At 33.3% G+C, this 144,179-nt stretch overlaps 12 protein-coding genes, 1 long non-coding RNA gene, 1 other non-coding gene and 2 pseudogenes across 19 annotated transcripts; 5 read left to right on the top strand and 11 right to left on the bottom strand.

Annotated features, from left to right (window-relative positions):
* The first annotated feature begins 13,650 nt into the window (after positions 1-13,650).
* On the top strand, positions 13,651-17,212 carry LOC108480351 (uncharacterized). 2 transcript variants are annotated; one of them, XM_017783317.2, is made up of 8 exons: positions 13,651-14,180; positions 14,564-14,676; positions 15,054-15,132; positions 15,704-15,732; positions 15,937-16,030; positions 16,185-16,274; positions 16,362-16,551; positions 16,645-17,212. In XM_017783317.2, the coding sequence occupies exons 1-8, from the start codon at positions 14,034-14,036 to the stop codon at positions 17,082-17,084; spliced, it is 1,182 nt and encodes a 393-aa protein (XP_017638806.1). In that variant the 5' UTR covers positions 13,651-14,033; the 3' UTR covers positions 17,085-17,212. The 2 variants fall into 2 exon arrangements, with proteins under 2 accessions (XP_017638806.1, XP_017638805.1); XM_017783316.2 differs by having other exon boundaries at positions 14,048-14,467.
* Positions 17,175-19,165, bottom strand: LOC108480352 (sm-like protein LSM8). 2 transcript variants are annotated; one of them, XM_017783318.2, is made up of 6 exons: positions 19,022-19,165; positions 18,307-18,411; positions 18,067-18,107; positions 17,849-17,923; positions 17,583-17,635; positions 17,175-17,483 (listed from the first exon to the last, which is right to left on the bottom strand). In XM_017783318.2, the coding sequence occupies exons 2-6, from the start codon at positions 18,341-18,343 to the stop codon at positions 17,393-17,395; spliced, it is 297 nt and encodes a 98-aa protein (XP_017638807.1). In that variant the 5' UTR covers positions 18,344-18,411; positions 19,022-19,165; the 3' UTR covers positions 17,175-17,392. The 2 variants fall into 2 exon arrangements, with proteins under 2 accessions (XP_017638807.1, XP_017638808.1); XM_017783319.2 differs by having other exon boundaries at positions 18,307-18,352; positions 19,022-19,161.
* A 568-nt stretch (positions 19,166-19,733) lies between these two features.
* On the top strand, positions 19,734-22,901 carry LOC108480169 (chloroplastic lipocalin). Of its 3 annotated transcripts, XM_017783065.2 has the most exons (5): positions 19,734-20,083; positions 20,514-20,631; positions 20,933-21,172; positions 21,981-22,271; positions 22,477-22,901. In XM_017783065.2, exons 1-5 carry the CDS (start codon positions 19,998-20,000, stop codon positions 22,753-22,755), a joined length of 1,014 nt encoding a protein of 337 aa, XP_017638554.1. In that variant the 5' UTR covers positions 19,734-19,997; the 3' UTR covers positions 22,756-22,901. The 3 variants fall into 3 exon arrangements, with proteins under 3 accessions (XP_017638554.1, XP_052886266.1, XP_052886270.1); XM_053030306.1 differs by lacking the exon at positions 20,514-20,631 and having other exon boundaries at positions 19,737-20,083; positions 20,965-21,172; XM_053030310.1 differs by lacking the exon at positions 20,514-20,631 and having other exon boundaries at positions 19,737-20,083.
* Positions 22,888-24,225, bottom strand: LOC108480170 (protein LHCP TRANSLOCATION DEFECT). The gene is made up of 2 exons (XM_017783066.2): positions 23,850-24,225; positions 22,888-23,258 (listed from the first exon to the last, which is right to left on the bottom strand). Exons 1-2 carry the CDS (start codon positions 24,108-24,110, stop codon positions 23,001-23,003), a joined length of 519 nt encoding a protein of 172 aa, XP_017638555.1. The 5' UTR covers positions 24,111-24,225; the 3' UTR covers positions 22,888-23,000.
* Positions 24,226-26,781: 2,556 nt separating this feature from the next.
* On the top strand, positions 26,782-27,675 carry LOC108481393 (germin-like protein 9-3; annotated as a pseudogene).
* Positions 27,676-30,049: 2,374 nt separating this feature from the next.
* Positions 30,050-30,486, bottom strand: LOC108481392 (60S ribosomal protein L23-like; annotated as a pseudogene).
* A 6,064-nt stretch (positions 30,487-36,550) lies between these two features.
* On the bottom strand, positions 36,551-36,657 carry LOC128282170 (small nucleolar RNA R71). Its single transcript, XR_008272405.1, has one exon. It is a non-coding gene; the product is annotated as a small nucleolar RNA R71 (small nucleolar RNA).
* A 15,230-nt stretch (positions 36,658-51,887) lies between these two features.
* LOC108481391 (F-box protein At4g22280-like) lies at positions 51,888-53,669 on the bottom strand. Its single transcript, XM_017784532.2, has 3 exons — positions 52,662-53,669; positions 52,380-52,538; positions 51,888-52,296 (listed from the first exon to the last, which is right to left on the bottom strand). The coding sequence occupies exons 1-3, from the start codon at positions 53,556-53,558 to the stop codon at positions 52,042-52,044; spliced, it is 1,311 nt and encodes a 436-aa protein (XP_017640021.2). The 5' UTR covers positions 53,559-53,669; the 3' UTR covers positions 51,888-52,041.
* Positions 53,670-63,287: 9,618 nt separating this feature from the next.
* Positions 63,288-64,888, bottom strand: LOC108482391 (F-box protein At4g22280-like). The gene is made up of 3 exons (XM_017785518.2): positions 63,883-64,888; positions 63,614-63,769; positions 63,288-63,539 (listed from the first exon to the last, which is right to left on the bottom strand). The coding sequence occupies exons 1-3, from the start codon at positions 64,774-64,776 to the stop codon at positions 63,288-63,290; spliced, it is 1,302 nt and encodes a 433-aa protein (XP_017641007.1). The 5' UTR covers positions 64,777-64,888.
* A 4,889-nt stretch (positions 64,889-69,777) lies between these two features.
* LOC128295086 (uncharacterized) lies at positions 69,778-70,473 on the bottom strand. Its single transcript, XR_008285395.1, has 2 exons — positions 70,331-70,473; positions 69,778-70,001 (listed from the first exon to the last, which is right to left on the bottom strand). It is a non-coding gene; the product is annotated as an uncharacterized LOC128295086 (long non-coding RNA).
* Positions 70,474-110,498: 40,025 nt separating this feature from the next.
* On the top strand, positions 110,499-110,901 carry LOC108481389 (germin-like protein 9-3). The gene is made up of 2 exons (XM_017784531.1): positions 110,499-110,683; positions 110,790-110,901. Exons 1-2 carry the CDS (start codon positions 110,499-110,501, stop codon positions 110,899-110,901), a joined length of 297 nt encoding a protein of 98 aa, XP_017640020.1.
* A 142-nt stretch (positions 110,902-111,043) lies between these two features.
* LOC108482247 (F-box/LRR-repeat protein At4g14103-like) lies at positions 111,044-112,702 on the bottom strand. The gene is made up of 3 exons (XM_017785363.2): positions 111,704-112,702; positions 111,440-111,601; positions 111,044-111,363 (listed from the first exon to the last, which is right to left on the bottom strand). Exons 1-3 carry the CDS (start codon positions 112,601-112,603, stop codon positions 111,109-111,111), a joined length of 1,317 nt encoding a protein of 438 aa, XP_017640852.1. The 5' UTR covers positions 112,604-112,702; the 3' UTR covers positions 111,044-111,108.
* A 10,066-nt stretch (positions 112,703-122,768) lies between these two features.
* Positions 122,769-125,200, bottom strand: LOC108481388 (F-box protein At4g22280-like). Its single transcript, XM_053019024.1, has 5 exons — positions 125,123-125,200; positions 123,671-123,914; positions 123,212-123,627; positions 122,919-123,074; positions 122,769-122,846 (listed from the first exon to the last, which is right to left on the bottom strand). Exons 1-5 carry the CDS (start codon positions 125,198-125,200, stop codon positions 122,769-122,771), a joined length of 972 nt encoding a protein of 323 aa, XP_052874984.1.
* A 93-nt stretch (positions 125,201-125,293) lies between these two features.
* On the bottom strand, positions 125,294-127,493 carry LOC108480897 (uncharacterized). 2 transcript variants are annotated; one of them, XM_017784023.2, is made up of 2 exons: positions 127,220-127,493; positions 125,294-126,616 (listed from the first exon to the last, which is right to left on the bottom strand). In XM_017784023.2, the coding sequence occupies exon 2, from the start codon at positions 126,530-126,532 to the stop codon at positions 126,032-126,034; it is 501 nt and encodes a 166-aa protein (XP_017639512.1). In that variant the 5' UTR covers positions 126,533-126,616; positions 127,220-127,493; the 3' UTR covers positions 125,294-126,031. The 2 variants fall into 2 exon arrangements, with proteins under 2 accessions (XP_017639512.1, XP_052886258.1); XM_053030298.1 differs by lacking the exon at positions 127,220-127,493 and adding an exon at positions 127,079-127,201.
* Positions 127,494-129,474: 1,981 nt separating this feature from the next.
* Positions 129,475-134,125, top strand: LOC108482890 (microtubule-associated protein TORTIFOLIA1). Its single transcript, XM_017785977.2, has 6 exons — positions 129,475-130,562; positions 130,799-130,990; positions 131,493-131,598; positions 131,694-132,379; positions 132,453-133,316; positions 133,443-134,125. Exons 1-6 carry the CDS (start codon positions 129,870-129,872, stop codon positions 133,638-133,640), a joined length of 2,739 nt encoding a protein of 912 aa, XP_017641466.1. The 5' UTR covers positions 129,475-129,869; the 3' UTR covers positions 133,641-134,125.
* Positions 134,126-134,248: 123 nt separating this feature from the next.
* LOC108482889 (DNA polymerase I B, chloroplastic/mitochondrial-like) lies at positions 134,249-141,884 on the bottom strand. The gene is made up of 12 exons (XM_017785976.2): positions 141,361-141,884; positions 139,610-140,723; positions 139,296-139,487; positions 138,483-139,165; positions 137,607-138,027; positions 136,857-136,952; positions 136,406-136,498; positions 136,139-136,333; positions 135,601-135,693; positions 135,309-135,521; positions 135,144-135,233; positions 134,249-134,767 (listed from the first exon to the last, which is right to left on the bottom strand). Exons 1-12 carry the CDS (start codon positions 141,498-141,500, stop codon positions 134,606-134,608), a joined length of 3,492 nt encoding a protein of 1,163 aa, XP_017641465.1. The 5' UTR covers positions 141,501-141,884; the 3' UTR covers positions 134,249-134,605.
* Positions 141,885-144,179: the final 2,295 nt, after the last annotated feature.

The following is a 144,179-nucleotide window of genomic DNA, read 5'->3' as shown; positions in this document are numbered from 1 at the left end:
AAAACTCTTACCAAAACTCATCTGCGACTATATCTTATCACCCCCAAAAGAAAAACTCTGTAGTATTATATATTTAACTGTCTTATCGAAATAGGGATATAAGACCCTTTTAAATAGGCTAAGTTTAAAAGGCTAAAACGACTAAAATATCGCTGAAGTAATCAGAGTTCGACTAGGAGAAGAAGTCATGTTTGGCTGTCAAAACGTAGTTGTATTACTTGAGGAATTTGTCGCATCATCGTGACGTCCCATGCATACTCGTCGCGATATCACCCTCTTCGTCAATTGGAGAACTCGTCACGTTGTCATGACATTCAATAAATACAAGGCATGCCCCACAACATAGATTGACATGTGAATTGTTACACCAACATTATTAAAACATTAATATTTTAATTAACGTTTTCGTTAAAATTAATTTAATTCTTCTTAAAAAATTAATTGACCAAATTAAATTAAAAAAACCAAATTAACAAAAAGTTAAATAATAAAAGTTTTGTACAGAAAATAAAAAATTAAAACTAAATTTACTAATATACTTTTTCAAAATGATACCAAGAAGCACATTGAGGGAATAAAGCAAAAGCTTCAAGCATCAATCGAATGACATATAAACCCCACCTTTTGCAGCTTTTTTTTTTTAATAGTAAGTTACTTATACAATGTAAGACTTCGTTTTGATATAGTTTAAATAGTTTTTTAGAATAAATCTTAAAAATGTGTTATCCAATTTGAAACGATATATATATATATATATAATAATAATAATAATACTTTGTTCTTTTCAAAAAATTATATAAAATTACCAAAAATATTATTTAAAAGGAAAAGAAAAATCTTTTGATGTCTTAGGGTTGTTGGCATTGAATCTTCATCTACAATCTACCTATTTTACATTAATTTTGTCATCCAATCAGAGTTAATATTATTATATGTACCCACCACTGGAAATGCCTCCTGTTTTGCTCTCATTAGTATTGTTTAATAATATTTTTATTCTTTTCATATAATTTTAGAACCATACTCCAACGGATCATGCTTTAACAACTCTCTAGGTAGTTCACAATAGCTAAAGGTTTATTGATAAGGCAATTATATTTGTATATGATGCTTCTTATTTGTGTCATTATGCATTTGAATCTTTCTATGCTTCTCAAAAGTGGTGTTTTGGATTTTAGGTTTAAAATTTTAGTAAATATTTTGAAAAAAGTGATGGTATGTTATATTATATATAATTTATGGAGATATATATGTTTGTCAATAATCGTATTTATGTTAGAATTGATAGGATTTATATATAAATATTACTACTACACTCAATTTATATTCTTCCATATTGATAACAATACTCATACCAATCGAATTAAGATTCAATCAATAAATTTAAAAATAGTTAATATATATAAACATTGCATGATGGTGTAGCCTAATCAATTAATTAATATAATTAAAATTATGATTTGTTTCATAAAAAGGAATTGATAATATCAATAATCTAGGATTTGATATTTCAAAACATCAAAAATTGGTAATGAAACAATGGAAGGGTCCTTATCCGAAGCAAAACATTGAAATGATCAATTAGTTAATATATATTATCTATTTGGTAAAGAAATTAATGTCCTACGAGTGGGAGGGACCATAGTTGACATTTAAGACCAGAACCACCTAACTAACTTGTATAAACTAATTTGTTTGTTATTGAAAAGTTAATGGAGTTGGGTAAGACATGAAAAGCTAATACCAGACACTAACTATTAAATAATTATAATAAGAAAAACAGTAAGTTTTTATACAATTACTAAGCTACGTGTAATGCTCTCCTTCTTAAAATAATAGTTATTTACTATTTGAATCAACAACTTCAAGTTATCATAATTACTTAAGATTTAATTAAAAAATGTAATCTTAATCCTATCATTCTGCAAGTGTTTTTTTTGTCTTGTTTTATTATATTTCTAATAAATTTCTTCTTCGTAAATTTAAATTTAAATTTTTTATTTTTAATTTAAAATTTATTCTCTCTAGTCTTTTGATTTAATAATTGAAGTTTGATTGATAACATCGTTAAAAATCTCTGTTAAATTGGATTATAAAACATTTTTATAATAATAAAATTTTCTCACATGATCAATATTACAAGTGTGAAAGATCAAGCAAGTAAAAAAAATGTTTAATCTGGGTTACAAGATTTTCAATTCGAATTTGAGGTTGTAAGGTTTTTCAACACTATTTCAGAGAAGTAAAATGAAAGCTTTTACTTTCTTTTTATGTGATTTTCAAGTAATTTTAAAATTGGCCAAATGAATACTTTTTTTTAATTTTGAAAAGACAACATAATCTAATTTAATAGGAATTTTCTACATTCTTATTAATTAGACTTTAATTGTTAAATCAAAAGAGTAAAGAGATTAAATTTCTAGAATTAAAAGTAACAAGGCTAAATTTTAAATGTGTGAAGAATATAAGAATTGAGAGAAGAATTTTGACTATTTTTAAAGAAGAGAAATCCACTTATACAATGTATTGTCGGATTAATATTTTAAACAATTTAACAATTGAATTTATCAATATAATTGTATTTATCATGTATCTAAATTTTCTAACCAATCGATATCTCTATCATATTGATTTAAAATATTATATATATATATATATATATATATATTAATATTTATTAAAATTTTGAAATTTTTGTACATAAAATAAATAGTTAGAGATTTTATATTTTTGTCAAATTTGACATGCAAGATCTATATAAATAAAATATAAAATATGACAGTTGAATCATTAAGATATTAATCATACAAAATATACAAAATAATATAAAACTACTCCAATTTTAAATTTATACCAACATAAATGAATTTCTTCCCAATTTAAAATAATGTTATGAAGAATTGTTGTTTGATTAATAAAATATTGTTAATAATATTTTAGATATAAATGTAAATGGTTAGGTCTTGTTTTGAAGATAACATTACCCAATTTAGTTTATTTATTTATTTTCAATTTTAGTTTCCAAACCAAAGTTTGTTGTTTGGGGGTTAAGCCACACATGTAAAGATAGTTAAAGAAAACTTTGAAGAGTGGATGTATGGGTCCTCAACATAGGGGAAGGGTCTCTCCAAAATCATTTTGTATAAGTAATACAGTAAGTTCCCCAATCATTTTCACCTAATAATATTCTTCACATTACAACCATATTTAATTTTGTGATGTTTCGTGTTCAATCGTAAAATATATTTCACTTCTATTAAATTAAACTATAACAAGTTATGACCTGATTTAGTTCCAGAATTTGAGTAAGTGTAAATGAGAAAGGTTAAAATATATTATTACTCTTGTTATTGCTATATTTTTTATTTGAACCAATGGGAAATATGGTAAGGCAATGAAAAGAAGATAAAAAAGGGCAAGAAGGAAAGAAAGCAAACAAGTGTTTTGAAAGGGAAGGGGGGTGGTTAGAATAGTGGTTGACAGTGACAAACCACAAGGGAGCCAAAATGGAGTGCATGTGAATGGACTAATGTGACTTGGAAACCACCCATTTGTTGCTCACTTCACTCCAAGCTAAATTAAGTCAAGCACCAACAAAAGAAAATGTATTTAATTGTTGTAATAAAACTATAAGAATAAATTTAAATCATTTAATTGATTTCATCTTAGTTCTCTAGAAGAAAAGAAATATTAGAGGGATCATTTATTATGATTCCTATCGCTCAACAACACATCAACAAAAAATAAAAAGTGAACTATACTTATCCAAAGCTAGTGGCATTTCTTGTTTGATGGGATATCGTTAGATTAAATTGAGTAATTTTTTTAACTTAATTAAGTTCATTATTGATTTAAATTTTTTTGAATTAAGTCAAATAAAATAAAATTTCAGTTGAGTTGTATTAAGTAAAATGTTCGAGTTAAATTAAAAATTAAGCTTGTCAAATTTAAATTTTGTTATAGTATAACTAATTTTATGTTAGAACACATAAATTTAAAACTATATATATTTGAAAACTTTTTCAAAGTAAAATAATAATAATAAAAAGATACTTTAGTATGATAAACTTCAATTATTAATTAACTTATTTAGGTCCCAAAATTATTATTTAAAAATTTTTGAAATTTTAACTTTCTTTATATATTCTTTAAAATATTTTATAAATATTTTAATTTTTTATAATTTTAATTGAGAGAGAAACCAATTTATTCAATTTTACTCACTACTGTTTGAGTTAATTTTTAACTTAAATTTAAATTATATATTTAAAATAGTTATTTCAAGGGATAGAATTAGATTAATTATTACAGATATTTTTAGAAAGGGATTGCGATTTGACACTTAAACTTTTGTATGAATAATTATTATAAATAATAGGATGTTGTGAAGATGATTGATTAAATTAAGATGTTATTTATAATAAATGTTTATATATTAAAAATAATTTAATTCTGGACTTAAAGACTTGTCTTTATCTAAAATATACCTTCTGTCACATGTATTTAATTTTACATGACAAAAGTTATTAAAAGGTATCAAAATTTCCAACAAGCTTTATTATTTTATATTTATTAATTTTTCATTTTTTAAATAGATGTCTAATTATTTTAGTTTTACATCTATGTGAATCTTTTATTTTTTATTAATTTATTTTTAATAAATGTGATGTGACGTTATATCTTAATTTTTCTAAAATTTTATATCTAGTACCCTTTCTAATTTGGTTAAAATATGCTAGTAGTCCCTATACTTCTATAGAATTTGAGATTTAACTTATATTTTAACTTACCTTTTAATTTATAAATTCTAGTCCAATTTCTACCAAAAAAAATCTAACCCAATCATTTCTTGTTGACAGCTTTCGTTAAACTTTATCAACTTAACATGTTTATTTTCTGTCATCATATGCCATGTCACATGATGGTAGCTTAATTAATATGTCAAATTGGCAAATTTCAATAGAAAATACTTATTATTTTTATGACTGAATTGGGATCTATAAATTAAAAAGTTGGAGGGCTTAATTATTAGTTTTTAAACTACGGTGATTAAATCTCAAATTTTGCCAAAGTATAATTGTAACATTCCGAAATAGGGCCTAAACGGAACAGTGGTTGCGAAACCACAAATTTAGGGTAAAAAAAAATAAAATAAAAAATATTTTATTATTATTTTGAGGTTCATGGTATGATTACATGATTGCGTGAAAATTTCGTGATAAAATTCTATGCATAAAGTGCTTAAATTGAGGTTAGGGACTAAATCGAATAATTTGCAAAACTTGCATTCTAGAAGTTTTTAGTATGAAATTATTTTGGAATATTAATTAGGAGATCTTAAATGGTAATTTGACCAATTTTAAGTTCATGGACAAAATTAGGACATGGAAGGAATTTTTGAAAGTTTAGTAAGGAGGGACATTTTGGTCATTTGGTTATTAACATTAATAAAAAGGTAAAAAAAGATGATAAAATTGTATCATCTTCTTCAAGTTACCAGCAGAACCTTACCTCTCTCCATAGCTGGGGTTTCTTCAACTTTCAAGCTTCATAGTAAGTGATTCCAAGCCCCGTTTTTAATGATCTTTACGTTTTTGAAGTCCCGGTAGCTCGATAAAGCTTATGCTAGCAATAATTTAAGTTAGGAATCAAATTTGGAAAAATACCCATAGGTGAAATTTGTGTACTTTGATGTTTTATGATGGAATATGAGGTTTTAAATTATGTTAGACAACTTGTGCTACTTGGTTTTAAGTGAAAACAGTAAAAAGGCTTAATCGGTAAAAATACCTAATAGTCATAAGTACATGTTAGTGTGTGAATTTGATGTTGTCATAGAAGGAAAAATGATCAGCATGTCATAAAACATAAGAAAATAGGATGAAGTTTAATTTACTGAGCCTTGGGGCAAAAGTGAAAATATGTGAAAGTTTAGGGCAAAATGTAATTTTGCCAAAGTTTGAGTAAAGGGTTGTTTTGATAAATGTTGATATTAAATAAGCTAAATTTGCTATTATAGATCAAGAAGAGCGAAATTCGAGAGTAGATCGGGAAAAGAAAAAGTAAAGGACTAAATTGTAAAGTTTAGTCACATTTTGTATCGAGGTAAGTTTACAGTAAATAAATGCAATATTCTTTTATTTTACATTATTATTGTCAATTTACAGCATTTATATATTATGTTATGAGAATATTTAAAGTCGAATTTAAGGTGAAGTGACAGAGGAAAAGTGTTAGAAAGCCCCGGTTGAACCCTAGGAATGTTAGGATATTAGGGTTGACAGACGAAATGAAATGAGCCATGTAAGTCCATATTAGAAATATGGCTTTGGAGGCAGGATTGAGCCATGTAAGTCCATATTATATATGGCATTGGAGCAGGAATAATTCATGTAAGTCCATGTCAAAGACATGGCATTGGCGAGATATTGATAGACAGAACGACCCTAGTATCCTTAGTATTCCGAGTGGTTCAACGGGTCAGGATACGAGTTAAATTACAGTGAATTAACAGCAAAGGAAAAGTAGATTATAGTTATGAAAAGGAAAGGTCGGTAAGAAAGAAGGTAAGGGAATAAAGAAGAAGATAGAAATTGAGAAGTAAAGAAATTTATGATGTTAGATGATATTATGCATAATTATCCATTATGTTGAATGTTGTGATTTATTTGCTTGTAAGCTTACTAAGCCTAGTGCTTAATCTCTTTATTTTCTTCTTCTTATAGTACTTATCTAGTCACTCGGGATCGAAGGAAATGTCGGAGGCCGATCACACTATCAAAGAAATAACTCGGTATAACTAGACGTTTTGTTTTGGGTATGGCATGTATAGAAACTTAGCTACTTTTGGTATAATATGAATAATGAATGATGTGTAAATACTTGCTAGTGATTAGCTAAGAAAATAGCTGATGATATACATGTTTATTAATATGTATGATTGAATGATGATTATCACATGAAAATTATGAAAAATGTGAAAGTAACCTAAAACAGATTCAAGTAACAGAAATGATGTAACTTTGAAAATCACTAAAATTGTAGAAACATAGTTTGAAGATGAATAATATATGAAATTAAAGCTTATTATGTATATTTTCTTATGGAATAAGCAAAACAGGTAAAAGTATTATATTTTATGATATATCTGAGTTTTAGTGAAACAGGGTCAGAGCGATTTCTGGATCCCCTGTTTCAACTTTTGAAATTCACCATAAATTGTACAAAACTAATTAGAAGGTATAATTTATATGGTTAGAATGCTTGTTGAATCTAGTTTTGATAGAAACAAACGACTTAGTCATATGAATTTTGTACAGGAAGAAAAATGGTTTGTAGTAAGAAGAGGTCAGTGCAGTCGAGTTTTGAAACAGGGGAAACTTTAACTAATAAACTGTACTAATTGGATAAGTCAAAAATTCTAGAAAAAAATTAGTAGATATATATATGAGTCTAGTTTCATGAAAAATTTACGGATCTTAATTTCGAGTTTTGAAACTCGAGAAATGAATTTTTAAGTAACTATGACGCAGAAAAACAGTTTATTCCGAAAATTAAAATAAGTGATTTAGAGTTGTTTAAAAGGTAAGATAAGTTTAGTAACACCTCAAGCTTGACTCCGGTGATGGTTTCGGGCATGGGGGCGTTACAATAATGACTAATAATGTAACACCCCCTACCCGTATTCCGAGCCTAGAATAAGGTACGAGGCATTACCAAACTTAATATGATCAATCATGTAAAAATCAGCCATAAAATTTCTTCTAAATTAAAAACTTTCATACATATGTTTAACGTCTCTTATATGGGCCTACGGGGCCCAAAACATACATTTAGGGTGGTTCGGGACCAAACCGTAAACATATGAAGCTTTTGCAACACTTAGAAAATTTTCACACTTTGGAGAGTCACACGCTCGTGTTTTCAACCTGTGTAACTCTCTGTTTATAACTTCATCACCCTTGTCAGTCGTACACTTCATATAAATAACAAGAAACGTGTATGGGCCCAATTCTCATTAAATTTCTCATATATATATACAATTTCACGTTATGTAATCATACAACATATATCAGCCATATCAAAATATCTCTGTAATCTAAATATATTTTCATAACAACTTATCTTGATTTCATATTATTTCATATTTAAGCTTAAATAACCAAAGTATTTGAAATATTATCTTTATGCAAATAGTACACATGAGGTATATAATTCCATAATTATGAATAAACACATTTATCAAACATTTTCCATATTCATATATCAATGTCTCATGTCTCCATATATCAATAACCGTCATTTTCATGAATTCCAAGTTCAATTTCATGATTATTTGTCTCGTGTTCAATTTATTCAATGTCGGAACTTTATTCATTAAAACATTTGAATTATCAATACATATGGACAATACATTCAAGATGAACAATTATACAATCACAAATGAATTCATTTATCAACCAAGTTCTATACTCGTATCTTATCAACTCGTACTTCCTTGTATCACATAATTCCATGTAACACTTACCAAACTTTGTCAAATTAGTGAACGTCTTACGGAATTGAGTACTTCGTTTTCTCGATGCCATAGTTCAACTATGGTCTTACACATCTTCACATAATGATGCCATAGCCCAGCTATGGTATTACACATATTCATATATCGATGCCATAGCCCAGCTATGGTCTTACGCGAATCACATATCTCACTGATGCCATATCCCAGATATGGTCTTATACAGTAGCATATATCACACCGATACCATATCCCAGATATGGTCTTATACGGAAATTACTTGTCACTTGTAGCCGAAGCTACCACTATTCACTGATCAGGTAGCCAGAGCTACCATTTTTCACTAATCAGGTAGCCGGAGCTACCACTTTTCACTGATCAGGTAGCAGAAGCTACTATTTTTCACTTGTCATTTGTCCCTGATCAGATAGGTGTAGCCGAAGCTATCACTGATCACTTTCACTTGTCCTTGATCAGATAACTGTAGCCGAAGCTACTACTTATCACTTTCATTTGTCCTTGATCAGATAAGTGTAGCCGAAGCTATCACTTATCACTTGTTGCCATGGTCCAACCATGGTCTTTTCCTTCAATTCATCTTGTCACTGAACTGAAATGTTCAATTTGATCATTTATTCAATTTTCATGTTTTTACATTATTCACGATTTTATCATCAATACATATGAAATAACACGTCATGAAATTCATAAAATTAACAAATAATCACTAAAATTTAGCCATATAAATTCATAAGTTCAATTTTTGTATTATAACGATAATCATAATTTCATAATAAATATTCCAAATAAAACATTATATCATTTCTAATCCAACACTTATCGATTATAATCGGGCATGTGATCAATTTATACACGAGTCATTCATATAATTTTGTATATTTTCCTCCTCCTCCTCTCCATCCACATCCTTAGTATAAACAACACACTTGTAGGTAACATTATCCATAATTTTCACTATCTACTTATGTGAATATTCAAGCTGTTCATCTGTGTCATAGTCGCTAAATTATTTTTATCTTGAGCTACAGAACTCCAAATTAAGATCCATAAATTTTCCCAGAAACTAGACTCATATTTCTTCTTACCATAAAAATTTCATAATTTTTGGTTGGGCAAATTAATACAGTTTATTCATTGAAGTCTCCCATGTTCTGCTGTTTGACAGTTCCGACCCTTCTTCACTAAAAATTAATTATCTTCTCGTACAGGATCCGAATGATGTCCTCGTTTGTTTATATTAAAAACAGACTCATTCAGGATTCTAAACATATAAATTTAAGCCTATAATTATTTTTATCCAATTTTTTATGATTTTCCAAATTCAGAACAGGGGAACCCGAAATCATTCTGACCTTGTCTCACAAAAGTTATTGTATCTCATGATTTACAATTCTATTGCTTACATAATTTCTTTTATAAGAAACTAGACTCAATAAGCTTTAATTTCATATTTTATTCATCCTCTAATTAGATTTCTACAATTTTTGGTGATTTTTCAAAGTTAAACTACTGCTGCTGCCCAAAACAGTTTTAGTGCAAAATGTTGATTTCCATTTTACCCCAAATTTCACAATTCATACAATTCAGTCATTGCTCAATTAACCCCTCAATTAAGATAATTTTATCAATTAATACTTTTTATAGATATTATAAGTTATTTCATAACTATTTAAATTGAGAATTTCCACATGAAACTCTAACTTCAAACTCTTTTACAATTAGGTCCCAAACATTCACTTTCTATTTTATTCAATTCTTTCAATAAAATCAGACTATAAACAATTTAAAGCTCTAATTCCATGCCAAATCATCATATACTTCCAGCAATCATCCATAACAACTTCAAAAATTAGACATGGAATCAAAAACTAATGAAATAGTAAGTTGGACCCAATTGTAAAAGTCCAAAAACATAAAAATTTCAAGGAGAAAGCAAGAATTAAACTTCCATGAAGCTGGAGTATGAAAACCAACTTGGACCATCCTCCTTGGCTGTTTTTCAGCTGATGAGTATGAAGAGAAATGAAGAGAATTCTAGATATTCCAATTTAGTCTCAATTTTATTTAGCCAATTTTGGCAATTTTCCAATTTTGCCCTTATTTCACCCATTTCCTGATTTTTCTCAGCTATTGCTGCCCAAAATATCCCCTTTGAGCTTATTTTCACATTAGGTCCTTTATCATTTGACAATTGAGCTATTTAATCCTTTTAGCAACTTTTACACCCATTTCAATTTAGTCCTTTTTATTTAATTAACCACCCAAACGTCAAAATTTTCTGACTAAATTTTATTACTACCTCACCAACACTCCATACATATTTATAAAAATATTTATGGCTCGATTTATAAAGTCGAGGTCTCGATACCTCGTTCTCGACCCAATTTACCTAATTAATTCTTTTAAATCACCAAATTCACTAATTCAAAAATGTTTTTATATTCACATTTGACTCATAGGTATTAATTTATTAAATTTTCAACTCACCCATCAGATTTAGTGATCTCAAATCTCTATTCCCAATACCACTGAAAATTAGGCTGTTACAAATAACATATTTTAACCTTTTAATTTATGCCAAACTGAATAAATAAATACTAGAAATTCTATCACATGCTATACATGATAAACACATTAATTTACATAATTCTTGTGCCTAATTTGGTTTATTTCTGAATTAATCCCTGCTTAATTGGTTTTTTTATGATTTAATCTTGTCAGGATGCAATAGGTCAAAAACGAGCAAAAAGGGGCCAAATTGAAAGATAAATCATTGAGCTGGGGCCAAATCATAAAGATGGGAAGGCCAATGGCTTAACATCAAAGTTTGACTTTGTAAAAATCTAAAAATAGAAGATATTATTTTATTTTATTTAGTTTTATTATTTGTTTTTATTTATTTTATTATTTTAGGATTAAGCTATTTTTAGTAAACCCTATCTATATAAATATGGGCTTTTAGTTCTTAGAAAATCATCCCTTGTCTCTGTATTCCTACTTCTATTTGGAATAGAAATACTCTCCTTTTCCCTTTTCAAATTGGAGTTTAGCATTCTGTCAATTTTCATTTGATTTTGTTTCTTTTGTCAAATTGGGTTAATTCCCTTCCAAGTGCTTTTCTTTTCCAATTTCCATCACCTTTCACATAAATCCACCATCATCACTCTCAAGCATGAATAAATTCATGCTCCACTAAATTCCATCTTAGCTTTAGGCCGGTGTTCTTTCCGGTCGAGAATTGTGAGATTCGTACTCGCGCCTAAAATCCTTCCAATCGGTATTCACCTTTTTCCTAAGTATCGGATAGACCAATCATCCCTTAAAGTTGAATTCGATTTCAAGTCAAAGTGCACGTTGGGTTGGAGTCGTGTTTGCTTACAGTTGGAAATTCGAGTCGGCCGTGCTGTATTCGGATTTCCGAGAACAAATCGAGGAAGAGGTGATCGGGTTTAAACGAGCCACACGGTTGAGGCCGTTGATTGGAGTTGGGTTCTTCAGAACGCAAGGCTATCGAAATCTTGAATCGGGAACACGTGTATCTCGGTTAGATAATCGGTAAGGGTTGGTTTGCAGGTCGTACCGGAACCAGCTACTAGAGAAAGAATTGGTGGTTAGGACGTTCTTAACTGCTATAACCAGCTTATCGATCGGAGGAGAAGATTAATTTTCAAGGATTGATTCTCAACACGGAATTGACCGAGTCTAAGGCTAAGGCTCATTACATTTGACTGCAAATCCCAAATTAATTTCTGATTTATTTAATTATTTATCTTAGCAGTTTTAATTATTTAATTTCTAATCAATTTCAAAATTCCCCACTTTACTTATTTATTTGCTTCTTTTTCAGCTGGTACGTTTTAATTCGTGGGCACGACTTTAGCCACGACCCTTGACACGACATCCTATTTGTAAGCCAGACTCGAAAGTTGATTATCGCATCCAATCCCTGTGGACTCGACCCTACTACCGCTCTACTACTAATTAGAGCTATTTTGTAGGAATTATTTTTGGTGGATTCGACGCCCATCAATACATGTAGAAACCTTTAGAACAAAAATGTGCATATAAAAATATCGTATAATAAATAATAAAATGTAAGGTTTAAAACTAATAATAACACATATACCATACATACAAAATTAAAATAGAAAAAATTAGTTTAAATGGTGAGCAAAAGGAAATTTCAATCAAGTAAATATATCATATTAAGAATATGAAATGCACTCAAATTATTTATCATGATATTATCAATTTTGTTGAGCTCTATTGTGTTGACCTTTAACATCAACTCAAATAACGATATTATTAATATATATACATAATGTACTTGTGTAAAACATTAAAATAATAAAATATTAAAATAATACTTTAATAAAAGTGATAAATAAAATATTTTATTAATACATGTGATATGTCATATATTCAAACATCAATATTTACAAATTATATATTAATTTTTATTAAAAATGTAAAAGAATAAAAGTTAATTTACTTCTAATATATAAAAATAATTTAATAATTTCTCACCTAAATTAATATTTAGTTAATTCATTACCCCAATATAGATAGAGATAAACAGTTTAGATTATAGATAAAAAGCTTAAGATATAAATTAAATAAATATAAAAAAAGTTGTCACCGACAATGAAAATACATCTTTGCACCAAACAGAAACTATAGAAATGACTAGCAAAGATTTTCTTTGCACCCCACTTCCCAAAGAGAAAATAGTTATATGAGATCAAAGATATTTCAAAATCCATATAATTTGGAATTATTAATACATCGAAAATTATATATATTTTTAGAAAATATTAAACATAATTATATAATTAAAAAGTATGCGAAATATAATATCAATATGTTGTAATGGTTTAATTGTATTGTAAAAACTCTGCATTTAGGATGTTCATAGTATTTTATTATATTAGATGGGACTCGGACTCGGATTAGATTGTTTTTATTATAACTATGTAACACAAGTAATCAACACAAACATCAAATTTTGGGTGTTAGTTTCTTGTTTGGTATCATAAGAAAAGATAGTTACTTTTTCACTTTCAATCAACTCATTATAACCTTTAAATGTTTTTTCTAACTTCTCATCAAATCCTCCATAAACAGGCTCTCATATCTCATTGTTGGTACAGTATTTGATTAAACAATATCTTAATATACTTGTTCAATTTTTTATTTTAAAATTTTGAATCAACTATACGTCTTGTTGATGTTTGTACTGAAGTAGTCTGTTTATGCAAGAAAAAAAAATTGGTTTTTGTATGAGCCCAATTTAATTGGATTCATTGTTCCAAACCCAAATCTTCGTTTATAATCTTTTACAGCCCGTTAGTAAATCTTAGGTTAAAACCCAAATTTTGTAGGATCTAGCGGTTTCTTCTTCTTCTTGGTCCAAAACCCTTAAAAGACAACCTTAAACCCTTACCTGTATTGAATTTTGGTTAATAATCTGCGAAAGAAAACAGGAAGAAGCAAAACGATGGATTCTGAAATTGATTCTACGAAAGAAGAGATATTGAAGTCTCTTTTGGGTCAGCTTGAAGTAGAGTGTGGCATCTTCGAAAGAATTGTTTACAAGAACAAGAACCAGCATAGAAGGTCATCATATTTTCAGTATCTTTTAAAGGTTAATTTTATTTCTTCTTAATTTGATTTTTTTGGGGTTTTAGTTTTCTGGGGTTTGTTTGGATGGTGAGAAAGTTGAGAGACCGAAAGAGGAGGAGATAAATTTATAGGAGTTTTGGGTTGTATATGGTTCTTTTTGTTAGAAAGGATAATGCCCAGTTTGAGAAAAGATGTTTGATTGCCGAGAAAGCTGAGGGAAGAGAAAAGGACATTATAACTATAAGATCTGAACTTTTTCTATCTGTTGTTTTTTTAAAGAAGGAACGAGTTAAAATCCTTGTTTCCCAGGTGATGAGTTATATAACCAATTTAATACTCGAGAATTTTTGTTAATTCTATTTTCATCTTATGCGTGCCAAAATTTTCTTTTCTGTGTGAAATTAGGTAAGGAGGGACTTGAGATTGTTGAAATCTGCTAATTTGGAGGAATTAATAAGTTCCTGCTTTCTAGTTATCACTGGAATCAGACCTAAACAAAAGGTGCAACTTTTAGAAAGGTATGCATATTAACAGTTACTACATTTACATTTGATCGGTGAACTACATGTATTTGAATACTGGCTTTGGCTTCACAAGGACTGAGAAAAAAAGCAATGCATTTGTTTTCTATTGGTTGATGCAAATTTGCAGTAGCTTAGGGAGCCTAAAATCAAAAGGATTATTTATGCTGCAGCCATGGATATGTAGGTTGTTATCTCTTTGTCTAATGCATCTTTTGGTATAGGAGGTGATGCAAGAATAAGTTGCAATATTGTCTCACCTGACAATCACTCTTAAGCTTGAACTTTAATCATGTCATTTTCTATGATCAGATATTGATATGTATTTAGCGGAGACTAAATTTTGGAGTTCATTCATTTTGTTTGCTTTACAGTTTGAAGAGAAGAAAAAATGATGTTGGAAAACCTAATTTTATGGACCGACTTTTGGGGGCAGCACGCTTACTATCACAAGTACATATTTCGTTCTCATTTCGTCCTCATACTATATTGCTTGTTATTACCAGTTTCGTTGAAATTATTATCTTTTACTTTGCTAGCTTATTGATTTTCTTGCCTGACTTTGTCCTCAATCCAAAAATTTATTCCGATTCCTTTTGTCTTAGATTTATCATCTTTAGATTTCATTATTATTTTCATTTACATTATTGTGCCTGTAGCCTTCTTGTCTATCTGTATGTTTATGTTGCATCTCAACTTACTTCTTCAATTCCCTTGTTTAGTGTTTTGGTTGTACTGGAAATATAAAAAAAGAAAATTAGTTGGCATAATGGTGTATATTATAAAAATTCAGATATTCTATTACCAGTCCCCGCTTAAGATTATCATGTATTAATTCTTTGATGACTTTTATTAGTTTATATTTTTGGTATCTTTAAATTCGAGCAATACCACATCCTTGAGGCAGTTGGCTGGATGCAACTATCGAGGATTATTGTGACCAAATAACTATGTAATCATGCGCATTCATCCTGCTTCCTGCCTCAGTATTTATATATGGATGGTTTCTGTGTTTCTCTTGCAGATTGTTGAGCCAATGTTGAGAGCAGCGACGTATCCTCTATGAGTTTCTTTTATTAAATTGGATAATACATAAGGATTGGGAGACTTCAAAATAGAGGTTGAAAGTTGACTTTAGATTTTGTTTTGTGTTAATAGGCTAGGTAGTGACTCATATATTGGTGAATCCTTAAAATACATGTGCTAAAGCCATCAAAGAAATTCTATCATCTTTTGACTACCTTGACAATGTTATAGTGAAATATCTACTCTGGTAGCTCGCTCATTTTTTATGGGATTTTCTCTGACTGTTTTAGCTCTCCTTGCACGCCTTCGAGTTTTGGTTCAACAAGTAAGTTTAAAAACTTCCAATTGAATAGTTGAATTTTGTAGAAACAGTTATATATCCCATTTAGGTCATTATGTGACTGCATTAATTGAATTTACATGGTTAATGGACCTGTTTTAAGTAGCATGGAATTCAAACTTTAGTTTCCTTTTTGCAGATATTACTTGATACGGTCCCAGTGTTCAACACTGTCTCTTCTCTCTCCCAAAAGAAACAGTCCATTAAAATAACTCATCAAGGAATTGAGGTTGACCCATGGTCCATATTTGGTAGATTCTTATGGTCCAGTTGCATAGAAGTGGAGCCTTAGCCTTTTTACTTCACAATGATGCAGGTATATAGAGAGTTTTTTCCGAAAAAAGAGGACTTTGTCACCCTAGAGTGTGTCTGGAACACGGATAAGTTTGTATTGGTTGAGAGGACAAATAGATGTGAGATTGAAATGCAAGAAAGGGGCAATGATGGAGAAGTTTCAGCAGGAGGTAATGCAGTGCAGTATGAGACTATCGAGTCGTTTCTTGGAGGTAAAAACGTTCATCAACTAGACTCTTTACTAGGGTACCTTAATTGGATTAAGACAATAATCTGATCCATCAAAAATGTTGCTGAAAAAGTAGATGATGAACCAACTGCTGAGAAGGCTGATGCAGAAACATCACCTCCTATGAAAGGCTCTATAACTGACATCACAATAGACCATGACGGTGAGAAGATGCAGGTTGAAAATGTTGCTGAAAACGGAGATGACGCTGTTTTCTTAGAAAACAGTGAACTGAAAAATGTATCCCAAGCTTACTCGGTTGCAGATGCCTGCACTTCTGCTATCTCTGATAGTTTAAAAGTGATGTCTAATACGAGGAAAGTGGCTTTTGTATCTGTAAAAAGGCCAGCATCTTCACCAGCAAATCCAACTGATCTTCCATTAAGGACTGGTCCATCAACAACGAATCCAACTGATCTTCCTTCAAAAGGAAGTGAAAGCAGCGGAGGTGACAAGACAGATGCATTTTATAACTTGCTCACCCGTGGAAATCTCAATAATAGTCTCTTAGGATGATTGATCAATTCAACAAGTCATTCTTTCAGTTCGTTTTTGGTTAGTCTTGATTTTACAAGAGGATATTTAATTTGTACATATGTCATTGGATTTTCGCAAATCAGAGAGTTCATTTATTTTCAGTTGAATTTGCAACCCTTACATTGAGTCCCAGATTAGATATCAGCATTCAAAATTTCACCTTTTATGCTAGCTCATGATCAATATAAATGAAGCATTTAAACAGCTACCAATAAAATATAACAAAAAATGCATCAAAAAATTAATACATGTTGTCTATAGCAACTCCATGAGCTTTCATTGTTCAATCAATGGATAACAGGCTTCAGAGGATGTGCTCTAAGGTTTGACAAGTCAAGAGCAGAATCAAGCTCTTCATCTAGTTCACCAACAACACTTCTGCAATAATGAAAAGCATAAAATGCTAAGGAAGTCAACCGAGTTAACAACTGAAAATTCCAAATAATGAATAGAAAACGAAACCGAAAAGCGACGTACATGTTGTCGCCTCTTATTATGTACAAACCCAATACAAGCTGCTGAACACCTTCCTGCAAATTTCAACTCGTAAATCATAATAAAACTATTCCAATTGAATAAATTCATATTTAGGATGAACAAACGACGGGAAAGAAAGGATCAAATAGAGGCTAAGAAGTTGTTCATATGTATTTTGAATTATGATAAAGAAAAACCTCTTGCTTCTTCAATCAACTAGGTGCCAGTGGTTAAATGTACAAAATGAGTTGAATAAGGGCACGAACCTTGGTGGAGTACACACGTTCATGAGATTCATCGAGAATGATATTTGTGGCCTGGTCAAAGCCTTTTAAGACTCCCTGGGCATTTGGGAGAGGAAAAACAAAGGAGTAATGTTGCAAATTAGGATCTCATTGAAACTAAAATAGTTTAGAATTAAGCAAATAAAATTATCTTATTTCAAAAGGATAAAGAAATGCATAGCAAGAATTCCTTAACATACCACTATGTTGCGCCCATCATTCGTGATGACTGAGATTGTCTCTGTTCATAAAGGAAGATGGTTCAGAGTTTGATAAAGACAAAGACGATAAACAATGCCAACACACAATAACTTCGACAGAAAATGTTCAAGAAGATAAGGAATAGAGAAAGGGTCTGAAGGTAGAGGCGGATGCAGCCCCACTTTTTGTTTGCGCTTATAACATTCCAAGAAACAAAGGGGTTATCACAGTATGCTTACGATCTACAAGAGACTCAAGTCCAGGGCCAGTTGACATTTCGAAGCTCTGAAAAAGCAGTAAATGTGACTATCAATTATGCATGTCACATGGAAGAACTAAAAGGTCTGCATACAAAAAAAAAAAAATTATCATTGAAAATCACATAGGGATAGATACTTCGTAATTCAAATACACATTGTAACTCTTCAAACTCTCACAATATAGACAGAATACTCCCAAGACTTAACTACCCATATGTCTCAATGCTATACTTCATAAATACCTTTTTAAGATCATAGAGACAAATCCATTACTAGAGCCCTAAACAACTGGAATTTAATAATTTACAGGTTGTCACAATGTATCAAAGACATTTCTTCACAAACCAATTTTGTAGATATTCAATAAAATTTCTTCAATTGATTTTAAGTCCAACTTTTGAACGTCTAATTTAAAAGTCCAATTCAGAAGCCAACCTACAATACTAAACAACAAGAAAGACCCATTACTATACACAAACAAATTACAAAGAAAACAAAAACAAGTGCTTTCGACGTCAACCCAGATTTCAAAATCACTCATTTCAACAAACCCAAGTCTCAAAATCCCATATTTTATCAGATAAACAACTTAAAACTATAAAATTTATTATAAAAAAGTTTTACATTTAAGAACAAATAAGAAATCAATAAAGTGCAAATAAAAACATAAATTTTAACAGAGAGAAGCTAAAACCTGAGTATGGAGAAGCTGAAGGGATCAGTTAGGAACCCGAATATTTTTCGGGTCGGGTTTCCAAAGTATGCCGGCTGGGTTAGGGCAGAGGGGGGAAAAGAAAAGGGGGAAACAATCAAGAGCATTGAAAAGAGTTAGTTTATAAGAGTGTTCATCTCCTATTTGGAAGGTAATGACGTGGCGTAATTTTTGTCGTAGGTTGCTATTTAAGAATGACGTGGCATTTCATCTTGCTGTTAACAGGCCTGTAATTCATGGGTTGTATTTTTTAAAATTTATTTTTGTTTTATTCGTACTGGGCTACTGGCTTCAAAATAGACTGAAAAACTAAATCATGCTACACTTATCACTGATGTGTGGGTCAAGAATATTATTAAAAAATTGAGAAAATATATATTTATTAAAATTTATATAAAAGGACACCTTTAAAATTTTATTAAATAATGTTTTTAAATAAATACTCTGAGTATATTAAAATATTTAAAATAAATATTAAAAATTATATCAATTTTTAAAATTATTTATAAAATAAAAAAATACACTATTAATATATTAAATATTCAACGTCAATGTAAAAAAAAAAAACTGAATTGTCATGTTGAACAACTGAATCGTCAAAATCATGTAAAAAAATTGTATAGTTGAGTACATGTCATGGGACCTTATTTATATACAAAATGCAAAGATTGGAGACTGACCCAACATCACAAATATCCCATTTACAGATTTACTATGTTTTATTGCATGATGTTAACCATTATTAACTGTAAACATTAAACGTCCTCCTTTTCTAGATATTTTCAGAAGTTCCCAACAGTGAATATAAATTGGAGCTCAAAAGCAAAGATTAGCTGAAAAAGAAAGAAAAAAGTGAAAGCAGATTAAAGAGAGTTCAATTGGAACAACTTTTAGAGAAAGAGAGAGATTGTATTGAAGCATTATAGACAAAAAGTTAAGGGCTTAAAGGCAGATAACTATGGTGAACGCAATTCTTTATCATCAAACTTCACCACTGCTTCTCTTCCAATGTTGTTCATCCTCTCATCCTCCTCATATTCCCAGGTACCTTCAACTTCTCCCATTCTTCTTATTGATGGGTCTTTTCTTTTTTTATCTGGGTTTCTTTCATTTAGCTTTATTATAGGGTTTTTGATTGAAGTTTACTGGAAAGTTGAGAATTCATGAAAGAGAAAAATGGTAGCTCGAATAGTGTGTAGAATTGGTGAAAATGCTGCTTGTTTTACTTGACATTTTGTTATTATGTATGAGGGCATTTGTGAACCTTTAAAGCGAGATGATCATGGCTTCACAATTATATATGGTTTAATAGCAGTTTTGGTATTGAGTTTGCATAATAAAGGTTGGCGATAGGGTACTTCATTTTAGATGTTTCATGTGTCTTAATTGATGGGTTTTTAGAATTTCAGAAACCCATCAACATGCTCTAACATTTAACCCTTATCTTTGACATTTGACTGTGTCGCTATTACAGGGGATTGCCTGGAAAGCTGACATTAAATTGCTCTATCAAGAGCCCTCCTAATAAAGTTATTGCAAGTCATATTGTTTCAGGCCTTGCATCTTTGATATTTTTGTCTCAAACAAACCAGGTGAGGTAGTTGCTTTTTTTCTATTCCCAATGGTTTTGTCATTGTTTGATGAATTTATCCGAAGAGGTTTGTCTAATGGTTCGTCAGTTTATAAGCTTCTTTTCAGTATGAAAAAGGCATCCCTGCATGTGGTAACACTATTAAGATTGTAAGAAATTCAAATATCCACTCAAATTAAGCTTCAAAGTTGTCTAGATGTTGGGATAAGTACTTTCCAAATTCCAATGCCCTCTATGTGGAAATCTTAGCATTGCAGTACGAAGTGCTTTATGTTTTATACTTAATTGCCATTCGTTGGTAGGTTCTTGCTGCTGATTTATCTCATCACCCCAGCATCTGCCAGCTTGCAAGTGCCACGGATAATGAACTAACTCTACCCCTTGAAGAAGATTCTGGTGAAGGAAATGGAAAGCTAATGATGATGAGAGGGATGACAGCAAAGAACTTTGATCCTGTTAGATATTCTGGAAGGTGGTTCGAAGTAGCATCACTCAAACGCGGATTTGCAGGACAGGGTCAAGAAGACTGTCATTGCACTCAGGTAAACATTAAGGCTTTGTTGGTAGAGTGGAAAGGAAATTGGAAGGACAGAAAATTGAAGGGGTAGAAAAATAGAAAGATGGAAAATATAAATATTCTTTCCATAGGTGTCCTTGGTAGGGAAGATAAAATAAAACAATTGAAAAATATATAATTTGAACTAACATACACTTCTTCCATTTTCTCTCACATCATTCCAATTTATAAGAATTGGTTTGAAGGCATGAGGATGGAAAATGATCACCCCTCCTATTTTCTTTTCTCTCACTTTTCTTTCCAACCAAGCACACCCCAAATATATTTTCTTTACACTTTTCCACTCCCTCCTCCCATCTCTCCACTTTTCCACCTAACCAAACACACCCTAAAAGCTAGATACATAACTGATTTTGTGACACTTTACTGATTTACTCCCATATTGAGAAACTCTGAGGATCCGCTATAATATATTTGTAGAGACTTAAGCTCATACTTGAGAGTCACTTTTTGTGGGAAACTGTAAAACTTTCTGATCACTATACGGGTGCAGGTCTCCACAAATATTTTAATTTTACCTGCTATTGTTGTGACTGACAGAAGCTTGAACTATTTCAATCATCATAGGTTTCTTGAGTTTCACTTTACCATATGCAATTCAACGAATAAAAAATCGAACCGGATTTCAAGCTAGTTTTTTCAGAACTGGAAGCTAGTACTAGTTGCTTATCTCATCTTCATTACTGTTATAGATTTCATCCTGTCAAAACTTTTTTTTGACTCCCAAACTTTGATTGCTAAAACCACACATGTTGTAATCAATTAATTTGCAGGGAGTTTATACATTCGACATGAAAACACCTGCTATACAGGTTGATACGTTTTGTGTTCATGGAGGGCCGGACGGGTATATTACCGGAATAAGAGGAAAGGTTCAATGCCTTTCAGATGAAGATTTGGTGAAGAATGAAACTGATTTAGAAAAGCAAGAGATGATTAAAGAGAAGTGCTACCTTCGTTTCCCTACATTGCCTTTCATCCCCAAAGAACCTTACGATGTGATTGCTACCGATTATGACAATTTCTCCCTTGTTTCAGGAGCAAAAGACACAAGTTTTATCCAGGTAAACAAATAGCATATTTGATGAAGCATACATTAAATACTCATTACAGTACGGGTGTTCTTAACACAGATATTAGATACGAGTATATCGAGGCAAAAGACTGATTTCTTGTTCAAATCATACAGAAATACAACAGTTGATTCAGAATCTCAATATTTCAGATATGTAAAACTGGTTCTTTGTGAATCTGGTATTATTGTTTCAGATCTACTCAAGAACACCAAATCCGGGACATGAGTTCATAGAGAAGTACAAATCGTACTTGTCAAATTACGGATATGACCCAAGCAAAATCAAGGACACCCCACAAGATTGTCAAGTGATGTCCAACAGTCAGCTAGCTGCTATGATGTCCATGCCTGGGATGCAACAAGCTCTAACAAACGAATTCCCTGATCTTGAACTAAAGGCTCCTGTTGCATTTAACCCTTTTACGAGCGTATTTGACACTTTGAAGAAGCTGCTTGAGCTTTACTTCAAATAGATGTTCAAACTTCCATAAACACCATTTTATTTTCCGTATTTCAGAATGAAATTATACAGATGACAGTGTAAATCAGTAAAGTTATATCATCATTTGAGCTGGTAGTGGAAGTTTATCCAATTTATAGGCAGATTTAATACACGAAACACTAGCTTTTTTCTCTCTATCCAACAATGTTCAAACTAGGTATAAACAGACAAGATCAAGTTTTATATCAGTGATTGAAATAGATCGATTTGACCATGTCAAGGTTTTTGCACAGAGAAACCGAGAATGAAGTCTCTTATTTCTTCATTGACAGCCCTCTCAAGGGCAGTACGCCCATCTGCATCCTTGACATCATACTTAGCTCCAGCTCTCAACAGCTCTTCAATTTTCGGCTTGTCGCCTTCCGAGGCAGCCAGCATCAACAAAATGTCTACTGGGTGTATGTTTTGGTTCAAAAGAGCTTCCATCTTATCGTAGGAACCTTCGACAGCAAGCATCCCCATGTAATTGAAGTACTGCAAAACAAATTAGCTCCATCAATGGAAGAAACAAAGAAAGCTTTCGTATACATACGTGTATCAAACAGTTCCTTAAAAAGAGTATTTATGTTCGAACAAACACATACTCGGGCATGAATCTAGGGTACGATACTCCAACATATTCACAAGAGATTCATCTATTAACATCCACACATTTCCATTCTCTGGAGATGACATAATAATTAACAACCATTCAATAAGTTGATTAATTTTCAATCCTCTTTATATGTTTGTAATAATGATATATCATCATGAAATCATCTCGAAGAATTTAAAAAGAAAATTGTTTTCTACCCTTCAATCTAGCATCCTCTATCTAAGCTTTTAAGAGCTCTGGTGAAGAATTAGGTTCCTTTTCCAGGCAGGGAAAATGCTTGAATTCCCTAGTTCTTTTTCTTCATTACCAAACAACCAATAAGTAAAAACAAGAAAAAATAGCATTAAAAAGCTAAAAACACCCATTAAGCAAACAATCTCACACTTTCTATAACCTGAACAAATTGAACAAGATCAAGTTGTTCGACAAAGAAAAGCAAAGCTGCAAAAGTATAAAGCTTAAAGAACAACCTGCTCAACATCGTCCCTGTCAAAATCATCTCTGCCCTGGCTGCCATAAATGCCAGCACCTTCAGCATCAACGCCGTTCTTACCAAACTTGAACCAGCATTGAGTTCTTGAACCATTAGAGGGTCCAATTCTTGAAGGCCTTGACCAAGATAGAGTTTTTTGAGAGCCTAGAAACTTGGAACTGAGCTTTGGCAGAGATGGAAGAGAATTTACGGGTTTTGAACTACAGGGTATTTGAAAAGTACATGGGATTGAAGCCATTGATTCTTTTGATTTGTTCTTTTTGGTTCTGCGAGACAAGTAAATGAAAGTGGTTCGTTTCACTTCAAGTTTCTATCCACTCATTGTCTAGGAGAAGAAATGTTTGATAGTGTGTGTTGTTTTGTTGCATATTATCTTGCACAAGTGTTCTTGGCCGTTGATTTAGTTGACTATTTTAACAATAATGTACTATTTAGCTTTCATTATCTTTTGACCTTCTATGAATAAAAGGCTTAGTGCTTAGTTTGCCTTATTCTATTTTATTTTATTTTATTCTTCTATACAATTAGGGATCAGCAAAATTCGATTCGATTTGAAAAATTTGATAAAAATTTAAATTTTAAATTAAATAGTTCGAATTATTTGAGTTAGTCTAAGTTATTCGGATCAACTTGAATAAAAAATTAAGTTTTTCGGTTCAACTCAAATATGAATTACACAATTTGAGTTATTTAAAAATCTAAATAAGAAAAGATAAAACTACGTCATTTTGATAAATGTTTACCCATTAAGTTAAAAGGCAAAATCATTATATTGTTCATGTAGTTAAATAATCTTGTTCTTCGTCTACTAGTTAAATAATCGGTCCATCTAAACGCAACATTAAGTATAACTAATAGGATTCGTTAACTTGACTCGATTTGACTTGAAATTTTTTATTCGATTCAATTCGATTCGAAAAAAATTCAAATTGAGTTTAGTTGCTAAAATAGGATTTGTTAACTTGACCAACTCAAAAATTTTTGACTCGATCCGACTCGACTCGATCGAATACTCACTCTTATATACAATACCTAGAGGCTATTTTATAGATATGTTTTGAATTTATATATATTTTATGAATTAAATCTATTTTTTACACAAATAATAACACTTCTTTTATTTTAATATTTATTTTATTATTTTTAATACTTAAACTATCATTTCATTATATATTTTAATTCATACGATTAGGAAAAAAATTAACACGTGAAGCTATTAAAATGAATAACATTGCTTTCTTTTTACTTTTTATATTATGTAAATTATATTAATTAAAAAATTAAAATATAACATATAAATAATTCAAATAGTTTAATATTTATTTTTAAAAATTTCAAAAATATATAAATGTAAAATTTGAAAAGTTAAAATAGTATATAAAAACTTCAAATATTTATAAAAATAGAAAAAATAATTAAATTTAAAAAAATTACAAAAAACCCTCAAATTTAAAAAAATATATTCTTAAAATATGTAATAAATTTTATTTTATTTGCGAAAGACCAAAACTATATAAAGCATTCTAAGAATTCAAAATAATAGACTCGTAATTAAAAAATTGAAAAAATTAAAAGAATTCAAAATAATAGACCCGTAATTAAAAATTGAAAAAATTAACTTCGGAAAATTGAAAAAAATTCTAGAAAAACTGAAATATTTTAAAAAATTGCAAAAAATTATATTTTCTAAAGAATAATTTGAATTTTTAAAAAAGTATATTAAAATCCAAAATAAAATTTGTGCAACGATGATCAACATCGGCCAAAATCGATGGTATTTTAAAAAAATATCTTAATGTTTTAAAATTAATTTTATATTTTTAAAATATTTCAATAACCATGAATGTTACTTGTTTTAATTTAAATGATTAGAGATGTCACATGACATATTTTGAATTAAAAATATTAATTGATTTTTTTAACACTTTTATAAAAATTGGGTTTAAGTAGCAGGTAATATAATAATAATTTAAGTATCAATTTGAGACCAAAAAAAAAAATCAAAATAAAAAGATCGAATATAGTCCAAGAACCAAATTGAGCATTAAGCCTAATACAAAATAATTATTTAAAAATAAAATTAAAGTATTTTAAAAATATAAATATTTTATATTATTAAAAATAATATATTAAATTAATATTTTTTAACACCCTAAGTCAAGCGGAGATTTAATTCTAGTTGGAGTTTAAATTCTATGCAATAAAATGATTTATGTTACTCATTTAACTACTATTCATATAAAATCTATAAACTTACCCTTATAAACCCTCTAAACAAATATTTTAGTGATAGTAGAAGTTTTTTATATATTTATATATGTAAAATTACATATTTAAAATATAAATTTATATTTAAAAATAATATAATAAATAATAAAATATAATGCTTAAAATTAATAATAATAATACATATGAAATATGTACTAAATAAATAAAAATTTTAAAAGAGTTTATAAAATTGACCCGTATTTGATCCCAAATCCTCCTATTTTAATCAGCAATTTATTTCCATCATTGATGATCTTCACTTAAAGACCATCAAGCTTTTAATTTTGGTAATGAGAGTGTTAAAGTTGTGTGACCCAAATTTTTGTTAAAATAAAATACAAGTAGCAAGATAGGGAGATTTACGAGGGCAAAAGCCGCAGCCAATCACAAATGCGCAATAAGCAAAATACTAATGAAAAATGGTTAGTAGGACCGATTTGTCATTTTTTAAAAGTTGAGTGATTGAATTGAAATCAAATTGACTGTTTTGTCAGCTGTATCAAAGTTGAGTGACTATTGGTATAATTTACCCTAATTTTAATATCATATTATTTCAATAATAAATTATTTATTTGTTATTATTTTAGTAGTTAGGGACTATAGTTGAAATTGTTTCTCCCGGAGAATTGAAGACAGGAAATATGGATATGCCTTTAACTAAATCATCTGAATCTGCTAAGGAACATCCCAGATTCCTCAGCAATAAACAAAACCCGAGAACATAGACAAGAAATTTTGAGCCTATAGTTGCCATGACCATAATTCTTGTCTTTTTCATCAACTTTTAAGGAGTAATAATCAAACAAATATCTAATTGGCAATACCAAGAAACTGTTCCATATATATACACACACATATGGAATTCTTTCCAAAGCATAGAAGCATTGTTTCCAAGGTTTTTCAACCATGGCCTTGACTATCAAGCAACAAGTCTTCCTAGCAGTACTAGTTCAATTCTCGCCTTCCCTTTATCAGCACTAAGTGGAGATCCTGATATTACCTCTGATTTTGTGGCTCCATTTGGAGTCAATGTATTGGATGGAAACTTTTTCACCTATACTGGCATGAGGCCACTCATTGCCTCTGATCCACCAACTAATTTCACTGTAACAAAAGCAACCATGGCTGAATTCCCTGCCCTTAATGGACAAAGTGTTTCCTATGCTGTTTTATAGTACCCTGCTGGTTCAGTTAACCCTCCTCATACTCATCCTCGTGCAACCGAACTTTTGTTTCTCACCTATGGCATACTTGTAGTTGGATTTGTTGACACTACTAACAAGCTATTCACTCAAAGACTTCAAGCTGGTGATATTTTTGTGTTCCCAAAGGGATTAGTCCACTATCAGTTCAACTGTGCAGAGAATGATTCCGCGATCGCGGTTTCAGCTTTCGGTAGTGCAGCTGCTGGCACTGTCTCAGTTCCTTCAACGGTGTTGGCAACAGGCACTGATGATAATATCTTAGCAAAGTCTTTCAAAACAGATGTTTACACAATTCAGAAGCTCAAAGCAGGGTTTGCACCTAAGGCCTGAGATGGGGATTTTAAGCATTAACAATAATTCCACTTCTGGGGTTTTAAGATTTAATCGCATATGTATTTCTGGTATTTGTTGCAACATCAAATAACATGTTATAGCATGAATCCCTAATGTTCTTGAATTCCAAGTCTTAAGACAGTGAAAGTGCTTGGCTGCTTCAATTTATCTGCAGCAAAATGGAACAACTTTTAAATTAGGATTTGCAGTTCCAACTAAAAATTTCTATGGTTTCCTTGAATGGTTCAGTTATGAAACCAGGAGATAATCTATGGTTTGATTTCCTTTCGACAAGGTGTATTAAGATGATTTGAACCTATCCAGTTTTCATTTAAGAGATGATTAAAGACCAGAGATATCAAAATGAAGCAATTAATGAAACTCAAATATAGTGCCATCACATGATTACTGTATTTGTTTTTCTGCAATTCATCTTTGCCTACAGAAAATCATGGAGGCTTACTTTTACTTGGAAGGATGAGAAGGGGCTTGAATTTTTGGCCTATGCTCCAAGGCCTTTCTTCGAGGATGTTATTATCGATACCAAAGGACGAAATAGCCTTAGCTGGCAACCTGAAGTGTTTGATTGTAAAGTTTACTGGTTCTGTTGACAAAACCAACTTTTAGGCTTCCATCGACATTGATTGTAAGAGTCCCAAAATTCTTTGGATTTGAAGTACATTTAAATATATATATATATATATATATATATCACGCAAGGAGTGACAGAAGAAGAAGAGTTGTGAAGCTTGTTCATCAAGACAACGTGCTGCAGTGCCAGAAGCAACTCCATCTGTATATCTGCTGTGTCCGCAGTAAACTACAATATATACTTAGCTAGGGCCTATGCCGGGTATAGAGTACGAGGGAAGCCTTCATCATAAGATCATGAAGAAGTTGAAGCAATTGAGAACATCAAACGAGACGCCATCGCAAGCTGCAAAACCTAGTGTTGAAGGTTTCAGTTATCGGGCAGTGTTAACAGGCTCCAATTTCAATGCTTTTCTATCACAGCTACAAGATGAGTGATATATCAGGCATAACTCATTCATAATCAGAAGCAAAAGAGTCATGCATAAGCATAAGAGCAAGAACTTAGAATAATACATACAGCTTAAAAGAAGCTATGATAGTGAGAAACATTGCACTGTCATTATATTGTGAAGTATCTAAAATCTAGACATTGCAACAATCAATAACTTGTTAATATATATTATCATTGATAAGGAGACTTTAATAGTAGAAATAAGAGGGTTTGTCAAGGAACAAACCTTCAGAGATCGAGCTGACAGAATAAGTGATCGAACATTTACAGATCCCTCTAAACAATACTATTGCATCAGCTTGAACATCCTTATTTTCGTATATATAGATATCAGCTTTGATAAGAGAGACTGCAGATTCTCCGGTGAATAACCTTCTTGAGGGGAGGTTGGTTTTGGACTCTCAACAGCAGTAGTACTGTTTTTAGGGTGTTTATGCTTGGTTTTAGTCTCAAGTTTTTATCGAGTTCTTGAAGTTTTATTGGGAATGTTTAGGGTCCACCAAAGAAATGTTTGATCCACTAAGACCATTTAAGGGCATGGGTTACCTTCTTTTTTTTCTTCTTCCAATTTTAATTATTCTCTTTTACATTTACAAGCTGACTGATATAACATAGTTAAAAATCAGAAGCAAAAGAGTCATTCATAAATAAGAGCGAGACCAATAGAGCAAAACAATACAAGTTTACATCAAACCACCAAGATGCAGCATTGCTTTGATTTCCTTGGTAAAGCCGACAACACTAGGAATATCTTCAAGTTTTCTTCTTCAGAATAGTGTGGTTCTGTAAGTACTGCCAACTTCTCTAGAACTCTACCATTCTTTAGGATATACTTTGCCTTTCCCATATAATCTTTTTCATCTGTAAAGTTTAAAATTTTGATGGACTTGAGTTTACACAACAAACAAGTCATTGATATTTATCTTATATTTTCTTACCAATTTTTTGCCATGCGTTTTATAACATTGTTATTATTTAAATAATAATTTAAAATATTTAATAGTCACAATCATAAAAATTGATTTAAACTTGTGTAATTTATTTAAAATTTGATAATGTATTTTTTATTTAATTTTTAAAACCTTTTATTAAAAAATTCTAAACAATATTTTCAACTTTAAAAACTTGTAAAATTGTTTTAAATATGTTATTTTAAATTTATGAAACTTTTAAAATGAATAAAAATTTTGATATTATATTTAAAATATTTTTATACTTTTTAGCATTAAATATAAAATAGTTTACAAAATTTTAAAATCAATTTTTAAAAATGTATTACAAATTTTTATCTTAAAATATTTCTTAAAACAATTTAGTTTAATGTTATTAGTAATGTGTTATTTCAATTTCAATGGTATTGGCTGCAGTTGCAATCCTTGGCCACAGATCAACACACTCCTTCCCAATTGGACCGGTAGCGGCAGAACCTTTCGTTTCTCCTTTCGGATTCACGATAACACCAACAATATCTTCAAAGTACATGTAAACACCATCCTTTCAACGCCAAGGCTTGCGCTGCCTCACAATGACGATAAACAAGACCTTCCATAGATCAGGCTTCTTTTCTTGACAAAGCCATCACCATGTCTTCAATACAAGCTGGCGCGGCAATTGATTGAGGCGGCCCTTGATTCCCTACATGGAAATATGTAGAGGTTCTTAGAATCGGTGTTATCAGTATAGTTCATGGTGGTAATCACGGGTAAACCTAGTGACATCTTGAACTTGTTTCCACTTGATCTTCCACGTCTTCGTTTCGACATTTTCCCTTAATTTTAGCTTTATTATTACCTAGTGTTAAGAAAAAAAGAACTCAATAACAACAAAATGCTATACCAATAACATTAAAACCAGCGGCGAAGCCAGAAAATCTTTTTAGGGGCGGATGAAATTTTAATTTTTTATAGTTTATATCTTTATAATTTGTAAAGGATTAAAATGAATTTTGATAATTTTAGAGAGGCCAACGTGCAATTTTACCTTTACTAATTTAAAATTTTTAAAAAAATTTAAGGGCCAAAATAATAATTTTACATTTTAGGGGGGCCGGGGCCCACGCCAGCCCCCTGGCTCCGCCCCTGATTAAAACTAATCAGGTCCCCTATTATCTCCTATCTAATAAACAAATAAATAAAATAGATTGAATGTGTAATTGTAGTAAAACTTCACCTGTTGACCTTTTAGTTTTTTTGGTAATACGAATTATTTTAAGTAATTTTCATTCTAAGATTTTTTATTGGGTCACGTCACGGGTGCTCTCTAAAGAGGTAAACGGTTAGCCATGAAATGTGCTTCATTCTCATGAGTGAGGATTAAACCCCTAACCTTATAGTTAAAGAATAAAATGAACAACTACTATACCAAATCTCATGGTTAAAACTTATGTAAACTTGAACGCATGTTAACTACTCTTTCTTTTATATTTGTTTATATATATAAACCCTAAACCCCACATATACAAACTTAAAAAGATAGGTCATTTGACGTGAGCCCTAAGGTCAACTACATTTTGATCATCATTCTTTTGAGCTGAACGAACCCAACGCTTCATTGGGTAAAGCGATCTCGATCTCTTTGTATTATATGTGATGATAATTAGTTCTATTTCTAGTATACTGTCAATAATATTAGATCTTTATATATATAGGTTATTATCATGCAGGTAACCTCAATATAAGAATGATAGTTGAAAGTTTCATGGGATTTGAATGATGGATTAAGAAGCATGCACATTTGTTTTAGGATAAAAACAACCAAGATACGAACAATAATGAAGGTCTAATATTAGTGACAGTATACTAGAAATAATCTAATTATCATCACATATAATACTAAGAGATTGAGAAGCTTTGGATTCGTTCAACTCAAAAGAATGACGATCAAAATGTAGTAGACCCCAAGGCTCACATGGAATGACCTATCCTTTTTCGAAAATGATATTGCAACTATTGCCTTTTGCTTTTCTCTCTCGCTTGAATTTGGTTAAGTGTTCATATTCCGTATATTTTTTACCCTTATATTTAGTATTTTGTTTGATTTTTTAGTGAAATATTGCATATTTTACTTTGCATGATTTATGTCTCATTTACATTTATTAGAGTTTTTATATAGTTATGCTTGATTTTTATAGGATTTTGATATTTGATATTTAATTAAGTGTTTTGTGATTTGAATTAGGATTATGGGAGATTAAGGTTCGACTTAAAGACTACTGGAAACTAAAACAAGCAAAACTGAGTCGAATGGAGGTTGAAACAAAAACGAGCGACTTTGTCGAGTCGGTATCTTTGCCCCAAGCCATCGCCCCAACATGTAGTGAGGAGATCCCTCGTTGGCGCCCTTGCATGGTCTTGGTGCCCCAATGTCCCTGCCTCATCCTAGCGCCCCAGTTCGTGCACCCGTACCTCAAGCCTCCCACACCCCAATGCCAACCTTGTCACTTTGATGCGTTTTGTTCGTGTTTTGATCGAGCTTTAAGAGTATTTTGGTCGTTTAGGAGTTTTACAACTTCAACCTAGCTCTTGTAACCTAATTTAGGTCAATTAGACAATATAAATATGATATTTTGAGTGGGAGTTAGGGCCTTTTACTATTTTATCACATTATTGCTATTTTATTGTTTATTGCGTTTTTTGACTCCATGGCTTTCTAAAGACCCTATTCTAGTCAAATGATTATCGAAGTTTGATTCAATAAATTAATGAAAGTTAATTTGTGCTTAATTTTTCTTCATTCTTTAGTATTTGTGCATTTTCTGCTTGAATTACAATTGTTCAGGTTAATTTGTTAAATATTCAGTCAATATCTAATAACTTCAAACGATTGCCTTTTCAATTAGAATAATTAGATCTGAAATTATTTCATTCATTCTAATACTTGTGATGAACTACATAATTGTTTATGTCATAGTGTATGATCATGTGGTGCGGATATGTAATCTAACTTAAATAACCCCTATAGAGTTGAGTTTGTTGATTAGAATTAGATCTCTCGTTTTTAATGCTACTGGTAAGTTAAATCTTAGTCTTTGAGTTACAATGTTATTTATTGGTTAGGGAAGTAATTTCAAATAAGTTGCCTCGTGGTTACTGAACATATAAGGAGATATTAGTTGAATGACATTGAGTCAACAATGTTAACTAAAATTAATTTATTAAAAGCATTGAAGATATCTTTCCATCGACAATCATATTTATGAATCAAATGAAGATTTTATCTTCGACTAAAGCTTTTTCTCATTGATTTTTCAAAAAAAATTATTTATTGTAATGCGGTCGTTGAGAGCACCAAAAATATCATATCCCTATAAAAAATTAAAAATAATAAAAATAATAGTATAAGGGAAGTAGGGTCAAATCCTTAGGGACCGGATTTGCACAATTGCTTGTTCCTCGAAATCCTGGACAAAATTGTGCCCAAGAAAACCTGCGTACATGAAAAAAATAAAAAAATAGAATTAAAAGTTTTGATTTAATTGGAAGTGCGAAAATTAAAATTGAAATAGTAGAGATAAATAGGGTTGAGAAAAAAGTTTCTTATAGAGAGATTCTAGCCTCCGGTTGTCTCAATCCGCTTTGGGTTCAATCCTCGGCTTTTAGGTGTCCTTCTCAAACAGAATAAGCCAGTTATAGTGGAAGAGGATGCCTACAAGCACCAGCTCCAAAATTTTAGACTTACGATTTAGCGGAACCTGACTCTAGCCAACAATCGCTTTTGTGGGATCATCTTATGCTAGATCATCACTTCTCAATGGCGAATCCCACTCCATTTTGTCTCTTGGGCTCGCCAACCTCTGACGCAGTAAGCTAACAAACCGATTATGCAACCTTCCCAAAACATACAAAGCGGTCATTTTTGCACACATTGAAAAGATCACCTTTTAAGGGATATGGATGGAAGCGTCAGCCCCGTAATGTGGAGAAACGATGAATACTCGTCGAGAAGGCTAAGTAAGGATTCTAAGCCTCATGAACCCTTTTTGGGGAACTTTGACAACCTTCGGCTAGATAGATTTAGTGACTCAAGCTTTTTGGGAAAAAATAAATATAATGGAAATGGAATTTTTATTGGAAAAATAAGAAATGAACAAAAGGTTAAACTTTTTGGGGGAGAGAGTGTTTACAGGAAGATGAGTGAAATTTGTGTCACTCCATCCCCTATTTATAGTACTAGGAAACCTAGTTTATTCCTAATTAAATTCTAAAAGATAAATACAATTAAATAAAGATAATTAAAGATAAATAAGAATAAATAAAGATAAAAGCTAAAATTAAATCTAAATAATAATCCTTAATAATTATCCTATTATAATTGGAATTAAGATAGAGTCTTGTGCTATAAAATCTCTTCTTTTGCTTTTTTGCTCCCAAAATCTTCCACACTTTGCATTTTCGGCACCACTTCTTTCCTACTTCGCATGCTGGCCCAATTTAACTTTAAATTCACACTTTTAGGCCTCAAATTCCATTTTGCCTTCAATTTAGTCCCTATAAGATAAAAAACCATAAGTAGCTCAAATTAGTAGGATCATACTCAAAATAAACATATAATTAATGCATAAAAATATGTCATCCTAGAGTATTATCATATTGTTTTTTTCGTTGAGCTTTTAATTCAATTTTAGTTTTTGAGTTTCTAAAAACCCCTCTTATTACTTAATATGTTTTTTCTTAAGAAATAAAATTATTACTAATCTTTTTGTATACAACTCTACTTGTCGCTATCTACTAATTTTATATTTTCAATTATTTTTTTGTGGGTGATAAACCGTAATTTATACATATTTTTATCCCATGCTTAGCCCATTTATGAATGGTTTCTCCTTAGATTTGGTGAATTCGATGCTCCTAATCCTTTAATTTCATGTTTTATACTTAGGAGAGCGTAGGAGAGTAAAAAGAGTGAGAAACGAGCCGAAAACGGAGAAAATGGACCCACGTGGGAAATCAACATGGCCTGGACTTCCTCACACGGGCGTGTCACACGATCGTGTCTATTTGGCAGGATTGAAGCACGACTTACACGGGTAGACTACACGCCCATGCCTATTCAACAGCCTTGACCACGGGCTGGAGTAATCGCACACGGGCGTGTCCCTACCGATCCCAAGTATAGTCCTAGTCAGAAAAGGCCAATTTTTAAGGCTCTTAGGCATTCTAAAGCCTATAAAAACACTTGAGGAGGCACTTAGGAAGGGGAGGCAGAGTAGGAAGTAAGGAATTACTTAAGGAAAGTCGATTGATCCATCTCAGAAGTCGGATTCATCATCAAGACTGAAGATCTCCCTTTAAGTTCCTTCAGGAGTTTTGGGCTTTCTTATGTTTTGTTATCTTTATGCTTTTGAGATGTTTTCCTTCATAAGTATGAACTAAAACCCCTAAATACTTAAGGGGAATGAAACCTAAGACAAATCTTGTTGTTATTATCTGAATTGTATGATAAATATTTGACTTGTTCTTAATTATGTGTTCTTAATTCTTGCTTTAATATTCCAAGATATTGATTCAAGTTAACGCTCTTATTCAGAGGAGGAATAGACCCTGTTTAAGAGTAAAATTGTCATAATTAAGCAGAGTTGATTGTGCGCCTAGAGATAGGGTGACAAGATTTTGCCGGATTATGGTGAAACCTAATAAGGGAATCCATAGATCGAGTTAATGCAATTCTCGGGTGTTAATTAGAAAGAGATTTCAATTATTCAACCTAGGGTTAGACGTTATTAGTCTTGAGAGGGATAATAAGATAACTTAGGGATTTCTACGCATTAAGTCAGATGAATAAATCGTCTGATTCAGAGTCAAATAACAATTGAAGTTTAGGTGGATTTTTCCTTAGGTATTGTCTTAATCAATCAAATTTTCCCAAAAGTATTTTCCCAAGTTTTCTTTCTGTGCATTCTTAGTTAGTAATTAGTTTAAATAACCAAACCTCTTAATTTTTAGGCTAGATAATAAAAAGGAAGTAAGTACTAGTATTCGTAGTTCTTTTGGGTTCGACAATCTGGTCTTGTTGAACTATACTACTATTCGATAGGTACACTTGCCTTAATCGTGATAATAAGTAGTCTCAAGAACGATTCATTTATAAATTTTTAAAACCTGTTACAAATATCATGCATCAAGTTTTTGGCGCCGTTGTCGGGGAATTAGGATATTAGGAACACTCGATTTTTATTACTTTATCCATTTTACTTTTATTGCAATTTAAATTTTTATTTTCTTTTCTAATTCTTCATTTATTTTCTTCTGACAGGTTTTTTTTTTCTAGTTTATGACCAGAAGAAACCCGTCAGGACCATTACTGTTTGATAGTGAGACCGATCGTACAGTTCTCAGAAACCGAAGAGAAATAAGGCGAAGCTTACGATACACAGAGGAAGAGCAAGAGGACGATACTTCAACCACAACCGAGGAGATGGTTGAAAACCAAGAAAATCCGTTACCTCCTGCGATTGCTGTTAATCAGAATCCTGCTCCGTGCACTATGTATGATTATGCTAAACCTTCTTTAACAATAAATCGAGCATAGTTAGACCTGCTGTAGCTGCAAATACTTTTGAACTGAAACCTAACACAATTCAAATGATACAGCAATTTGTTCAGTTTGATGGTTTGTAGGACGAAAATCCCAACGCTCACTTGGCAAACTTTTTGGAATTATGTGATACATTTAAAATTAATGATATTTCTGATGAAGCCATTCGCTTTCGGTTATTCCCTTTTTCATTGAAAAACAAAGCTAAATAGTGGTTGAATTCATTACTACGGGGGTCAATCACTACTTGGGAACAAATGACCGAAAATTTTTTATTAAAATATTTTTCTGGCTAAATTACGTAATGATATCTCTTCTTTTGTGCAGATAGATTTAGAAACACTCTACGATGCATGGGAGAGATACAATGACCTCTTGAGAAGATGCCCTCACCATGGGTTACCACTCAGGCTACAGGTTCAAACCTTTCATAATGGCCTGAATCATTCGACTCGACAAATGGTTGACGCAACTACTGGCGGAACTATCAATAATAAGACACCTGAAGATGCCTATAAATTTATAGAGGAGATGTCACTGAATAACTATCAGTGGCAAGTCATGAGGACAAAGCCAACGAAAACAACCAGCGTTTATAATGTCGATTCGGTCACCATGCTCTCTAATCAGGTAGAATTCTTGAATAAGAAAATTGATGATTTTCTTAGTTCTTCACTGGTTCACTCAGTAATGCAGTATGAAGCAAGTGGAGGTGGATCAAACAATTCAGAATACCCACCCTATGGCCATAACATGGAGAACGAGCAGTTAAATTTCATGGGTACTAATCTTCAATCTCAAAATAACCCTTATAGTAATACTTACAATGCAGGTTGGAGGAACCACCCAAATTTCTCATGGGGAGGCCAAGGGAATCAGAGACCATCACCTCCAGGCTTCCAACAACCATCTTACCAATAAGAGAAAAAGCTGAACCTTGAGGAGATGCTAACAAAATTCATCTCAGTGTTAGAAACTCGTTTTCAAAACATTGAGACAACACTTAAAAATCAACAAGCGTCGATCCAAGGGCTCGAAACTCATATAGGTCAGCTTGCTAAATTGATATCCAAACGACCACAAGCTAGCCTGCCGAGTAACACTGAATCTAACCCAAGGGAGAAAATCAATTCAATTACCATTCAAGATGAAGAAGGGTTAGTTGCACCTGAACCAGAGTAGAGGCAGGAAACTGTGGTAATAAAGGTAAGGGTGAAGTGGACCACAATGACCAGAAAACTGTAAGTAAAGAGTATAAACCACGGGTGTCATACCCCAATGCGATAAGGAAAGACCGTACAGATGAAAAATTTGGTAAATTCCTTAAATTATTAAAAAAATTACATATTAACTTACCGTTTATTGAAGCTCTTTCGCAGTTGCCAAACACAGTCAAATTCTTAAAGGAGCTTTTAACAAACGAAAGTTAGATGAGGCGTCGCATATGGAGTTGAATGCAGTTTGCTCAACCATTCTATAGAATAAGCTACCCAACAAATTGAAAGATTCAGGGAGTTTTACGAGTCCTTGTTTAATTGGTAGTTTAGATGTTCATAATGCATTGGTTGACTTAGGGGCAAGCATTAATGTTATGTCTTATAAAATGTTTAAACAACTAGGTCTTGGGAAATCCTAACAAACTAGGATGAGCATTCAATTGACTGATAAAACCATTAGATTTCCTAGTGGTATCATTGAAAATGTTCTTGTTAAGATCGATAAATTTATATACCCAGTAGACTTTGTTGTTCTAGACATGGAAGAGGATAGTAACGCACCTTTAATTTTAGGACGACCCTTTTTAGCGATTGCTAGAACCATTATTGATATTGGTACAGGTGAACTCACATTTCGTGTGGGAGACGAAACAATCACCTTTCAAGCTCATAATTCGAGTAACATATCAAAAATTGAAGGTGGTTGTATAAATCATTCTACTAGTATTAATCATGTGGTGAAACCCTCTGTTAGGAAACAGTTACGAAGAACGCATATGAGCCGTGTTCAAACAATAACAAAGGACCTATCTATGAAGAGTGAAGGCTACAAATCAAGGAGCTAGATGAATGGCGGGCACAGAAATCATGAACACTCGATAAACTAAAACCGAGCCAGAACGAGCTCAATACCTTACCAAATCAACTTAAGGTTGGAGACAAAGTACTACTAGATGCAACAGATCCTCGTATTACCACTCCTGAACCTAATGAAGAAATTTATCTTACGTTACTCAGTATTTTCCCATATGGTACAGTTGAGGTAATTCATCCCAAATTCGGTACTTTAAAGGTAAATAATACTCGTCTTAAACTTTATGTTAATAAAGTTGATAGCAGGGATGAGAAGTGTAAACTCCTCACACCACCTTGACCATGCAGAAGAAAGGTAAGTCTAGCTTAAGACTATAAATAAGCGCTTCTCGGGAGGCAACCCGAGCATTAACAATAATGACTTATTTAAATTCTAGTTTTTCACATCTAACCTATTAACTGAATCTTAAAACACGGGGTTTTTCCCTCCACACGGCCAGGAACACGGGCGTGCCTTAGGCCGTGTGATACGGCCGTTTAAAAATAGGGCAAGATTTTTCCCCAACACGGGATGCGATAAGTTGCCACGGCCGTGTGACATGGCCGTGTGCGAAACTGCCAAAATAACACGGGTGTGAGACACGCCCGTGCCTTGAAATTATGGTTAAAACTGAGAATGTAACACGGGCGTGCGACATGCCCGTGCCATCCACCCGTGGTCGACACTGTCAAAATGAACACGGGCGTGGACCTATGTACACAGGCGTAGGAGAAGCGAACAAAACAAGACACGGCCGTGCGACACAGCCGTGTGCACCCACACGCCCAAAGAACACGGGCGTGGGCCGCCCAAATTTAAAATTTGCGAAACACACGGGCAAAAATTAGGCCACATGGGCGTGTCCCACAACCGTATGCCCTAAAATCTATATAGACCCTTCACTATTCATCATCTCCCTCCCTAAAAATCCCTAACCCTAGTTGCTACAAATTCACACGCCCTACCTCCCACGTCTGTGTGCCGCCTACATCACCTATTCTGACACCCCAAGCTTCTTCCTTTTGCGTTTGTTTACTCTTTTCTCTCTATTTTCTTTAAATATGTTGCTTATTTCATGATTTCTCTGCTTTATTGAACTATTTTGAATGAATATTCATAGCTAGAATATTAAAATACTCATGCTTGTTTATAAAAATTTTATCATTTTAGTTACTATATTATGCTATACTCTTTTATTTTTCCTTGTTCATGAAATTTATGCTTACCCACATGCATTCATTCCCGTTACATTATTCCCATAATCCTATAACTTGATATATTTAGTTGTTTTAGTTTGTATCATTTAGTACGTAAATATCATGAAATATTCATATTTAGTCTTGATTTTCGATACTATTCTTGGGGCATATTGGTTGAACTTTGATTTTTCAATGCAGGTACAATGTCGTCCTCACGTGGTAAGAAGACCGCTGTTCCTGCCTCGAAGAAAAGGAAAGGAGCAGCGTCATCTTCGGGTTCTACTACGGAGATTAGGCACCCATTCCTCCAGGTTCCCTTGGGAACCTAGGAGGAATTATATCAGATATTACGGACCCGACCCTTAGGTGTGGGCCGCTGCATTGTCTGGACCACACTCGAACAGATTCAATTGGTTGACGCGGTCTGAGCCCTCTTGACGACTGACCCGTGAGGGATCTTCTTTGAGATCATCGAGCTGACGTATCTCGAGTTCTTATTGGAACTCTGCTCGACGTTTTATCTTTAGACCGTCATGACCAACTTCGACGATCTTGGAACGGTCCAGTTCCGCATTAGTGGTCTAGTACGCCAGTTGAGCGTACCTGAGTTTAGGGTTGCACTAGGGCTATACACGGAGGAGTTCATGGATGACAATGAACTTGACACCCTGCACCGCCACATCCACTACTCCCCCTCAAAATGTTAGAGGGACCTCGTCCCTCCCTCGGCCACCTATGATCCTAGCCGCTCCAAGTCATCGACTCTCCCTCTATCCTTGAGGTATCTACAATCTTTGCTCACACTTTGATAGGGAGACGAGAGGACACCAGCGTCGTCACCACCCACGATGCTTATTTCTTATGGAGCATGGTGAATGGGCACGTCTTTGACCTTGCCTACTTCATCGCCCTCGCCATCCGCCATCAGACTGAGCGACATAGGAGAGGGGTCATCTCTATCGGCCCTATGTGACTCAACTAGCTCGGCACTTCGGGCTCCTTAACACAGCAGCCCAATCATCCTCCCTCACTCTCATCGGCCAGATGTCCCCACAGGGCATCTCGAGCATGTTAAGTATGACGATGATCGAGAAACGACGTGGCACCTACCATCCTCAGAACCGCCTAGTCCAGTCCACTAAGGAGGAGGATCCAGAGGACATTACTGATGATGTCCCTCTACGTCATGAGGACTCACCGTCTCAGCCACCACCCCCCTCTCGTCCAATTCATACGGCGGCTTCATATGCTGACATCTTTGAGCACCTTACTCGATTCGAGTAACAGTGTTTTCAGCGCTTCAATAACATTGATACTACTTTACAGCAGATTTGTCAGCACTTCCACATCTCATCGCCACCCCTACCTAGCGAACCATCTAGCGATGAAGATGTTTAAAAACTTTTATTTATTATTTTATGTTTTTAGTTTTATTCTATTTTAAGACTACTTTTTATTTTTCTTTAAGCTTATTTTTATTCGGTTTTATAATTATTATTTTACAATTTTTAATTTCAATTATTTCATTACGAGTAATTATTCTGCTTTATATATTTCTTAAAAATTTCCTAATTCTATCACAGTTATAAAGAGCTTCAAAGCTCATTATTACTTAGGAACTTGAAACTCTACTGGGAAAGGTTTTCCACGACTGCCATGCCCTGCTCGACCACGACCATAGCCACTATAAGATATAATATTCTTTTGGCGCAGCATTTGTGGAACCCAACCTCTACCACCACCGGAGTATCCTCCTCCACCCTCATCATTACTTTGGCCGATTATTTTCCATAACTTTAATTCAAGGAGTTCATTCATCATTTAGGAAGTTTCAGTTCTCTCCCTATCTTATGATTATAAATCTATCTTTGTCAATATATCTATCTTTGTACATTGAGGGCAATGTACATCTTAAGTGTGGGGGGGTCTTTTATATCATCATTAGAAATCCCTAAATTTTGTCTTATTCTCACATCAATCACTCATATCACTATTAGAATAAATTTTGATTAATTTATGATTTTTATTGATATGTCTTGAATTTAAACATAGACATTTATACATTGATTGTTTAAACTTTAAGACATTAGGGAATCAAGTATGATAAGTTGATTTTTGAAGAATTAAAAACTTTTAGGTTGTTTCCCTAAGTTTAGGTATTATTTTGAGTTTAAATTCACAAGTTTGAACATTAAAAAGCCATAATTTTTGTGAGATCTTGAGCCTTTAGAGCATATTTTATTCTTTTCATGCTCACTTTTATTATGAGTGCGTCAGTATTGATTTGTTATTCTAGAACTTGCTTGATTTTGCATGTCAAGACCACACCATTTGATTTGATATGTCAAGATGATAAAGGCACTTAGGTTTAACCCACTCACTCCACAAAAACCTACCTTCATAATTAACCCTTAGTGAACCCCTTTTAGCCTAACAAGCCATTAATTGATTTACCTTCAATATTAACCCATAACCCATTATTGTGAAATCCCCCAATTTGATCCCTATTTTTGTCGAGATTTGATTTGAACTAATTGCTTAGCTATGTTTTGTTCTTCTATGTATTTGATTTGTTCTTAAAAAAAAAACAATACTTACATACATATTAGTAATAATTCGCCATTTTTGAGCTTGAGTGATTAATTCCATATTCTGAGAAGAAGCTCACTTGTATTCAACTGATGATTAGTAATTTTTCTAGCTAGGTAATTTTTCAATTCAATCTCAATTCTAACCTTTTCTTTCAGCTTGTGACCACACCCCTTAACCAAAGCCACATTACAACCCTCTAAAAGACTTTTTTGATTGATGTTTCAGCTCAATATATAGTGGTGGAGATTTGATTTTCAAGCAAGCCTATGGCAATAACTTTTCATATTGACTAATGAGTGCTTTAATTAATGTCCTTAAACACCTTGAGTGATTTGAGTGAATGTTTAGTGAGGATGTTAAACTCTGTGATATGCTGATCAAAGGTAATCACTTAGATGAGGGGAGACACCTATGTTTTCGTGATAAAATGCTCAACTTGGAATGTTTGAAACTTTGATGTACTTTTAGTTGAATTTTCAATGTATGAGTACTTATGGATTATTTTGAGATATTATTGATAGGGATTATAAATTGAGAAGAATTTATTTTGATTATGAGTTGAGGATTTTTGCTTGAGGACAAGCAAATGCTTAAGTGTGGGGGTATTTGATAAACCGTAATTTATACATATTTTTACCCCATGCTTAGCCCATTTATGAATGGTTTCTCCTTAGATTTGGCGAATTCAATGCTCCTAATCCTTTAATTTCATATTTTATACTTAGGAGAGTATAGAAGAGTAAAAAGAAAGAGAAACGGGCCGAAAACGGAGAAAATAGACCCACGTGGGAAATCAACACGGCTTAGACTTCCCCACACGGGCGTGTAACACGGCCGTGTCTATTTGGCAGGATTGAAGCATGACTTACACGGGTAGACTACACGCCCGTGCCTATTCAATAGCCTTGACCACAGGCTGGAGTAATCGCACACGGACGTGTCCCTACCGATCCCATGTATAATCTGTAATACCCCGAAAATTTTTACTGTAAAATATTATCCGTGATATAGTAAAATAAGAAAATAAAGTGACAAAAAGGGAATTTTTGAGTTATGTCAATATTGGGAAGTATATTATGATATATTAATTCAAGAAAGGACTAAATTGCAAAGATGAGAAAAGTCTTGTTGCACAAGAGTAAATACTCAAAATTTAAGGGGTTGAAGTGTAAATATAAAAAAGTTGAAGGAATAATGGTGCAAATATTTTAAGGGTGGAATGATCTAGAAACCAAGAAAAATTGATGAATTAGGACCAAATTGAATAGTTGAAAAATTATGAGGGACTAAATCGCAATTTTACCAAATTAAGTGATGACTCAAGGATGGAATTCTAAAAGATCATGAAGGGAAAAATGGTCAATTAGTAAGAGAGAGAATTCTAGAATGCAATAATTATGTTGATAATATTTTAAATTAATTAATTAGATAAATATTATTTTATTTATATTTTTATGAGATGTTTATTATTATTATATTATTATTATTTATTTAGTATAAAAGGAAGGAAAGATGAAGAATTAACATCACATTTCCTTTCCCATGCAACCAACGTTAGAAGAGAAGGAAAAGAAAGAAATTTTGTTTTCTTTACAATTTGGTCCTTCCACCAAAATTCACCATTTTCACCTAGAAATCAAAAGAATTTCCACAGCTACTAAGAGAGAAAATGTTAAGGAGACCATGGAGAGTTAGAATATCAAGTTGGATTCAAGAAATAGAAGCTGGAGGAGAGAAAATCAAGTTAAAGATTAGTATCAATAGAACAAGGTAAGTATATCAAGATTTCAATATGTTTTAAGTTTGTTATTATTGACAAAGCATGGAAATAATATTATAGTAGAGTTTTCTTACATAAGGTCCTATGTTCTTGATATGTTAGTGAAGAGAAAATAAGAGAAAGTGATGAGAAATGGTGTAGAAAAAGAAAATAAGGGTGTTATAACATGGTAATTAATATCTTGTACTAAAACAGTTTTGGACAGCAGCAGTAGTCTAACTTTGAAAAATCATAAAAATTGTAGAAATATAATTATAGGATGAAAAAAATATGAAATTAAATATTATTAAGTATAGTTTCTTATAGAATAAATCATGTAAGCAATGGAATTATAAATCATGAGATATGATGAATTTTGTGAGATAAGGTCAGAATGATTTCGGGTTCCCCTGTTCTGACTTTATAAAATCATAAAAAATTGGATAGAAATAATTATGGGATTAAATTTATATTTTTAGAATCCTGAATGTGTCTATTTTCAATAGAAACAAACAGGAACATCATTCAAATTATGTACTAGGAGATAATTAATTTTTAGTGAAGAAGGGTCAGAATTGTTAGACAGCAGAATAGGGGTAACTTTAAAGAATAAACTGTACTTATTGGATAAACTAAAAATTCTGAAAATTTTATGGTAAGAAGATATATGAGTGTAGTTTCAGGAAAAACTAGCGGATGTTAATTTTGATTTATATAGCTCCAGATATAAATAATTTAGTGACTATGACGCAGATAGACTGCTTGAATATTCATAAAAGTAAATAATAAAAATTATGGATAATGTTACTTACAAGTGTGTTATCTGCATTAAGGATGTGGAATGGAGAGGAGGAGGAGGAAAAATATGTATGAATATTCATCTAGCATGGCTAATTTGTATATTTTAGGCTCAGGGACTAAATGGAATAAAAGTAAAACTTTATGGGCAATTTTGTAAAAATGTCAGAAATGACCAAATTGCATGAAATGGATTATTTTATTATTTAAATTACAAAATTGAATGAAATTATTAATTTAGTTCAAGATCGGGGGAAAACATGTTTTAGGGATTAAATTGAAAAGTGTTGAAATTATGGAAAATTCTAATATTTTATAGAATTCATGAACTGTTATCAATACATATGAGAATAATAGCTGGAAATAAGGATTAAATTGCAAGAATTTTATTTTCCCTGACCTTAAGGATGAAATCGTCATTAATTAAAAGTTTAAGGGCAAAATGATAATTTTGCCTAGAGCATTAATTAAATGCATTAGAATATAAAATGAATGAAAATGATGATCAAATTTATTTATAAAGATCCGGACAACTCAAATATGAGACTTGATCGTAGAAAAGAAAAGATATCGGATTAATGAAATTATAAACACAAACAAACAATGAGGTAAGTTCGTGTAACTTGAATTATATTCTTAAATGCTTGAAATGTATGTTATTGATGTGAAAATAATTTGAAAGTTCATTGTATGAAAATTGATGGAACATTGATATATTTGATAAAAAGGGGAAGAAATCCCAGTTGAATAAAAGGAAATTTTGATGGATCTCTGAAAAGGAATTGACGGTAAAAAGGATCTAGCCCGGACGGGTGATCCTATCCTGATATAGCCCTCCTGAAGAATATACGGAAAATGGATTTAGCCCGGACGGGTAATCCAAATTAGGGTCTGAATTTAGCCTGGATTAGTAATTCAGATCCAAGCTCATTAGAGTAATTGTCGTTGCAGGGGATTTAGCCTGGATTGGTAATCCCGACAATACTCTATGAGTTTATATTACAGGGGATTTAGCCTGAACTGGTAATCCCACTGTAAGGATGAGGTTCGCGGGAGTGTGCTCTCTGATATGAAATGTGTAAGACTATGGTTGAAAGATACCATGACAACTAGATATGAAATGTTTAAGACCATGGTTGAAAGATACTATGGCAACCTGATATGAAATGTATAAGACCATGGTTGAAAGATACCATGGCAACTTGATATGAAATGAATAAGACCATGGTTGAAAGATACCATGGCAACATGACAGAAAATGAGTAAGACCATAGTTGAAAGACACTATGGCATCATGTCAAAGATAAATAAGACCGTGGATGGGAGACGCGATGACATCTATTGAACAATTGATATTCAGGTAATATGTATCAGATGACGAATGGTTATATGAAATAGTTGTGTGAAATGTTGACAAGAACTGGTCATATGGAAATATATGTACAAAATAGTTGTATGAAATAATTATGAAGATAGAAAAACAAAATAAGAATAAGTACATGGAATATAATTTATGTTAAGTTTGACATAAACTTTACCGGAATAAGTATACATAAAATATATGGAAATGATGGTGCATGAAATATTGATATAATGAAATAATTGATATATACTTATGAAGAAACGGTAAGAGAATGATATGTTTCATGACATGTACATATATGATTATCTTTGATATGTTAATACAAGGAAATTATGTAAGTAAAGACAATTATTAAACTCAAGTGTAACATGTCGAGAAAATAAGTATATAAATGTTGAATTTATATGAAATATATGCAAGTATACTAACAATGATGTTGTTTGACGCTTAGACAAGTGTCAAGCTATTGATTGAATGGTAACATGTTTAATTATAAGAAGTATTGAAATGGTAAGTACTTAGATGAAAATAAAATTTAAGATTTTGAGAAATTTTTTTATGATCCCGATTTAATTCTGGTTGGTTTTTAATGTATGTTTGGGGCTTCGAGGGCCCAATAGAGAGACATTATGATTATTTTCAAAATATGAATAATAAATGACTCAGAATTATCTGAAAATATTCAGTAAACTCCGGTAATGCCTCGTACCTATTCCGGCAATGGATATGGGTAGGGGGTGTTACTTAGTCCCATTCGGAAAAGGCCAATTTTTAGGGCTCTTAGGCATTCTAAAGCCTATAAAAACACCTGAGGAGGCACTTAGGAAGGGGAGGCAGAGTATGAAGTAAGGAATTACTGAAGAAAAGCCGATTGATCCATCTCAGAAGCCGGATTCATCATCAAGATTGAAGATCTCCCTTCAAGTTCCTTCAGGAGTTTTAGGTTTTCTTATGTTTTGTTATCTTTATGTTTTTGAGATGTTTTCCTTCATAAGTATGAACTAAAACCCCTAAATACCTAAGGGGAATGAAACCTAAGACAGATCTTGTTATTATTATCTGAATTGTATGATAAATATTTGACTTGTTCTTAATTATGTGTTCTTAATTCTTGCTTTAATATTCCAAGATATTGATTCAAGTTAACGCTCTTATTCAGAGGAGGAATAGACTCTGTCTAAGAGTAAAATTGTCATAATTAAGCGGAGTTGATTGCGCGCCTAGAGATAGGGTGACAAGATTTTGCCGGATTAGGGTGAAACCTAATAAGGGAATCCATAGATCGAGTTAATGCAATTTTAGGGTGTTAATTAGAAAGAGATTTCAATTATTCAACCTATGGTTAGACATTATTAGTCTCGAGAGGGATAATAATATAACTTAGGGATTTCTACGGATCAAGTCAAATGAATAAATAGTCTGATTCAGAGTCAAATAACAAGTGAAGTCTAGGTGGATTTTTCCTTAGGTATTGTCTTAATCAATCAAATTTTCCCAAAAGTATTTTCCCAAGTTTTCTTTCTGTGCATTGTTAGTTAGTAATTAGTTTAGATAATCAAACCTCTTAATTTTTAGGCTAGATAATAAAAAGGAAGTAAGTATTAGTACTCGTAGTTCCTTTGGGTTCGACAATCCGGTCTTGCTGAATGTACTACTATTCGATAGGTACAGTTGCCTTAATCGTGATAATAAGTAGTCTCAAGAACGATTCATTTATAAATTTTTAAAACCTGTTACGAATATCACGCATCAGTGGGTCTTGATAACCTAACGAAATTCTCTTTTAGATCACTGCCCAAAGCGCTTAAAGTTTCCTTTGTAGAATAGAAAGAAAATTGGAAAGATGAAAAATTAAAAGGATGAAAATTAAGAAGATAGAAAAAATAATTATTTTTTTAGGTGTGATTGGTAGGAAAGATAAAAAAAGAAAATAAAATAAAAAATAATTTTGTTTACATCCATCGCTTGGTAGAGTTGAAAAATAAGAGAAAAGAAAATGAAACTTTTGAAAAATAAGCGAAAAAGTGAAAAGAAAATAAATTTCAAGTGTACTTGGTAAGAAAGAAAATAGGTGATAAACCGTAATTTATACATATTTTTACCCCATGCTTAACACATTTTATGGATGATTTTTCCTTAGAATTGGTGAATTCGATGCTCCTAATGCCTTAATTTCATGTTTTATACTTAGGTGAGCATAGGAGAGCGAAAGGAACGAGAAACGGGCCAAAAACGGAAAAAATGGGCCAACGTACGAAATCAACACGGCCTGGACTTCCTCACACGGGCAGACTACACAACCGTGTCAATTTGGCAGAATCGAAGCACGACTCACACGGGTAGAACACACACCCGTACCATTCTAACAGGCTCGAGCATGGTCTGAAGTAATCGCACACGGGCGTGTCATACGGGCGTGTCCCTGCCGAGCCCAAGTTGAGTCCAATTCGAAAAAGGCTAATTTTGAGGGCTTTTAGGCATTCTAAAGCCTATAAATACACCCTAGAGGAGGAAGAAAGGGAGACAGAGAGAAAAGGAGGCAGTGAACTGCTCAAGGGAAGTCGATTGATCCATCTCAGAAGCCGGATTCACCATCAAGACTGAAGATTTCCCCTCAATTTCCCTTCAGGAGTTTTGGGTTTTCTTTATATTTTGTATTCATTATTCTTCTGAGATGTTTTCCTTTTTAGTTACGAACTAAATCCCCTAAATACCTAAGGGGAATGAAACTTAAGATGAATCTTGTTATTGTTTTCTGAATTGTATGATAAATATTTAACTTGTTCTTGATTATGTGTTCTTAATTCTTGTTTTGATATCCCAGGATACTGATTCAAAATAAGCTCTTATTCAGAGGAGGAATAAACCCTGTCTAAGAGTACATTTGTCATAATTAAGCGGAGTTGATTGCGCGCCTAGAGATAAGGTGACAAGATTTTTCCGGATTAGGGTGAAACCTAATAAGGGGATCCATAGATCGAGTTAATACAACCCTAGGGTGTTAATTAGAGAAAAATCTCAATTATTCAATCTAGGGATTAGACATTATTAGTCTTGAATAGGGATAATAACATAACTTAGGGATCTCTACAGAACAAGTTAAATGAATAAATTGTCTGATTCGGAGTCAGAATAACAAGTGAAATCTAGGTGGATTCTTCCTTAGGCATTGTCTTAATTCAATCGTTTTTCCACAAGTAATTCCCCAATTCTGTTTTCCGAGAATTCTTAGTTTAGATAATTAGTTAGTTAAAACAAAACCCCTTTATTCTTAGACTAGATAATAAAAAGATCGTCATTACTAGTACTTTTAGTTCCTTTGGGTTCGACAATTCGGTCTTGCTAAAACTATACTACTGTTCGATAGGTACACTTGCTTGCATCGTGATAATAGTTAGTTTCAAGAACGATTAATTATAAATATATAAAACTTACCTGTCACGATAGTCACGACCAATAGGAGAGATGATAACTTTTCATCTTAATGCATAAAAATCAATTCTTCCAAATTGAAATGATAAGAGGAGAAAATAATCTATCTTAGTTCAAAATTATGCATTTTTCAAATATTTTATTTCTTTCTTTTTATTTTTCAACTTTATCAAGCAATAGATGGGAAAAAAAATGAGTGTCCTTGGTAACAAAGAAGAGAGAGAGGAAATATGTAACAACTAATTTCGTTAATGTCAAAAAATTTGGTTTCGAGGAAAAATTTATGAAACCGAAATAATCCAAAAATTTTAGTTGAACATCTACGAAATAAGTTCAACAATGGAAAGTAGAATTATATAGTAAAATTTTTAAATAAAACCAATATTAGAACCCAATCATTCCTCAATAGTTTCAACCATTACTTTTTTTTTTTTGGTAAATAGATTAAAACACTTTACATAAGCTAGAAAGAGTCAAAAGAAGAAGCCATATATAACTGTAAGCCTTCCTCTCTGTCAAATGCCTACTTGGCAATCTGATTAGATTCAACATTTTCTTTTCTAGGGATATGTACAATTGACCAATTCTCCACATTTTGCAAAAGCTAAGTTATGCGTCTGATTATTGCTGAATTTAACCACTTCGACAAAGATTCCTTGATAGCCCCAATAACTTCCATGTTGTCTGTCTGTACCAATATCCTATCATGTTGTCTTCCTTGCACTAACGACACACTATCAAGAATGTCCTACAATTCAGCTTCGAATATTGAACATTTTCCTAATCTACAATTAAATCCAAGGATCCAATTCCCATCATAATCTCTCAAAACTCCTCCTGCAGTAGCGCATCTTATGTTTCAACCACTACTTTAAGAATAACTTTAGCATGAACATCCATTTATTACTCTGCTAGATTAACTTTTTTTCACATTAATCTCTCTTCGACACTACTTATCTAAATGACTAAAGGTACCACAACCAGTGCTTTTTGGAGGTAACCAAATAACTTCAATTAAAACCCCCTTTTCCAGTTTAACCATATCGGATACCACTTGTTGGAAACGTAATAAAAATAGCTCAAATATTAATTTTTTTTATTTCACACAAATAATACACAATACAAATATCCTTTTTTTCCTCTCTCTATACTAAGCTACTGCTAGTTTACAACTCTCACTCCTTTTCTTTCTTTTTTCTCAACACTCACTTTTTCTTTTTTGTTTTTTCTCTCAACATTTAGTCACTTTTTCAGTTGCTACTATACTAAGGGCCGATTCTGCATTGCTTTTCAAAAGACTTCGGCTCCAAAGCACTTTTGGAAGAAAAGTCAGAGAACAATGTGCTTTTAATTGAATTTTAGCTTTTGTAAGTGCTTTTCAAAAGCACTTCAAACGGAGAAGTTAAAATTTTAGCTTTTCCTCTCCAAAAACACTTTTAGTGCTTAATTACTTTTCACCCTTCAATAATAGAGTACTTCTCTTTTTTTCTTGGTACTTAATTACAAATGTGTTAAAATTATTAATTAAAATAAATTTTTTTAAAATACTAATTACAAATATTTAATAGTTATATATTTAAAATATAGTTTATATACTCTAATTAAATTTTATAAATAATTAATATTTATTGCTTAAAATATTTAAAATTTATATTTTATATATTAAAATATTAACAAGAAATTATAATATATATTTTATATTCTTACTAAAATATAGTAATATTAACTAATTTAAATATTATTTAAATGTATATTTGTTACTTGATAATAACATGTCTAAAATGGATATTTTATTTCTTAAAAGTACTTTTTGACAGCAATGTTAAACACTCAAATTTTAAACCAAATTTTTCAAAAGCACTTCTTAAAAGTATTTTTGCACAGCACTTCTCAAAAGCACTTTTAAAAAGCATTGCCAAACTAGCCCTATCTCATAAATCATATTTATAGACTTACTTAAACCGACTTAAATGTTGCCGCCGCAGCTCATTCTTATCCCTTAACTTTGATGAAATCCAGCTGTTAATTATCCATTATTATGGATAATGCTCCAAGTCATTCCTAGCCAATTCATCATATTTAATTCTAAGTAATTGTTAACAAATTTGCACGTTAAGCCAAGTTGCAGACCAGTTCTTTTGACAGCTTGCCACCACCTTGTCAGCATGCTTAGCTGACTTTAAAAGTTGGTTTGATTTCTAACAAGTACCGCCAACTGCATCATCTCCAATTTGTGGCATTCTGTTGATCAATTGATCTTTGAATCCTCCATTAATCTTTGAATAACACCCAAGAACAACAAATCATAACAAGAAAAAGAAAGTGATCAAAAAGGGCAAACATGATAAAAGAATCAAAGGAAAAGAAAAGAAAATCTAAAATTATCTGGGCGTATGATAAACTCAGGTAACATGCACATCTTCAAATTTTTCCATATTTAATAAGAATTTAGGTAGTGAAATTGTAAACAATTTCCATCACGTAATGATACTCTTTGAATCACAAGCAAATGAGTCATTGGTAAGAGCAAGACTAATTTAAATAGCAACAGTACAATATTTGTTTATTAATATCAAAAAATAAAGATGCACAAATGCTTTGATTCCCATGGTGAAGCCGACAACACTTTAGATATCTTCGATTTTCTTTCTCCAGAATAGCGTAATGCTGTACGTATAGTCAACTTCTCTAGAGCTCTACCATTCTTTAGGAAATACTTTGCCTTCCCAATACAATCTCTTTCATCTGTAAAGTCTGAAATTTTTATGGACTTGAGTTTAGACAACAAGCAAGAAGGAGCTTTCTCAGGCAGAGAGATGAGAGCTTCCTAAAATCAACAACATAAAAATGGAGTCAGTAAGACTTTTCAACTTGAAATCAAATGAAGCTTAAACTTAGAACAATCAATACCTGATTAAACTCAAGTTTTTCTAGTTCAGGCAAACTTGAGAGTAAAGTTTCAAGTCCCTTTTCCCATTGATCATAGTATGGGCGTAGATCATTAGAACAATGTATCTTCAATTTGACCAAGTTAGGAAAAACAGGAAGCGGTGCACAGCTTAAAAGAAGCTATGGCAGTCACAAAATTTGCACTGTGTTAGTAGACTGTAAAGTATCTAAAAATCTAGACTAGGCAACAAGCAATAAGTTTTGTACTAGAAATAAGGTGAAAGAATATGTGAAGAGACAAACCTCGAGAGAAGTATCCGACAGAATAAGTGAACGAACATTACAGATCCCTCTAAAAAAAGTAGATCCATCAACTTGAAGACTGTTGGATATATCGATATCAGCTTTGACAAGAGATTGCAAATTCTGCAGTGAATACCCTGCTACTAATTCGTCGTCGTACTCCAGGTAGACTAGATTTGGGGCATCGATCGTTATCCAACCATAGTCACTTTGATAGGTGTAAAGTAGAGTCAATCTCTTGAGAAAAGGATGTGAAATATTGAAGTTGCTTATATTGCTCATGAGAAATTTCTCTATCACCAAATCTTCAAGACTGGTGCAGCCGGATAATAGACTTTTAACTGAATCATCATTCGAAAAATTAACTTCCTCAAGATGAATAATCTTTAGATTCGGGAAGTGAGCACCCTTGGGAACATCCAAAACAAAATCAAACTCCATACACAGTTTCAAAGTAACCAATGTCCTGCAAGTAAATAGAACAGCCGGCCGAGTAGTGAACTTGCCTGGGGAGATGTTTAAATCAAGATGTTTAACCCCACGATGAACTGCAGCAGATATCCACGCGTGAAAACGGTCAGGATCAATCATTGTTCGACATTTGAGACGAAATTTATCGATATTTGTCATATTATGAGTAATCAGCATTTTGTCCACAAGGCTTGCGTAGCTATAGATGTCAATATGCCTGTAACTTGTATAACCCCGGCGCCACAAATCGCCTTCGAAATCAAAGTGGAGATTAGGAAGTAAAGCAAAAAGATATCTCCATCGGGTAGATAAAATAGAGGTCCTAATGACTTGTTTTGCAGAAAGGAATGACAGAATGTGAATTAAAATTGAATCATGTAAACCACTAATCCTGTCTACATTCTCCATTTTCACTTGCTTAGCCATTCCAAGTTGAATAAGAAATAATTCTGTCTACAAAAAAGAGACGGTAGAAACAGAAAAAAGATAAAAGCCTAACATTAGGGTTTTCTTTTTATAGACTCTTTTGATTAGGTTGAATGTACGGTGCATTGAGTTTTAGTATGTAGTTTTAATTATTAAATTTTATATAAATTTATTGGTTGAGTATTTGTTCGTTAGGTATGCGGTTGCCAATACAAGAAAATTTAGTTTTGAGTGTACTTAAACGTATTATCTTTTTATTAAGTTAAGATTTTATAAATTATTCAAAACTTTTGTAACAATTCATATAAATAATATAATTTTTATCATATTATAAATAAGTTATGATTAACAAAACTATAACATTTTTATTGAATAAATATATTGTTTTTATAATATATAACATGAACATATAAATAAGTTTTGTTCATACTTCTTACCCATAACTTTTTATAAATAAATATATTGTAACACTTTTATAACATGTAAATTAGTTTTTATAATAAACTTTTTACCATAAAGTTAGATTTTTTAAGATTTAAATAATATAATTTTTATAATATAAGAATTTTTTACTATAATCATCCAAACACTCATATGTATTCATGCTTATAATATAATTTTTATAATTTGTATAAAATAACTTTTTAAAAGTAGATTTGGATGTAATTACCTGTAATTACTTCAATATCTCATCCTATCTCTACACAAATGGAAATTATAATTGTGGTGTTCTAATTTTACCCAATTCGGTAAAACCCGCTAATTACAATGATTACCCAAATATGTCACTTTTGTATAATTACAAATAATTACATTTAAATCTAATTATTAAGTGACTTTCTAAATACTAAATTAAGTATCGTAGAATATTAGTAGTGGATGGGAAATTGGTGACTAATATCAATTATTATTTGTTTATTATTATTAACCAATGGAGATTGTGGAAAGATTTACTAAAATTTTATGATTTTATGGTTAATTATTATTAACCGATGTGACTAATGATGATTATAAAATAAAATATGTTCGCATTAATAAGGGTGGGTTTGTATGGGCGATACATTTATCTGTGATTAGTGTAAAAATATCGGTGACGGTAAGATTAAATATTGAAACGATATTATAGTGTGAGGCAAAAAATAAGTTAAACACACCACACCTCACCGCATCGAATTGCTCATTCAAACCCACCCTAAATGTTGAGTAAAATAATAAAACATAGTTTAAATGTTAAAGAAACATTATTACAAAAAATAAATATCAGCATATAAATCATAAAACAAACATATAATTAATACTTAACCTAGTAATTCTATATATAGAGTTTGAGATTGAAAGTGAGAGATGAAGATTAATGATGATATCCTCTAAATTCATGAAAAAAATAGTATATCTAAAATTCAGTTTGACCAAGATAGCAAAAATAGGAAATGGTTCAAAACTTAAAAGAAGTTATGACAGTCACAAAAATTGCACTATCAATAGATATTGCAAAAAGCAACAACTTTTATATATAGCAGAAAAAAAGGGCAAAAGAAACAACGCTGAAGAGAAGTATGAGAGAATAAGTGAAGGAACATACATTAGAGATCCCTCTAAAAAGTGTTGTTGCATCAGCTTGAAGAGTAATGTAATATTGGAATATATGGTCTGACAAGAAATTGCAGATTCTGCAGTGAAGACTTGGCTCCTCTTACTTGGTCGAGGCATTTGAAATAGGCTAGATTTGTATAATCGAGCAACTGATGTGAAATACTTAAGTTGTTTTTATTTTTAGTCTTTTAAGACCATATCTTCAAGACTAGAACAGTCGGATAAGAAATTTTCAACTGAACCATCATTCAAAAATCCAACTGACTCGAGATGAAGAGTGTTTAGATTTGGAAGATGAACAAACAAAAATCTTTATCCACTTTCAAACTCACTAATGTCCTGCAAGTAAACAAAACATCCGGTAAAGTGTCAAGGGAGATGTTTAACCCTGCGATGAATTGCAGCAGGTATCCACCCGTAAAAATGGTTAGCATCAACCCTTACCTGGCATTTGAGATGAAGTTTTGTTAATGTTGGCCAGTATGTGGCACAAGGATCAGCCAAAGAATAGGCCATGCAGCTCGAGCCAAGCAGATGCAATTGAAGAAGCTGTTCCATTTTAGTTCATTTTCTTACTTTAAGTTGTTGTTATGTAATTTAGTTTGTTTTCAACCTAGTTGCTGATGTATTTGATGTAGTTAGGTAGTATTGAACTGATAAATTAGTTTGTCAAAGTGTACAAGCAATGATTAACAAGTTTCAATGTTGTTTAGTAGTAGTAAGTGATTGTTTAGGTGAAACTTGTTCATTTTGACCAGCTTATGTCTGGTATAAATATTGGCATTATGCCAACATCAATGGTTAATGAAAATATCAGCTTTTCATTCAAAAATACTCTCTCTTTTCTTTTTTTATTAAGCAAATTCAGTTGTTTGCTTTACAAGTCTCAAGCCTTGTTGCTCAAGCTTCTGTTGACCTTGCTACTTCATCCGGATTTATTGTTCAAAACTCTAAGAATTGGTATCTAGAGCTGTAATCTCAGTGGACCTGTTACATTCTAATTTCAAAATCGATGGCTTCATTAGGCTTCTCACCAGCTGCACCACTAGTCTTCAATGGAGAGGGCTATCACATATGGGTGGTCAAAATGAAGACCTACCTTCAGGCATTGGACCTATGGGAGGTGGTCAACTCAGATGCTAAACCAACACCACTTAGAGCCAATCTAACAGTGGCTCAGATCAGGCAGCATGCTGATGAAAGGACAAAGAGACACAAAGCCATGTGTTGCATCTAAAATTGTATGTCAGATGTAATCTTTATAAGGATCATGGCCTGTGACGGATTGAAGGAAGAGTTTCAAGGGACAGAGAGGATAAGGCAACAACAACTACTGAATTTGAGTAGAGATTTCGAGAACTTGAAGATGAATGAGGAAGAAATTGTTAAGTAGTATTCAGATAGGATTATGGCTATGGTAAACAGCATAAGGCTCATTGGAGAACAGTTCAGTGAAGTAAAGATAGTGGAGAAAGTGATCTCAACCTTATCTAAGAGGTATGAGGCAAAAATATCTTCTTTTGAAGACTTAAGGGACTTGACCAGCATCTCATTGACAGAACTGATCAATGCTCTCTATGCACAAGAGCAAAGAAGAGCTAGCAGACTGGAGGAGCACCAAGAAGGTGCCTTCAAAGCCAAAACCAAACCTGCCTCGAGCACCTCTGCCTGCAAAAACAAAAAGACTTAGAGAGATAAACCAAAGTCAAATGTTGCAAGAAGAAGGGATCAACCCTGTAGACATTGCAAAATGCCTGGTCATCCAGAAGCCAATTGCTAGTTTAGGCCAAATGTACAGTACCAATATTGCAAAAAGATGGGGCATGTTGAAAGGGTATGCAAAAACAAGGCAAAACCAAGGCAGAATCAACCCCAGCAGTCAAAGGTTGAGGCTAGAGTAGCAAAAGAAGACAGTGAACATGAGGAGCAAGTTTTTGCTGTGTCATGCTCAGCTGCTCAGGAGAAGGTCACAAATGGATGGCTTTTAGATAGTGGTTGCACCAACCATATAACACCAGATGCTGCCATCTTCAAGTCATTAGAAAAAAGCTGTAAAACCATGGTAAAGGTTGGTAATGGCCACTTTATCAAGGTAGAAGGTAAAGGAGATGTGTTGATATGCACTTCTACAGGTAACAAGCTCATTTCAAATGTGTTGCTAGTACCTGAGATTGACAGAAATCTTCTTAGCATAGCTCAACTGCTATAGAAAGGCTATTCTATTGTGTTCAAGGGCAAGGAGTGCCAAATCAGTGATTCAAGTGGACCCAGGCTCATGTCAGTAGCAATGATTGATAAAAACTTTGTTGTGAACTAGAACAAGGGTCTACACACTGCCTACACAGCCTCACCAGATGAATCTAAGCTTTGGCACCAAAGGCTTGGTCATGCCAACTACAGATCAATGGATCAACTAACCAAGGAGGATCTGGTTGAGAACTTCATCAACTCAATTGAGAAGGAGGATGTTTGTGAGGTATGTCAGCTAGGAAAATAGACCAGGCTACCATTTCCCTCAAACAAGGCTTGGAGAGCCTCAGAAAGGCTGCAGCTTGTGCATACTGATGTGTGTGGCCCCATGAAAACTGAGTTACTAAATGGAAGCAAGTATTTCATTCTATTTATTGATGATCACTCAAGATTTTATTGGATTTACTTCATGAAGCACAAATCAGAAGTGGCCTCAGTGTTTTGGAAGTTCAAGGCTGCTGCAAAGACTGAAACAGGCTGCAAGCTCAAGACCTTGAGGTCTGATAATGGAACCGAGTATACCTCAACTCAGTTTCAAGCCTTTTGTGATGAAGCAGACATCAAAAACTAGCTCACCAACACCTATAAACCTCAATAGAATGGTGTTAGTGAAAGAAAGAATAGAAGCTTGATGGATATAGTCAGATGCTTAATGTTTGAGAAGGATTTGCCCAAAACCTTGTGGGCTGAGGCAGTTAACACTGCTATGTACATCCAAAATAGGCTTCAACCAAGGCTTTGGATCACAAAACTCCATTTGAGGCCTGGTTTGGGTTCAAACCATCACTAGCTCACCTGAAGGTCTTTGGTTGCATATGCTATGCACATGTTCCAACAGTGAAAAGGGATAAGTTGGCCAAAAAAACTCAACTTGGTGTTCTGGTAGGCTACAACACAATAAAAAAAGACTATAGGATCTTGGATCCTTCAACAAACAAGGTTTTTGTGAGTAGAGATGTGGTATTTAATGAGAAGTCAAGTTGGAACTAGGAGAAGAATGAACCAGAGATAGTTTTTGAAGAGCTTATAGTAGATCAGAATGGTCTTGAAATGGACATTGATGATAAACCAGTTAGGGGTACAAGACCATTAGCTGAGATTTATAAAAGGGCTCAAATGGCTGAGGTAGAACCAAGTTGTTTTGAGGAGGATGAAACTCAGCAAGGCTGGAAACAGGTTATGGCAGATGAAATCAACATGATTGAAAAGAACCAGACATAGGAACTAGTTGAAAGACCTACAAATAGAAAGATCATTGGGGTGAAATGGGTCTATCGAGCCAAGCACAATGTTGATGGAAGCTTAAACAAGCTTAAAGGTAGGCTAGTTGTAAAATGATTCAACCAGAAATATGGTGTGGACTATCTAGAGACATTTGCACCAGTGGCTAGGCTAGACACCATCAGGCTACTAATTGCATTGGCTGTACAAAAGCAGTGGTTCACCAGTTTAATGTTAAATCAGCATTCCTCAATGGTTTTCTCGAATAGGAAATTTATGTTGACCAGCCACAAGGTTTTGAAGTGACTGGTAAGGAATACAAGGTATACAGGCTAAAAAAGGCCTTGTATGGCTTAAAACAAGCATCAAGGGCCTGGTATAGTAGAATTGATGGTTATTTGATCAGTTTGGGGTTTGAAAGGAGCATTAGTGAGCCAACATTGTATGTTAAGAAGGAAGGAGTGCAAACTCAGCTCATTGTGTCCCTGTATGTTGATGACTTGCTAGTGACAAGAGGAGACCAAACAATGCTAGTTGATTTCAAAGCCAAAATGCAACAGATGTTTGAGATGTCAAATCTTGGAAGGATAACTTATTTTCTTGGCATGGAGGTGTCACAAACTCAACATGGAATCTTTCTAAGTCAGAAGGCTTTTGCCTCCAAAATCCTGACCAAATTCTCTATGCAAAATTGCAAAGTAACAAGCATTCCAGTTGCCATTGAAGAGAAACTATCAAGCCAATGTGACCTTGAATAGGTTAGTGAATCAGTCTACAGGAGCTTGATTGGTTGTTTGCTATACTTGACTGCCACTAGGCCAGATATTATGTTTGCTGTGAGTTTGGTATCAAGATTCATGCATTGTTGCAATAAGAAGCATTTTTAAGCTGCAAAGGGTGCTCAGGTACATCAAAGGGACCCTGAATTATGGAATGCTTTATAGCAAATCTAAAATTTTGAAATTCGTTGGCTATACTAATGGTGACTGGGCTGGTTCGAAGGATGACATGAAAAGCACCTCAGAGAATGTTTTCACCCTTGGTTCAACCATTTTTTGCTGGAGTTTGAAGAAGAAAAATGTAGTTACTCAGTCAACTGCTAAAGCAGAATATGTAGTAGCTGTTGGAGCTATGAATCAAGCTGTTTGGTTAAGAAAAATCTTGGCTGATCTGAATCTACACCAAATGGGAGCAACAGAGATAATATGCGATAATCAATCTACTGTTGCAATTGCAAAGAATCCAGTTTTCTATGGAAGAACAAAGTATTTCAACATTAAGCTTCATGTTGTTAGAGAAATAGAGCAAGCACAAGAAGTGGAATGATTCATTGCAGTTCTGAAGAGCAGCTAGCTGACATTTTAATAAAAGCCCTTAGTGTGTCAAGATTCATCAAATTAAGAAGACAAATGGGAGTTTGCAACATGCTAGCCAAGGAGGAGTGTTGAAGTTGGCCAGCATGTGGCACAATGAGTAGCCAAAGAACAGGCCATGCAGCTACTTAAGTTTGCAATTGAAGAAGCTGTTCCATTTTAGTTCATTTTGTTACTTTAAGTTGTTGTTATGTAATTTAGTTTGTTTTCAACTTAGTTGCGTATGTATTTGATGTAGTTAGGTAGTATTGAGCTGATAAATCAGCTTGTCAATGTGTACAAGCAATATTTAATAAGGTTCAATGTTGTTTAGTGGTAGTAGGTGATTGTTTAAGTGAAATTTGTTCATTTTGACCAGCTTATGTCTGGTATATGTATTGGCATTATGCCAACTTCAATGGTTAATGAAAATATCAACTTTTCATTCAAAAATACTCTCTCTTTTCTTTTTTTCTTAAGCAAATTTAGTTGTTTGCTTCACAAGTCTTGAGCCTTATTGCTCAAGCGTCTGTTGACCTTGCTACTTCATCCGGATTAATTGTTCAAAACTCTAACAAGTTTGTTGTATTATAAAAACACAACATTCTGTCGAGATTAGAAACTAAAGCAAAAACATATCTCCATCTAGTAGATAAAAGAAAGGTTCTAACTGCTTCCTTTGTAGGAAGGAATGATTAGAATTGAATCAGGTAAGTCACTTTCTTACCCATTCCATTGCGACGTTTGAAAAAAGAATAATTCTTCTGTCTACAAGAAAGTGAAAGAAGATGAACCCTAATATTAGGGTTTTTTTATCTGTCTATTTTGATTAGGGTACTAACGTGGCGGAGCCAAGGGGCTGGCGGGTCCGACCCCTAAAATGGTGATTAGTTAAGTAATTTATTTTAATTAATTTTAATCATTTCATATTTTGGACAATTTTTTTGATCTTTTTGCTAAGTGTTAGACTATTAATTTTGTTGAGTGTTTGTTTTTCTCTCCCTTTTCACCTGAGGGTTTATTTCCGTATTTATAAGATATAGTCTGTTAATGTGATATACTAGAATCATACAGGCCCTATGCATGTTAACACGTACCCTCTCCTAGGGTTAGCACGTATCCTCCTAGTATGAGTTCAGCTATATGGTGGCGAAGTGTATAAGCAAACCATAATGGCAAGCTACATGATAACGAACTATATACCTATTGAGGTAAGAATAGATGGGCTAGGTAACGGGTCGGTCTAGGAACTGAGTAATGGCCAACACTATAACTAATCTCTCGGCTTCGCATAGAAGGAATAATATCAACTTATGTCTGGTATATGTATTAGCATTATGCCAACTTCAATTGTTAATGAAAATATCAATTTTTGCATTCAAAAATACTCTCTCTTTTCTTTTTTTCTTAAGCAAATTTAGTTGTTTGCTTCATAAGTCTTGAGCCTTATTGCTCAAGCTTCTGTTGACCTTGCTACTTCATCCGGATTAATTGTTCAAAACTCTAACAAGTTTGTTGTATTATAAAAACACAACATTCTGTCGAGATTAGAAACTAAAGCAAAAACATATCTCCATCTAGTAGATAAAAGAAAGGTTCTAACTGCTTCCTTTGTAGGAAGGAATGATTAGAATTGAATCAGGTAAGTCACTTTCTTACCCATTCCATTGCGACGTTTGAAAAAAGAATAATTCTTCTGTCTACAAGAAAGTGAAAGAAGATGAACCCTAATATTAGGGTTTTTTTATCTGTCTATTTTGATTAGGGTACTAATGTGGCGGAGCCAAGGGGCTGGCGGGTCCGACCCCTAAAATGGTGATTATTTAAGTAATTTATTTTAATTAATTTTAATCATTTCATATTTTGGATAATTTTTTTGATCTTTTTGCTAAGTGTTAGACTATTAATTTTGTTGAGTGTTTGTTTTTCTCTCCCTTTTCACCCGAGGGTTTATTTTCGTATTTATAAGATATAGTCTGTTGATGTGATATACTAGAATCATACAGGCCCTATGCATGCTAACACGTACCCTCTCCTAGGGTTAGCACGTATCCTCCTAGTATGAGTTCAGCTACATGGTGGCGAAGTGTATAGGCAAACCATAATGGCAAGCTACATGATAACGAATTATATACCTATTGAGGTAAGAATAGATGGGCTAGGTAACGGGTCGGTCTAGGAACTGAGTAATGGCCAACACTATAACTAATCTCTCGGCTTCGCATAGAAGAAATAATAATTTTTTAAAGCTTCTCAAATTTTAGATTTAAAGATAATTAGTTGAGAGTAAGCTACTGCAAATGTTCAAGAACATCAAAATCTACTTTACTTTAAAATATGAATTGTGTTTAGGTATATTCAATTAAAAAAAAGATATGATGATTTTAAAAAATCACTTTTATAATTTGAAAAATAAATATTAAATTAAAGTACAATTTATTGAATGTATCCAAAGTTTCTTAAAACATATGATAATTTTGTATATGCATTTGGTAGATGTATATGTTTTGATATGAGTGTACTCAAAGTAGTTTTTAATAATAAAATCATGCACATTTTTAAATTTTAAATTATTGATTCAGTCATTAATATAATTCGATCTGTGCAATTAAATCTAAGAAAATTCAACTATAAATAGAGACATTCCCTCATTTGTAATCACTCATGCCTTGCGCTTTGCAGCTCACATACCATTTTGTCATTTTCATTTAATGAATTAATACAAAAAGTTGTTAATGGAAATTCTATATAAAATATAAAAATACATAATTGCAAATAAAAATATATAAACATATGATAAAATATATAATTATATAAATAAAATAATAATAAATAGAACAAGTATATTTAATATATGATTAATTTTGAAACATTATATAAAATAATATAAAAATAATATTTAATAATAATAAAAGTACTATTAGACATAAATATAATCATAATAATATTTAATTATTTATTAATTTTATAAATGTTAAATAATTTAAATTTTTTATTGTATACACGATTTAATCAAATGTTCTTAATCATCATTTTGTCATTCATGTTAGCTTGTTTAACCTTGGATAATATCCCCCAAATTCCTTTAAAAGCGAAGAAATTCCTATCAAGGGCCCTTGAGTATCAGGTATGTTTAGTGCTAACAAGAGGAAACAAATCAAGTTGAGATTGTAGTAGCAGAAAATTCAATGGAAAGGTTGGCCATGTAAGTAGTTGAGTTGCAGATACAAGATGACTGATAAATACAAGGCATAATTAAAATCCTAAAAATCAGAAGCAAAAGAGTCCCATGTATAAAAATTATAAATTTACATCAAATAATCAAAATGAAGCATGGCTTTGATTCCCTTGCTGAAGCAAACAAGGTTTTGGATATCCATTTCTTTGCTACAGAAATGTGTGATGCTGTAACTATTATCAACTTCTCTAGAACTCCACCATTCTTTAGGATATACTTGGCCTTTCCAATACAATACTTTTCATCTGTAAAGTTTGTAATTTTGATGGTCTTGAGTTTATGCAACAAACAAGAAGGCACTTCCTCTGGAAGAGAGCAGAGAACTTCCTAAAACCACAAAGGGAGTCAGTACGAGCCTGCAACTTAAATGGAATTAAGCTTAAACTTAAAACAATATATACCTGATAAAACTCAAGTTTTTCAAGTGCAGGCAAACTTGAGAGTAAAGTTTCAAGTCCTTTTTGCAATGGATTAGAATATCGGAATCGAAGATGACAAGGTAAGTCCAGTCTGATCAAGTTTGCAAAAACAGGAAGCGGTTCACATCTTAAAAGAAGCTATGATGACAGTCACAAAAATGGCACTGTGTCAATACATATTGCAACATGCAACAACTTTAATATATATAGGAGAAAAAAAAAAAAGTGAAAGAGTATGTGAATAAACAAACCTCGAGAGAAGTATCTGACAGAACAAGTGAAGGAACATCACAGATCCCTTTAAAAATTGTTGTTGCATCAGCTCGGAAAGTTTTACATGCAGATATATTGATAACAGCTTTGGTAAGAGATTGCAAATTCTCCATTGAATACCCTGCTACTAAACGGTCATAGTACTCCAAGGAGGTTAGATTTGGGGCATTAATCCATAACCAACACTGGAAACTATTATACGAGTAACGTATAGTCAATGTCTTGAGCAAATGATGTGAAATATGGAAGTTCCTTATTTCTCCCAGGTCGCATTTCCTTGTGACCATATCTTCAAGATGGGGGCAGCCGGAGAAAAGTCCTTTGACTGAATCATCATTCAAAAACCCAACTGAGTGGAGATGAAGAGTCTTTAGATTCGGAAGATGAACATCCTTTGGAACATTCAAAACAAAATATTTACCCAGTTTCAAACTCACCAATGTCTTGCAAGTAAATATAGGCAAAGTACTTGACGGGAGAACAGAGGTGCTTAAATCAAGATGTTTAACTCCGCGATCAACTGCAGCAGATATCCACCCGTTGAAACGATCAGAACCAATCATTCTTATCCAGCATTTGAAACCAAATTTATTGACATTTGTTGTATTGCAAAATAACAGCATTTTATCGACGGAACACATATAGTTCTCAATAACATCAGTACTGTAACTTTTAATATTCTTGCGGCACAAATCCTCCTCCAAATCGAAGTCGATATTAGGAAGTAAATCAAAAAGATATCTCCATCTGGTAGATAAAACGGAGGTTTTAATGGCTTCTTTTGTAGAAAGGAAGGACAGAATATGAATTAAAATTGAATCATGTAAATCACTAATCCTGTCTATCTCCTCCATTTTCACTTGCTCAGCCATTCTAAAGCCCGAAGAAGTTGAAGATGAAAAAGGAATAAGCCCGTCTACAAGAATGAAGACGGCAGCAAGAGAGAGAAGATGATGCCTAATATTAGGGTTTTTCTTTTATATTGACTATTTCGATTGGGGAACCACACTTCCTATTTATAGATTTTAGGGGGGAAAAAACCACATAATTTCCTTGATATATTAAATAAAAAGATAACTATGTTTTAATATTATTTATGTTGCATTTACTATTTTTTCTCTAATAATAAACAAATAAAAATTAGTATTTTAAAATTAAAATGTAAAATATTAATTATTTGGGTAAACTATTCATATAGTCGCTAAGTCTTAATAAATTTTGAATTTTTATATAATTTTACAATATTTTATATTTTTGTGAATTTTAAGAATTAAGATTAAATTGATAGAATGTATAAAAGTTAAATGTTAGATTTATTGAACTTACTTTAAAATCAAGATTAAATTAATAAAATGTATAAATATTAAGTGCTAAATCATTATTATACCGAATTTGGCCTAGTGACCATTGACCAATTGTATTTTAACAGTAGAGTGATTACAAATTGCAATTTAATCTAATAGGAGTGACCAAAACAAAAATACCTTAAAACTTGAGTGTTGGTCTGAATAATTTACTCTAATTATTTTTAATAATTTTGTTACATCTCCGGAAAGTGTTAGGCTATTAATCTTTCCTTATGATGATTAAGCTTTGATAATCTTAATATGGTGAATAGGAAGAATAATGATTCTTTAAAAATTTAGATTTAAAGATAATTATTTGAACGCATGCTAGTCCCTAAAAGCAAGTGATGGTTTTCGATTTGTGCGGTGAGTTTAAAATAAAGTGTGTATTTTTTTATAAAAAGAAATTAAAGGATATATTTTGAGGGTCATATCCCATGCTAATATTTAGGGGTGTGTTATGATTTTGTTTAATTTAAATTCATTATCTAATTATCAAAACTATCATCACTTAAAAATATTTATAATTTTTTAATATTTTATGAAAAAATTCTTTCTAATTAAATTAAAAATTGAATTTTGACTCGATTAGTATGGGTATTGTTATCAATGTAGGAAAACGTGAATTCAAGTGTACTAAAGCACGTTATCCTCCTGTTTATGAGTTGATGAGAGGCTATAAATAATTCTATATATTGCGTTAAAAAGAACAAATATGATAACAATATCCACAACTTTAGGATGGTTGGTGACTCTACTAACAACAGCGACAGTTCCAAGTTATGAAATAGGAGCTGCTTCAAAGTTCGAGGGACGATTTGTGAAATGAGGTTGAATTGGACAATTTGCATAACGATGGGGTTGGCGTTGGTGGCATATGATTGAACTCGTTAGAGTTTTCTTATAGCTCTCAATACCATAAAGGTGGATAGAAATGTTGGAGAATAAATGATTTCTTTTTATGATTAAGATATCTTAGATGAAAATTAATTCATTCAAAGTTAATTGGTAGCAATTTCTTCTTATGATTAAGGTTCAACTATGAGTTTACTCTTTAGGAGACTAGTATATTTTATCTAGACTTAATTATTCAATGTAAAATTTTAAGTCTGACCACTAAAAAATAAACTTAAAATTTTCTCCAAATCTAATAGAAAAATTGCTAAATCCAAACCCGGCTTGACCTAATTCGCTCATATTAAACTTTTTTATATTATTTTTTACATAAAATAAAATTAAAAAATATAATAGAGTAAATACACTAAAAACATTAAAATAAATATTTCCTAACAAATTAAAAATACATTAAACAAAGTTTTCAATAACAACAAAATAATAGTAATATAATAGCAAAATGGTAGCAAAACAATATCAAAATAGCAGTAAACAACAATGAAAAAATTAGGTAAATTCTGGTCTGGTTAAACTGAGCTCGAGCAAAAAAAATGCTACCGAGGTCCAACCCATTTTGCCTAAATCTATTTTTATCAAAATTTTCTCACTTTTCAAATAGACCTTCGAATCAAAATAAGTTGGTCCGTATATGGTATAACGTCATCATACACTTATTGATACGAATAATTTATTATTCCCGTAATTTGTTGTATGTATAATATGTCGTAAAATATTGGAGAATCAATCCAAGATGATAAGAGAAAAATAAAAAAGATATACACTTGCTGCAAACAAGGGGCTGACTTAAGCTATGCATTGATATTTATTGCTCTTATTAGTTAAGCAGTGACACTACTTCCATTCTTCTAGCTAGTCTTGAGGCATCATTTGACTATTACTTCATTTCTACTAAGAGACTTTAGTCATACATTCGACTCTTCATTTTTCTTATTATTTTTACGGATAATATCATATTTGATATTTATATTATATTTTAAAATGTTTATTATTGTGCCTAAATTATTGATATATGTTTTGTTATAGAATTTATACTATCATAAAATGTTCAATGAGATATTTGTATTTTGAAAAAAGTACAATGTGTATCTAAACAATCAATACGTGTTTTATTATGGTAGTTAATGTTAACACCGTTAGTAAATTGTTAAATCTGTCAATAAAATTCAACATATATTTTTTTTCAAATTATCAAATCTGCATAAATACTAAAATTATATGAAAGTACAATTACTAAACTAAACATATGGTTAATTGATTTTTAAAAATAATTTTTTATCATCCATGAAAGTTAGTATTTACTTCTTTTTATTAGTCATATTTTTTAAATTTAATTTAATATTTTATTTGATTAGTTTTTCACATAATGTTATATTATTTATGTAGACTTAATAATTTAGAAAAAAAAATTGTGTTGAACCTTCATTGATTGGTCTAACAATTCTGTTGACATCAAGTACTACAATAAAACATTTATTGATGTTGATAGCTCAAGTACCACATTGTACATTTTCAAAGTACATATATCACATTAGACCTTTTCAATAAAATAGAAAGATGAATGAGAGAAAGGATTAGGGTTGTAGGGAAACGAAGGAGGCAATGGAATAATGGGAAAAATTTTAAGTATTTTTTCGTTTTTCTTTTAAATTTTAGAATTAGAACTAAATTAACATATTTTGTAAATGTTGAAACTTAAATTTATTGAATTTATAGAATTCAAACTAAAATAATAAATTTTGTAAATATTAAAGACTAAATTTATTGAATTTTTTATTAAAATAAATTGATAGAATGTATAAATATTGCATCAAGAAATTTATTATTAGGCCAATAGAAAAATTCCACATCAACTATCCATAATATGTTTAATTGATTAAATCGAAAAATATTAAAAGTATAGTTGAATGACTATTTTATAATTTATCCTAAAGTAAATTATCACATTATTATATTTAATGCTTAAAATTTTGCACAACTTAATATAATTGTAATTAATAATTATAAATTAATTATAATTATATATATTTTAAAAATTTAGTAATATAATAAAAATATTCTTTCCAATTCAAAAGCTTTTTCAAACTCTTACATTTAAATATTTATATATACTGAAATAACTTACATTAAGATGATCATAAAACTAATGCTTTTAGGCACCAATACAATTTTGCCACACCATTATATTTTAAAGACATAAAATTATTATTATATATTCATTCATAAAGAAATTATTTTATGGACCCTATCCACCACATTAATCATAGTCACTTTCCAATTATTTAATAACATTTCAACAATTTTTTCCACGTACATAAAATTTTGGTATTATTTTACCCTAAACCCTGAATCTAGAATCTCGAACACTAAACCCAAAATATAGAACCCCAAACTTGAACATTTAACTCGTAACCCTAAACTCTTAAACTATGAATTCCAAACTCGTAACTCCGACCCATAAACCTTGAACCCAAACCCTTGAAGCCCAAACCTAAACCTTGAACCCCGAACCCTCAACCTTACATCTCGAACCCAAACCTTGAACCACAAGTTCGGGGTTCGAGGTTCGAGGTTCAAAGTAAAATAATTACCAAAATTATATATCAATGACATGGAAAAAATTGGATAAAAATTACTATTTTTAAAATTGGTTGCACAAAAATAAAAAAATATTAACTTACAAAAATCAAAATAATTAAAATTATAAAAGAAGAAAAGATGTTTGTTTATAATTTAAAAAGTTAATTATTTTAAGTAATTTAATTAAAGTTAAATTAAGTTAGAGAAGATATTATATATAAATTAGTGTATAATAATATTTTGTTATCTTTAAAATTTAATGACATGACACTATTTTTTGGTGCCTAAAAATTGTGCCTTTTAGAATGATTCTAATATAATTTATTCCCTTATAGTAATTTCATATCTTTAAAATTTGATGATGTAGCAAATTTTTATTGGTGCATAATATAAGTTATTCCTTAAATTAAATTGTAGGTTCTAATATCAAAGGAAACTATGTTTTTCATTATTATCAAGGGAAAATGTTATTAGTTCTCAATTGGAGTTTTAGAATGAGAAGATGTATTGGTATTAGTTCACTATTTTTGTCTATAAAAATATTTTAACTAATCCATATCTGTAGTGCCTTTGGACGATGAATCAAGTGGCTTTGTTGATTGTAAAAGAAGCTAGAATAGGTAGAGGGATAAATCCATGCCAGAGGTGGAGAGAATAAAAGAGAATATGATACTTATTCAATGAATAAGCTTCAGGAATTTTAAATGTCTAACGTAACAATGAAGAAAATGGAGCATGTAATTGAGTGTGAACACACATGCATCGATAGAGAGAAAACATTGAGCATCCCTGTGGAGGCAACTAACAAGAAATAAAGGTCAACAAAGATGAAGTGGAGCTTAAATACACCAATATTGGACTTTGATAACTCACGAGTTTCTTTAATTAATGTAAGCTAAATCCTTTGAGGGTCTCAATTCGACTAATGGGGTCATTACTGAACTTTAGAGAATGAAAATAGATATAATAACTCTTAAATTAATGAAGTGGATGTAATAGCCAATTTTGGCCTAAAGCTCAAATCAATAAAACAAATAATAAAACCCAAACAAATAATAAAACAGTCCAAAATGAATGTCCATTTACATATTATACCCAAGCCCAACAAGCCCGAAAGTCTAGAAACCCCAAAGTCCAACTAGCCCAACTACACAAAACATTTCAGCAAACCTTAACCCCTCCAAGCTTCAGCCGCCGCATGCCCCCTTCAACCTTGGCCGCCGCACGCCTCCTCGCACGCGTCTGGCCGCTCACGTCACCTGCAAAACGAGACTAACATACAAGCAAAAGAAAACAACGAACAAGAAGACAAAAAACAATAGCAAACAATAAAGAAAAAACAATGAAGAAACAGACAAAGAATAGAAACAAAACGAGTGTGTATTCGGCTATAAAGGCCATATTCGATCCCTTTGTAATTTTTTACGTACATTAAAGAATCAAAAAAGCAGAATAGAAGCTTAAAGAAAGGTTGATTTTGATTTTCTTTTCTTTTTTTTTTGTGTTTTCTTGTTTCTTTTTTTTTTTATTATTACAAATCTATTTTCAAGTAAAAAGAATAAATAAAAAAGGAGAAGAGAAAATTTACTCGAATCCGATCTTGGCATGGCTCCGACCACCGTCCACGGTGGAGCCTTGGAGCCAAGGCGGTTCGGCGATGGTGTGATGATGGGTTTCAAAACCCTAGCAGAGGAGAAAAAAGAAAAAGGGGGTTCAATTTTTTTTTAAAAAAGGGACAGAATAAAATTTAAAAAAAAAACTGCTTTTATAGAATGGCTGAAACGGCGCCGCATAAGGCCTTTGCCCTCGCAAACCCGACCCGTGCCCGCAGAAGATTCGCTCATTTTTGACCTAATGGTCTATTTGCGCATTGGATCCCTCCGTTTTTGTAGTGTACTTCAATGGGGTCCCATGTTACCTTTTTATTTTGATTTTTGCCCCAGGATTTTACCTCTGTTTCAGTTTGGCCCTCAGACCATTTGAAGAGGCAGATGTGTGAAACATAGCGTATAAGGGCTGGGAATATTTTCCCAATCGGTCCCTCTGTTTTTAAGCACGTCTCATCTCGATCCTTGATGGCTTTTTTTTTTATATTTGCAATTTGTACCTTAAATTTTAATTCGATTTCAGCCTAGTCCTCTGTTTAATTTATTTATTTATTTATTTATTTATTTTTAAAAGAAAAACTGTTAATATTAATCTTTTAAGTTTTATATATTATTTATTTTAAATCATTTTATTATTACTTACTTTAATCCTTTTTACGTCTTATATATTTTAAATTATTATAAATTTTAAATATTTTACATATATTATTTATTTTAACTACTATACATATCACTTATTTTGAAATATTTTTACACGTTATTTATTTTAAACCATTATATATGTATTACCTATTTTAAGTTTTTATATGTTATTTAGTTATACTATTTTATATGTAAATTATTTTATTATTTATTGTAAACTTTTATTATTATTAATTCTAAAATCTCATATGTTACTTATTTTAAACTTATATATATATATATATATATTATATTTTTTATTTAAACTATTTTTGTATATTATTTATTTTAAATTTCTCTTTTACATATTATTTTATTTCAAATTGTTATATATTTTATTTATGCCAAATCTTTTTCATATATTGTTATTTTGAACCATTCCTTTGTATTACGTGTTTTAAGTTTTAATTATTTCATTTTTATCCATTTTAATTTTTTTATCTTGTTTACTTTAAATTATTTTTTCGTATATCATTTTACTTCATTTGTCTTTGATTATTGATTGGTATTAAAAATAATATACATTGTGTGAATATTGCCATTACATGTTCTAGAAATTATTATTTACATCTTCATATTGTCAACATTCATCAACATTGTATCTAATTTGTGTTTTATTATTCCATGCTCTATGTTATATTTTTGTTTTATCTAGTTTAAATCACATTGTGTATTAAAGCTCAAATGCATTTATTCAATATAGACTACTTTATTTTATTTCAAACAAAATAAATGTACATTGTTAAATATCATACTCGCTATATTTCAAAAAGAAAATTTTCTAAATAAGGTAATATTTCGCGTTTTAGAAAATTTGAGGAATTGTGCCCTAACTTACGGGATTTCGATTTTCTCGTTAAACCTAAATGACCAAATATCCTTTTAAGTTCCAAAACACATGAAATTTCAATTAAAATTAAAGAAAAACTTGTGCTCGGAAGTTCAAAGTATCGCATCCTAACTTACAGGATGTGATACTCTGATATCTCGAGACGAGGAAATCTTTAGCAATCGTTTTGATCTAATTCAAGCGTTTTTAAAATCGACGTTAATAAAAAAAAGATCATATTTTAAATCCGTTCCCGATTTTCAACTTTCGACATTAAGACTCTAACTAATCAATTCGGTACCAATTTTGGGCGTGACGAGGGTGCTAATCATTCCTCGCACGTAATTGATTCCCGAACCTGTTCTCTCGAGTTTCGTAGACCAAAAACACCGTTTTAGTAAACTAAAATGTTTTATTAAAATAAAGGTGATCCGATCACGCCTAATAAAGATCGGTAGTGACTCTCGTTTTAATTTTCATTTTTAAACAAAGTCGATTTCCGTTTTCAAAAAAAAAAAGTTTCGACAGTGGAAAATGAGAGTCTAACCTAAAAAATATCGAAGAGAAAATAAATTCTTAATTTAAAAAAAGAAAAAGAAAAATTAAAACTCTTAAAGCTATCGAGAATGCACTTTATATTAAAAAAAAAACTTAAAAGAAAGGAAATACCAAAAGGAGGAGAGAGGTGCAAACACTAGTTAACAAAAGTGAAAATACAAGAATGAGTTTCTTATCAATTCTAATATTCAAAACCTTAGGAAATTTTGCACAAAAACTTAAAATAGACATGGAGGGTAGACAAGCTCATCGAACAATTAACAAATTATGATGATTGGGTAAATAATTAATATATTGGTTAATCTTGAGGTATATAATATAATTAAATTATAATAAGATTTTCTTTGTGAAAAAAGTACATATATTGTGACAGTTATTATTTTTGCATGTATCATTTCTATTTCAATGGTGAATTAATTATTTGAATATAAAGTATCTTTACTTTGGTATAATGGAAATTTTAACCTTTAAAGTTTATTTCTTTTGGTCACTTTAACCCTTATTCATCAAAGTTGAGTCAATTTATAATTTTTAGGTGAAAAGTGTAGTTAATTTTTACCTTTATCCTTGAAAGTTTAGTCAATTTTTAAAATTTAATGGAACCAACATAGTAATTCATGACAAAGCACATGTTCTACATAAAAATTTTAAAATTAATAAAACTTTGATAAATTTTAAAAAGTTCAACAAATTAACCATTTCATAGATGTAGTACATGGAAACTATCACCTAGGCTGTCACATTAGTGTCATTGAAATTTTAAAATAAAGATAAAATTATTTTAATATGTCGTGGCTAGAAATTTTATAAATTATATGGATTATTTTTTAGCAAAAATGATTTTACATTATTAAATATTGCAAATATTAGTTATATTAAAATTTTCAGGTCCATTATTTAAAATATACATTACTTACTACAACTACGATTGTTTCATTGGAAAACTTTGAAATTTGATAGCAGTTACAAGATGTGCATGGTGGAGATTTGGAAAAAGTTTGAAATTTGTGTCTATGATTCTTTGGACTTCCAAGTTTGTCTTTCCACATGGGTGTCAATTTATCTTAAATCAACGTGGCTAGTTTACAACATAATCAAAGCCATGCATGTTGGCAAGCACAAGTGTATTCTGCAGTGTCAATTTGAAAGGTTATTTTGTTTCTATGATTCCAAACCTTTACATTGCTGTCGAGTTCGCATTTGGTCAGTTTATCCGATGCCAAATTGGTTTATTTCTTTGTTCTTTGTGTAAGGAGGTTGGAATCTTGCTGTTTTGAGAAAGATTATGAATCAAAGTTAAGAGGCCAATGGTTTCAATTTTCAAACTTATTTTATTGGGTTCAAGTAAGAATCATGAATTGTGAAACCAAATAAGAGATTCCTTTTGTTATGAGTATTTCATCAGCTACTATTACTGTTGAAGTTAGTTAAAAGGAGTTAGTTAGTTGTTAAATAAAGTAGTTAACTGTTAGCTATTATCTGGTTGTATAAATACTCTGTCTACTACTCTCAAGAAGTTAATGAAGTTGATAACTTTTTCTTCTCAGCTTCTTTATCATTGATTCTGACAGGGTATCAAGAGCTAAGGTTTTCTTGGTATAACTGGTTTTTTTTCTCTTTTTTCCTTCTGTTTTCATGGCTACAGAGGTTGTTCCAGTGGTTGATACTACTCGTCATTCTTCCAACACTGGGGAAATAGTTCATTCACAGGATCATGGTAATATTGCTTTACAGATAGTTCATTATTTTTCCAAACATGACACAATCAAACTCGGTGAGAAAAATTTTCTCTTATGGAAACATCAACTTTTATTGATTCTTGAAAGATATGATCTTGAGGGGTTTGTGTTAGGCACGGTTACTGTTCCTTCTCCACTTATAACTAGGAACGAAGGTCAGTTAATTGAAAACCCTGCCTTTCTTTTTCATAAGAAGGAAGACAAGTTTTTCGCCTCTTGGCTATTGTCTACGGTCACAGATAATGTCTTGGTGCATCTCACGACGGCCAAGACTAGTTTTGAAGTTTGGACAACCATTGAAAGACGGTTTGGTGCCAAGTCCAACATCAAAATCTAGAGTATGCGCCATGCTTTATACTCACTCAAGAAAGAAAATCTTACCATCAAACAATATTTGTCCAAAGTAAAGAGTCTGAGTGATAATCTAATTGTAGCTGGTAGTCTGGTTACCGAACAAGAACAAGTGAGCATCATCTTGGCTGGTCTTTCGATAGAATATGAGTCCATTCGTGTGATCGCCTCAGTAACTTTTATGTCCCCTAACTTGCTGACTAAGATGCTTCTTAATTGTGAAGCACGACAGATGGCTTTGTTGACAGAAGTTCCTTTGCAAGCTAATTTGGCATCTCACCAAAAATAAGATACCGTAGCAAGATCGAAACATACTGAGGACTCCAACAGCTATCAACAAGAGTTTAAACAAGGACATAGAAGGCAAGGACGAGGTTGGTCTCGTGGCAGAACTCGTGGTAATGGTCGAAGTTGGTTACATTCTAGACCGTAATGCCAATTATGTGGCAAAAATTTTCATGTGGTCCAAACCTGCACAGATTTGATAAAAATTTCTCTGGTATTGATCAAAGCCATTCGATGACAGCCAATTATCATCAACTCAATGGGCAAGGTTTCTCTTCTTCTGCACCTCATTTCTCTACTATATCTTACTGTTGTGGTTTATCTTCACAGACTCATTCTCCATCCCCTCAAAACACTCCTCGAGGTTCTTCTTCTACGCTAACTGATCAGGCTTGGTATCCTGATTCTGGGGCTACAAACCACATGACTCCTAACATGGCTAGTCTCACAACTGCATCTCCCTATAAAAGTACAAGTCAGGTGTCTATGGGAAATGGTGACTCTGTCTTTATAGCTAACATAAGAGCTTCTACTTTATTGGCTGGTTCTAGGCTTTTGCGACTCAAGAATGTTCTACATGTTCCTACTGTGTATAAGAATTTGTTGTCTGTAGGTCAATTTGCAAAGGATAATGGTGTCTATTTTGAGTTTTACCCATTTTTGTGTTTTGTGAAGGATATTCAGACAGGGAAAACTCTTCTAGTGGGTCATATGTATGATGGAATCTACAAGTTTAATGTTTCTCGTGTTGCTTCCAACACAACTGTTGCTATTCAAAAGTCAAGATCAGTACTTATATGCAATGCTCAACTTTCCTCTTCTATTACGTTATGACATAACAGACTTGGACATCCTTGTAATAGCACTCTTATTCATGTTTTACGTAACTGTAATGTTCCTTTCAAACACAACAGTTTACCTCATCTATGTTCTGCTTGTCAATTAGGCAAAGCTCACAAATTACATTTTAGCTCTTCAAAAACAGTGTATTCTTTACCTTTTGAATTAGTTGTGTCTGATGTTTGGGGACCAATACACACAATCCAATGGTTTCTCCTATTATTTTTCCTTCATTGATATGCATAGCAGGTATAACTGGTTATACTTTCTCAAGACTAAGTTTGAGGGTTTTTGATGTTTTCTTCATTTCCAGAAATGGTTCAAGTTAAATTTGGTTGTTCCATAAAAAAGCTTCAGAGTAACTGGGGGAGAGTATTGATATCTTTTGAATGAGCTCTCTCTACTTGGCATCTAGCATAGGGTCACGTGCCTTCATACGTTAGAATAGAACGATATTGTTGAAAGAAAGTATAGACAGATAGTTGACATGGGACTCACCCTCTTGGCTGAGGTATCTATACCTCTTGAGCTTTGGTCATATGCTTTTGCTCATGCTGTTCATTTGATCAATAAATTACCCACTCCTATTCTATAAAAGAGTAGTCCCTATGAGAAGCTTTACAAAGTTAAACCTGTTTATTCCCAACTAAAGGTGTTTGGTTGTACCTGTTTCCCTTATTTGAGGCCTTTCCATCAACAAAAACTTCAATTTCAATCCAAACAATATGTCTTTCTTGGAGTTGGTACTAATCAAAAAGCTATAAGTGCCTTGATGAAGATGGTAAAATTTTTGTCTCTCGGCATGTTATGTTTGATGAATCACAGTTTCCCTTCACGTTCTAACTTGGGTTCCATCAGGTGTTTCCATCAACGGTCACATATTCCTATGGTTGTAGCTACTGCTCCTCTGGTTGATACCTCCACTTCTTCATCAGGGTCAACCAGGATTTTTCCTATGGCAGGTTCACTTCAGGCTTTTTCTAACATGAGTTCTTATTCCAGTTTAGCTGTTGTTGCTTGATCTTCTTCTACTAGTCAACATGTAAAATCATTAGCAGTAGCTTGTGTACCTACATTCTCTGATCAATCTAACTATCATGAAAGACCTGTTTCCTTTGTGAATTCACTTCCCATGTAAACTTGGTCAAAGAGTGGCATTTTTAAACATAAAGTATTCTCATCTGTCCTAACTAAGAAGGAGCCCATATATATTACAGAAGCATTTTAAAGTCCTACTTGGAAAATAGCTACACAAATAGAATATGATGTCTTACTCTCCAATCAATCTGTAGGTCGTAGGGCTATAGGTTGCAAATGGATTTTTAAAGCAAAAAGAAATGCTGATGGCTGGGTGGCCAAATACAAAAGCAGGCTGGTGGTTAAGGGTTACCTGCAAGAGGCAGGTATTGATTTTCAGGAGACATTTAGTCCCGTGGTTAAACCAATGATGATTAGAGTGATTCTGGCACTGGTTGTTTCCTTGGGCTGGTCTCTCAGGCAAGTGGACATTAATAATGCCTTCTTGAATGGTGATTTGCATGAAGAAATTTATATGGTGCATTTGAACAGCAAGAGAGCAATGGCCAACAACTGGTATGCAAGTTAAAAAAGGCCTTGTATAGTCTTAAGCAAGCATCTCGGGCTTGGTTTCACAAGCTAAAGGAATTTCTTTTAATTGCAAAATTTAAAGTATTAAAAGCTGAAAACTCTCTTTTTATTCATTGTTTATGGTCTCAGTTGCTCTATGTTCTGGTATATGTGGATGACATTATTGTCACCGGGACTGACTCTTTTGCTATCGATCAGTTTGTTAAGGAACTCAATATTCAGTTCTCTTTGAAAGACTTAGGGAAGTTGAGTTACTTCCTGGGCATTGAAGTCAACTACACTGAAGATAGTCTTTTTCTTAGCCAAAAGAAATACATTCTTGACCTACTTCGAAGGGCATCCATAGACAGATCAAACGACTCTCCTACACCAATGATAACCATTTGTCATTTATCAGCTCATGCAGGTAGTCCTGTTGAAGATGAACATCTTTATAGAAGTGTAATTGGTGCTCTATAATATGTTGTGATTACCAGACCTGGCATTACCTTCTCTGTGAACAAAGTATGTCAGTTTATGCACAAGCCATTGGATCTCCACTTTAGAGCCGTCAAAAGAATCTTGTGTTATTTGAAGGGGACTTTGGATCATGGATTAAGGTTCATTCGAACTTCGAAGTTTTTGCTCGAAGGATATTCAGATGCCAGTTGGGGGTCAAATATTGATGATCGCTGGTCGATGTCAGGCTATTGCGTGTTTCTTGGAAGGAATCCAGTTTGCTGGAGTTCCAGAAAATAGCAAGTGGTCTCCAGGTAGCTGAAGTAGAATACAAAAGTCTTGCTCATGTCACTATAGAAATGGTCTGGATTCAGTCCTTGTTATCCGAACTATATGTTCCAGTTAAGAGTAAGGCATTAGTATGGTGTGATAGTTCAGCTGCTGTTGTAGTAGCAGGGATTCCTGTTATGCACTTGAAATTCAAACATGTAGAGTTGGATTCATTCTTTGCGAGGGAGAAAGTTGCAAGAGGATTCCTTCAAGTGGGTCATGTGCCAAGTCAAGATCAGATTGCAGACATCTTAACTAAACCATTTTCAGCAGGATTGTTCAATAAGTTTAGGAGTCAGCTTAGAGTTCTTACCAACGATCATAAAGTTACAGGAGGGAGAGAACGTCAACGAGTACGAGGCATGTTATGAGTATTTCATTAGTTACTATTACTGTTGAAGTTAGTTAAAAGGAGTCAGTTAGTTGTTAAACAAAGTAGTTAACTGTTAGCTATTATCTGGTTGTATTAAATACTCTGTCTACTACTCTCAATAAGTTAATGCAGTTAATAGCGTTTTCTTCTTAGCTTCTTTATCATTGATTCTGACACTTTTCCTCCATAGCTAATTCATTCCTTGTAAGCTACAAATATGGTTAACTAATGATTCATGTATGCCAGTCTAGCAAAAGAATAAGAATATTCTAGGTACCATAAATTTGCACACAACATGGCCTCAAAATTATCACTTATAGTCTCATTCTCAACTTTGAAATATGGCTCAAATCCCATTTTTCCCCATTTCTATTCTATTTCTCTGTTTCATAACCTTCTTTCAGGCCTCTTCTGCAAGTTCCAAACCCACTGGTATAAGCATGAAGCTCATCCGAAGGGACTTATTGTTCCCTAGAAACCTCACTACATTCTAAAGAATAAGAAGATTGGTGCAACTATGAGTTAGAACTCAAAATTTCAATTCTTTTTCAAGTCTCAATCAATCAGAGGATAATGTCCTAGTACATTTACCATTACGTTGTGTTCCTAAGGATTTAGCATATGTGGTCGAGTTTAAAATTGGAAACAAACCCTAAATGGTGAAGTTACTGATGGATACAGGAAGTAGTCTGATTTGGACACAATGTGTGCCTTGTATAAAATGCTGCCAACAGAAGGCCTCCCTTTATAACTCTCGAATTTTTATGACCTACAGTCAATTCGGGTGTCATAATAACGAATGCATCTACGACATCCGATATGGAGATCTGTCTCAACCTACTATACCTAGAACCAAAGGTGTTGCATCTTTCAAAACATTCCATATTCTTGTTGATTCCTCCCATGCTAGAGTGATTAATGATATAATTTTCGGATGCTCCAATGACAACTCAGATACTGGTTTTGAGAATAGTCCGATTTTGGGAATTCTATGATTAAGTAGGAGATCAGATGGACTAACAAACCTGTTAGCCAAAAAAGGCATCATTCAAAATCGATTATCATATTATTTAGTCCCTTTTTATGATGAATTGAAGCGACCATGTAACAGCCCATTTTCAGTGAAATTGGAATAGTAGTTTAGGGACCACAAATCCAAGTCGAAAATAAAATTTATTTTAATTTTATTGCATGGTTCGTATTATGATAAAGATGTCATGTGAAAATTCTATTAATAAAATTTTACCGATTATGTGCTTAATTACGGGAAGGACCAAATCGCATAAAATGTAAAAGTTGAATTCTAGTAGCTAGAAGGATTAAATAGCTATGGAATTCAAAAATTGATGTCCCTATATGGTAATTAGACCGTTAATCAAAATTTAGTAGATATTTTTTATGATTCATCCATGGAAATTTAGAAAAAGGGCAAGGACTAAATTGAAAATAGAAATAATTAAAGATGATAAATAATTAAAATAGAATTAAAATCATTTTATATCATCTTCTTCCCCAAATATTCCATGGAAACCTTAGGAAGGAGAAAACAATCTTTCTTGGCTTAATTGGGTAAGTTTTCTTGTCCCGTTTTTAGTAATTTTGATATTTTTGAAACCGAGATAATTTAATCTATCTATTTGGAGGATTAATTTGAAAATTTATCAAAGTATAGAAGTTATGTCATGGATGAATATGCTAAAAATTAGAAATTTATAGTAGAAAATGAAAGGTTGTTGATAGATAAACTTTTACAAAGTGATTTTTGATGAAAATATGATTTAGGGACTAATTTGTAAAGTTGTAAAAATTGAAGAAAAATTCTAAAATTTATGGATTAAATGTGTTGTAAATTTTATATTTAAATTTTGGCTAGGCTTGGAATAAGGAGTAAATTGCATGAATTTCATTTTTCGAGCCTAGATGAAATTGGAATTTATGCAAAGTTTAAAAGCAAAATGGTAATTTTTCCTAGGATGTAAATTGAGTCCAATTGAATATGAAAGGTGAGAAATTAATGATTAAATTCATTTATATAGATCCGAATAACTCAAATTCAAAGTTAGATCGAGGAAAGGAGAAAGTTTCGGATTAGTAGATCTATATACGTGAACAAGTGTCAAGGTAAGTTCGTGTAACTTAATTGAGCATGTAAATATGTTGAATTGAAAGTGATTTATATTTATGTAAATTAATTTGGGTGTTATAATATAAGAAATGAATGCATGCTTAAAATTTTTTTAAAAGGGTTAAGTTCCGTTTAAATATTGAATTTCGATGGATGAATGTAATTTCCCTATTGAATGAGGTCCTGCATTTGTTGCTGACGGGATTTAGCTCGAATGAGTAATCCTATTGACTTTATTACAGAAAGGATTTAGCCTGGACTGGTAATCCTGATATAAGCCCTCTTGAGCATATGTTATAGATAGAATTTTGCCCGGACGGGTAATCCTGAATAAGCTCTTATGAACATATATTGGAAACAAGATTTAGCTTAGACAAATAATCCTATTATGTGATATATGGCTTGAGAGCGTGCTCATTGATTATGTGTCCTAATGGGTACTCTTGAATATGAATTGACGGGTTTATTGATTGTACACCTTGAGTGTACTATTTGAGTGTCCATCGGAATTTCAATGATTCAATGGATAAAATACTTGACATGTTATGAGAATTATGAGATGAAATGAAAAATGTCTTGAAAGAATATAACATGATGAGCTCATCTATGTTTACTTGATGTATGTGAGAATTTTATGACTAACTAGCTTGATTGAATGCACATGTTTAGGCAATTTTGCCAAGTTGATGGAAACATGTTATTATATACTTAATTTTTAATAAAGAGATTGGTAAGTTTAATTCTAGTTATATGAACTTACTAAGAATAATATGCTTACTAGGTTTACTTTTCTCTGTTTTATAGTTCTCAGAAGCTCGCGAAGGTTGGTGAACAGTTGGAGCATCATCACACCATCCACAGGCTTGTTTTGGTATAAATAGTAACCTCATTTTGGTATAATGGCATGTATAGGTAACTTGGCCAAATGTTGGCATATAAATATTGTTTGTAATCTAGCTATTTGAAATGGCTAGTAATAATTATGCTTTGGGATATCTATCAAGGTAATCTTATCGTATTATCATGAGTACATATATTATGGTTTGATTGAGGTATCCATATACTGATATACTATGTTAGATGCTTGAATTAGTCATGTTATAATGCTTGGATTGGTTGATATTTGGATGTAAGTTTTGGTGCAAGATATTGGTAAAATTTTGGGTGAGAAATGAAATTAGAAATGGCTTGATTTTGTCTACATGGGCAGACATACGGTATGTGTCTAGACTGTGTGTGACACACGACCTGGTACATGGGCGTGTGGTTAGACCTTGTGTCCCCTGCATCTTAAATTCGAGAAATAGAATGCTCAAAATTGAGCAGAAGAGCAGAGACACGGGCGTATGTCTCAGCCGTGTGTGCTACATAGCCTTGAACACGGGCGTGTGTCTTGGCCGTATGAACCATGAACCTAATTTTTGAAAATTAAATTGATCACACGGCCTACTCACACGGGAGTGTGGCTGGTCCTGTGGCACTAGTCAGAGAGTTACACGAGGTCTAACACGGCCTGCAGCACTGGCGTGTCATAGGGTCATATGGGCGTGTCCCTAGACCACACAGGCGTGTGAGCCCTGCAACTAGGAAAATTTTAGAAATTTTGAAAAAAATTCTTTGAGTTCTTAATTAAGTCCCGACTTGATTCTAATACTCATTTTGAGCGTTGAGGTTCCATTTAAGAGACATTAAGAATAATCTTGGAAAATGAATAGTAATTGATATGAGATATTTTTAAATGTTTTGTAAACTCCAGTAATACTTCATAACCCTGTTTCGACGACGGATACCGGTTAGGGGTGTTACAGACCAATTATCTTAAGGTTCGGAGACGACATCTCCCGACCTGTCAAAAATCTTCAATCAACTCCCTTCCTAAATACGAATCGCAACCATTACTACGTTGAATTGTTAGATATCAGCGTAGGATCCAGAAAATAGAGTTTCAGTCAATACGTGAAATGTTTGAGCTTAGGAAAGATGGCTCAAGTGGTTCACTCATAGACTCAAGAACTCTGGTTAGCAGAATTGATGAAAACGCTGTAGGACGTAATGCATACCAGGAAGTGATAGAAGCATTTAAAGATTATTATGATAAGAAAAAATCGAAAAAAAGTTTGACCAAGTGGCAAAAAAGTTTGAGGTATGTTACTATAACAAGGCTGGTTTTAGAGACTTCGTGACGATGACCCTACATTTCGAGGGTAGTGACTATCTTATAGATGGAAAATATATGTACTACTTCTCCGACGAAAAGAAACGGGATGGGTATTTTTGCACGGTGTTGTCCAAATAATCAAAAACTATATTAGAAGCATGGCAACAACAAAACATGCGTATCATTTATGATATGAACGGTGGTAGATTGAAATGGGTTATAGAGACTTGTGCTAATGATCACAGCCCATGATTGAATTCTAGTTTTGTTAGAGTATAGAGATTGTTAGTCTGTTATCATTCTGTTACTTAGTCTGGTATGTAGTTGGTTAGAAACAGTTACTCATATACAAGTATATAAACACTAGCATTGTATTGATTCAAGCAGATAAAGAACACTAAGTAATTTTTCAGTAATTCTATTTCTCTCAATTTGTTCTATGTTTTTATGCAATAGTATAGGAACTAACATGGTATCAGTCACCTAATTCCTGGTGGTTGCTTCCTCTACCGATCCATGTCTAATTCAATAGATTCTACTTTAGCTGGTCATATTACTCTTACTTTTTCCAGCTCAAGTTTGATTCAGTCATTCCCTCTTTATGACACTGTGAAATTAGATGAAGGAAATTTTATGCAATGGCAGCAACATGTTCAATTAATCACAGAAGGATATGAGTTGTAAGGATTTTTAGAGGGCACGTTACCTGTTCCGCCTAGATTTGTGGTGTCTCCCGATAGTGTTTTGACTCTAAATCATGATGTATCCTTGTTTGTTCAACAAGATAAGTTACTCGCCTCTTGGTTACTCTCTACGACTAGTACGTCTTTGTTGTCTTATTTTATAGCTTCTAAAACGACATGTGAAGTCTAGAGCACTACGAATCATATTTTCGCCGCTTCTACTGGTGTAAAGATATCACGTATTAAACATGACATGCACTCTATCAAGAAAGGTGAGTTAACTGTCAAAGTGTATATCACCAAAATCTAGAATACATGTGCATTGTTTGAGGCTTCTGGATTTATCGTTTCGGAGGCTGAAAAGGTGGATGTTATCCTTACCGATCTCTCGTTGAACTTTGATGTGATGTTAACTTTGGCGTCGTTCTCGTCGAGGACCTTTCCATTCTAGAAAAGTAGATGTTTTATAGAGTTTTAAAGCCATCAGACGCGAGCAGTGCATGATGTACCGATGCATGCTCATATGGTTGAAGATTCTCCAGTTACAACGGTGGCCAATTCAAATCTGTGTGATGTGCATAGAAGTCACTGCATATCTGGCTCGTATGGGCATGGTTTTCGTCTTCGAATTCAGTGTCAGATCTGCGAGCGGTATGGTCATCTGGTGCAACACTATTTCTATCGATTTAATCGCGACTACAGTGATTTGACTGCTTGAACCATGATGCGATTCTCTTCTGTACATAATAGACAGGGGTTGCATACTAGGTTTGATGGACCTGGGCAGCATGCTCGTTTAGCGGGGACTGGTCCGACATAGTTTCTGATCGACACTTCGTGGGGAGAATGGCCAACATTCCCGAATTTTGGGTTTCTGCCGCAAATTAGGGTTCTAATCCCTTTGCATATGCTAAAATTTATGAGGCTGGACAACTAGTTAAGTCTGCTGATAGACCACACTGTAATGTGGTTCGGTCTGCCAGTGGCCCAAGTATGTATCATGGCCCATATGGCAAACCAACCATAGAGCGAGATTTGGGCCAGTGTCGGTTTGAGCCCTCTATTAGTGTCTTCAGATCGCATGATGTAGGCCAGAATATTAGGCCGTCCAGTTCTAGGGGATAAGTGTAACAGCCCCATTTTGCGCCTAGGTAGAACAGTGGTTTCAGAACCACTATTCTGGGGCCGGTGGAATTATTTTAATGATATTTTATGTGTTATAGCATGATTATATGAGTGCATGAAAATTTTGATGAAATAATTTTAGCAATTTCATGCTTAATTGCGAAAAAAGACTAAATTGTATAAAGGACAAAAGTTTTGTTTTGCTAGCTAAATATGTTAAATAGCTAGAGAACCAAAATTTGGGGTGTTTAAAGAGCAATTAGACCCTTAAAATGTTGATGGCTGGCCATAGGGGGGACAAAAGAGTTGAAAAGTCAAAAAATTTTAGTATGGTTGGTATTTGATGACATTTACAAAAACTAATAAAATAAAACAAAAATAGCCACCCTTTTTCTCCATCTTTCTCGACCAAAAATTAGGGAAGAAAAACCTCCATAGGAGCTTGAAAATTTCAGCAATATAAACCTCTCTCATGTAAGTCATTTTGGTGTTGGTTTTTGATGTTTTTGAGATCCTTGAAGCATGATATAGCTATTTCTATCATTATTTTGAACTAAGGTTTATGTTCAAAAATTCACTCATGTATTTCATGCATGTTCTTTGATGTTTAATGGAAGAAAAATGAGTTTTGGTTGTGTAATAAACAACTTTTGTGAAAGGATTTTCAAGGAAAACACCTAAATGGGCCATTTTGCAAAAGTTATAAAATAGGTTGTAATTGGGTGAAATAGTGGAAATTTGGGATTGTCGTAAGATTAATAGTTGGTCGGTTAAGCTTGGCTAATAAGGAAATTCGATAAAAATCAATTTTTGGGCCTAAGGGTAAAATGGTTATTTTGTGAAAGTCTAGGGGCAAAATGGTCATTTTGCCAAAAATGTGAATTTTGATTGTCCAAATTTATTTAGTGATTAAATGAGTGAATTTCATCATGTTAGATCAAGAAAATCGAGAAAGTACGTGGTTAAGGACAAAAAGAGAATAATTAGTCGAAATTGCATTTGAGGTAAGTCTGTGTGATTAAATGAGCATGATGTTTATACTATTGTCATTATACTTGAAAATCTATCTTGCCATGATTGTATTAAAGTTTATGATGATGATATTGTATATGAGAAAGTGATGTCAAATGTAAATAACATTTATGTGTTGATTGAATGCTTGGAGATTTAATGGAATATGATATTCCATTAAAACGAGCAAGTTGTATATAAATAATACAACTACATTGCTTATGTATGTGTTGAATTGTATTCGAATTAATATAGCATAAATTGCTTAATTGTGGAATTGAGAAAGTATGATGATAATAGACATAGTAGAATTCTCGTTTAAACCTTAAGAAACAATTCAGATATTCATGCCACGACATTCGGGTTATTTGTGTGCCAGTGTAAGACATGTCTGGGACATGCATCAGCCACATTATGAGAGCCAGTGTAAGACCATATCTGGGGCGTGGCATCGGCATTGAAATGAGAGCTAGTGTAAGACATGTCTGGGACATGCATCAGCCTCAAGATGTAAGCCAGTGTGAGACATGTTTGGGACATGCATTGGCTATAAGATGTGTCAGTGTAAGACCATGTCTGGGACATGGCATTGACTTGATGCATGTGCCAGTGTAAGACCATGTCTGGGACATGGAATCGGCATTATACCCTATGTTTGAGGCTTAGTCAATATCCGATAGCTTTCTGAATGGTTCAACGGCGAGAATTACAGATTAAGCTAAATGAGAAAAGTTATGACCATATTGTGAGTGGTACAGGTACTTACATGAAATTGATGAGATATGAATTCAATTCATGTTATATGATTAGTAAGGAATGAGTATGAGTATGTTGAGTAACACAGGTATGTATGCCAAGCTCATGAGAAATGATTTCAGTTTATGATGCACATTTAGCGAAGATGTAAATAGGTAATTCATGCTTATGAGAATGATTTTGTGATGACCTTTTGATTATAGGTCTATAATTATGATGTATGATTATGTAACCTTACCAATGCGGTGAAAATGAATTAATATGGTGTGATAAACGTAGTATCGTTAATTTACACTAAAATAGTTTTAGACAGCAGCCATAGTCTGACTTTAAAAATCCACCAAAAATTGTGGAAATTGATTTAGAGGTTGAATAAAATATGAAATTAAATCCTAATGAGTCTAGTTTCACATAGAAGAAATGGTGTAAGCAAAAGAGTTTCATATTATGAAAAATTTTAATTGATGTGAGACAGAGTCAGAATGACTTCAAAATCCCCTGTTCTGATTTGAAAAAATCATTGAAAATTGTAAAAAAATATTTATGAGTTACAATTTATATGCTTAGAATTTTCAATATAAAAGACGGGAACATCATTCGAGTCACGTATTATGAGATAAATAATTTTTAGTGAAGAGGGGTCAAAACTATCAGACAGCAAAAAAGGGTAACTTTAAAGAATAAACTGTACTAATTGGATGAACCAAAAATTCTTAAAATTTTATGGTAAGAAGATATGTGACTCTAGTTTTAGGGAAAATTAGCGGAACTAAATTTGGAGTTCCTTAGCTCCAAATATAAATAATTTAGTAACTGTGACTCGAGAAAACAACTTGACTAGAACATGAATAAAAATGCAATAGAGTTGTATTACCATGAGAAGCAAATTGATAAATTACTTATTATTTTCATACGGACTTACTAAGCTATAAAGCTTACTCCTTTCCCCTCTTTTCGTGTTTCAGGTTAGCTCAGGGTTGGAGATCGTCGGAGGCAGCATCACACTATCAAGTCGCTACCTTTGGAATAATAAAGCACATATTAGAAATTTCAAGTGAGTGGCATGTATAGGGATCTAGTTGATTGACATGTATTATTTTGCTTTAGCCAAATGTGTCGGCTTATATTGAGTTATATGTATATCGCCATGAGATGTGGCTCATATTGATTTTGGCTTGTAAGCCTAGCTATTAATGTCATGTCTAATGTTTATAAGGTGATTATGTTTGTTGGCCATGCATGGTTAGTAATATGACATATGTGTTGGATATATGCTCTATGACCAATTGAGGTGGTCATAGCCATGTAGTTATCGCACGTTATAAACACAAAGTGATAATGATTGATCTTGAGCGCTTGATGGATAAGTTGGTAATCATAGTATAATGGTAAAAGTGATCATCAAATGACAAGTCTTATGAATGTGAAATAAGGAATCTAGACTTGGTATTGCATGAGTAGATGCATTACTCGTAAGAGGACATGTTAATGTTAAGGATTTGTCTTAATAAAGAGTGTTTAATCACTAAAATGATGCCATGATTTGCAATTTTGATGTTCATAAGGTTGTAAGAGATTATGGGTAACATAAAGGCTTGAAAAGTAGCCTAAGTGTTGGCCACACTGACTGAGACACGGTCGTGTGTCTCAACCGTGTGAGGGATACGGCCTGGAGACACGGGCGTGTGGCCCGACCGTATGGTTCGATGTGCATGCTGACGTCATAAACAGAGAGTTACACGGCCTGAGGACACAGGCGTGCCAAAGGCACACGGGCGTGTGACCTTGTTTCATGAGAAAATTTATTTAAGTTTTTCTTGAAACTTATCAAGTCCTCGGTTTAGTCCCGAATAAATCTCGATGTATGTTTTGGGCTTCGAAGACCCAAATAAGGGACGACATACATGTGTTTGAAATGTTTTGAATTAAAAGATATTTTAGGGCCCGATTTTTGGATGTTTGTGAACGTTTAAGTCCAGTAATGCCTCGTACCTTGTCCCGGCATTGGACACGGGTAAGGGGTGTTACAATAGGCCACTGCTGGTCCAAATATTGGGCAAAATTCTTTTTGGCCTACTGCTAATTATATTGGCCTTGAGGGTTCTTTTGGATCTGGCCAAGGGTTTGATTACACGGCTTCTATGCAAAATATTGGTCTCGGAGTTCTGTGGCAAACAAAACCACGGGCACAAGTTACTGATTTTGACTCTTCGCCGTGTATTGGATTACCCCGTATCCTTGATTTTCATGGTTTTTTTATAAAAATAACCCAAAAAATTTAATTAATTATCAAAATGACTTATTTTTTTAATTAAATACAAAAATGACCTGAAATCTACAGTAAAAGTTGGTGGAGCCAAATGATTTGGTGCCACCAACATGCCACGTCAGCATCTATGAAAAAAAATAATTTTTTGGTGGAGCTATGTAAAATGCCTCCAGCTATATAAATACTATAGAAATACTACAAGTTCTGGAAATATGAGGACTTCAAAATAAATTTACCATTTTCTGGTAGAGCCAATTAATTTGGTGCCACCAGATTCCCCCTGACACCTTGCCACTTTTCGGTTTTTTTTCTTTTTTACTTTCGTCCCTTTTTTAAGTTTTGTTTTTATCTTTATTTTATTTATTTATTTTATTTATTTATTTTATTTTACTTATTTTTATTATTAATTTTAAAAATTTAAAATGAATATTTGAAATATTTTATAATATATATTTTTAAATTTTAAATATAATTTTGAAATTATTTTTAAAATTTTAAATATTATTTTTAAATATTAAATATATATTTTAATAATATAAAATATTTAAATATTTTAAAGATATGGCCTTTCAAATTTATTATTAGGTTTATAATATTTTAAATATTATTTAATTAGTTTTATAATATTTTAAATTATGATTTTTAAATTATTTTTAAAGATATTCGGCTTTTTAATAAAAATAACCCAAAAATTTAATTAATTATCAAAATGACCCATTTTTTAATTTGGCTCCACTAAATTTTACTGTAAATTTCAGATCATTTTCTTGTTTAATTAAAAAAATTAGTTATTTTGATAATTAATTAAATTTTTGTGTTATTTTTATAAAAAAGGCAAGATATTCAAACCATTTTTAAATTTTATTTAAAATTTAAAAATAATATTTTATTTAAAAAGTGAAATTTGAATTAATTAAAAAATAAAAAAGATTTGTTAAAAAAGATTTATTTGTTAAAAATGAATTTATTTAAAATATATATATTAAAAAGTGAAATTAAAATTAAAATTAAAAATATATATTATAAGATCACATTATGTCAGTGATGTCACTATGCATGAAGTTAAATACTAATTAAAAAAAACTAATGTTATATAAGGGGGGTTTGGTCCCCCCTTCAGAAGAAAAAAAAAAGAGTTACTTAAATTTTTTTTATATTTTATAGTTATTGTAATATAATAATTAATTATATTGTATTTATGTTTTTTTTATATTATGCAGATATCAAAATGTCTCTTGGAGATACGGATCACACTTCATCGAGGATCAACGAAACAGTAAAGTTAATTATGAATTAAATAAAAAAGACGTTTTAGTTTCTCTTTTTTTTTTCTTGCTAAGCACTACTTTGCTCAACGTGTTTTGATTGCATGAAACCGATCTCTATTTAGTTATCATTATTCCTTTTAACTATTTTCTTATATGAAATTAATTTCTATCGTTGGTTATAATTTTTAATTTTAGTACACATTTATAAATTAATATTTTAATTTTTAATTTTAGTACACATTCATAAATTTATGTACTTAATATATATTTTTAATAGGTAAAGACAAAAAATAATTTCTTAATATATTTAAAATTTTAAAACTTAAAGAAATTAAATATATTAAAAAAATTAAGTATAGCCAATTTTAAAATTTTAATATATTTAATATATTTTAAAATTAAATATATTAAAAATGCTAAGTATAATCAATTTTAAAATTTTAATATATTCAATTTATTTTTAAAATATATTTTAAAATGTTAATATATTTAATATATTTTTAATGGGAAAAGAGAAAATGATTTTTAATATATTTAAAATTTTAAAAATGTAAAAAATTTAAATATATTAAAATTTAAATATGTTTAAAGGAAAATGTTGAGTATAACCAATTATCAATTTTAATAACTGAATATATTTAAATATATTAAAATTTTGAACATATTAAAAAAATTAAGTATAACCAATTTTAAAATTTTAAAATTTTAATATATTCTTTAATAAGTAAAGACAAAAAAGATTTTTAATATATTTAAATTTTTAAAAGGAATAAGGGGTGAGAAACATTGGAAACATTGGAAATCGACGCCAATTTATTTGGCTCCACCAAAAAAGAGAAATTTTATTTTAAAGTCTCTATTTTTTAGAAATTACAGATTTTCCTAGTATTTATAAAAAATTTAAATTTTTTTATAAAAGTTCTCGTATGTGAGATAAATTTTCGAGTTTGAATATGCCTAGTTTATATTATATGTAAAACTCTATATATTATTATAGATATCAATTCAATAAAAATAAGTCTTTTTTATTTTTATATTTACCCATACAACCTATAGTTTTTAGGATATTATTATTATTTTTATGTCCTTTTTGTTGTTATATAGTTGCCTTTAATTTTAATGCTTAACTATGATTAGGACATAATAATCACACTTGATTTATACGTGTTATTATTAATATTTTATGACAAATCTTCATTCTATTATTAATATATTATTACTTTTTTAATTTAACTTAAATAAAAATACTTAGAATGGCTACTTTGGTATAGTATAAGTGTGATGTTTTTGTTTTCTCAACCTTTCAATTTTAGTCTTCAATATAATTGATTTATCATATTTTTATAAAAAATTTACCATACAAGATGGGTATCAGGTTTTGAGGTCACGATTTCATTTTCCCAAGTACAATCAGGACGAGCGGATCATGCCATACTTACAGTTGGCGGGATTTAGGGACGTTGCATTGATCTGGAGGTTTGACATGAGGGCGAACTTAATATCCGCCTTGGTTGAGCTAGGGTGTACGGAGACCTACACCTTCATTATGCCGTGCGGAGAGTGCACTATCACATTGGAAGATGTAGCTATGCAACTTGGGTTACGAGTTGACAGTGCTGTGGTCACGGGTCGAAGCAGAGTGTTAGAACCTTCAATACTATGCCACAGATTGCTTGGACAGTCCCCTAATGATAGGGAATGAAATTTCACATGCTTGACATTAAAATGGTTGAGAGCAAATTTTAAGAAGTTATCAAGCACCGCCACTGAGTATGAGGTGATGTGTGTTGCTCGAGCCCATATTATGCAGTTGATCGGGGGGTACTTATGCCAAACAACACGTCTAATAAGGTCCACTTAAAGTACTTACCCTATTGGAGGATTTTTCTCGTGCCGGTAGTTAAGCTAGGGATCTGTAGTGTTGGCCGCATTGTACTAGGAGCTTTGCCGAGCAACAAAACACGGGGTTAGTAACATGGCTGGTTGTCTGGGTCTGCTACAGTCTTGGGCTTTATACAAGATACTGTTTCTAGCGGCTGTTAGGCACCAACCATATTCATGGCCACTTATAAATAGGTAAAAACAAAATTATACTTAACATTTAATGACTCATAAGTGTGGATAATATTTTCCAAAGTTTAACTACTAACGTTTTTGTTTCGGTTTCAGATGGGCCACGTCTTCGGGAATTGGTGTGAGCCAAACCTTAATTATTTACCGCCAAATGATAGAGGCGTATGCTGGAAAGAAAGTAATATATATTTATATGGATTAAGTAATTTTGATTTAACTTATCCACTTGCAGTATGTGATGTGACTTGACTCATTATGTTACATTGTGCAGTTTTTGTGGATGTCGTATTCTGTACTGAACATTGTAACCCTTATTCCTCAGTGGGTTCACACTGAAGCCCATATGTGGTGCATTAATACGCTAGTGCTCAACTTCTCAACTGTTGTGTAGTACAATGATAATCGAGTTATGCGACAATTTGGGTGTAGACAATTTATGCCAGTCGAGCCACAACAATTTGATGATGTCCACTGTAAGACCATGAAGGGGAAAAACATGCAATAGATTGGAGTGGGGAACATCAATCTTATGTAGCTCTATGGAATGCCCGGTACAATAGGCGGCCTGAGATGCGCTCCTGCATGTTTGACTTCAGTCCCTCGACTAAATACATGCAGTGGTACATGACTCGATGGCGCATTTATTTATATGGTGGACAACTAATGATAGTACCGGGTCACGGCTACAGGCATAGAAATCAACCTATAGGGGAGCTAAAGGATCAACATATGACGGATCCCGACTTGGAGGACCAACCTTTGAACATATTGGACCAATAGGTTAACGCTTTTTGTGATGAGTCACAGAGCAGTTCATATTACTCAGATATTGGCGGTTCAAGTTCATATCACCCAGACATAGGCGGCTCGAGTTCAGAGCGACCGCCGATATCATTTGATATGTTTGGTAATAACATGTACTCTACCCTGCCTCAGGCCACGTTTGATCCAACTATCGATCCTCCTGATGTGTACAGTACACCCCAACGTCCACCCCGTCAATGAAGGCCCGTAAACCGCTATACCCCGAACGACGATAACACTCCCAATTCTTTCAAATTTTAAGTTATGTAAATTTCAAGTGTTATGTAATATTTGTTGTATTGGTTTAGGGTTCCACAACTTATATATTAGTCTTTTTTTGTATAATTTATAATATCTTTTAAAGTATTTAAAGTTGCAACTGTTAATTTTAAATAAAAGCTTAACACTAAAAAATACAAACTTTATTTCATAAAATGCAAACATCAAGTATAACATTTAATTTCTTTCAGACCGTGAAGATTGACCAATGTAGACGTTTCCATGGGGACATTTGCTCCGATTGTGGCCAACTATTCTACATATGGTACAATGCTTTGGATCGACTTGTTCTCTTATATCCATGTTGTTCTGAATCATCATTGTTGTTGGTCTACCTTTGACTCTCCTACGTAGTGACCGATCTGGCAACATCTTGAATGCATGCAGTTGCACTTCCCATGTCGATACATCCCTTAATACGGGAAACTAGTTACCCCAAATACGCAATGTACATTCAAGTGTGTAGACATCATTGATATATTGTTCGACATTAGAACTGTAGTTAGCAATGCTACAACCAAATGTGCACACGGATACCGTAGTGTTTAGAACATCCCGCACTCACACCGCCTGTTCCGGAGATCAACTCCGTAGGACCGTAGTGGGATCCCCAACCAATGATCAATATACTCTGTCACTCGAAAAGTTTCTAAATTTTGGGAATATAGTTCTGCATTCATCGACCTAGCCTTTTGAGTGTTTTATTTCATGGCATCCCTAGTTTTTTCAACGTACACGTGTCTTGTCTCTAACTGTTTTGCTTATTTCAACCCCATTTTTGACATTAAGGTTGCTAACCTATAAAATGTCGCTGAAAAAATCACTGAAATTGGTAAGTGACGCGTACACCTCAAGACGGAGTTAATGGCCTCAACGAGGTTAGTTGTCATTTGACCATACCGGTACCCTTTGTCAAAACATTGAGCCAATTGCCACGGCTTTATCCTACCCAACCACTATTTGGGAGAAGGATTGGACCCCTCCATATCAGTCTCTAACCTCGCCAATTTATGTCTGAAACGGTGTGCTTCCAGCTCGTATCCTACATATGTATTCTGATAAAATGTGTTACCATCTGAATTAGGAAATAGACTTAAAATAATTACAAATACGAATTTAAATACGATATTTTTACCCATGTTCACAATTTTTTTGCGCTAGTCTTTGTTCTTGTACTCATTGTGGAAGTTGACAGCGATGTGACGAATATAATAGACGGACCTCCACGGAACCTCAGATTGTCAAATCGCAGCAACAAGACCCTTCAATCTGTCAGAGATAATGCAAATGTTGTCTTGCCTGATAACATGTCTCCGCAAGTTCTGAATGAAATACGCTCACGATTCGGAGTTCTCAGACTCCACGATGGCAAAAACGATCTGTAGTACATTTTCGTTACCATCTTATGCAACTGCAACCAGAAGTATCTGCGTGTATTTTCCATAAATCCACGTTCCATCAACTTGCACTAGCGGTTTACAGTGGGGGAAGGCCCTAACACATAGATCGAAAGTCAAGAACAGTCGAAGAAAAACTCTTCTCACTAGTACCAATTGTCCATTAAGGCCTCTATAAGGCAATGTTTGCAAGTCCACGATAGTTCCTAGGATGTACTCCACTATCGCTGAAATCCAACCCTGAAGTTCATTGTATGACTCATCCTAGTTGCCGTACAATTGTTGCATAGCCATTTGTTTCGCCCAACACGCTTTCCTGTACGACACTCTATACTGAAATCGAGCTTGCATGTCTGCAATCACTGTTGACACAGGAATGATTGGGCTATCTTTCACTAGTGGCATGATACAGTTGCAAATACTTTTGGCATACAATTTTCGGTGGTCTTGAGACATACGTGCGACAGTACATGTATGACGCCCTTCTAATTTTTGTATTTGCCACTGTTGAGTCCTCTATATAAATACAGCTCGAACTCGCAAACCATACCCATCGCCGGCTCTCTAACATTCCCCAACATATAATGTCGGTGTAGGTTTGACAACCTTGTAATCAATCGACAACCTTGTAATCAATCGACAACTTCATGCTGTATTGTTTGATGGCAAACACACAATCCGCCTTATTCTCGAACTGTTGCCCAACGAACAACTCCTCTAATTGTGAATTTACCGCCAATCTATGAGCAGGTATTATATCGACGTACTCAGGAAACTCGGACGCATGCGCTGCATCTAGATCTACGTTCAACATGTCGCCCCCAGGTTTATTTCGTAAAATAATACCACGACTCGAGTTACTGAATGAAGGGCCGTAAACATCTTCAACCTCCTTCGGGCCTTCATCATCGATATCGTCTGGAACCTCCTCAACATCGGGGTCACTAAAATTTTCAACATCTTGATCAGAATCTTCATCATTATTGGTCAATTCTCTAACATTTTCCTCTGTGCTTATTATCACCTCTAGATGTATTTCAGACGGGGACCGGGGGTAGGGTTGTTATACGAACTCCCACCATAATTAGGACTTTTGGGAATCTGCGATGTCCCTTCACATTTTAATTGGTCTGTCCATCAAACATTAAGATCAAAGTCAAATTCACGATGTTGACTTATTGGACTAACATTCTCAACAGGCTCTACGTCTGCTAGCTCGGGAAATAATTCAACTGGCTGAGGGTTCTCACTCCCAGTCGACCACCATATTTCCATCATAGTGCCCAAGTCATCATCATCTAACAGCTGCATTTCACAAAATTTGAACGGATCTGTAAGGACTGGAAACTTGTAAAATAATTTGGACATCGCCCTTCCACAACGTATAGCTATTTTTTCACTCATCTTCCTTTTAATTTCTGCTAGCTTCACATTTATTTTGAATCGTAAACCTACTCTTTGCCGATCTCGAAATACACAACCAACATCACCTTTTATAATTTCACCATAAAAAAGAACATATACCAAAAACACCTCATTATTTATATTGGATAGATTTTTTGAACTCTCCTACTAAACACAACAATTTCACCATTCTATATATGGTAGAGAACCAACAAGTGGAGCCATAAAGAATGGCTCCACCAAAATAAAATATTAAATATTAAATTTTATATTAAAAATATAAAAAGTACACTATAAAGTGATGGGGCCATTCCAAATTGCTCCACCAAATAAAATATTAATTCTTAAAATTTTAAATTTAATTTAAAAAACGTTTGAATATCTTTATTAATTTTAAAATTAATAATTTATAAAAATTATATTTAAAATTTTAAAATATTTAAAATATATATTTAAAATATTATAAAACAAATAATAAATTTGAAAGGTCGTATCTTTAAAATAATATATTTTAAATAATTTAAAATCATAATTTAAAATATTATAAAATACATTTAAAATTTAAAATATACATTTAAAATATTATAAAGCTAATAATAAATTTGAAAGGTCATATCTTTAAAATACTTAAATATTTTATATTATTAAAATATATATTTAATATTTAAAAACTAATATTTAAAAATAATATTCAAAATTTTAAAAATAATTTCAAATATATATATTTAAAATTTAAAAATATATATTATAAAATATTTCAAATAGACATTTTAAATTTCTTAAAATTAATAATAAAAATAAGTAAAATAAATAAAATAAAATAAAATAAAGATAAAAACAAAACTTAAAAAATAAAAAAGGAAGTGGCGAGGTGTTAGGGAATCTGGTGGCGCAAAATTAATTTGCTCCACCAGAAAATGGTAAATTTATTTTGAAGTCCCTCATATTTCCAGAACTTGTAGTATTTCCATGGTATTTATACAGGTGGCGCCATTCTACATGGCTCCACCAAAAAATTAATTTTTTTTCATGGATGATAACGTGGCATGTTGGTGGCTCCAAATCATTTGGCTCTACCAACTTTTACTACAGATTTTAGGTCATTTTTGTTTTTAATTAAAAAAATGGGTCATTTTGATAATTAATTAATTTTTTTGGGTTATTTTTATAAAAAAAGCCAATTTTCATTCATCAAATTTTTCGGCTACCACTCAGTACAGGTCCAATTTTGATAATAATGATTCATATGTTCCTGTGCCTGTAAGGACCTCATCCTGGTATCCAGATTTAGGGGATACTCATTATGTTTGCTAGAATGTCTCGAGTTTAAATGAGTCCACTCCATACTCAGGTACTTCTTCTCTTTTAATAGGGAATGAGGACCCCACTAAAATCTCGTCTATTAGAAATTCTATCTTGCCCACGAAGAAAAAGTTATTACACCTATCTAATGTCTTGTGCATGCCGAGTATCCGAAAGAATCTTATGTCTGTCTCTTAATTTGCTAATAACAATAATGTCTTTTTTGAATTTCATCCATCTTATTGTGTTATTAAGGACATTCAGACACAAAAAATTTTGTTGCGGGGCCAAGCTCGTGATGGTCTCTATCAATTTTCGGTAGGTCTGTCTGTTCCATCTGATACAGTTCATTCTATTCACAACGCCGAGATCCAAGATTGTCCTTCAGATGATGGTGTTTTTACATTGTGGCATAAAAGACTTGGTCACCATTCTGTCGCAATTGTCAAACGTGTTCTTGATAAGTGTCAAATTGTTTCTAATAAGAAATATCCTGATAATGTTTGTATTGCTGTCAGAAAGGGAAATCACATAAATTGCCCTTTTCACACTCTATTACTAAATATATGAAATTATTTGACTTGTTTGTTTCTGATTTGTGGGGACCAGCTTCTGTTGCTTGTGGAAGTAATCTATATTATGTTTCGTTTATTGACATGTGTAGTTGGTTTACTTGGGTTTATCTGATTAAATGTAAATCTCAAGCAGTTGAGTGTTTTATTCAGTTTCAAAATATGGTCATCATTCAATTTGGAAAGAATATTAAAAAATTTCAAAGTGATTGTGGCAGTGAGTTTCGTGCTTTTGCATCGGTTCTAGCTAGTCATGGTATTCTTCATCGTCTTTCCTGCCCACATACGTCAAAACAAAACGGTGTTGCTGAGCGTAAACACAGACACATTTTGGAGACCGGTCTTACACTCTTAGTCCGAACCAATCTACCCATGGATTACTAGGGTTATGCGTTTTGTAGTGCTGTTTATCTTATCAATTGTCTGCCTACTCCGATCCTGAATATGTATAATCACTTAAGGGTGTTTGGTTGTTGTTTTCCATATTTGCGCCCATTTGTGCATCACAAGCTGGATTTTCGTTTACATCCATGTACATTTTTAGGGTATAACTCTCAACATAACGGCTATCATTATCTCACACTAGATAGTAAGATTATTATATCTCATCATGTTATTTTTTTATGAACGCTGATTCTTGTTTACTTCGCATGATTTGGACACCGTTCAGTCTTCTTCATGTGTCACCGCGTATGTTCCTATCGTTCAGCCCTCTTCTTTTTGATCCACCGCAGAACCCAACAGAACCATTATGCCTTCGCCCACTGTACCTTCACCTCCTGCTCCAAGTTGTAATCCCGTGTAGTCTGTATCAGTTGAGTCACCAGCTACATGTAGTCCAATACAAACCGTCTCAGCTGATTTATCAGCTGAATTAGGATCTGATCGTAGGGAGCATCGTCTTCTAATTCCGTCAGCTGAAGTTAGTCCATTTGGTCTAACCACTGCATCTTCAAATATTCCTTTTGTTCTTCCATGAAATACTCGCACTATGGTTTCTCGGTCTAAGGCAGGAATTTTTAAACCCAAGGCTCTGTCAGTTGAAGCTATCAATTTTGAGCCACGCACAGTTGTGGAAGTTCTTGCTAATAAGGAGTGGAACTTAGCAGTTCAAGCTGAATTTGATTCTTTAATGGCTAACTCTACTAGGGAACTTGTTCCTCTACTGCCTGGTAGAAATGTGATCAGGTGTAAATGGCTTTTCAAAATCAAGAAGAATCTTGATAGGTCGGTTGATCGAAGAAAGGCGCAGTTGGTAGCGAAGGGTTGTTCACAGGTACCCGGATGTGACTTCAAGGAAACATTTAGTCCCGAGGTCAAACTGCTACTATCCGAACCATATTATCTATTGTTGTATCCAATGGTTGGCAACTCCGTCAGGTCGATGTAAACAATGCCTTTTTAAATGGAGATCTCACTGACGAAGTGTTTATGCAACAACCTCCAGGCTATGTTCAGTATGGACCAAATGGTGAGCCTTTGGTGTGTTGTCTGACAAAGGCATTGTACAGATTACGGCAAGCTCCAAGTGCCTGGTTCGACAAATTGAAACATTTCCTTGTTTCTACTGATTTTGTCTTATCTAAATCTGATGCATTCTTGCTTGTTAGAGTTACAACCAAGTCCATCGTTTATGTTTTGGTCTATGTAGATGATATTATTATTATTAGAAGTTCGACTGACGAAATAAACTGTTTTGTTCAACAACTACATAACAAATTTTCTTTAAAAGAAATGGGTGACCTTCACTATTTTTTAGGTATTGAAGTCAATCGATCATCTACTGGAAGTCCCTACTTATGCCAGCGCAAATACATTCGGGACCTGCTTGACAGGTTCTCTGGCTAATGCAAAAAGTGTTCATACATCGATGGTCAGTTCCTTTGCTTTGTCTAAAAATGAGGATGATTGACTTGCTGACCCTACTGAATACAGAAGTCTTGCCGGTGCTCTTCAATATATAGTCTTAACTCGGCCGGATATTGCTTATAGGTAAATCATGTGTGTCAATACATGCATGCACCTACTACAGTATATCTGGTAGCATTAAAACATATCTTGAAGTATTTACATGGCACTATTAATCATAGGCTGGTTTTTCTCCCATCAGACAAACTATTTTTAGTTGGTTATGTTGTTGCCAACAGGGGTCTAGATTTTGATGACCGCCATTCTACGATATGCTATTGTGTCTACTTTGGTCATACACATGTCTCATGGTGTTCTAAGAAACAACAAGTTATTTCTCGATCCACAGCGGAGGCTGAATATTGGAGCTTAGCTACAGCTACCAGTGATATTGCTTGGTTAGTTTCTCTGCTAACAAAATTACAAATCAGTTCTACTGATCCTTCTGCTGTTTGGTGTGACAATTCCAGTACAATAGCTGTTGCTGCTAATCTAGTCTTACACTCCAAATTCAAACATGTCAAGCTTGATTTATTTTTTTGTTCGTGAAAAGGTGGCTAGTGGCTTATTAGTTGTCGGCAAAGTGCCAGCCTATGACCAGGTCGTTGATATTCTCACAAAAACATTGTCTGTCTCCACTTTTGTTGGACTTTGAAGTTTACTTCGGTTCTTACCTATTGAGAAGCTGGGTGAATGTTAGAGTATAGAGATTGTTAGTCTGTTATCATTCTATTACCTACTCTGGTATGTAGTTGGTTAGTAGCAGTTACTCATATACAAATATATAAACACTAGCATTGTATTGATTCAAGCAGATAAAGAATACTAAGTAATTTTTCAGTAATTCCATTTCTCTTAATTTGTTCTCTGTTTTTATGCAATAGTATAGTAACTAACAAGTTTTAACATCTTCCTTGATATCATCAGTTAATAAAGGGCTTGTTTAATATAGTTCAGTTTCAATAAATTTGCTCTTGCAACCTTCGATTTGGTATTTGATCATGCAAGCATTTATTTTTCATACGAAGAAAGTAACTAAAATAATCATGACATAACTTTAGATGGACCAACTTGGGGGAAATTTGAAAAGATTCACAGTTATTAAAGAGTTATGTAAAACATTGCACTGTTAAGTGTTAACTGAATCATCATTGGAAAACTTGAATATGATTAGTCTTTAAATTCTGTAAACAAACATCCTTTGAAACATACAAAAGAAAATTAGTACCTAGTTTCAAGGTTATCAATGTCCTGCAAGTAAACAACACACCTGCCAAAATGAAATTGTCATGCGAGATGCTTAACCCCCAAGGTTTTCATTTATGCTTTTTGGGTTGCAATTTGTTTTACATCTTTTGATTATAACATGTTCCGTTTTGACTATTTATTCCTTCTCTTTTCCATTTTAAATTCTTCTCTTTTACATCTACAAGATGATTGATAAAAATGCAATACATGAATAAAATCTTTGAAAACAGAACCAAAAGAGTCAATTCTTATATAAAATCAAGACAAATATAGCTAAAAATAACAATGTTGTATTACATCAATGCAGCATTGATTTGATTTCATTAGAGAAGCCAACAAAACTTTGGATATCTTCAACTTTTCTAAAGGTCTACAATGCTTTAGGAAACACTTTGCCTTTCCAATTCTGTAACAGCTCTAACCCATATTCATTGTCGGACTAGGGTCAAGAGGTATTACCGGACTTATCGAAACATTTTATGATCAATTCATAAACATCATCCACACATTATAACATTATAGTCAAACATCATCACAAAGTCTCTTTCTTATGTCAACTAGGTCTTAGACATGCTTTAGGAAAGGGTCAAGACTAAACCGAGCACATGCAAAAAATTTTCTGAAACTTAACAAATTTTTTAAAGTTACAAAGGTCACACGCCCGTGTGAACGGGTGGTGTGACTTACACGGTTACCAGACACGCCCATGTCATAGGCTGCGTAAAAACAGGGCATACATACTGACTTGTACAACACGGTCAAGGACACACCCATGAGTCAAAGCAGTGCTCGAAACTAACTTGGGTCACACGGCCAACCACACGCCTATGGGTCTAGCCCATATACCCTTCGAAATGACCTCACACGCCCATATGCCAAAGCTGTGTGCCTCACACGGCCACCAGACACGCCCATGTGTCTATGCCATGCTCGAGACTGACTTTTAATTGTAGGACTAGCCCAGGGGACACACAGTCATGTAACATGACCGTGTGTCACACACGGTTGAGACATACGCTCGTGTCTCTACCCGTGTAGACAAAAATAGGCCATTTGCAAAGCCAATTTACCACCCTATTCACAAGCATTCAAGTCAACCAATATAGCACCATTTTCACACACTTATAGACAACCAAACATATCAATTCATACACAAATCATACCATTTCAACATGTCAAAATCATTAAGTATGCATAATTCTCAAATGCATTTTATTAACATCATATTACCTATTTCATGTAATAAAACTTATCATATTCAAACCAACATAAAAGAAATTATAAACATCATCTAATTAACTTACCAATCACATAACTTAGGCCAACTTATAAGGCTAAAAACATAACAACATTTCCAACAAAAATAAGCCAAATCTCATTGCTATAATCTTAACACAAAACATATCATTTACTGACTGGCCTATACATGCCATACATTAATATTTACAACTTCAAAAGTACCAAAATATAGTTCGATAGTGTGACGAAAACATATACATAAATCTCAAATCGATTCCAACATCCTAGACATGGTCTTACACGAAATCACATATCGAAATCCTATGTCATGACATATGTATCTTAACATTCTTATGGTTCTTACGAGACTTTCGGATGTCGTAACTTCATCGATTCTTGCTCGTATTTTGCTCGTTCCACATTCATGTCAATTCAATGAGTATCAAACATTTTTAAATCAATTTAAAGGCACTCATTTGTATATGAACTTACCTCGTAATCGGAATAGAGGGACTAGATCGACTATTCGTCAACTTTCGATTACCCCCGGTCAAGATCCATTTTCTTTCTTTTAGGATTTATATGTATTCAAAATTAATCTATTTAATCACCAAATCAAACAATTTTTATCAAAAACACATAATTTGGGCATTTTTACATTTTAGCCCGTAAAGTTTCGCATTAATTTAATTTAGTCCATTTTCACAATTACATCAAATTCACAAAATCCCTCAATATCAAAGCTTAGCCAAATTTTCATATAACCTCTATTAGCCCACAACTTTCATTTATTTTACATTTTAACCCCACATTTTTCACATTACACAAATTAGTTCTTTTTTATGCAATTTCACTAAAAATCACTTTACCAAACATGATAATCTATCAATAAATACTCATTTTCCATCATGAAACATTCAAATACTCAAGAATTCATCAATGGAAATTTGAAGCATGGGCTAGATAGAACACGAAGCAACGATCACAAAAACGTAAAAATCATCAAAAACCGAACAAAATTCACTTACCAAATCAACCATGCTAATGTCAAAACCTCCAAAGCTTTAAACCCTATCTATTCTTTCTATTTCAATGGAAAAATAATGAAGTAAATGAATTTTTGACTTTGTTTTTACTTAATTCACATGTAATTAATTAATTACCATTATAACCTTTGTAAACACATTTAAATTCCACTAATATAAGCCCATTTTTTCCATCCAATTATTTAATGGTCAAATAACCACATAAGTACCTCATCTTTAATTAATCAAAGCAATTAATCACTTTAACATATAGCATGCTACTTTTACATTTTACACGATTAAGTCCTTTTATAAAATCGAGTACACAAACGATAAAATTTTCACACGAAATTTTCACACATATCACATATGATGCTGTAAACACAGAAACTAATATTAAAATATTTTTTGACTCAGATTTGTAATCCCGAAACCACTATTCTGACTAGGGCCTAAATCGGACTGTTACAAATTCTACCTTCAAAGTTTGAAATTTCCATCACCTTAAGTTTAAATATCAGACACAGAGCTGAACGGTTCCTAAAACCACAATACAAAATGGAGTCAGTTAAAGTCTGCAACTTTAAATCAAACTTTAAACTTAAAATAATACCTGACAAACATCAAGCCTTTCTAGTTCAGGCGAGTTTGTCAATAAGGTTATGGTAGCAAGGTAGCAAAAGCAAGAAGCAATCACAGCTTGAGCGAAGCTATAACAATAAGAGATTTTGCATTGTGTCAGTAGAAAAATAAAGTATTTAAAAGTCTAGACATGATAGAATTTGTGAAGAAACAAACCTCGAGCAAAGTAACTGATAGAGTAAGTGAACGAACATTAGATATCCCTCTAAAAAGTGTTGTAGCATTAGCTCGAGATTTGGCATATTGATCATAAAACAATAAAGATACAAGTGAAATATAGTCAATCTCTTTTATAGTGGATACTAAGAAGTTTTAAGCTATGTATGGAGATGAAAGATTATCGTTAACGCCTTTACCAAAGTTGGATTTGTTTGATCTTCAGGCCTAGTGGTTTTTTTTTTTGTATGGTCGTGACATGGCTATCTGTATTTCGTTGTTCTATTCTAATTGGTGTTTTTGTATGGTGTATTTCCTTCACCACTATTTTATAGTGGCTTTCTTTTATTAATAAAATTTGACATTGGCTAAGCAAAAAAAAAAAAAAAAACCAATCCATTGCCTTGACCATCAAGCAACAACTCGCCCTAGCAATTCTGTTGAAAGTTGGCAACAATGCAGCAGTAAGCAAATGTCCAATGTGTAGTTTGGTTGTTAAAACTTTTTGTAACATGTGACTTATGTTTAGTTTGATTGTAATTTTTGTTTTACTAAGGTCAGTCATGTACTCAGTTGATTTAGTAGCCTCTTAGGTTATCATTAAGTTGATTTTACAGCTTGGATACTAGCACAAGCAATGTTTTGTTTTCTTCCAATGTAATGAAGCTACTTATGTATATTGTAATGTTGCTTATTGTAGTAATGTGAAGTCTTTCAATTTTTCCTCTCAACAGATTTGTTTTGCTTCTATTTTTCATCTTTCAAACATAAATTTTTATTGTTTTTGATCTTTGGATGCTGATATAACTCAACAAATGGTATCAAGACCTTGTCATATTTGAGGGCCTTTTGCTGTGTGTTGTTCATTTGAGTGTTCTGTGCTTGAAAGAAAAGAAATAGAAGTTGTTTTGTTGGATTTTTGGTTACTACAAAAGAATGAGTTTCTCACCACCGCCACCACCACCACCTATTTTTGCCGGTGAAAACTACAACATTTGGGCTGTGAAAATGAAAACATACCTGCAAGTTCATAATCTGTGGAGTGTTGTTCAAACTAACACAAAACTACCACATTTGAGAGCTAATCCTACCATAGTTCAAATTAGGCAGCACAAGACTATGCCAAATAGCATAAGACTATGCCTTCAGATGTAATTTTCACAAGGATAATGGCTTGTGACACTCCAAAGCAGGCCTGGGACAGATTCAATAAAGAGTTTCAAAGGTCAAATAAAACCGGGCAGCAGCAGGTGATCAACTTAAGGGGGACTTCGAGAATCTAAAAATGAAGGAGTCTGAATCCATCAAGCAATATTCTAATTTGATTATGGCTACAATTAACAATATTAGGCTTCTTGGGAATGATTTCAGTGACAAAAGAATAGTTAAAAAGGGCATTACAACCCTTCTAGAGAAGTATGAGTAAAAAATTTCTTCCTTGGAGGATTCTAGAGACCTATCAACTATATCCTTAACAGAGCTGATAAATGTTCTTTATGCACAAAAGCAGAGAAGGGAAAAAAAGATGAAGGAGCATTCTGAAAGTGCCTTTTAGGCTAGAAGTAAAGATAGCTCAAGCTCGAGCTCAAGCTACGAGGGTAAGAAGCCTTGGTCTGAAAAGAAAGAAAAGGCAAAGAAGGATACTGCCAAAAAGAAGTTTCCAACATGCACTCACTGTAAGAAGTCCACTCATTTAGAAAAGTATTACTAGTACAGGTCTGACATTCAATGTAGAAGCTACAAGTGACTTGGTCACATAAAAAAGGTTTGTAAAAATAAGAGAAAAACACACCTACAGTAGCAAAATCAGGCTCAAGCTACTGAGGATGTTCAAGCTCAAGAGGAGCATGTTTTTACTGCTTCTTGTTTTGCAAGTTCGAGTAAGGTCAGAAAGAATTGGTTGATTGATAGTGGCATACTCATCACATGGCATCAGATAAAGGCATGTTTAGGGAACTAGATACCAGTTTTATGTCCAAGGTTAGAATTGGGAATGGTGAGTTCATTGAGGCCAAAGGCAAAGGCAAAGCTATAATTTGCACTCAATCAAGTAACAAAACAATTTTAGAAGTTCTTTTTGTACTTGATATTGACCAGAATTTACTTAGTGTTGGCCAATTGTTAGAGAAGGGTTACTTATTTATCTTTGAAGATAAAACTCGTGTGATTAAGGATCTCTTTGGCCAAGAGCTAGTGACAGTAACTATGCATGATAGATTCTTTACTTTAGATGTGAATCAGTTAGAAGTAAAGGCTTACACTACTCTGACTGATGAATCATATTTATGGCACAAAATGTTAGGGCATGTCAACTATAATACAAAAGGTTAGGGCATGTCAACTATAAGTCTCTTGGTTTGCTGCATAAGATAAGTCTAGTTGAAGACATGTACAGAATTGAGCCTAAAAATGAAGTCTGTGAGGTTTGTCAGCTTGGCAAGTAGACCAGACTACCTTTTCCAGTTAACAAAGCTTAGAGAGCTTAAGAGAGGCTCCAACTAGTCCATACTGATATTTGTGGACCTATGAAAATCTCTTCTTTAAATGGTAGCAGATATTTTGTGTTGTTCATTGATGATTGCACTATATTATGTTGGGTGAATTTTTTAAAACAGAAGTGAGAAGTGGTTGATTTCTTTTGCAAGTTTACTGTCTTAGTTGAGAATCAAGCAAGTTGTAAGATGAAGGTATTGAGGTTAGACAATAGGACTAAATATGTTTCTCAAAAGTTTCAGAAGATTTGTGATGAAGCTGGAATTCAGTATCAGTTAACCACCATCTACACACCACAGCAAAATGGTGTTTGTAAGAGAAAGAACAGAACTGTTCTTGATATGGCCAGGTGTTTGTTGTTTGAAGGGAAAATGCCTAACATTTTTTGGGTTGAGGCAGTAAATACCTTAGTGTATTTACTCAATAGACTGCCAACAAATGCAATCAAAGGCAAAACACCATTTAAAGCTTAGTTTGGACACAAGCCTACTGTCTCACACTTGAAAGTGATTGGCTGTTTATACTACACACTCATACCAGCTGAAAAGAGAACGAAGTTAGAAAGAAGGTCCATGCCAAGAGTTTTTGTTGGCTATAGCAGCATAAAGAAAAGGTATAGGGTCTTTGATCCATCCACTAAAAGGATTATTGTGAGCAGAGATGTGAAATTTAATGACAGCAGTGTTGGAAATGGAATGAATAGATGCAAGCTTGTCTGAGCAAGACCAGCAAGATCTTGACTTGCAGCATGTTAAAAATGAAGCTAAATTTGAGTAAGGATATGATGATGTGTCAAAGGTACAAGGACTATCATGGTCATATATGAAAGATGTGATATGACCATTGTTGAGCCTTCCAACTTTGATAAGGCTACAAATAAGGGCTACTGGAAATAGACAATGGAGGCAGAAACGGAAACGATTCACAAGAATGGTATATGTGAGCTGGTTGATAAGCCAGCACACAGAATAATTATTGGTGTGAAATAGGTGTTTAGGAGCAAACACAATGTAGATGGGTCACTGAACAAGCACAAAGCGATGCTAGTTGTGAAGGGATATAGTCAACAATATGGCATTGATTTTCTAAAACCTTTGCACCAGTTGTAAGGTTGGACACCATAAGGTTATTATTTGCCTTAACTGCTCAAAAGCTATGGAAAGTGCATTAGCTGGATGTCAAATCTGCTTTCTTAAGTGGATTTTTCAATGAAGAGATTTTTGTTGAGCAACCAAATGGATTCAAGGTTATTGGTGAAGAGCGTAAGGTTTACAAGCTTAAAAAGGATTTGTATGGTCTAAAACAGGCTCCAAGGGCCTGGTATTACAGAATTGATGCTTACTTGTCAAAGCTATGGTTTGAAAAAAGCATTAGTGAGCCTACACTCTATGTGAAGAAATTTGAGAAAAAAACCTTGTTGATTCTATCATTGTATGTGGATGACTTTCTTGTTACTGGTTGTAAAAGTGAACTGATTGAAGAGTTTAAGAAACAGATGCAAAATGTTCTTGAGATGACTGATCTAGGCTTAATAACTTACTTTCTTGGCATGGAAGTGAATTAGAGCGAGCATTGCCTTTTTGTAAGCCAACAAGCATTTGCATTGAAGGTCTTAAACAAGTTTTGCATGACAAATTGCAAACCTGCTGGCACTCCTGTGGCACAAGAAGAAAAACTTTCTAGTAGTAGTGACCTTAAACGAGTAGAGGAGAAGGGCTACAAAAGCCTTGTAGGTTATATGCTCTATTTGACAGCAACAAGGACAGACATCATGTATGCAGTTAGCCTTCTATCAAGGTTCATGCTTTGCTACAATATTGCTCACTTTAAAGCTGCTAAAAGAGTCTTAAGATATGTCAAAGGGACCTTGAACTATAGAGTGAAGTTTGTGAAGACTGAGGAGCTAAAACTTATTGGCTATTTAGATACTGACTGGGCTGGCTTAGTTGATGATATAAAGAGCACATCGGGTTATTTTTTCATTCTAGGTTTAAGGATCTTTTGTTGGAGTTCTAAGAAACAACAAACACTAGCTCAATCCACTGCAGAGGCAGAGTACATTGGAACTGCTATTGCTGTTAATCAAGCCATTTGGCTTAGAAAACTCTTGAGTGACTTGAATGCTGATCAAGATGAAGCAACAGAGGTCAAGGTAGATACCCAACCAGTCAGCTGTTACTATTGCCAAAAATCTTGTATTTCATGGTAAGACTAAACATTTTAATATCAAGTATCATTTTGTAAGTGAGGCAGAACTATCAAAGGAAGTCAATTTAACTCATTGCAAATCGGAGGTTCAGCTTGCAGACATTCTAACCAAGCCACTAGTTAATGAAAGGTTTGAGTATTTGAGGAAAAAAATTGGTGTCTACTGCTTTGAAGCCAAGGAGGAGTGTTGAAAGTTGACAACAATGCAGCAGGAAGCAAATGTTTGATGTGTAATTTGGTTGTTCAAACTTTTTGTACCATGTGACTTATGTTTAGTTTGATTGTAATTTTTGTTTTGCTAAGGTCAGTCATGTACTTAGTTGATTTAGTAGTGATAAGCTGTAAAAGTAACCTATTTTAATCACATTCTTTATGTGTTTTTGGATTATTAATTATGTAAATTAGTGAATTTGATGCTCCTAACCATTTAAATACTTGTTTCTATACTTTGGAGAGCATTTTAGAGCAAAAGGAGCAAAAAACGAGCCAAAATCGGATAAATTGAGTTGTTTCCAAGATCCACATGGCCTGGGCATTTCCACACGGGCTGGCACATGGGTGTGTGGCCTACTTGTGTCGATATTGCACCTTGCTTCCAAAATACACCAAAAAACCCAATTTTTAGACTTTCTGAGCACTCTAAAGTCTAAAAATACCAATTAGAAGAAGATTTAAGAGTGCACTTAGAGAAGATCGAAGAAAGCACTCGAAGAACGCGGTCGGAATCAATTCGGAAGCGGATCTCCCTCAAGATTGAAGATCTCCATTTAATTTCTTTCAAAGTTTTATTGAGTTTCTTTATGTCTAGTGGTTATTTTGACTTTGAGATGTTTTCATTCAAGATTATGAACTAAATTCCCTAGATACCTAAGGAAGAGGAAACCTACGATGAATTTTATTATTTGATTTCTGATTTACGTGATAAAACTTGATTCTTGTTCTCAATAATGTATGTTTATTTCTTGTTTTAATATTACTGAGATATTAATTCAAGTTTAATGTGCTTATTTCAGTGGAGCAAAAGTCTCTGTTTAAGAGTAGATCTAGCATAATTGAGTGGAGTTGCATGCAATCCTAGAAATAGGATGACATGAATCTACCGGATTAGATTCAAATCTTATAGGGAATCCATAAATCGAGTTAATGCGACAATAGGGGTTTTAATTAGAAAAAGATTTCAATTAATCAACCTAGAGTCAATTGTTTTTACTCTCGAAAGAGATATTAATATAATTTAGGGATTTCTACGGACCAAGACACAAGTTAATAAATCGTTTAATTCAAATTCATAATAATAGGTGAAGTCTAGGTGGATTCTTTCCTGGATATTGTCTATCTCATTGGTTATCTTCAATTATTTTCCTATTTCATTCTTTGTTGCGTTCTTAGTTAGATTAGTTATGTAATTTTAGATTAAAAACAATCACTCCAATTTGTCGGCTAAATAATAGAAAAACGGTAATTACTAGTACTTTTAGTCCTCGTATATACGATATTCCCTACTCACCATAACTATACTATTATTCGATAGGTGTGTTTGCCTTAATCGTATTTATAGTTAGTTTAGTGACCATCAAGTAGCCTCTTAGGTTATCATTAAGCTGATTTTACAGCTTAGATACTAGCACAAGCAATGTTTTGTTTTCTTCCAATGTAATGGAGCTATTTATGTATATTGTAAAGTTGCTTATGGTAGTAATGTAAAGTCTTTCAATTTTTCCTCTCAATAGATTTGTTTTACTTCTGTTTTTCATCTTTGAAACATAAATTTTTTATTGTTTGTGATCTTTGGATGCTGACATAACTCAACAAATTCTAGCAATAAGTGGAGACCCTGATATTATATCTGATTTTGTGGTTCCAATTGGAGTCAGTAATACTCTATTGCATGGAAACTTTTTCACCTATACTGGCATGAAGCCACTCACTGCCACTGATCCCACCAATAAATTTCACAGTAACAAAAGCAACCATGGCTGAGTTCCTTGCCCTTAAAGGACAAAGTGTTTCTTATTCTGTTTTAGAGTACCTTGCTTATTCACTTAACCCTCATCATACTCGTCCTTGTGCCACTGAGCTTTTCTTTCTCAACTATGGCATACTTGAGGTTGGATTTATTGACACTACTAACAAGCTCTTTACACAGATTTATAGCCGGTGACGTGTTTGTGTTCCCAATGGAATTAATCCACTACCAGTTCAATTGTGCCAAGAATGATTTCACAATCAGACTTCGGTAGCTAAGTTACTGGCACTGTGTCAGTTCTACGGTGTTAGTGACGGTCGTTGATGATGAGAGGATCTTAGCAAAGTGTTTCAATGCTGATGTTGACACAATTCAGAAGCTCAAAGCAGGGTTTGCACTTAAGACCTGAGATGGGGATTCTAAGCTATTAAAGCAATAATCCCAAATCTGGAATTCTAAGATTTAGTTCATGTTTTAATGCTTCTCTTTTACATCTACAAGATGACTGATAAATATAAGACATAAATAAAATCTTCGAAAACACAAGCAAATGAGTCACTCTTATATAAGAGCAAGACTAATATATATAGCAACAGTACAACATTATATATTTACATCAAACAATCAAGATGCACAATTGCTTTGATTCCCTTGGTGAAGCCGACAACACGTTGGATATCTTCAATTGTTTTTCTGCAGAAACATCTGGTGCTGTAAGTATTGTCAACTTCTGCAGAGCTCCACCATTCTCTAGGAAATACTTTGCCTTCCCAATACAATGTTTTTCTTCTGTAAAGTTTGTAATTTTGATGGCTCTGAGTTTATACAACAAGCAAGAAGGCACGTTCGCTGGCAGAAAGCAAAGAACTTCCTAAAACCACAACATAAAAAAAGCAGTAAGAGTTTGCAACTTAAATAATTAAGCTTAAACTTAGAACAATCAATACCTGAGAAAACTCAAGTTTTTCAAGAGCAGGTAAACTTGAGAGTAAAGTTTCAAGTCCTTTTCCACCTCGAATATATGAGTACTCTCGGCATAGATCATAACAAGGTATCTTCAATTTGACCAAGGTAGCAAAAACAGGAAGTGGTTTGCAGCTTAAAAGAAGCTATGACAGTCACAAAAGTTGCACTATCAGTAGATATTGCAACAAGCAACAACTTCTATATATAGCAGAAAAAAAAGTGAAAGAATATGTGAAGAAACAAACCTCGAGAGAAGTAACCCACAAAATAAGTGAAGGAACATTGCAGATCCCCCCAAAAAGTGTTGTGGCACCACCTTGAACAGTATAGTTAGTTTTGAATATATAGATATCCGCTTTGACAAGAGATTGCAGATTCTCTATTGAATACCTGGCTTTTATTGAGTCGAGGTATTTGAAGTAGGCTAGATTTGGAGTATCAATCATTAACCAACAATGGTAACCATCATACAAGTAATCTATAGTCAATCTCTTAAGCAACTGATGTGAAATATTGAATTTGCTTATATTTTCCATGTAGCATTGTTTTAAGACCATATCTTCAAGATTGGAGCAGCCGGACAGGAGGTTTTTAATTGAATCATCATTCAAAAATTTAACTGACTCGAGATGAAGAGTGTTTAGATTCGGAAGATGAACAACACCCCTTGGAACATCCAAAACAAAATCTTTATCCACTTTCAAGCTCACCAATGTCCTGCAAGTAAACAGAACATCCGGTAAAGTAATGAACTTGTCAAGGTAGATGTTTAAATCGAGATGTTTAACACCGCGATGAACTGCAGCAGATATCCATCCGTAAAAACGGTTGGAATCGATCATACTCCGGCATTTGAGACGAAATTTATCCACAATTGTTGTATTATATAAAAACAGCATTCTGTCGACGAAGGACATAAAGTTCTCAACGGAAGCGGCGTAACTGTTAAAATTCTTGCGGCGCAAAACGTCCTCCAAATCGAAGTGGAGATTAGGAAGTAAAGCAAAGAGATATCTCCATCTAGTAGATAAAATAGATGTTCTAACCGCTTCTTTTGTAGAAAGGAAGGACAGAATGTGAGTTAGAATTGAATCAGGTAGATCACTGATTCTGTCTGCTTTCTTCGTTTTCACTTCCTTACCCATTCCAATGCCTGGAAGAAGTTAGCCAGGAATAATATTTTTGTGCGGAATAATAATTAGGGTTCTTGTATTGTCTATTCGGAATTTCGATTTGGGTACCAAAGTTCCTATCTATAAATACGTCAATAATAGAAATAATCATTAAAATATTATGGCCTTCTATATTAGTCACTCCACTTTTAATATTTTCTATTTTCATAATTAAACTATTTAAATTTTGATAAAAAAATATATCCTATAATTTTTATTATTCTAATAATATATTTAGTCCTCCTATATTTAAATATTTTATTAATTTAATTCTAAATATAAAATATTTAACAAATTGACCTCTCCCATCATCTATTTAGTTGTTTGAATTTCTAGTTTTTTGGGTTTTCAATGCTTTAGTTTGATTTGATGTAGTATTTTTCTTTGATTTTTATTTTATTGTTTGTTTGAAAAACGACATTGGGTTTGTTTTGAAACTATAATGTATGAAAAGGATTTGAATTTAGGATTTTTTGAGTTTACAAAGATGAGAATTTCATGGAATTTTGTAATTCGAAACTCTATTAATTTTGGGATTCATATTTTTTTATATATAAATGATTTGGAATATAAGTTATTAGTTATGCAGTTTAATTGATTGGAGAGTCTCGTGTGTTGGTATAATGATTAAGATATTTATCGCTCTAAGTGTAATTTTAGTTAAAAATTAAGTCACACTAATCACATTATTATTAAGGCTTTGTTCTTCTCTTATAATTCACAAAAAGAATTCAACTGATTTGAAGTAATTTTAATTCTTATAGAGGAATTTAGGGTTAAATTGTAACCATCATTGAAGTTCAAGAATTTAAACTGTGTGTTTTTTTTTAATGTGATTATAACGTTTGGATTAGATTTTCTTTAAAAGCCTAAAGCATTATTGCTGGTTCAAGCATTTTTTTTCTGAAATGAAGCATATTATTATTAGTACGGAGAAAAAGAAAACTTGAAATGTTTGATTACTGAATACAAAATGTCTAATTTTGCAAATATTAAATATTAATTTTGTTGAATATTTTATATTTAAAATTAAATTAATAGAATATATAAATATTAGAATGATTAAATTTATTATTAAATCAATAAAAAATTATGTGAATATTCTCATCAAATTTCAAATAATAATGATCAAAATAAAAATAAAAATAAAAATTCAATGACCCCATACTTCAATAACCATTTCACATTTAAGTAACAGCTAGCCTGTAGAAGATGAATGGGATTCATTGGATATTCAGCCATGACAATGAATGACTGCTCCGCAACCCAAGCGTGGAAACTAAACAGTGTTTGGGAAGTACAAGGGATGGCAGGCATTGATTCTTTTGAGACAAGTAAACTGAAAGTGGTTTCGTTTCACTTCAGTTTCTATCAACTCATTGTCTTGGAGTGTCTTTTGATTTGTTGCATGTTATCTTGTATCACTGTTCTTGGCCATTGATATAGTTGGCTAAACAATATTTCCCAATTTCACATTTACTATTTGCTTAAATGTGTAACAAGCTTTTAACTTTTAAAAAATAATAATAATAATAATAATGGGCAATTTACTAAAAAAAAAAAAGCCCTTTTTTATTAATTACGGAAATGGTCTGACTTTTTTATTATTTACGGAAAAGATCATTTTCCCGAAAGCGCGTCCACATCAGCGCGAAGTTAGTGTCCATGTCAGCAAAATGCTCCTTCAATGACGGGTTTTGTCCTATTTTTTTTAAGGTTAGGGTTTTTGGTGGTTTAGGGTTTTTGATGGTTTAGGATTTTTGGTGGTTTAGGGTTTTTAAGAAAAAAAATTAATGAACACTTAGAGTTGAGGGTTAATTAATTAAATTAACTATGAAAATAAAAAAATAATTAAATTAGGGTTTAGGATTTTTTAAAATTAGGGTTTCTGATTGTTTTAGATTAAGGTTTTAGTGGTTTAGGGTTTTTAGTATTTTTTAAGGGAAAAATTAATGAACACTTAGAGTTGATGGTTAATTAATTAAATTAACTATGAAAATAAGAAAAAATCAATTAAATTAGGGCTTAGTGGTTTAGGGTTTTTTGGTGGTTTAAGATTTTTAGTGGTTTAAGGTTTTTAGTGTTTTTAAGGAAAAATTAATTTAATTAAAGTTCAGGGTTAATTAATTAAATTAACTATGAAAATAAAAAATAATTAAATTAGGGTTTAGGGTTTTTTAAGGTTTATTAATTAAATTAACTATTAATTACGGAAAAAAGCTCCCACGTGGACGCTTTTTTGCTATAGTAGTATCTGATAAAATAATTTTAAGAAGATGTTTCTGAACAAATAGTGTCAAAAACACTTCAAGAAGGATGCACTTTCAGCAAAATTACAGGAAAAAGCCCCCACGTGGACGCCTTTTTTCTACAGTAGTATCTGATAAAATAATTTTGAGAAGATGTTTCTAAACAAATGGTGTCAAAAACGCTTCAATAAGGATGCACTTTCAGCAAAATTACGAGAAAAAGCTCCACGTGGACGCTCTTTTGCTACAGTAGTATCTAATAAAATAATTTTGAGAAGATGTTTAAAAGTAGTAGTTCTAGTAATTCTGATAATCAAGAAGATCTAAAAGTAACTAATTATAGGTCTGATGAAGAAAATATTTCAACAGATGAGGATGAAAATATAGAAATTCCAGAATCAATGGATACTGATCAAATAGATCCGAATGGTAAAAGAAAATTAGAATATTGGCTTATTGTTCTTGGATGGTATTGGCTTACCATTCTTGATGCATATGATAAAGGAAATCCAGTTGGTTGTCTTACCATTGGATAAGGAGTATAATATCATTGATTAGGATAGAATGATGTTAATATAGGAGTAAATCATTGATTAGGATTTGTTTGCTTTCCTTTGTTGGGTTTTTTATGAACAGTTGTCCATTCCCCGACTTGTGGAAAAAAGTTCCCACGTGGACGCTCTTTTGCTACAGTAATATATGATAACATAATTTTGAGAAGATGTTTCTGAATAAATAGTGTCAAAAATGCTTCAAGAACGATGAACTTTTAGCAAAATTACGGAAAAAAGCTCCCACATGGACACTCTTTTGTTACAGTAGTATCTAAAAAAGCCTTAGACTATAAATGAGCCAAACTTCATTCTCAGGTTGCATAAGTTACAGCAAGAGAAATTGAGGCTAAAGTAAAATAGAAACTGAGGATGAGTGAACATGTTAGTGCTGTTATTTACTATGATGGTGAGGTCCGTGACACCGAGAACGGTATCGTTTTTTTATCCGAGAGTACAGCACGATTGGTTTTTAACTAGAACATAAATTTCACAGAACTTCGTAAAAGAATTAGGTGTAAAATCTTCGGAACAATGCCAATAAAAGTTTTGTCTATTAAGTATCGATTTTTTACTTCGATTGATCCCGTGAGATATGACTCATTCGACATCAATGGTCCTCGTAGCTTGGAGGCAATGGTGCAGACTCATCTTGCTAGTGAATCACCCTATCTTGAGTTATATGTATAATTTTCATCACCAATTAAAACATCTGCAACCTCGACATCTAATGTTGTTCAAGAGGAACACACGAACCCTGCCCGACACTCCGTTAGTGGGTGGTAAAACACGGAAGTGCCTGTGTTTGGTAGCAGCATGGAATACACAACCCCTGCACGACGCTCCGTTGGTAGATGGGACATGCACCTCAGTGGGTCAATGTTTGATACTAGAAATACGTATTGGGAATGACATCAACTTCTAGTAGTTGGCAATCCACATCGGATTAGGGACGTTATGAAACATCTAGAAGAAGGGATGATGTACTCCTTACGACATCCACCGGTGAGGGGACCTCGTTCGTTGTAGATGATAGTGGGTCAGATGATGAGTCCGATGTGGATCCACCTCGAGAGCCCAGCCCCGATGGTGCAGAAGTTGGATTATTTTCTGAACCGGAGCCTGTTCTAACCATACCTAAAGATGTTAAAGGAGGTTCAGATGAAGAAGAAGAATATTCGCGATTCAGAGAGTACTCGCATTCAGCCCACATGCATAATGTCGATCTATCTCAAGATGATGCGTTGGAGTTTCCAGATCTACCACACAGAAGGTGTGACCATACAAGTTCGTCATTGGATTCGGGTGAAATTGAAGTTGGTAGGGAGTTTTCTAATAAGGATAGTTTTCTTGCTGCATTGAAACAACATAGCATCATGAACGGGGTTAATTACAAAGTGGTTAAATCTAAATCCGATAAATTTGAGGTCAAGTGTACAGTGTAAGACGGTACATGTTCATGGAAAATCATGACCTCATTAAGGAAAAGGACAGGCTTCTGGGAGATAGAAAAGGACTGGCTTCTGGGAGATAAAAAAGTACAAAGGTTCACATACATGTGTTGATGGTAAAGTATCACTAGGTGTTTAGGGTTTTTGAATAAAACTGTTATTACGTAATGTTACATTATTTAACATACTTTATTGACAGGTGTTTCATAAGATCATCCCAAGATGGATTCAGATATGATTGTTAGCTTAATATACCGACGCTGAATGCGGATCCGAAGACTTCAGTGCCAGTCTTAATTGCCAATATTCGTAGCCAATTGAAGTACACGCCCTCTTACCGCAAGGTTTGGATAGCTAAGCAGAAGACGTTGGAAAAGATGCATGGTAGGTGGGACGCTTCATATAATGAAGTGTGGCAGTGGTGTCAGGTGTTGGAGAGACATATCCCAGGTTGCATAACAGACCTTGAAACGACACCTGCATACTACAATGACCAATTGCTCCCTGGATGCCAAGTGTTTAAGCGTCTGTTCAAAAGCTTTAAGCAATGTCGAGACTCATTTATATACTGCAAGTCATTGGTACAGATTGACGGTACCTTTATGTATAGTAGATATACCCATCGGCAATTGCTAGCTGTGGCACAAGATGGCAGTGGGAGAATCATTCCAATTGCATTTGCAATAACACCGGGGGAGTCAGCTGATGACTGGGATTCTTTCTTTCTAGGTTAAGGAGGCATGTCTGCCCTCAACCTGATATATGCGTTATATCAGATCGGGGCACTGGAATACCAACCGCAATTGAGCGACAAGAAAGCCAATGGCATCGCACACACCATCAGTATTGCCTAAGGCACGTTGTGTCCAACTACTATGGACAATATCGATCAACAACTAAACGACGACAAGTGACCAACATAAGTATTTAATCTCTATTAATATAATTTCATTTGTAATATTCAATTTATTCTGAATAGAAGAGTGGTATGTAATTTTTGTTATCAACTTATATTGGCAATGTATGAGATAAGTAAGGACTATTTTCATGAGTTATTAGTGGTTTTACGTTCAGTTAACAAAGAAGGCGCAGACTACCTTTGTAACATACTTTTCGAACAGTGGACACAAGCATACGACAGCGGCCTACGATATGGTCATATGACCTCAAACCTGGCTGAATGCATAAATTCTATTCTAAAAGGAACGCGTCATTTACCGATAACAACTGTTGTGCGAGAGATATATTTTCATTTAGCAGCACTATTTCCAAAGCGAGCAACAAGTTATAAAGGCCAAATGTAGGAGGCCATGTATGGTGCACAAAGGTATTGCGAGAGATTAACAAGGCGAAGGCACGAGCCAACACCATGTACACAGTCTGTTACGATTACAACAACCTATGGTTTTGTGTGACGGAGTTTGACAGACCGAACCAAGGTATTATTGGCGGGCAATATCGTGTACACTTAAGAAATAGGACATACGACTGTGGGGTGTTTGACGCACTACATTATCCATGCGCTCATGTAATTGCAGCTTGTCAGAATCTCCGTCTGGATCCCATGACGTATGTCGACCAAGTGTACAAAATAGAATACATGTACAACGTATGGAGACACGTATTCCCACCGATCCCAGATGAACGTAAGTCGCCGTCTGTATCTCTTGCTCCGTTTAAGCTGTTATCGGATATAGAATTGCGTCGCAAACCAAAAGGTCAACCTTGCTCGACTAGAATACGTAACAATATGGATATCCAAGAAAGAACGAACCAACAGAGGTTGTGCGAATAATGTAGGAACCCAGGCCATATAACTCGATCATGTCCAAATCAGAATAGCTAATAGTTATTGTAATAAAATTATCTTGCATTATTTATATTTTATTAAAAATATTAAAATATTACCGTAGTCAAAACAAAATTTATTTTAATTAAAATATTGGCTAATTTAAAAGAACATTTATTGTATTAAAATTAAAAAAAAAGTAAAGTACAATTATAATATTAAATACAATTTTTATTTTATTATTGAAACAATATAAAAAAAAGTTTTTACAAATATATTAAAAAAATCAATGTTGGTGCCGGTCGAAATCAGTACCACATGGGGGTCGTCGACTGTTACGAGCTGGATTCCTCCTTGGTTCAACTTCCGGCGAGAGTTGTGGTTGCTCCAGTGGGGATTGTGGTTCCTTTGGCAAGGGATCTGGTTGTGGGTGTTGGGAGGATGACCCAGCTTGATAAATTAATAAGTGCAGAGGTGTTTGCATCACCTATGGTGGAGGTGTTTGAATCCCATAAGGCGATGGAGAATGGTAAAAAGAAGAGCTCCCTGACGGAGCCTCGTGCGATCTCTCAGGCGACGATGGCCTATTGATCGGCGGTTAACTCAGAGTAATTGGGAATGGAGATGAACCGGACCATGCATTCTAACCTGCCATAAGACTGGAAAAAGGAAACATAAAAGGGTTAGGATACATATAAGGGCTAGGATACGCACTTGGCATAATCTGAAAAGGCTGTGATATGAGTGTCGTCGGTTGAAGTGTTGGCCCAGGTGGTTGTGTGGGTGCTGTTGATTGGCCCAGTGATTGTGTGGGCACTGCTGATGGGCTCGCGTCGTCATCCTTTATTCTTGGATTTAAAGGGCCTCGCCGTTCCCTTTGTACACGGATTTGTCATCGCCTCTCCTCTTCTGACAGTAAATATGGTTTGTCATGGATCCTAAACCATAGCATGTATTCCGGCACGCATGCTAACTCAGGAACGATGATCGGTTCTCGAGTAGGTATATAGTTATACCGATTTTACCACATTTCAATATATTCTGACCAGTGTCTAGGCCAATCCGTATTCAATAGCCGTAAGTCGACTTTGTGCTTATCATTGAGCACCTCAGGTTCCACGGGAATCGATTATCAGAATTCAAATTAACGCAATACCCTATCTGACTGGTGCATCTCCACGATAGCATAGTTTACCAATGGGACCTTCATATGCCAAATGTTCGGATTTTGAAAAAATTCATCTGGAACTACTGCCCGAATTGCTTCTCACTGTTGGTTTAATAGAAGTCGTATATCTTCAAAAGATGTGGGTATTCCAACTCGCCAAATGGTTCCACCTAATTAAATAATTTTTTAGCATACAATTATATTTTAAATCTACGTAATAAATGTAAAATCTAATATAAAATTTACCTCGTTATTAGTGGGAATGTATATGGGTGGTTCACTCGAGAACGTAAAAATAGAAAGCGAAACCGTGACCATGATTGCAGTAGTGATAGGCATCCTCCGATTTTGGCTTTATTCGGTCGCGTCGCCCCGCACATCTCCCGGTACAATGTTGCTAACACGACAGACCCCCAACTTAATTCACATGCTGCTCTAAATCAACGAGTTTCAACAGCCATCTCAGATGTACGCAGTTTCGTGACAAGTCCGGCATCAGATAACGTCCAATCATCTCAAGAATGTATGCCCGAGCATATCGTATTCTTTCGAGTTCAGTCGAATCATTATCCGGCTCCAGGAATGTGTCACATAACCAGCCTATCTCGATTCGACCTCCGTTAATATTATCCGGTATAGCACCCAAAAGCTAGTAGCATACGGCTCCCCAATCAATAGATGATGCGGACTTGGTGACTGCGTACCCATCCACTGGCAATCCCAATTGCAATTGCACGACTTCTAGAGTGATAGTACACTCTCTGCATGGAAGATGAGAAATGTGCGTCTCGAGTCTCCACCTCTCTATCAATGCACTGATTAATTTTGGGTCCAACTTGCACCCCTAACCTATCGTGGCCACGTGCCAAAAACCCGCTTCCCACAGGTAATTCTCTATCAACGGCGATGGATGACCAGGCATATTACGGATATAGCATTGCAACACCCGATCTACAGACTGTTATAAAAAATTATAAAATAAATATTTAATTAAAATTGCATAAATGAAAAAAAATAAATACTATTCAAAAATTAATTAAGTTGATTATTTACCATTGTCATTTGCTCAACGGATATGTGTTTCTTATCAAGACGAATTAATGAACCGGTCATTACTAACACGATCGAATATTTTTGTAATTTAAAAAATAAAACTAATTCAAAAAAAATTAAACACAGCTTTTTGGCAAAAATTAGAGACAACTTTAACAAAAATTGAGAGAAATTTGAGAGAATTTGGAAAGAATTTAGAGAGAATTGTTGTCAGATGACTATTGTGTGAGAAAATGAAATAGGGGAAGGGCCTTTAATAGTTTTTTTTTTTACCGTTGGGGTTCAAACAGTCACATGACTGTTGGAGCGAGGCAAAAAGCATCCTAGGGGCGTTTGTCCATCGCCAAAAAAACGCACCCTCAAGGAAGCGTTTTATGTTGACGTGGACAAAACGCCTCCTGTGGACGATTTTGCTAGCATGGACACTGACTTCGCGCTGACGTGGACACGCTTTTGGGGAAAATGGTCCTTTCCCGTAAATAATAAAAAAGTCAGACCATTTCCGTAATTAACGAAAAAAAGGGCTTTTTTTAGTAAATTGCCCAATAATAATTGAGATTTTATTTTTTTCACTTAATTAGTTATTTAAATTTTTAAAATGTATTAAAAAGACCCTCAAATTAAAAAAACAATTAAATCATTGATTTTTTTCACTCAATTGGATACTTAACCTGTCAAATGCATCAAAAAGACCCTTTAACTATTAACTTTAACAATTGACCGTTAAATTTAACTATCCCTAAATTTTTTTAATTAAAGTCACCCCGTGTCATAACCCTAGTATGACATGTATCAAAAAATTATAAATAAATAAAAGTTATAAAAAATATTAAATATTAATAAAAATATTAAAAAGTATAAAAAAATTTGTAAAATTTTATAAAAATTATAAATTGCATCAAAAAGACCCTTTAACTATTAACTTAAGTCGTTGATCGTTAAAGTTAACGACTTAAGCCGTTGATCGTTAAAGTTAACGACCCTCAATTTTTTTAGTTAAAACCATCACGTGCTGTAATACAACGTGACATATGACAAAAAATGATAAAAATAAAAATAAATAAAGTTATAGAAAAATTATAAAATGTTTCTTTTAATACAATAATTTTATAATTTTTTAAGAATTTTGTATTTCTTTACATTTTTATAATTTTCTTCTGACTTTATAAAATTTTATATATTTTTTATATATTTCTATATATTTTATATATTTTACAATTTTTATAAATTTTTATGATTTTATATTTTTTCTAAATTTTAAATATTTTTATAGTTTTTAAATTTTAAAATGTTAAAAATTTTAAAATTTTATTTATTTTTATTTTTATCATTTTTTGCTACATGCCACACTGTGGTTGTAACATGTGGTGGCTTTAAATAAAAAAATTAGGGGCAATTCAAGTACCCTATTAAGTGCAGAAAAAGTATGGGCTTAGTTGTTTATTTTTGAAAAAGTTTGAGGGTTTTTTTAAAGTATTTTAAAAGTTCAAGTATTCAATTGAGTAAAAAAAAAAACAAAGGTTTAATTCCTTGTTTTGAAAAAGTTTTAGGGTCTTTTTGATGCATTTTAAAATTTTAAATACCCAAATGAATGCAAAAGAAAAAGTAGAGACTTAATTACTTTTTTTAGAAAAATTTGAGGGCTTTTTACTCATTTCAGCCTTTAATATTTTTTTTACCTCTATAAATAAAAATACACGTTCATGATTAAAAAGTAAAATCTAAATATTTTTGCATTAGGATGTGATTTTGATTGTAATTGCTACTATTGTATGGTAGTATTTATCAAGGATTAGAATTGCAGCACAAAGTTACTTTTTCTGGTTTGGGAAACGTGTACGGGCATACATACTTGTCTCTGGCAATGAAAATTAACCTCAATCGGTGCTTGGCTTCCCACCATTCATACGGTGGGAAAGGATGTTCCCTTTATCAGGCAAAGAGCTGAGAAATTTCTGAAACCACAACATAAAATAGAGTTAGTATGGGTCTGCAGCTTAAAACAAAGCTTATACTTAGAATAATACCTGATCAAAGTCAAGTTGTTCTAGCTCAGGCGAACTTGACGGTAGAGTTTCAAGTCTTGTTTCCCAATGAAGCCATTTAAAACTTGACCAAAGTTCACCTAACTTAAGTTCCATCATGGTAGCAAAAACAGGAAGCGGTTCACAGCTTAAAAGAAGCTATGATAGTGACAAAGATTGTACTGTCAGTACACTAGGTTGTGAAGTATCACAAAACTAAGGATTTGTCAAGAAAACAAACCTTCAAAGAGCAAGATGACAGAGTAAGTGAGCGAACATTAGAGATCCCTCTAAACAATGAACCTTACTGTTATTGAATATACCAAATCAGCTTTGACAAGAGTTTGCAGATTCTCCAGTGAATACCTTGCTACTACATGGTCGATGTATTTAAAGTAGGCTAGATTTGGGGCATCAATCATTAACCAAAAGTCGAAACTAACACATTCAGAGTAAAGTATAGTCAATCTCCTGAGCAAATGGTGTGAGATATTAAAGTTGATTATATTCCACATATGGCATTTCTCTATGACCATATCTTCAAGACTAGTGCAGCTGGAGATAAGACTTTCAACTGAATCATCACTAAAAAATACGACTGATCTGAGATGAAGGGTCTTTAGATTCGAAAAAATTACACCCTTTGGAACATCCGAAAGGAAACCAATATCCAGTTTCAAAGTTATTAATGTACTGCAAGTAAACAGAACACCTGGCAAAGTAGTGAACTCATCAAGGGAGATGTTTAACCCCACGCCAAAGTGCAGCAGATATCCAACCGCAAACGCGTCTAGAATCAACAGTTTTCCGGCATTTTAGACGAAATTTATCGACACTTGTGTTATGGAAAAACAGGACTCTGTCGAGATTAGAAAGTAAAGCAAAAAGATATCTCCACCTGGTAGATAAAATAGAGGTTCCAACAGCTTCTTTTGTAGGAAGGAATGACAGAATGTGAGTTAATATTGAATCAGGTAAGTCACTAATCCTGTCTACACTCTACATCCTCCATTTTCACCTGCGTAGCTGTTAAAAAGCCTGAAGAAGATGAAGCTGTCCGAGGAAAAATAACAGATACTCGAAACGTTGCCAATCCTATGAGGGTTCTTTTTCCACCGTTAACTAATAACCTGTAGAAGTTGAAGTGAATGAATTTGGTGGCTGGTTCATTGGCATGTGGAGCTTAATGTTAATTTAAATGGTTAATTAGGAATTTGGTCCTTAAAATATTATTTTAATTCTTTTTTTAATAAAATTCTAAAATCTTAAAAAATCTAAAAATAAATAGAAAATATTAAAATTATTTTAAAAATTCAACAAATATAACCTTCAATGTTTATAAAATTTATCATTTTAGTTCTAATTTTAAAAATTCATTAAATTTGACACTCAACATTTACAAAATCTATTAATTTAGTCTTAACTCTAAAATTATAAAATATATTAAAAAAATTTTAACCATTTATAACTAATCAATTAATCCATGTGAAATATTTAAAAAAACAAAAAATATAATCTTTCAAGCTACTTACAAAAGAACTCTAAAATTTAATTTCAAGTCACTTGCAAAATAACTTTAAAATATTAGGATAAAATACAAAAATAAATTTTTGTTTAAAATTACATTTCGATTATTCAATTTTAAAAGTTACATAATAACCACTATATTATCGAATATTATTACATTTTAATAACTTATTTAAAATTATTAAATGATATTTAAATAATTATATAAATCAACTCAACTAAATCCCAATTCTTATTGTCTAAATCCCAATTCTTATTGTATACATATCATGAGTCACTAAAACAAATATTGATGACAGCAAACAATAATCTATATAACTACATATATAAACAGATATATAGATTGTTGTTTGTTGCCAAATCATGAAAGAAGGTCCTCTAACCTTAAAAGGACATTTCTTTTATATAGAGAGAGATATATAGATTGTTGTTTACCATCATCAATCAACTATTTCCTTAACCCATGACATAGTATACAATAAAAATTGAAATTTAGTTGAGTTGATTTATATAATTATTTAAATATCTTCAATAAATTTAAAAATTGAGTATCACATTATAATTCTTTTTATTTCCAATATATATATTTATACAAAGAAAAAAACAGCAGAAAAAGAAAGAAATCGCTCGCCCCCACAACTGCCTCCATGCATGAAAAGCAGTAAAGTTGCTCACCAGACCTGACCAATGACCATACCGCCACCGCCCACCAGCCCATCCTCTTCTAATCCCTTTCCCACTCTTGCCTGTGAAGCCATAACACTTACTTTCCTCCTCCTACTCTCTTCACATCATTATCCTTATCTACTATCACAAGACCATTAATCATATACTGCTTCCACTATACCAAATTTCAAATAAATATTTTACTTGAAAAGGATAGTAACAAAATAGTAAGTTTATGTTACATCAAATTTATTACCGTATCTGTAAAAATAATTGACCCTACTGTGCACCAAACAACATTAAAATAAAAGGAAAAGAAGTTAGAAGCTTAAATGTTTTTAACCGCCAGCACATGAAAACAATGATGAGGCCCATCATTTAATCCTCCAAACAAAGCCAAATATCTAAATGCTTTTTCACTTTTAGATAAAGAACATGAGGCAAAGAACTCATTTGGAGATACTAGGTTTTAAGTCCAAACAACCGATGGCCCTGTCTCAAGGAGATTTCATCTTAAACACAACATCAACAACAACAATCCCTTCTCATTTACAACCCTCCTTCATTAATCCCATCAAACAAAGCATGCAAAGATCAAGAACTAGTACCAAAAGTGTTCCGGTTGAAATGGCTACTGCAATTGCAAATCCTCCTGTTGAAATAGGCACCAGAGGCACTGTAGGATCCTTGGTGATGCAAGAGATTGAGTACTTCAGCCAGCTTGAATTAAGAAGCAAAGACAGCTCAAAGAAGCCTCATTCCAATGTTGGACCTGTTGTACCAACTCAGAAGAAGAAAAAGAGAGGAAGCAGCAAGCTAATACCAAGCATATGTTCCATGGTGGAAATTTCAGACAACAGGCCACTTGGGATTTCAGGTCTCAGTTATAGGAACCTGAAATCTGATGTGAACAAGTTGCAGGTCTAGATAATGCTTTGGGAAAGTTTAGAGAACCCAAGCTTCTTGAGTCGATTTGTTACAGGGTTTGACCATGCTCTATCAGGATATTTCCCACACTTTATGTCCACAACTTCAACAATGTTAGATACTTTTTTGTCACTTTTCTGTCTGCTAGGAGTTCTATCTAAAGCTATATTCTCAAAACCAAGCATTGGAATCTGATGGGTACTTTTGGACAAGCTTTTTGTCTTCTGGAAAGTTTGGTGGTGTTTATAACTTATGTAATTGTTGTCATTGCCACTGGTGCTTGCTCCATACGAAGATTTCCCTAGCTGTAATCTTTTAGGAGAACCACAGGCAACTGATGTAGGAATTGTCTGAGATTTGTGTCTGAAAGACACCGGTGTTTTAGGTACCGGTTTAACGGAGTCCAGTTCCCGTGTCATAAGGGAACTGATTGTTCCCTTAGTCCCCACCTTAATTGATCCTCCACCGCCCTTGATAGCTTCTAGTTTTTGCACCATGTTTCCTTTGTATTTTTAAGATATTGTCACCCTTTGAGAACCTGTTTTCCAAGTTAATATTTCAGCAAAAGATTGTCCAGGAGCCTGTCATCCAACAACAAAGGAAATTACATTGATTTCAGTCTATATGTAGCTTATATGCTTCATAGTTGAGTGACAATTCTCAACAAGTAGAAAAGCTACAGATATTGAACTTGCGGGGTTCTCCATTAAAGCTGTGCTGTTTTTACCATTTTCACAGCGACCCAAGGAAAGCAAATATATCAAGAAAAGCTACATCCATAGTTATATAGAAACAGAAGAAAGAGAGCAAATCCATAAATGTAATGAGAAAATTTCCAGTTTTCATCAAAATTTCAGGTCAGTTCTTGCAATATAAAATTGCAGGTTCAGATTATGAATCAATCCCTCAAGCAGTTTTCCAGATTTAGCATCAAATCCCATCATAAAATCAAAACCATGGATCAAAAAGAAAACGTTGATCCCATCAAGAAACAAGCAGCAACACCATCCAACTAAATCAAACCAGAAAGTAAGAAATTTCACCTAAATCCAGGCAACCAAAAAATCAAGGAATCCAAAAGGGGAAAAATCGACAATCTTTTCTACAGCATAACAATTATATCTGACCAAAACAAGTTAAAACACTTTAGCAGATCATAAAAGGCTGACATTAAAAAGGCTTACCACTTTATAATACCAAAGTGCATTAAAGTGTGAACTCAGCAACTTTGAAGATGACAGGATGAGTTGAAAACACAACTAAAAAGTGAAACTGAACTTTAAATTTTTTTTGTAAATAAAAAATCTATCACATTTGTTTTGTTTTTCTGATTATGTCGCCTTACTTGAAATCTAACTCTGTGATGAGTAGTGTTATGTCTTATTTGTTTCTTGTCAGACCAGTCAACCAAAACCAATCATAGTGCAGCAAATAACATGACTTGCCAGTTACCAACCATGTTCCAATAACCAATGGTAAGTTGCCACTTATAAAAATGTTTACTTTGAGTGCAAGTCCGCCCACCATTGCCGGGGAAAAATGAAGGCTTTTAACCGTGAGACTTACTATTAACTAGACTCATGGAAGGGGTGAGAAAAGTGAAGTCTTTACCAATGGCCTGTTAAACCCATTTTGGATCTATGAAATTGGGCTACTCTCCCAATGAGTAAATACATATCTATCTTAAAGGTTTCATGCATGGGCCAAAAACTAAATCTGGAATGACTGAAACCAGTTAAGGATAAATTGCCGACAACTGGTAGACGTCACTTTTGGGTGTGTGAAGTTCAATTACATCGTCTGCTATGTGGAGCTGTGGAAGGGGAACAAAAATTATTCATCTCTAAATTCTTTATTAAATTTAGTACTAAAAATTAATCAGATACTAATTCAATAGAATAATAATGAAAATATTTTTATTTTATAAAATAAATTATATTATTTTAAAAATATTTTATTGTTTTATATTTTTTATAAAAATATAAATACTTAAACTTCTATAATTTCCAATATTTATATTTTATTATTCAAAACCATCTTTATTAATTATACCAATATTTATAAATATATTTATTTTGCAAGTGTCATATCATCCAACGAATGTAAATTGGGCTTGACTTATAAAAGTAGTACCAGAAAGTTCCTTAATTTGGTAAACTTTTTACTTAAATTGTTAACTTCAAATTCAACTATATATAAAAGAATTGGCAAAATAGTAGCTTTCATGAAAGAACTTAATAAAAACCAATCATCTATATATAATAAATTGATAAAAACACAACCGTTTAAGGTTTTTTTTTTTAAGAAAAAAGGTCACCTTTCCAATTTAAATTTGTTTTAAAAAATAATTTACACTTAAGTCTTACTTTAATTTACATGGACATCATTGTTAATATAGGAGGATGTAAGTTTGACTGTACTGAAGTGCATTATCCTCTTATTTATAAGTTGGGAAGTGCTATAGATAATTTTAGGTATTGCGTAAAAAAAACAAAATAGATATGATTAAAACCTATAATGAGATTATTCAAAAAAAATAAAAAAAGATGAAATATTTGCCTTACCACCAAAAAAGACTTCTTAGTTCTTAGCTAGCATTTTTTGAGGTAAACTATATATTTAGTCATTAGTGTTTTTTCACCTTTCAAAAACTTGTTATTTTAGTCACTCCCTTAATTTCATTAGATAAGTGGTAAATTTTAATCACTTTACTGTTAAATGCCTATGATTACTAGATGGAATGCTGACGTGACAATCTTTTGATTGGTATAATAATAAATTTAGTCCTTAACACTTTTCACATTCTATCAGTTTGGTCTTAATTCTAAAAAAATCAATAAATTTAACCTCAATGTTTACACATTTTATTAATTTAGTCCAAATTCTAAAATTTATAAATTTGAAAATTTGAAAAATATATTATTTTTAAAATTAGAACCAAAGCAAAGTGTTAGTGATTAAATTTGGTATTATGTCAATCAAAAGACTAGATGACCAAAAGTATTTAATGGTAGAATAACTAAAATTAACAACTTATCGAATGATAATAATTAAAATAAAAAAATTTTGAAATGAGTAACTAAAATAAAAACACTAATAAACTCGAATGACTAAATAAGTAGCTTATCATTTTATTTTTGTTTTTTTATAATAATGAGTTTAATGTGATGTCCCATGTTGTAGAGGTCCCCACTTTTCATTAGTGGGCCTCACCACTCACGTTACAAAATCAGACCAATCAAAATCAAGCGTCATGATCTCTTCATCACATCAAACTCTACCCTCCAAAAATAAATTAAAACGTTCTAATTATCGAATTTAAATATCAAGTTGTCCTTCTTCTCTCTCTCTCTTTTTTTTTTTTTATTTATATCTTAAAAACAAATCATTTCATAGCCAATATGATAGTCTGATAGTTAAAAGCATATTCACCGTTTTAGATATAATTTAAGTCGAGTCACGTTAAGAGCATTAATTAATTAGATTTTACCTTATTATTATAATTAAAAAACAACAAATAATTTCAAAAAAAAAAAGAAAAAAGAAAATCAAAACCCCCTCTCTTTCTTCACAGTCTCAGCTTTCTGTGTCCCTTGTGTCTTACTCCATCTCTCTTCATCAAACTTTCCTTACATTGTTTCCAAAATCCCATTCTTTTTTTTATTCATAAAACAATTTAATTTCCTAAAAAATCCCATTCACAACTTCCTCTTTGCTTCAATCCTTATTTGCTTCAATCTTTACAGCTTCATTTCCTCAAAATTTTCCCTTTGTTTCAATCTTTGAAATCCCATTTCTTCAAAACCCCATCGTTTTTCTTCTCATTGTTTTGAAATGAGTAATTCCCAGCCAGCCAAGTCAACAAAGCCTTCAAAGGCTTTAACTTTACCTCCTCCTTCAAACCCTCCAAAACCCTCTTCACTTTCTTCTCATCTTGCAATGGTGGAACAAAAGCAAAGGATTCTAACCTCACTTTCCAAGCTCTCTGACCGTGATACTTACCAGATTGCCGTTGAAGATCTTGAAACGATAATCCAATCTATTTCCCATGAATCCCTTCCTATGTTACTCAATTGCCTTTTTGATTCTTCCAACGATCCAAAACCAGCTGTGAAAAAAGAATCCTTAAGGTTACTGTCAGTGCTATGTAATTGCCACGGTGAATTAGCAGTCTCCCATTTGGCTAAAATCGTTGCCCACATTGTTAAAAGGCTGAAAGATGCTGATTCAGGTGTGAAAGATGCTTGTCGCGATTCGATTGGGGCCCTTTCAGGGCAGTATTTGAAAGGGGAGAATGGGGGGACTGTGGTGGGATTGTTTGTAAAGCCATTGTTCGAAGCAATGGGAGAACAGAATAAAGGGGTGCAATCTGGTGCGGCAACATGTATGGCTAAGATGGTGGAATGTGCTTCTGACCCTCCTTTGGCTGCTTTTCACAAGCTGTGTCCAAGGATCTGCAAGCTGTTGAATAACCAGAATTTTTTGGCTAAGGCTTCCCTTTTGCCAGTAGTGGCGAGTTTGTCTCAGGTTTGGCATGTAGTTGTTTTTGGCTTGATTTTGATTATGTACATTGTTCTAGGATATTGATGGTTTGTGTTGTTTGTTTTGTTGATGTTCAAGGGCAGCTGATAATGTCCACCTTGTTATGTTTTAATAGAGGAAGTTAGGTAGCTAGATGGGAAATACATTTTAGTATGTTTGAAGAATTTCACAAAAAAAGAACAAACTTAAGTTCTGTGAAAATTATGATTACCTGGTTGCAGGTGGGAGCGATTGCCCTGCAGAGCTTGGAACCTTTACTGCAAAGCATCCATGAATGCCTTGGGAGCACAGACTGGGTGACTCGGAAGGCAGCTTCTGATGCTTTAAGTGCCTTGGCACTACATTCAAGCAACTTGATTGCAGATAGAGCATCTTCAACGATAACATTACTGGAGGATTGCCGATTTGATAGGGTAGTTTTCTAGAGCCATTTTTCTTTCATATAATGTTTTTATGCCTGCACTCAATGTCATATACAAATCTGTGGTTACCAAATTTTGATATTATGTAGACATCACTGGTCCAAGACCATCTACTTCTTTTCTTCTTTTCATGAATGGATCTGGTCTATTGAGATGGTGCAAGTTATGGGCTTTTTCTCAACCTAAATTTCCTTTTTGTGGGGATAGAATACGTTTTTAGGGAAGTAGATAATGTTGGGCTAGATGAATTCCTGCTTTCTGAAATGGTTTCAAAGGGACTTTCAGTTTGTACATTATGATTGAGGAAGGCAGGGGACTTGTCTGATTCATTACTAATCAATATAACTCGAGCATTGTGGTCCTCTGAATGATATTGTTCATCAGTGGTTATCCATCACTCCCATCTCTTCTAAGGGAACATATATGGTATTACTCAACACTGATTTATGGAAATTTTATTGTGTTGAATAATGCTTAATAATTGGTTAAACAGATAAAACCTGTGAGAGATGCCATGACAGAAGCATTGCAATTATGGAAGAAGATTGCAGGGAAAGGGGATGCTGAAGCTGCAGATTACCAGAAAGCCTCATCTCGTGGTAAGTATGTTTGTTATGTGCTTCTAAGTTTTATCGCTTGTCCTCCAGATGTTTATTACTTCTTTTGGATAAACTTATTTCAATTAATTCTGTAGATGGTGACAATACTCAAACTACTGAATCATCACAAAAGAATGGCTTGAAACACCCAAATGCTGGTGGTAAAAAAAATGACCCATCAGCGAAGGATTCATCTAATAATCTTTCCCCTACTTCTGATTCTGTTTCGAAAGGCAAAGGTGGAAGCATTCCTGAAAAAGCAGTTGTAATTTTAAAGAAGAAAGCACCTGCATTAACGGACAAAGACTTAAATCCTGAATTCTTCCAGAAACTTGAATCGAGGGGTTCTGGTGATTTGCCAGTTGAAGTAGTTGTTCCTCGCAGATACTGTAATTCTTCAAACATGAAGGGTGAGGAAGAATCAGAACCGCATGATCCAGATGCAAGAAGAAGATTGAATTGTCTAGGAAACAGCCAGACAGATGACTTTCATGCATCTTCCAACTGCAAAGACCATAACATGGAGAGTGGAGCTGCTGATGTGCGGGATAAATGGCCTGAAGAGAAGATAAATGGGAAAGACCTAAGAACAAGGGCATTTGAGGCTGATGGCACGATAGATGTAAATCAAAGAGAGCAATCTGGAAATCGTTTGGGTTGCTCAAAGGTGGATGGACAGTCTGAAGGGTCATTCATCAGCAACAAAGGAAATTGGTTGGCTATTCAGAGGCAGCTATTGCAGCTTGAGAGACAACAAGCGAATCTCATGAACATGTTGCAGGTATTTCTGAACTCTGAATTTAGGATCCTAGTGAATGCTTTTCTGATCAATAAGATTCGTTGTTATGTTGCAGGATTTTATGGGTGGTTCTCATCATAGCAGGGTAACTTTAGAAAACAGAGTTAGGGGTCTTGAGAGAATTGTTGAAGACATGGTTAGGGATTTATCAATATCTTCAGGCAGAAGCAGTAATTTTATGCCGGGGTTTGAGGGATCGTCTAACAGACCTTTAGGGAAATATAATGGCTTCTCTGACTATAGTTCTAAGTTCAATGGACGAATCCCATATGGAGAGAGGTTTGCGCAATCTGATGGAACTGCTCCAGGCAGACGTGGAAGGGGACCTTCTTGGAGATCTGAAATTTCTGATGATTGGGATTTCCCTGCATTCGGTGCTTCCAGGAATGAGCAAATTGCATCAAGAAGAGATCCAGCTAGCAGCGGCCTGGATGGTAGATCACCCAAATCAGAACATGAGAGTGATCAGGTTGGTGGCAGGAGGGCTTGGGATAAAGGTCCCGGTCCTGTGAGGCTTGATGAAGGGCCTTCTGCTAGAAGTGTCTGGCAAGCATCAAAGGATGAAGCTACCTTGGAAGCAATTCGTGTAGCTGGTGAGGATGGTGGAGCATCGCGAACAGGACGTGCTCCTGAATTGATTGCTGAAGCTGTTGGAGATGATAATGTTGGACCGGAGCGAGATCCTATATGGACTTCTTGGAGCAATGCAATGCATGCCCTTCAAGTAGGTGATATGGATTCTGCTTATGCTGAGGTTCTGTCTACAGGGGATGATCTCTTGCTTATAAAACTAATGGATAGATCGGGCCCTGTGGTTGACCAACTATCAAAGGAGTTAGCAAATGAGGCCTTGCATGCTATTGTGCAATTTCTTCTGGAGCAGGAATTGTTTGATATTTGTCTATCCTGGATTCAACAGGTATAGGTTTTTAATCCTTGATCATTTTAGTTAAAGCTGATTTAGTTGGACATTAAAGCTGATTTAGTTGGACATTTTCTTTCTCAAAGTTTCAAATTACTCATTTTTCTCCTACGACTTTTTCAGCTGGTAGAAGTTGTGTTAGAAAATGGACCTGATGCACTGGGTATTTCTACGGAGTTGAAGAAAGAGCTTTTGTTGAATTTGCATGAGGCAGCTTCCACATTGGATCCACCTGAGGATTGGGAAGGTGTGGCACCTGACCAACTTCTATTGCAGTTAGCATCAACCTGGGGAATTGAGCTGCAACAGTTTGATAAGTAATCTCTCCTGGTTTTGAAATCTTGTGTTGTGCTTGCAAACTTCTTGATGAGGATACTGGTTCCATGCATTTATTTTACATGAATGGCAGATTAACAAAGCCTGCCTTGAATCAGAGGGACAAGAGTACTGTAAAAAGGATAAAATGTTTGGAAGATGAAACTATATCAAAGCACACCTGAAAGGTGTTTCAATCTAATGGTATACCATGTTGTGGTTAAGACAATGGCTTAATGAGGTCTGTTTGAATCTTCTTGAATAGAGCTTGAAATTGTGATCAACTGTTAACATCGCTTGCAAAATATATCCAGACAAAAACTTTGCCATTTTCCATGGCTTTAGGTCATAGTTTACACGGAAATATGTTCCATGCCGCTGAAATCTGTCTTTTTACTTTAGTGAGGTTAATTTTTAGGTAGGTACCAAACAGACTTAAGCCAGTCTATATGTTCTCTAATAAACCTGACTCGTATTTGGCGTCTTACAGAGACAGGATGTTCTAATGGCTTTTATTTTTGAACCTTGCAGATGCTTGACATTTTACGTTTTTACGTTTTTATCAACACTCAGGCTATAAATAATACAGGTATAAAACTATAGAACAGCATGAATTACATAAAAGGAAACAAAATCAAGCATATCTTCATTTCTCAAAAGGAAGGAAAAAGAATCATAGTACTATCAGAATTTTACAAGGAACTAACTAACGACAACAATAATTTCTGTACATATGGTGCTGCAGTGCAACTAAAGCCCCAAAGCATGCCCCAAATCCACAAAAAAATCCCAAAGGTTACATCACTGAACAGAAGATGAAATGCCTAAAGAACAGCCTTAGGTAAGAAATTACCGCAGCAGCAAAGAAAAGGACAACTCAAGCTCTGATATCCCTCTTTTGAGGAAAAAGCAGCATCTTGGAATAAAGTTTTTGAAACCAAAATTTACATGTTCGGAGCTCGAACCACTATCTATTTGGCAGCATACCAGTTTTGAGCACATTTGGCGTCAACAGCTAGTTCAACTTTAAGAGTGTTCTTTCCTCCAAAGGGCTTTGACATGCAGTCAACAACAATTGCTTTTGCAATCTCAGCCGACTCACTTGGTCCTTCCAAGATTACTTCATCGTGAACCTGTTTTCTGAAGGATGTTATTTCTAAAGAATTTGCAGGACAATGACTATAGATACACATCAATATGGTAACCTAAGAAATGTGATTGTGAAGACTGTACATAACAGTATAAAACTTGTGAAATGATTATATTGGTTCAAGACAACATGCGCATATTTATCAATAGTACTCATCAACTAAAACACAAGTAACATCAGTAATGGAATGCAAAGACTAGTGAAACCATAAGAGTATTGGGTTAAGAGTTCCAGAAAGAAGAATCAGGCAACATAGTCAAAATTTTGTTTCTTAAAGAATTGAAGTTTATATAGCCTTTAGACCACTACAACTAGAAAACCAAGTTAGAGCAAATAGATGAAAATATAAAAGGCATAACCTGTAAAAGAAGCCTCCACCCAAGCTCCTTTAGACATTCATTCTTTGATATTTGTAACATAGCACACATTGCAACATCAGCGGCACTCCCCTGTAACACCTCAACTAGATGAGAGAGTGAGTGAGAGAAAGAGAGTTTAGTTGAGTGCGTGAGAAAGAAGAGAACCTGCACTGGAGTATTGATAGCAGCCCGTTCAATATGACCTTTCTGAGCACGTGTACAATGAGCAAACGATGGGAAGCGGCGAGCCCTTCCAAGCAATGTCTTAACACAGCCGAATTTCTGAGCTTCAAATTTACGCTGTTTCTGCCATTCAAGTACTTCTTGTCTTTCTTTGTACCATAGATCAACAGTGTTCCTTGCTTCTTCTACAGAAACCTGAGAGGTGAAACAATAATGAACTTTGGTGGCTTAATAGATTTTAAGTTTTAACTGTTATTTTAGGTTTCAAGAATACCTTCCAATCCTTAGCAAGCCCCACAGGAGTTTTTCCATATGCAATGGAAAAGTTAAGCATTTTAGCTCTTCTTCTTTCAGAAGCAAAGGCATCCTGAAAAGAAACACAATTTTCAACCCGGTTGGATTCAACAATCAAAATCAATCCAGATTACAATAACAGTTGGGTAATAATATCCCAAGATATGCAAAGCCACTCCAAATCAATGTCCATTTTACATTTATAAATACACTATGTTGAGCAAACCAATGACAATGACTTCAAAACAAAACATCAAATCTTTAATAACTTTCAAATTGCAAAAGCAGTTTAGGTCATTCTTGAATCACAGTCATTGATATAGCAAGATATCTAAGACAAGTTTCCAGAAAAAACATATTCAATATGTTAAGATGGTTGGACAATTACTAGCCAAATCCTTGTCATCAGATCTTGACCATTTTCTGTACATCATTTAGGTGAATGAAATGATTTGAGATGATTTCTCTACCCACCATTTAGGTGAATGCTCACAACCAAAAATGATTTTTTACTTCACCTTTAAAAGTGGAACTGGCGGTTTCTCTTCACCAGGTTGAGGATGCCACTCAAGAAGAACTTGCCCCTCTTCAACGGCTTCGTGGATATGAGAGTACATGTTCATTGCAGTCCTTGAATGGAAATCTCCACCAGCTTTGAAGGCATCCAACATGCTTTTACAGTCAGCCAGATGTGCAAGAATCCTAAGTTCCAGCTGTAATATGAATTTATATTCTAATCAATACAAGAAATTACATGAAAAAGTAAGAAAGCTCGATGAACTTACCTGCCCATAATCTGCAACAACAAGAGAATTTCCAGGGGCAGCCACAAAGGCCTGACGTATCTTATATCGATCTTTCTCTAGAGCAGGTTGATTCTGAATATAAAAAAAACGCCAAAAAGATGTCAATACTATAAAGTTTCCATTCCAATCCAGCAGACAAGAGACGGATGACCAGAGGAGAAACAAAAACTGTTTTTTGGTTTTCTTAATGCCCTACTCTGACAACATTGTGGAGGAAGCAATCATGTCTACATGGCAGAAAACTAACTAAACTGTGATATGAATATTTATGCTACTGAAGAAAACATGGTCCGCCATGTTTCACCTCAAGAAAATTGTCTTTGCTATCTGACTGAAGTAGTGGTTATAGGCATGTATCAAACCTTGGGGTTATAATAATTCAAATGCTAGCTAATATAAAGGCAGAGAACAAAATAAAAGAAAAATGAACCTGCAAATTTGGTCTCCTTGCAGATAAGCGCCCAGTTTCTGTATTGATATTCAATGAACAATGGACACGCCCACCCTTTCCTGATACATTACTCCCCTGAAGTAAAAAGAGATCATTCTCAGTAAAATCCATTCCAGGAATTTTAAGGTACAAAACTAGTAAAGTGAAATGAAATAATAGTTGAAGTTCAGGAAAAAATTATAAAAATGCCTTGATGATTTTCATGACTATTCAGACAGAGAGAGGAGTTGCTCTTGAAAGACACAAGCTCTTAAACAAACTTCTGTTTTTTCTTTTTAACTAGATAAGTATTTGCAATTATGTACTCCAGGTATATGACAACTTAGCATATAATTTAAGTAACTGCCATCGCAATAATATGCCCTTTTGATTTTAGCCCTTCCATACATAATTTTACTGATTTGTTAGCACCTAGCAGCATCAACTACCCATATGATCAAATACCAAACCAGCATTTCGATAGCTTCCTCTGTTAACAATAAACTATATTTGACAGGAGAACATATGATGCAATCATGTTGCCACCCTCCTAGTAGTATTACCACACAATAGTGGATACATGCACAGCTCTCATCATTTGGTAGAAATTTTGACCAATAAGCACTAGCATAAGTCCTCAATTAAAAATATATATAAAACATACCACAGATGGAAAGCAAGTCAGGCATATTAGAAAACTGTAAAAGCTGATCAACATGTATGACCAATCAAACAAGGCATCGAAATCACCTGCAAGGGTAGAATGAAATTGGATATAAGGGAGTCGATAGAGCAAACTTCACATAATGATGCAATAGCATGGCATGCCTCCCTCCCCTTTTCCTCATCCTCAAAAGCTGCAAACGCAGTTCCATATGCAGATGTATCAACTGCAATCATTGTTTCAGGATAATCATCAATATCACCATCACCGGTGTCCTCTGTGAAATCATATTCAGCGGAAACCTTCCCAGCTAAACTCTTCAAAGCAACACCACTAACGGATGGCCAACCAGTGGCAGTGTAAATCTCAGCAGGGAGCTTAACACCAATGCTACATAGCTTAATATTGCGAAACTTAGTGGGAGCCTTTTTGCCTTCTTCAATCACTTTATCAACATTTGGAATTTTGAAAGTTTTCTCTTCAGGGAGGCTCACATTTGGATCCTTGCTGTAATAAGAAACAATCATGTTAATGGTTGGGGAGTTTCAAATTTTCAACACACTCTCTATCTCCATCTCTATCCACACCCTGAAAGTTCTCTAATCATGAAGGCTCAAATTTGGATCCACAGCACACAAACACACACACATGCACATCTTTTGGATAATGAAAAATGATATTTGATTGGTTGATGGTATGAATAATTCCACAGATTACAGGAAATGAATGTTCACAAGCAACATCAAGTTCTGAATTTCTTGCACTGCCTCCATACAACCAACAACAACAGTTAGCAAGGACTTAACAGCAAGAAATTTGAATATAGGCATTAATTAGGATATTAACAATATTTCTGATTTAGGAAACGACAAAATGCATCTTGCTCACTTATATTCAATATACTGCCCAAATTTCAATGCAATGGGCAGATTAATATTGATGTTATTGTACCAAATTAGTACCTGTTAAGTATGCCACCATAAAGAAGCTGGCGGAGCTGAGTATCACTACCCACATTCATGTACTTGGCATCATCACAATATCTAGATGCCCAAATGCGAAACCTATTAGCAGCAATCTCTTGCTCTACTTTAGCAACCTTCTCTAGCTGAGCAAGATACATCCGATCAACCAACATTCCCTCACGTTCCATTTTTACAAGAAGCTCACCAAATGGCCGCCAATACTCTTCATAGAAGTGATACATGGACTTTCCAGGAATTGTTTTACCATCAAATACCCAAGACATGCTTGATAATTTGCTTTTCAAGCTCTCGTAAAGCCTCAGTGTGCTTATAGAATCTAAGGCAGAATAACAAATCCATAATTTGCGTTCTTCCCGCTGTAACTCCTCAACAGGGGCAATGGTGATCATTTTTCCCTCAGATCCATCTTTTTTCACCTTTTTCTTGCCAAAAATGGTTTTCATTGATGTTTTACCTATCAGTTCCTTTTCTTCTTTACGCCATGTGCTCCTTTGCATAACATTTCTATCACCCGTAAGTGCTTCAAGAGAATAACCACCCAATGTACGTCTTGATGAGTCCCACAACCGTGCCATATGCATTGTGTCAGCATGAAATCCAGAAACCTCAAGCCCATAGTTACTGATAACATGACTGTCAAAACTATAATTGTGCCACACCTATACATCAACATCAAATTTGTTTCAGGACTAAGTATGATCTAGTGCTCCAATGGGTAAGCAGTAACTAGCACATAAAAAAGGAGAAGCATATCAGCAGAAACGTGAGCAAAGACAAAGTGTACTTCACCTTTTTGATGGATTGATCTTCAAAAAATGGAACAAATTCCTTCAGAAGATCCCTGCCACCACCATCTAGAACATCGACCCAGATACAGTACTTCCCATTTCCAAAATCTGCATCTGCTCCCGAATAAATACTGAAACATGTTATCTCACCATGATCAACAGGTGTCTCTTGCTTCACATCAATATTAGATACCTGCAAATACACTACATCAGCAAATGGACAAAAACTCATTCACATCTAAGCTGGATAGTGCTTGAAGCAAATATTATCTACAACAAGATGGTAAAAGAGATATGTACTAGCAGAACTAATACCTCAGTATCACATGCATGAACAAGATGCCTGAATTTGGTTGTAAGCATCAGAACAACTTCCTTCGCGACGGAGATATTATCTACAACAAGAACCTGGTTATAAATCTTAGCAAGCTGCTTGTGAATATCATTTCGATAAACTGGGAGATTTTCTTCACTGCTAGCCACCCCATTTTCATTGGCTTGGTCCCTTCTGGTTGCATTGGGATCCATATGTCTTCTGTATTGGATGTCATCTGAAACTGCCCCCTGTGATGAGCCATTTAACTGCTTGGAACCATTTATCGTATCGGAATTTACACTTTTGGCTCTAGAAATTTGTTTACTGCTAGTTGGGGGTTGCGGAGAATGATCCTCAAATAGAAAATCACTATCTTCACAGGTTCCAAGGTCTTCGTGGTCATCGAAGACCAGCCCTGGCAATGATCCATTACCAGAAACTTCGGTCCTACTTGAACCTTTCAGCTGCTTAAAACCATTTATTTCATCAGTAGCTACGGTGTTTTCAATGGATATTTGATTATTACTGGTTGGTAGGGGTGGGCAATGACTCTCGTAAATAGTAACACTTCTCCCATTATTTCCGGAAACTGATTCTTCTTTGTTAGTTGTCTTAAATAGTGAGCCAGTAAGCTTCAGATTCAAGTATTGTTGGTTGTTGGAAGAAAAATTACGGCCTTTAAAGCTCTCCTTTGCCATCTCCTTATTCAGATTCAAGTATTGTTGGTCGTCGGAAGAAAAATTACGGCCTTTAAAGCTCTCCTTTGCCATCTCCTTATTTTTCTTCATCCTATGAGCTTCTTTTTCCCATGAGTGTGCAGCATTGGGTATGCCAGTAATTTTTGGAGTAAAAGTAAAATCATTCACTCGAAATGATTGTACTTCAGACTTTCCAAAACTAGCGGAGTTTTCATTCTTTTTATGGTCAACACTCACTCCTTTGTACTTGTTATCAGAGAGATACCAATCTGGATCAGGGTGGACCATTCTGGCATATTCAGAAGGAGCTACCTGAAGTCTCATATCTTTGGGATGATGGCAATGCCGGGAACTACTTGACATGGTTGCACTGAGAAAAGCACAGTGAACACTCTGCATCGTGCACATTTCTCGCCTGTAATGTGAAGAAAAGGCAAAAATTAACAGAAGCACACCTATTAATTTGGATAAAGCACTTATTCTAGCATGTCATCTACCAAAAAGAACAAAAGAGTAAAGAAGGACAAAGGACTCTAGACTTCATTCAAAACCCAATTAGCACTCCAACCAGAGTATCACAACAACAACAAAAATATCATTGGCCCCACTTTATTTGCCATTTCCCTAAAGAAACTCACATTCTAAAAACTCAAGATACTACATTATCATCCCAATAGCTTATGTACATCTTATGTCACATTTTACCACCATCCTACGCCACTAACCCCAAAACCTTCTAGGAATATGCAACAGCAGCACATAATCTATAAAAAAAAAAACCCAAATAAAGAGAGGGGGGAACAAAAAAAGGCAGAAAACAGACACCTACACACCGAAAATAAACAAAAAGCGATAAAAATGGCACCTTATCCAGTATACAATATCAAACCCCTCTAAAAACAGGCAACAGCAGCTAATGAAATGAAAACCAATTAAACAATATTTACGTTCTTTTACAGGATAAATGAGCATCAAATTGACCAATAAACTAGCTAACCCTCCCCCCGGCGCCCAAATAACACAGAGGAAAAGAAAAAGTTAAAGAGTGAAACCTTTGTAAGGCTCTAGAAGAAGCCAAAAAGAAGTGTCTGGAACGAGACCGAAAAAACCAAGAAGAAGAAGGGCAAAACGGTCTACCGAAAGGGGTAGCAGCAGTTTGGGAAGTAGAAGAAACAATCCCCATAGTAGCCATGATATCTGCAAGTCTAGCTAGCTTGCTGCTAGTGTTGGTTACTATACAAGGAGCCGTTTTGCTTGGTTTTTGTTGGGGGTCTTGCAGTGGCAAAGATGGAAAATTTTGGGTATTGAAGGGTCAAGATTTTGGAGAGTTTTGGAGGGTTTTTACAAGTTGGACTGTGACTGTGAGGGTTGCAGAGTTGAGGCCATGAAGAGAGAGAAAAAAAAAAAAAGAAGGAAGAGGGAACAAAAACAGAGGGAGATATGGACGAAAAACGCCTAAAACCCTTTCCTTTCCTTTCTTTTCTTTTACGAGGGTAAATAAAACCCTCCACAGTCTTGAGACTCCAAACTAAGCTACAACACGATAAATTGTAACTTACAAGTGCTTATAGCTGGTATTTCGGCTAATATCTTCTTTTGGTACAATTGTGACTTCATCCTTCTATTTTATGAAACTTAAGAAGCTAGTCTCTCTCTTTTAATTTGTCTTAATTTAGTTCTCGTACTTTACAAAAACTGGGAAATTAGTCTAGGTATGATAAATACATGAACTCGAATAGCTGCTTTTACTAATTTGTTACATATAAATTATTGAATTATTGACTTTTTACTAATTCCGTTTTATATAAATTGTGAAATTATTAATTTTCATATGAGTGGTTTATCAATAAGGTCTTGACCGTGTTATTTAATTAGATTAGCTTTTAAATTTCTTGAATGTAGGAGAACTAAATTGTGACAAATCAAAATAGAGTAATTAACTTTTCAAAATTCATAAAGGGGTGAAATTCCTAATGAAATCATCTTTTTTATTTATTTCTTGAATTAAGGAATCAACTACGAGGAGAATTGCATATGTGCCTTTGTTCTTTGAATGAGACTTCTTTTAAGAAGAAATGGAAGAAATAAACATTATTATTTATTTAAAATCTTTCAAAATTCAAAAGTCACGTTGGGTTTTTATTAAAATTGAAGTTAAGTTGGGTTGAATCCTTATACAAGAGTAAATTATTTCCAATATTGTTTTTCAATTTACAATACTCAAACCTAAAATTTTATTTAAAGGACATCAAATTTATTACCATTCGATCTAATAGAGATAGGTTTTAAATACAATTTTGTTAAAACAAGTTAATAGGTTAGTTAGAAGCTAATTATACTACAAGTCTATATATATGCAACATGTATTAATCCGAAAATAATGAAATGTGATGTATTTTTCTCTTAGTATTTTTTTATAATAATTCATTATTGTTCATTTTCAACATGGTATCAAAGCCAACCAAGATTCTGATATAATTTTCTTCTAGTTGTTATTCATTGTATACAATTTCTTGTTACAAAAGAATGTCTTGTGGAGAAAGAAAATTGTTTGATTTTTTTTTTATTTGTAGTTTGTAATTCTTGGCTGATTGAGTCTTGGAGATTTACAATGGTGAATGTAAAAGAGTGGTTGCAGACAAATTCCACAAGTGCAGAAGTTTTTATATTACAATCATCTATTGTATATTCATCCCTTGGACATACCAGGTACTCTTTTGGTTTCACATCAGTTAACAAGGATAGAATACTATAGTATTTGGATTAGATCTATGCATATTGTTTTACTTGCCAAAAACAAATTAGGTTTTGTTGATGGTACTTGTGACAAAGGTCTTTATAGTACAACATTGAATCATTAATAGGAAAGATGCAATGATATTGTTCTTTCTTAGATCTTAAATATTGTTTGTAAAGAGTTATCTGCTAGTATAGTTTTTGCTTCTTCTACATCTTTGGTCTGGAAAGATCTTAAAGAAAGATATGATAAAGTCTTTACAAGAAAATAACTTCTCATGTACAAGGATTAAGTTCTATCTTAGCATATTTCACTAAACTTAGTTTATTATGGGATGAATATAATGTTTTGGTACCATATTCTTATTGTGCTTGTGAGAATTCAAAGAAAAATGTTCAATGTCTCAATTTTGCTTATGCAAACTTTGCTTACTATTTAACAAGCATACTCAATGCTTGTCCAAGAAGAAGCACAACATCAAATCACACCTAATTCTGTTTATATGGAACTCAATCATGTATTCTACAACGTCTCAAGGTGGTCAAAAGAAAATTTTCAATAGAACATGTTATCATTGCAAGATAAAAGGGCATAAGAGAGAAAATTGCTACCAGTTTATGGGATATAATCCTAACTTTAAATGCAGAAAGAAAATAATCATATTAGGAAAATAATGCAATTGTATCAAATGATCCAAGTGCTAATGATGCATCCCAACATTCTTTAGAGCATTTAACTCAACACTCAGCTCATGTTTTTACACATGATCCTTTTGTTACTGCAAAAACAAACATAGCAGGTATGGTTCATGAAACTCATCATGAATAAAACTTGGAATGGATTATTGACACTAAAGCTACTGACCATATGGTATTTAGTTTAAATTGTTTGAAAACTCCTATTAATTGTCGTTTTAATCCTTTTTTTGTCAAAATGCCAACTAAAAAAAAAACATATATCACTCGTATAGGTATATATACTCTTTTCGATGAAAAACAAATGACAAATGTGCTTTATGTTACTCATTTTTGCTTTAATTTAATTTATATTTCAAAACTAACTAAAGACATGAATTGTTTTGTATCTTTTTTATCCTGACTTTTGTATTTTGCAATACCTCTACAATAGCGAGAT

The sequence above is a fragment of the Gossypium arboreum genome, chromosome 1 (assembly GCF_025698485.1).
Source record: "Gossypium arboreum isolate Shixiya-1 chromosome 1, ASM2569848v2, whole genome shotgun sequence".
Taxonomy (NCBI): domain Eukaryota; kingdom Viridiplantae; phylum Streptophyta; class Magnoliopsida; order Malvales; family Malvaceae; genus Gossypium; species Gossypium arboreum.
The sequence above is the reverse complement of the archived record's forward strand: the minus strand, read 5'-3'. Positions and strand labels throughout refer to the sequence as shown.

Coding starts and splice junctions, on each gene's coding strand:
- LOC108480351 (XM_017783316.2), top strand. CDS start 14,306: ATGGTTCTTTTTGTTAGAAAGGATAATGCCCAGTTTGAGAAAAGATGT. Junction 14,677..15,053: donor AAGGTGCAACTTTTAGAAAG/GTATGCATATTA, acceptor TTTGCTTTACAG/TTTGAAGAGAAGAAAAAATG. Junction 16,031..16,184: donor TTCGAGTTTTGGTTCAACAA/GTAAGTTTAAAA, acceptor TCCTTTTTGCAG/ATATTACTTGATACGGTCCC.
- LOC108481388 (XM_053019024.1), bottom strand. CDS start 125,200: ATGGCTTCACAGGCAAGAGTGGGAAAGGGATTAGAAGAGGATGGGCTG. Junction 123,075..123,211: donor CAATAACAGTAAGGTTCATT/GTTTAGAGGGAT, acceptor TCACTATCATAG/CTTCTTTTAAGCTGTGAACC. Junction 122,847..122,918: donor AACAACTTGACTTTGATCAG/GTATTATTCTAA, acceptor TTGTGGTTTCAG/AAATTTCTCAGCTCTTTGCC.
- LOC108482890 (XM_017785977.2), top strand. CDS start 129,870: ATGAGTAATTCCCAGCCAGCCAAGTCAACAAAGCCTTCAAAGGCTTTA. Junction 130,991..131,492: donor AGGATTGCCGATTTGATAGG/GTAGTTTTCTAG, acceptor TTGGTTAAACAG/ATAAAACCTGTGAGAGATGC. Junction 132,380..132,452: donor ATCTCATGAACATGTTGCAG/GTATTTCTGAAC, acceptor GTTATGTTGCAG/GATTTTATGGGTGGTTCTCA.
- LOC108482247 (XM_017785363.2), bottom strand. CDS start 112,603: ATGGGTAAGGAAGTGAAAACGAAGAAAGCAGACAGAATCAGTGATCTA. Junction 111,602..111,703: donor TGTGGGTTACTTCTCTCGAG/GTTTGTTTCTTC, acceptor TGACTGTCATAG/CTTCTTTTAAGCTGCAAACC. Junction 111,364..111,439: donor AAAAACTTGAGTTTTCTCAG/GTATTGATTGTT, acceptor TTGTGGTTTTAG/GAAGTTCTTTGCTTTCTGCC.
- LOC108482889 (XM_017785976.2), bottom strand. CDS start 141,500: ATGGCTACTATGGGGATTGTTTCTTCTACTTCCCAAACTGCTGCTACC. Junction 140,724..141,360: donor TCTTCTAGAGCCTTACAAAG/GTTTCACTCTTT, acceptor TTCACATTACAG/GCGAGAAATGTGCACGATGC. Junction 134,768..135,143: donor GGTGGAGGCTTCTTTTACAG/GTTATGCCTTTT, acceptor TTCAGAAAACAG/GTTCACGATGAAGTAATCTT.
- LOC108480897 (XM_017784023.2), bottom strand. CDS start 126,532: ATGGTGCAAAAACTAGAAGCTATCAAGGGCGGTGGAGGATCAATTAAG.
- LOC108481391 (XM_017784532.2), bottom strand. CDS start 53,558: ATGGCTAAGCAAGTGAAAATGGAGAATGTAGACAGGATTAGTGGTTTA. Junction 52,539..52,661: donor TGTCGGATACTTCTCTCGAG/GTTTGTCTCTTC, acceptor TGACTGCCATAG/CTTCTTTTAAGCTGTGCACC. Junction 52,297..52,379: donor AAAAACTTGAGTTTAATCAG/GTATTGATTGTT, acceptor TGTTGATTTTAG/GAAGCTCTCATCTCTCTGCC.
- LOC108481389 (XM_017784531.1), top strand. CDS start 110,499: ATGGCTGAGTTCCTTGCCCTTAAAGGACAAAGTGTTTCTTATTCTGTT. Junction 110,684..110,789: donor TTTACACAGATTTATAGCCG/GTGACGTGTTTG, acceptor GCACTGTGTCAG/TTCTACGGTGTTAGTGACGG.
- LOC108482391 (XM_017785518.2), bottom strand. CDS start 64,776: ATGGCTGAGCAAGTGAAAATGGAGGAGATAGACAGGATTAGTGATTTA. Junction 63,770..63,882: donor TGTCAGATACTTCTCTCGAG/GTTTGTTTATTC, acceptor CTGTCATCATAG/CTTCTTTTAAGATGTGAACC. Junction 63,540..63,613: donor AAAAACTTGAGTTTTATCAG/GTATATATTGTT, acceptor TTGTGGTTTTAG/GAAGTTCTCTGCTCTCTTCC.
- LOC108480170 (XM_017783066.2), bottom strand. CDS start 24,110: ATGGCTTCAATCCCATGTACTTTTCAAATACCCTGTAGTTCAAAACCC. Junction 23,259..23,849: donor ACAGGGACGATGTTGAGCAG/GTTGTTCTTTAA, acceptor TTTGTTTTGCAG/TACTTCAATTACATGGGGAT.
- LOC108480352 (XM_017783318.2), bottom strand. CDS start 18,343: ATGTCAACTGGCCCTGGACTTGAGTCTCTTGTAGATC. Junction 17,924..18,066: donor ATGATGGGCGCAACATAGTG/GTATGTTAAGGA, acceptor CCAAATGCCCAG/GGAGTCTTAAAAGGCTTTGA. Junction 17,636..17,848: donor AACGTGTGTACTCCACCAAG/GTTCGTGCCCTT, acceptor TGAAATTTGCAG/GAAGGTGTTCAGCAGCTTGT.
- LOC108480169 (XM_017783065.2), top strand. CDS start 19,998: ATGGTGAACGCAATTCTTTATCATCAAACTTCACCACTGCTTCTCTTC. Junction 20,084..20,513: donor CATCCTCCTCATATTCCCAG/GTACCTTCAACT, acceptor TCGCTATTACAG/GGGATTGCCTGGAAAGCTGA. Junction 21,173..21,980: donor AAGACTGTCATTGCACTCAG/GTAAACATTAAG, acceptor ATTAATTTGCAG/GGAGTTTATACATTCGACAT.